At 40.7% G+C, this 121896-nt stretch overlaps 1 protein-coding gene and 1 long non-coding RNA gene across 8 annotated transcripts in view; one reads left to right on the plus strand and one right to left on the minus strand.

Annotated features, from left to right (window-relative positions):
• The window catches only part of LOC144588011 (uncharacterized), a 14737-nt gene extending 301 nt beyond the window's left edge, over window positions 1-14436 (minus strand). Inside the window, exons 1-2 of the long non-coding RNA XR_013543310.1 lie at window positions 5531-14436; window positions 1-2275 (exon numbers count right to left, since the gene is read on the minus strand). The exon at window positions 1-2275 is cut by the window's left edge and continues 301 nt beyond it. This is a non-coding gene — a long non-coding RNA (uncharacterized LOC144588011). The remainder of the gene's footprint in view (window positions 2276-5530) is intronic.
• A 9383-nt stretch (window positions 14437-23819) lies between these two features.
• On the plus strand, window positions 23820-118012 carry CBLB (Cbl proto-oncogene B). Of its 7 annotated transcripts, none has more exons than XM_072993897.2 (20): window positions 23820-24527; window positions 25015-25189; window positions 32233-32483; window positions 60760-60906; window positions 70048-70204; window positions 71132-71253; window positions 74752-74889; window positions 75327-75414; window positions 77883-78014; window positions 84186-84389; window positions 88380-88565; window positions 96463-96831; window positions 97840-97934; window positions 104144-104287; window positions 105680-105820; window positions 111406-111494; window positions 111587-111715; window positions 113486-113641; window positions 115001-115120; window positions 116498-118012. In XM_072993897.2, the coding sequence occupies exons 2-20, from the start codon at window positions 25022-25024 to the stop codon at window positions 116758-116760; spliced, it is 3099 nt and encodes a 1032-aa protein (XP_072849998.2). In that variant the 5' UTR covers window positions 23820-24527; window positions 25015-25021; the 3' UTR covers window positions 116761-118012. The 7 variants fall into 7 exon arrangements, with proteins under 7 accessions (XP_072849998.2, XP_020665507.3, XP_078246037.1 ...); XM_072993895.2 differs by having other exon boundaries at window positions 23905-24527; window positions 70021-70204; XM_020809848.3 differs by lacking the exon at window positions 104144-104287.
• Window positions 118013-121896: the final 3884 nt, after the last annotated feature.

Genomic DNA, 121896 nt, shown 5'->3' on the forward strand with positions numbered 1-121896 from the left:
TGTTTCCATTTGGGTGACACTCCAATCTGGTCTGTGTCTAGGTGATGTTATTTTTATGTTTCCAGTTCTCTGTGAAGACGCCATTCCTGGAACAGAGAAACTCATATAGCAAGGCCAGGGCATAAACTGATTGCTGCAGGAAAGACAAAAATGCACAGATGGCTTTCTACAGAACTGGATGCTCTGTTTTATTCCTTCCCCTTGTCTCCAGCTGTCAGGAGAAAACCCCATCAGCTTCCTAATGCAGTCATCAAGAAGGGAGTTTAAAAGGGTAACAGGCACAGCTGTCTTTGATTCCTTCTTAAAAGGGCAATCCAGAGAGCCTGTTCTTGCACATTTCTTGACTTTTCTCTCTGCCCCCATCTTCCCTGTTTCTGAAATTAGTGGTTGTGCAGTCATAAAATTTGGTGATTTAATCAATGACTTCACAGTAGGAAAGGCAAGAAAGGTTTCCCTTTAAGTTGAAGAGCAAACCTTCCATCCTTCTGAGCATTTATTTCGTTTTCCCCACTGCTGATCATGATTCATGAGAAGGCCAGAATTAATACAAGAGAACTGTGGGTGTGCCACTCTGCTCCTTTAATGCATCTGCCTTGTAGTGACCTTGGAAAACACACAAATACCCCCAATTTTGTTCATTTTGTCCAAAGATCCAAAGACAGCACACGTGAAGGATCCCTCAATGTTTTTAAGTTAAAGCAGTTAAAAACAATAATCATTATCATACATAGGGAACACTAAGAACAAAACTCCCAGTACCACCCACAAAGTCACACTGAGTGTTTTCCAGTGCATTTGACATTTGAAGCCTTATTGTAGTCTTGCCTCAGGACATAAGCAGGTGATAACCAAGCACTTGCCTGCACTATTGATTGATGAAAATCCTCACCCATTGGCCAAAATCCTCTTGTGCAGCTCTGTTTGCACAACAGGAATTATGTCATCATCATAATGACTGATTGCACCTGACTAAAGACTTGTATTTTTAAAATATATATATTTGAAGGTATGCATGGCTTACATGCAATATGTAGGCCCCCGAATTAAAAAAGGAAGCCTTTAATACATTCCAGTCTGCTGAGGATGTAATTCCTGTTATGCAGGTGGAACCAACCAGCCATGGTGTGCGAGGGTTAAACATGGTGAAACAATAGGAGCACATTCATATCAATCCTACAATATAATGTGGTCCAAAGTGGAAATACCTTCTGCAGGGATTTCTGATAACCAGAAATTAAACCTCATGTACTAAGGTGACAAAAATATATATACATTGTGTGAGTTGTGAAGTGTGAAGTGTTTTCTGACCTAAGTGAGAATCGCAGTTTATTGCTGGGTAGTTTAGTGAGTTAGCTATCTGGCTGTGGAGCCAGACATTGGGAGTTTCATTCCTCACTGTGTGGCCTAGGACAAGTGCCAACCTGTGTAACCTTGAGCAAGTGGCAGTGCTAGGATGCCCTCAGAAGAAGAGAAAGGCAAAGAACTTCTGAATACTGTACTTTATACCTTTAAAAACCCTGGAAACACTTGACATATGCCGGAATCAACTTGACGGTGTGTAATGCCTTAAAATGATTTGTGTTCAAAGGAGTGTTTGCATATGCAGAAGCTGTTATGGTCCTCTCAAGTACTGTAAACAGAAATCAAAGGAAAAATCACACCAAACGTATAGGAAAGCATGTATGTTTTGTACTGTAGGGTGTTTCTTAACCCTTCAAAAATTCCAGTTCCCCCATGAATAAATATTCATTTCCCCTGACAACTTCATAGTAATCGAATTATCTTGTACTTCATAACATCATGGTTACCCAAAAAAATGGCGCAGAACATTATTCGTCTCAATTAATTACATTGTCTAGGACAGAAACAGTAACCCAATAGCAACAATCAACAGATATGTTTTGACAATTGTTGTCCCAGCTGTTTTTTTGTTCTTGGGGGGGGGACACGAGTGGCTGAAATCTTCAGACATTGTTTCCAGTGGTGCAGGGAACAATGTTGTACAATGGCTACATTGTAAGCTGAGTTCTATATATATTCTGCAAGAAAATGTGAGGCCAGGGGACTTCAGTGCCTACTCTATGGCGCAGGAGGATTCAATGTGCTGTGAAGATAGGAAGCAGGGGTGGACTCCACTGAGAGTCATTACTTGGGTTCGTTTCAGCTCCATTTGTTCGAGACTCATCTGCAGGCTTCACCAGAAGTAACAGATGTAGAGAAACAATTCTTGATTTGCCAGAAGGCTATAAATAAAGTGGCAACTGTTTTGAGGAACCTGAGGGAGCCAAACATAACAAGGAAGATTACTGTAGCAACCTCCCCACCCCCACCTCTGTTCCTCCTGTCCACAGAATCAGATTTTCTCGCACTGCTGTCAGTTAATTGCTTCACTTTGAAGAGTTGATAAACGTCTGATTAAGCTTGATAAATAGAGATTGCTCTGATGTGTCCTAAGTGTTCATGTCATATAAAATATGCGTGCATGTGGTAGCAATATTGGAGTGGGAAGGGTTTTTGAAAAGGTTGCTGGTTTCATATTTGCAGAATCAAGAAACAAGCGATTTGACAACTGCGGAGGCACATATTGCTTGTGGTTACAGTTATCATTTCTGCTGACATTAGCAAGGCTAATTCAGCTGAAAAAGGGAAAGCCCCCCTCCCCAAGCACAAACATAATAGGCATGTAAACTCCTGTACTTTTATCTGTTTACGGTTCAAGGCTGCAACTGAAACCCAGACAGAATTTAATGCAAAATGTCTGAATCCCAGAGGTATCATACTCTGTGCTCCAAATATATTTGCAGAAATACCTCAGAACTTTTGCATGATTTCCTCATTTCAAATTTAAAATGAACCTAACACAGTACTGTTAAAGGTCAAAGGTGCTATGCTCAAGAAATGACCAATAAGAAAATGATCATAGCAAGGTCAGAAATGCTTTTAAATTAAGAATGGTATTTGCATCCTACCAGGTGTATCTTTAAAGCATGACATTTAGAATCCAAAATACATTTAGAATGCATTTGTGATACCTAGCTTTGTTTTTTTTTAAACTTATTCTCCATAAATTCTTCCTATCTCTTCTCTTTTCATATACATTCTGCATTCTGCTGTAGTTGATAAATTAGTAAATACCAATTGTGTCTACTAACCAGTTCTCTGTCCAGCTATTAAACATTCTTTTTAAATATTGTGCAATAAAAGGAAGCCATTAGTTACACTTTGTAATCAGAAAAAAATGTTATTTGGGCTACAGTTATGACGAGTGATTTACAGCCACAAAATTTTCAACTAACAACAAGAAAGATGAAGCAATTGCTTATTTGATAAGGATTTTTAAAAATTAAAAGTTCAAAGATGCATTTCATTTACTCTATCCCAGTTCTACGATAATCTGCTGACTGCCATGACATAAATTCATTATGATAGGTTGGGCAGAATCCATATAATGCTATTTCACAATTTCTGCTCTATGTTGTACAGAAATCTCCTGATAGGATATTCTTCTGGTTAAGCTATGATATTGTTTATTTCTTTGGTGGACCTAATTTTTCCTCTAGGGAAAAATCAGAAGCCAGTATTCATCACAACTGGCATTTATCATCAAAACGGTTAATTCCAGAATTGAATCAAACACTGAAATCATATCAAAACTCATCTGAGTATCATGGTCTAAGTCTTTTTATTGCTGCAATAATCGTAGGCAACATCAGCTTGTCCAATTCCACAAGCTTTATTTATCTAAGTTTCGTATGCACAAAATACTTGAAAAGTTGTAAAACTTCAAAACTCTTACAGCAATGAAAAACTGTAGCCACAAATAACTTTTAAAAAATATGAAAAGAAACTTAAGTTGCAGGCAAATTCTTAAGTCAGATTTCAATCCAAAGTACAGGATCATTAAAATAATAGCAAAAAGAATGCTTTAGTTGCATATAACCTAAAAAGGCACAATCAAAAAGCTAAGAATATATCTCTTAAAATATCACAGTTGCTAAAAATAATAATATAAAAATTAAAAACCATTTATAAACCTTTAAGCATATAACTAAAACACATGAAAAATTATTCTCAATGCTCACCCCACCAAGACAGTTTGAATCCGTGGATGAAAATTCACGATGATTGTTGTTGCTGTCTGGTGTCTGTGGCATAGCATGGGACTGCTTTGTGATAATGAATTGAATTCTGAATGTCTGAACTGCCCATGTGTGTGTCTTATCTCCCAGTGATTATAATTCATTCACTTGTTTACCTTTATTTTCTAACTATAAACCAAACTTTCTGCAGAGCTTGGAGGTCCAAGAATTTTTTTTTCATTGAAAAACTATTATTATTTTCTGTAATGTCAAGGGTTTTGTAACCTGATATCTGGTAACTTGCCACTATGCTGATAATGTTATTGTTAGGAATAAAATTTTAAAGAGCTTGAAGGAATAAAGGCAGGTATCATAAAAGATCTAGACCCTCAAAAATCTGGAAAAAAAAGATTATTATAATTTTAACAAGTGCAAGTTATAAAACTTGCATCCTTTGTTTCTATTTGGTTATGATTAGCAAAACTAGTTCAACTGACAGGATTGGTATGATACAGTGACCTTGTTCAGCTAGAGCTAGCTAATTGTTTTGAAATGATTATAGTAAACTATTGTTCAAGTCTCAACATTTTCATTTTAGCACTCTATACATACAAAATTTTAAACGTCAACATCTCTGGTCCACTGATCTTTTCATACAGGGTTGTCTATGAGGAACCTAACATCAAGACACAATATATTACAATATTATCTGAGTCACTGATATGACATTGAGTTTGTCAACAATCTGCTACACCATAGCAGGATGTTTCATTACATGATTACCAGACTTTTTACCTTTGGAGTCTATTTTCTGTTTCCAAATGTAACTCTCCAAAAGTTTGTTAGATTATAATTCTCAGCAGTTTTAACCACTAGCTATACTGACTAAGAATTGCAGGCCATCTGGAGGCCTGCAATTCACCGAATATTTTAAACCACTATTTTAGTAATGAAATAAGGAGGGCACTCTATAGCCTTTCTACATTTATTATAAAGAAAACCACCAAAGAATATTTTCAGATAAACCAACAAGTTCCAGATACAATAGGGTCCTAAAATATCAGAGAGGGCTTTTCAAGGCAAAATACTAAATCTTTGGTTAAGTTGGTTTTTGTGCATTCAGGAAGATGTTCCATTGAGTCCAACTGAACTGACTCCCATGTAAGTACATACTAGATTGCAGGTCGTGGCAGTAGGATTTTCTATAAAACCTTTTTTAAAAATAGCCATAAATGTTTACCATCCAAACTTTAGTAATGTAAGGTAAAGGTAAAGGTTCCCCATGACATTTAGTCAGTAGTGTCCAACTCTAGGGGGCAGTGCTCATCCCCGATTCCAAGCCATAGAGCCAGCGTTTGTCCATAGACAGTTTCCATGGTCACGTGGCCAGCATGACTAGACATGGAACACCAATACCTTCCCACCATGGTGGTACCTATTTATCTACTCACGTTTACATGCTTCTGAACTATTAGGGTGGCAGGAGCTGGGACAAGCGACGGGAGCTCAGTCTGTCATGTGGATTCGAACTGCTGTTCTTTTAAGGAAATAGAGAACCAGGGATTAAAAAACGAATCACCAGCAATCATTGTCAGCACTAATGCCTTCTAGTTAGATGTGAACATTTAAATAATTAGTTATCCAAATCAGATAAATGTGACCAATTAACAACATACAATTTTTCCTGTTATAAGACTTCCTCTATGCAGCCAGTTCTTGAAGTCAGCCTATCATCCAGTTAGGTTAGATATCTAACCTAAGAATAATGAAAAGATCACACAAATATACAGTAAGAGTGGCAAGTACCATCAATTTTTGGACTCCTGTCTACAATTTTTCTGTACTGTGGATTATGCTAAGCCTGAAGAAGAGGAATTTTCTCCACAAAAGCTTGCAATTTTTTTGGTCCAATAGAAAGTATCACCCACTCTAATATTTGTCTAACCTTAAAAATATGTTTATTTGCTTTGCTCATTAGTACTATGTTTGCTGAACGAGAAATAAGCCAAACCAAACATTTATGTATTTACAAATGTATATTCAATATCTACTTTAAGTCTAAGTGATGAAAATATTGTTCTGGGTTATGAAAACATGGATAAATTTAGGCTACAGGGACCAGCCTGTCATCCCTACTGTGGTTGTTCATATTACTTTCTCCAAGCTCCTGTCTTCAGAATTAAGAAGTTGCATGAAAGGACAGCTTCTTATTTATCTAACCCAGATCATGCTTCCTGCCTATGTGTAGGACAAAATCCTGAAAGCAAGTCTGTCAGTTCTGCACTGAGAATGTGATCTAGAAATACTTAAGATCTTGATTTAGGAACAAGTTTCTAAAAGTTATGTTTTCATGAACTTGAGCTCTTCCCCATACTTCTTAAAGACAAAAACTGGGAATACTTTCAGCCTTGTCTTCTTACTTAATTTGGCAGATTTAGTCTGCTCTTCCTTTATCTCACTACAGCTGCCACTGACCAATCTACCTTACTGGAAAGTGTCAGATACAAATTTTTGTACCATAGGGGATACAGAGGAAAGAGGGTGTTCTGGTAAATGGGCAGCAAACTTCATTTTCTTTCAATTCCCCAGACACCACAGGTGAGACAACCTAAATAAGGAAACAGATTTTAATACAGGAAACAGAATAGACATGCCTTGCTTTCTCATCAGTGAAGTTCCTCTTACAGAGTTAAACTTCACCCCTAGTTTGCTGTTGAAGGAGCATAATCAGATACTATCCTTTCAGTAATGGCTGTCTTGTACCAAGTAACCAAGAAATGGTCTATTAATTATGTGCCAGTTAGATCATATTCCAAATATGTTCAGTGCATATAGCCTTCAGCAAGTTGAGGTAGGATAATATTTGGTGATTTTTAAATATTTTTCCATTTATTATGTTCTGTTCCTTGAAGCAAACCACACCGAGGAAAGATTTTTCTTAATAAGCAACAGCAGCAATCCATTATATGGGCAGGTATTTTTTGTTTGAGGTATTCGGGGTATTCCATTAACATATTATTAATCACTGTTTTGTGAATAAGGATTGCAGTTCTGTGCAGGAACACATGCTTTGCACATAGGAGTCCTCTCCCTTTCAACACCTTCAGTTAGGCTATGGGATAAGGTAATAGTCAGTGGGAAGGCCCTCTGCTTCAAGCCCTTGAGAAATGCTGTCAGTCGGAGTATCATTGTACAAAAAAGACCAATGGTCCGACTCACCATGAAGTAACTTTATATATCTTAAGTGTGGGGTCACTTGGGAGACCAGTAGATCTTCAGAGTATAGTACTGAGAACAAGGCAGCAGCTTAAAGAAGGTCAACAGCTAACAGCGTTCTTCATTTTCATCAGTAATTTGACTTTATTTTCCTTTTTTTAAAAACAAAAGACAAGGTACAAAAATATTTGAATATTTGAAACTTATATGAACCCTGACTTTGACCATCTAGACCCATGACAAAAAAAAAAAAATTGCTGAGAGATCAATGCTGCTTATAAGGCACCATTTTGGATTTGCAAGTGAACTAATTGCCATTGAGTACTAAGAACAAATATTTTGCTTTGCTCCATCTTAGTGTCCAAGGCAATTGCTTTCCTTCACATGTACGGCATATTTCCAGCTCAGTCTTGTCTCCACAAATGCCCTTCATTCAATTATCCTGAAAAGCTATGTCACTGCTATTCAGGGCCTTTAGGGAGATATCCAAAAGACAGTTATTTCCATCATAACAGCTGCAAGAGAGGTTGGCTGCCTGGCTGGTACTGTCTCATTTGGCTGGCTTATTAAGGACTTAACCTTAAAAGGGTTTTCTTGAGGATCTGACTCAGTTTTATATTTAGGCAAGAAAAAAATCTGTATGATCTTAAGTTCAAGATAATTATTTTAACCATCACCACTATAGTTGAAGTAGGATTATGAAACAAATACAGTGGTGCCTCGCATTACGACGTTAATTCCTTCCAGCGAAATTGCTGTAGAACGAAAACATCATAATGCAAAAAGAAAAAACCCATTAAAACCCGTTTAATGCATTCCAAAGGGTTTGAAACTCACCATCCAGCGAAGATCCTCCATAGGGCGGCCATTTTCGGTGCCTGTAATGCGAGGAATCCGTCCCAGAAAAGAGTGGAGGGCCATTTTGTTTACCTGTCAACCATTTTGAAACCGCGACCAGCTGTTGGAAAATCATCGTTTTGCGAAGAATCGGTTCCCGAAGCAGGGAACTGATCATCGCAAAGTGAAATTCCCCCAGAGGAAACATCGTTTTGCGATTGTAAAAGCGATCGCAAAAACTTTGTTGTAATACGATTTCATCGTTAAACAGGGCAATCGTAAAGCGAGGCACCACTGTAAACTTCAGCAAGTCTTAGAACAAGTTCCCCATTGAGGTTGCGATTCTGTTCATATGATAGAAATTTAAGAAGCCGCACTGAGTTACTAAAGTCAAAACTGAAGTATGGTAAGGTGTGGAATTCTCAAATTACTTCTAAATGTCAAATTGGCATACAGATCTTCCCATTCTAAATTTCAGACTGTTCAATGTGACAGTGGAAATCCTGAATTTAGGTAGATGGCCCATGTTATCTATATGGAAGTTCAGTGAAAGCCTGTATATGAAAAAAGAAGCAACCTGGATTTTAAGAGAGTCACAGCTGATCTTATGACACACATAAGACTATATTTATTCCAATATGACTATATTTATTCCAAGATGCACATGCAAAGAATTAAACAGCTACACAAACAATGAAGGGGTGATTCTTATACTAAAGCATATGACACTTCATGATTCACTTTGGAAAGACTAGGGTCAGTTATTCACATGGATTTCTCCCACAGAAGCAACTATTGTGTTCCTACAGGATGTGAATACACAGAAGAAACTGTAAAGCCAAATTTATTATGAGAAAGGTCAATACCTGCAAAATATATATTAAGATACAGTATATGCAAAGAAATATCTCAGCATAATTATTCCTTTTCTTCAACAACTTTGACATAGTCAATGTCTATGGAAAATTTGGTCTCTTCATCAGTAAGAAAATATTGGTCTTTGCTTGAAAATGTTATTAGATGCTGTAAGAAATACATAAAGAGTCATTCAGAAAAATGCCAGATGTGCACTCAAGGTGGTTCCACTGTAGTGCCCAACCCTGTGAGGGTTGGGGTTATGTGTGGAATGGGGGTGGGCTATAGCACAGTGTGGTATAGTGCACAGAGTGGCTGATTAGAGTTAGGAGACCTAGATTTAAATCTGCAATTGGCCATGGAATTTAACTTAGTGGCTGATACTGGTAAAACCACTCTTTAAATATCTCACTTATCTTGGAAGCCCTACGAGGATCACTATAAACTGCATCACACAACACGTAATAGCATAATAGGATGAGGAGAAAGGGATGGAGATATTAAGGAGAGATGCCAATGATACAAGTTGGCCCCAAATAATCTGCAACAATTCCTTTCCTTTACCCAATCAACAGGGATTCTCCAGTCCCTAGCAGAGATCTGAGGATGGGCTGAGCAGGAAGGGATGGCAACATCAGTTTCTATCTACTCCCTCCAATTGGTATTGCTCTGGATCTAACTCTCTGTGTTACCACTCTTTGGTGGGGATAAGTAACAAGATAAAGATTGATATTTGTATATAGGCATAATCCAGTGTCTTTTCTTTGATGCACATGTTAATGTTGTGAGGGGGTTTGAACATGTCAGCAAAGCCAAGAGGAATGCCAACAAGAAGTTGAACTCCTGCATGAGAGAGCGAGTTTCAATGGGGAATCCTCTATACACTCTATACGGAGACATCCTCCTTTGGAACTGGCCCTCACATGCACCTTTGCAAGCCACAGGGAATCCTTACATTATCTGTATTTGAGTGCTTTTCTTCCTGTTCTATGAATAGGAAGCATGGAAAAAGCAGAGAGATGAGAAGGTTTCTCTACTTCCTGCCAATTTCATTCCCATAATTTGGCCAGGAGAAAGGTTTCCCTGATTTATGAGAATATAATTTCTTAAAATACCAAAGTCCCATCCCTAATATTGACAACTAATTGTTAATATAAAAATTAGAGTAGAGCAAAAAGAACACTAACAAAATCCTAGTTCCAGAATATGATTTAAGTAATGTTTCTGATGAACTTAAAGTCCATATAAAGGCCAGATTGACATTACTAAATTCATGAACCAAAAGAATTGTGGATTGAAATGAGCAATACTACCAGAAAAGAATGTAAAAAGCTATTCCTATAGTCAAAAGAAAGGAAAGGTCTACATGGATGACTGAAGAAACACTTAAAATTATTAAAGACATTTGGGAAGCAAAATCGTGAATGGAATTTTTTGGTGTCTGTCATAAAAAAACAAAGAGATTATTACAATAATTTTGCAAAGCGATAAAAGAGAATATCAAAATACAAGAGATCCCTTCCTGAAGATGCAAGAAATCAAAGGAAAATTTAAACCTGGATTAGGAATACTGAAAGATCAAGAGAAGAATATGCTGAATATACTGAAAAACTATACAAGGATGACAGATTCCTTTGAAGATGAATCCTGTGTTGAAGAAACTACAATTTTAGAAAGTGAAGTGAAGCTGGTCTCAAAGAACTTAGAAAAAAATAAGTCACTGGGTTAAATGGAATACCAATAGACTTATTTCAAGCTCAAAGAGATGAATCTGTGAAACTCCTAATAAGAATATGCTAACAAATATGAAAAACAAAACAGTTCATAGACTAGAAATGTTCAATAGTCACTCTAGCCCTAAAGAAAGGAGATGCTATTGAATCAGTGCATTAATGAATAACCTTAAGCTTGTAGAAAAAGGAGTGAAGAATAGGAGTAATGAAAATCAGTCTTTTGGCAGAAAGCCTGAAATACATCACACTTTTTCTAGATATTTGCTTAATGTGAATATCTTAAATCTACTACCTTAGCACAGAAAGCAAACATGCCATTACCTACATAAAGATTCCCACATCACACTGAAGTCAATGACGAACCATCCACCAAATCTGGAATGAAAATGATATTCACGAATGCCATTTATTACTATTCATAAAGTTATTTTATTTATAAAGGTTTTGAATTTGGATGATGAAGGTGCTTATAATAAGTTTTCTTCCCATCAGTCAGCACAAATCCTCTAAGACAGATGAATAGAAAGAGAAGTATCCAGGAGTTAGAAGTTCTTGATTTAGCTAAAGTCATCTATCCAGTGGAAGACAGGAGAGCCTGGTGTCCTCTGGTCCATGGGGTCACAAAGAGTTGGACACGACTTAACTACTAAACAACAACAATTTTATGCCAGAGTTATGGTTGAGTGGCAATAGGCAGAATCCAAATGTTCTACATCAGTAACCTGAATCATATTATTATTATTATATTAATATTACTAATTTTTATCCTTTGTCATGGTATAACCTTTTTCTGTCATGGTGAAAGTAATAACAAGAAAAATAAATCTTTAAAGCTAAAGACTGCAAAGTTGCATGTCACTTTGGGGATCCTGATGTGGGGAAAATAAATGTTTTAATAAAGACATGGGTGAAATCCTATTGAAACGGTTCTGCTTGTACAACAAGAATGACATCACTGTACACTCATTGCCATTGATTAAAGACTTTCTTTTTTCAGTTTTTGGGGCTACACGACTTTATCTCATTTCATGTGAGACATGCATACGTACTACAAAACTGAAAAATGAAGTCTTTAATTAGTGGCAACCTGTCACTCACAATAACACCACTCCTGCAGTTGGAGCTGTGCAACAGGATTTCGATCACTAAATAATAAAATGTATAAAACAAAAAATAATTTACCAGTATGGTCACATTAACAAAATACAACAGAGTACATAAGATTCAAATGGCTTTGGGTCCATGGCTTTCTTGATTTCTAACTTCCTATAACATTTTCCACATTTGACCTGGCTTCCCAGGGACTCCTGAAAGTTACCTGACACATTGCAAAAAAATTATGGCATATTGTATGGTGCATTCTCTATCCTCAGTAAACAATTGTGTCCTAGAACACAGGAAAAACAGCATCTATACACTGCAAGAAGTTATGACCCATGGTGGGAAACTTGCTTTTCAAGGAAGTTCATCTGCTATTACTTATCTTCTCCCAAGAAACATTTAATGCTTCCAAGGAAACTAAGGGTTCCCTTGAAAGCAACAGAAAACCATCTATCTAAACAAGTATACAGTACAACAGGACAAAGAGCCCGTGGCTTATAAAAAAGTTTCAGTCAATGAAACTTGTCTTGCCAGTTGATCAAAAGGCAAACTTTATGGCAAACTTCATTTAATTTAATTATACCACGGAAGTTAGGAAGCAGGACTATACACAGCCAAATGCAGACACCCATACAGTTCTGGCAAAGACTAATAGGGCTTTTAAAAGGTTATGGTACATTATTTTTCCATTCAACATTCTAGAGACAGATCCATTTATCTGTTTTATATCCTTTAGAGTGGCACAGGTTTCAAAAATGTCCTTTCCACTCTAGGTTACTGTCCTTTTAAGCAAGTCTAACTTCTATGGAACAGAAACACAATAAAACAATGAACAAGTCGGCAAAGCCTGAACACAACTTGTGTGTGTGTTCGTGTGTGTGTGTGTATGTAATATTCACACATCTAACTAGACTGCATTTTTATTCCTAAAGGGACTAAAAGGCAATGATAATTATAGTCCAGGTGAAAAACTAGAGAGTTTGAGATTGTTTTTCCTGGTAATGACATATTTGAATACTTATTTGAAGTCAACAATTGACTTTTAAAAGATCAATTTCAGGATTGAAGCTTCAGTTTACTAAACTGAAGAAAATGTTTTTCAGTGAATAAAATAAATAAGTATGCACTGTTTGAAACATTAAGTAGTGAATACCTTATAAAGTGATTGATGTTTCTTTAATGTTGCAAGACAGATTAGACAAAATAAGTTGAGTATAGAACATTAGAATGCCATGCTACACCTTGGCTAGAGTCCTCTGCACCTGTTTCTGCAGATGGAATGGGTTATTTAAAAAATGACAAGACAATGAATATAAAATTGCTCCCTGAGGGGAAAGGTTGTATTGAAATTAAGCAATGCATTTTATAGTGCAATACATCAAAAGGGAGGTTCCCTAAGCAAGGCTTTACTTAGCAACCTGGATATAGCATAGTTAATCTAACTCCTCTTCACAGTATTCACTTCTACGGCTAAGAGAGCTTTGGGCTGCCGGAATGGCTTTAGTTTAAGGCACCTTCTAGACTTTTATGCACAAGTCCTAAGTCCTTCCATTGTGTAAGAGGATTTCTTTTTTTGGACAGAATGTATCTACAAGGATAAATAATAATTTGTGCTATCAACAATTACAACCTATGGAGACTCTTTCTAATGTTTTCTAGGTAGAGAATAATCAGAATTGGTCTATTTTTATTTATTTATTTATTTATTTATTTATTTATTTATTTATTTATTTATTTATTTATTTATTTATTTATTTATTTATTTATTTATTTATTTATTTATTTAATTTATATGCCGCCCACTCTACCCAAAGGTCTCTGGGCGGTCTACCATTTGCTTCTTCTGGGAGCCCCACGGAACTGTGTAGTTTGCCCATGGCTACACAGGCTGGCTCTTCTCCCAGGAACCACAGTTAGGAATCAAACATCCAACCTACCCAAACCACTGAGTAGAGATGGGAACGAATAAAAAAAAAAGGTGATTCACCTTCCATTATTCGTCAAGGTTCAGGGATCAACGAATACAAATCTACAAATATTATTTGACGAATCGATTAATCGATCTGTTGATTCCTCTGCAATTTAAATGGCTATAACACTGGCCCCCGATGACCTAGAGACACCAAATTTGCAGGGAAGCTTCCACATACACATGTTGTCCTCCAAAATGGCCTTCTGCTCTACTAGGTGGGACACCATGGTGTAGGTGGAGTTCCACCTAGTGGGCAGGTCTGTCAGGAGAACGTGGGTTTCCTCACCCAACTCCTCCTGCCTCTCATGAAGCCAGCGGGCTGCTTTCAGGCTGCGGGAGAAGTGGCCTGCCAGTTCGTGGCATTGCTCCAGGAGTGCCCGCGTCTCCCAGGTACCTGCGTCCCACTCAGGTGTGATGTGGCTGCCCAGGCTGAGGCCATCGCGCACCACAAGGTGTAATTTGTGCACCATGCATATGGTACCCTCAAAGCCTGCTGCGTTCAGTGCTGCCAACATGTTCCGCCCAGCATCTTTGACCATGTGGCCACGGGTTACCACCCCTCCAGTGCAGCACAGACAGGAACTCATTGGCGATGTTCCCCCCTGTCGCCTGAGCTATGTGCCATGCCTGCATTAGCAGAATGGTCTGCTGTAGCCTGGGGGTGGGGCAAGGGCCTCCCCCTGCGGTCCTGTTGCTGATGCCCTGACTCTAATGAAGTCTTCTGGCTTCCACCAGTGGGCTGTGAGCAAGAGATAGCCGTGCTGGCCTCCACTCCACAGGTCCGCTGTGAAGTGCACTTGCACCCCTGTAGCCCTGAAAAATGGTCACGGACCACCTCCCTCACAGAATCATAGAGCGAGGGCAGCACTCTAGAATTGAGAGTTCTCTGTGAGGGGAGGTCGTACCAGGGGACAAAAAAATGCAGCAACCAGCAGAAGGCTTGGTTTTCCACATGCTCCTGGCCCCAGAAACCCCTATGGCCGCCCTTTTGAAAGAAGCTGCCTCCTCCTGCCTCCTTTCTGTCTCCCCTGGAGCTGCTCTTTTCCCTCTCCCAGATGGTGCAGACAGAGTGCATTCCCTGGACAGGAGCCTTGGATGGTGCCTCTTCAGATATTGGTGGAGGGTGATGGAGGACAGATGCCTGGGGTGGTCCAGGGGTCTGATCCCCTCTGGACCACCCCAAGGCATGTATTGCAGCGTGCCAGCCGTGGGTCATCTCTGAGCACTATGAAATGACCCCAAACGAGGACCCATTGCCTGGTGGCCTGGGAAGAACTCTGTGTCCCAGGGGTGCGGCTGGTCTGGGAGGAGGGAACAGATGACTCTGGGGACAGGGGTGGGGGTAGTGACTGTGAAGCCTACCTTGCCATTACTGGTTCCAGACTGGGGAATCTTCGGAATCCAGTAACTCCTCAGATTCCTCTAGGAAGAGGACTGACACACACACGTTTTAGAAGAAAATGATGGATCCAGCCACCCACCAAATTCCCTGAGAGACACAAGCCTCTCTAAAATGAACTTTTGAAAACTGTATAATCCTCCCACCTAGACACGCAAATGCACACACAACCAATTTGGGGAAAGGAAAAAATGATTCTCCTAAAATAAACTTTTAAAAATTGAATATAAAGGAAAGGAGATTCCACAGTCACACGATGACAGTTCCCCCACCCACTGGATGATAGACACACACACACACACACACACACACACACACACACACACACACACACACACACACAACACACAAACACACAAACACACACACACACACGCCTCCAGGAAAAAAAAGGTTTGATTGATTTGAATTTGAAATAAAATGAAGCCCTTCCAAAGAAGTAGCCTAAGCTACCTGAAATCCCTCCCCAAATTCCCAGTAAAGTTGATGATGATTGATGAATGATGATGAAAAAGAAAAATATAAGTCTTTGTTTTGCTGCCACAAAAGCAAAACCAGAAGAGCACCAGCAAGCCAGCTCTCACTCTGGGGAGCACCAGCAGAAGTGAGGAACGGCCAGATGGAAAAAGCTTATATGAAGCTTCTGTAAAAGTTGATAGACCTTTCAGCAACACTATTGGCTGCTGGACATGCCAATCCAGGATCTCTGTCCTGATTGAGCAGAGCTTCAAACTGGTGCCAGCAAGCTCAAAGAGCCCCCCCCCAAAGGGGTAACAAATATAGACGAATATGAACGGATCAACGAATAAAACCAAGGAAATATTTGTCAAGCCATATTCATCCTGATTTAAAATTTTACAAATAGTGATCAACAAATATATGTCGAATTGGCTATATTCAACAAAAAATGATCCATTTTTATATTCATCCCCATCTCTACCACTGAGCTATCCAGCCAGCAGGGTGAAATTCTTTCTGCCCCATGCTAGCCTTCAGTGTTAGCCCTCTATCTGCAGCAGTGCCATCCTGACATTTTTCTGCCAGAACCCAATTATAACCTTTAATTATCCCATCCTGACTACAACCTTTGAAGCTCAGAGGTTGTTTTAGTCTCCTTATGTGAAACCCTTACTTTGAGTACTAACTGTGCAGCTTTGTTAAAAGTGCTGAAAGAACAGCATTACATTTCCTTGAGTTCAGCTGGAAGCAGAGTGAAGCTGGCCAGGAACCAGGCATGAAGGGGCTGCAAGAAAGGGGTTCTCTGGCACAGAACAGAGATCTTACTGAGAAGGAAGGGGGAAAGGACTGATTGTAGCCAGTACAGATGGGGACAGATGACAGAGATGTACTGACAGATGGGACAGGGATAGATGGTGGTGGCTGGCAGCAGGAGGAGAGGCAACAGTACAGCACCAGCTGTTTAGACTTCCTTCTGCCAAGTGGTGGGTGAGGCAGCTGCAGCATTTTTATGGGCTGAAATGTAATGTATTCTAGGGGTGGAGCCCAAAAACTTAAGGACTAATGAGGACAGTAGTGGCCATAGGTATATCACATGGCATGTCTTGGAAAGGGCCTTGGTATTTACCCAGGCAGTTTGGACTGTAACTTTTATTAGTAGAGTTTGCCTTGATACCACATTAATTTATTTAAAGCATTTATACTAGAGTTGGTGGTTAGCTATGCAGTCTATATGTATCTACAGTACTCACAAGAACCCTGCCCCTAGAACTAGTATCCAGAGTTGCTTCAAAGTCACTGGATCGGACAGTAAATATTTGTGATATTGCAGGTAAAACCTAGCCGTCATGTGTAGCAGACATGATGGTCATGTACTACCCATGGTTTTGTTCAATCTGTTAGTAAGCAGTCAAATTTGCATTTGTTACTGTACCTTGTGGTAGTGAATTCCAGTTGAACTATGTCCTATGTGAACATCATATAATTACATTCTCTTGTGTTTTGAAACATAGCTTCATGAGAATGTTTATAGTTTTAGAAAGTAAATACATGCTTGTGCAAGTCATAAAAGAATGCCAACGTGATACAACAGCGAAAGTGAAGGAAATGGGCTTGGGCGACCTAGGTTTGAATCCCCACTCAACAATGGAAGCTCACCAGGCAGAGTGGCACTGGCAAATCATTTCTTAAGTATCTAATATGCACTGCCATCTGTCATATAAGTCAGATGTGAGTTGATAGCACATATGACAAACAGTAAGTAATGAAGCTACAACACCCTTTATTTAGCCAATATACTGAGATTCAGCTTAAATTGATTTATTAGTTCCACACTGTGGCCTACTTCTGAAAATCTGAGGGAGAATTTTACCAGTGCATCTTCTGTGCTTTTTGTCTCTGAACCTAACTGCAATGATACAGAGATACTGTATAGCCAAAACATGTCAATATCAGAGTGCTTGCTATCTGCTGTCTTTTTTTTTTTAAGAGCTGTACAAATAATTCCTATAATGAATGCTGTATGTGATTCAAAACATTTTGAGGCATCCAGGAAAGATCATTTTTTTTCTTCCAGAAACAGCAGCCAAGGTTTGGAAATAATTTCCTCTGGACAAGAAATGAGCGTTTCATCAAAGTGCTGAAAGCTTTTCTTTCAGGAAATAACACATTTTGAAATGAACATTGAAAGGATACAGTTCTTCCTTTACATCTGTGTGGCAGATCTAAATACTTTTCTCCCTATCCCCAAGATGCATGAAGCTTATGTTTAAGGAAACAAAGATTAGTTTATGTGAAAGGTTGAAGAGATTTTTTTTGGGGGGGGGGAATCATTTTCACCTGCATTTATTCATACTGCCAATAAGGACTATTCTAAGACTCAAACAGATTTTTTTGCTGCTTGCTTGTTGAAGTGAAGCAGCAGCTTGAAATGTTTACTTACCCAAAAGGATGGCTTATAGAAATCAGCTATAAAAAAGCGCATTGTGAGATATATTTGAAGTCTCAGAATTTAATGAATAGATATTCACATATTCCATTTTAATGTTTATCATGTCATTATGGCCATGGTAAGGAACCTGGTGTCTTTCAGAAGTTCTGGATTACATCCACCATGATTTCTGACCAAAAACCATGCTGATTGCTGCCTCTATGACTTCCAGTTCAAAACATCTGAAAGGCACAGGGTTGCCCAGCTGCATGTTAGGTAGTTTTCTTCATGAATCTTTCCAGTACAGTATAATGCAATTGACTACCCCAGGTGGTAAATTCTTGTGCTACTTACTGTATCACTAGAAATCAAAATCTGGCATAATCAGACTACAGCAAAGGTACAAAACCAGGAGATTTACATCTCCATGGAGTTGAGGGGAACATCAAAGGATATCCAAATGATCACCTCTTCCTAAGTGAAACTTTGTTGTTTAGTCGTTAATTCGCGTCTGACTCTTTGTGATCCGATGGATGCCAGGCCCTCCTGTCTTCCACTGCCTCCCAGAGTTTGGTCAAATTCATGTTGGTAGTTTTGATGACACTGTCCAACCATCTTGTCCTCTGCCATCCCCTTCTCCTCTTGCCTTCACACTTTCCCAACATCAGGGTCTTTTCTAGGGAGTCTTCTTTTCTCATGAGATGGTCAAAGTATTGGAACCTCAGTTTTAGGATCTGTCCTTCCAGTGAATAATCATGGATGATTTCCTTCAGAATGGATAGGTTTGATCTCCTTGCAGTCCAGGGGACTCTCAAACGTCTCTTCCAGCACCACAATTCAAAAGCATCAATTCTTTGGTGGACAGCTTTCTTTATGGTCCAGCTCTCACTTCCATACATCGCTACTGGAAAAACCATAGCTTTGACTATGCGGACATTGTCGGCAGGGTAACCTCTCTGTTTTTTAAGATGCTGTCTAGGTTTGCCATCACTTCCTTCCCAAGAAGCAGGCGTCTTTTGATTTCGTGGCTGTTGTCACCATCTGCAGTGATCATGGAGCCCAAGAAAGTAAAATCTGTCACTGCCACCATATCTCCCTTTCTATTTGTCAGGAGGTGATGGGACCAGTGGCCATGATCTTAGGGATTTTTTTATGTTGAGCTTCAGACCATTTTTTGCGCTCTCCTCTTTCACCCTCATTAAGAGGTTCTTTAATTTCTCCTCACTTTCTGCCATCAGAGTGGTATCACCTGCATATCGGAGGTTGTTGATATTTCTTCCGGCAATCTTAATTCCAGTTTGGGATTCCTGCATCCAGCCTTTCGCATAATGTATTCTGCATATAAGTTAAATAAGCAAGGAGACAATATACAGCCTTGTCATACTCCTTGCCCAATTTTGAACCAATCAGATATTCCATATCCAGTTCTAAATGTTGCTTCCTGTCCTATGTATAGATTTCTCAAGAGATAGACAAGGTGATCATGCACTCCCATTTCTTTAAGGACTTGCCATAGTTTGCTATGGTCCACACAGTCAAAGGCTTTTGTGTAGTCAATGAAGCAGAAGTAGATATTTTTCTGGAACTCTCTTGCTTTCTCCATAATGCAGCACATGTTAGCAATTTGGTCTCTAGTTCCTCTGCCCTTTCGAAATCCAGCTTGTATTTCTGGGACTTCTCAGTCCACATACTGCTAAAGTCTACCTTGGAGGATTTTGAGCATAACCTGGCTAGCATGTGAAATGCAATTGCATGGTAGTTGGAGCATTCTTTGGCACTGCCCTTCTTTGGGATTGGGATGTAGAGCAATCTTTTCCAATCTTCTGGCCACTGCTGAGTTTTCCAAACTTGCTGGCATATTGAGTGTAGCACTTTAACAGCATCATCTTTCAAGATTTTAAATAGTTGAACTGGAATGCCATCACCTCCACTGGCCTTATTGTTAGTCATGCTTTCTAAGACCCACTTGACTTCACTCTCCAGGATGTCTGGCTGAAGGTCAGCAACTCCACTATCTGGGTTGTCCAGGCCATCCAAATCTTTCTGGTAGAATTCCAGAATAAGAAACCATATTTGTCTAAGCAAAGTCAATGACAGCTAAATGACACCTTAAATTCATGTCTAGTAAACTGCATAGTTTACTGTATGGTCAGAACAAAAATCAATTGCTTTGTAACCAACCCAATATTTCAAAGATTTTTGGGATTCTGAAGATTTTCATAAACAGGACAGTGGCACTGTAAACAGGACTATTTCTACGTGGGGCTGCCTTTGAGGCTGCTGCGGAAACTACAGGTGGTGCAGAATGCAGCGGCCAGATTACTCAGTGGAGTGAGAAAATTCCAACATATCTCGCCCACTCTGGCCGCATTGCATTGGCTGCCCATCTGATTCCGCATCGACTTCAAAGTGTTGACGCTTACGCATAAAGCCCTAAACAGTTTAGGGCCTTGATATTTGGTGGAACGCCTACTCCCACCAAGTTCTACCCGTGTCACTCGTGCGAGCCAGGAGGTGAGGCTGAGGAGCCTAATGCCGAGGGAGGCCCGGAAGAAAAAGACAAGAAACCGGGCCTTCTTGGCGGTGGCTCCTCGCCTCTGGAACAATCTGCCTCCTGGGATTCGTGGGGCTCCCTCGCTGGGTATCTTTAAGAATCAATTAAAGACATGGTTATTTCAGCAGGCCTTTCCTCCAGACAATCCCTGATGATCCTCTTTCTTTCCTCTCTACTTGGTTTCTTCCCTTGTAAAGTTTTATTATTTATGCTGTTTTATATATGTATATCTTTATTATTTGATGATTGTGAGCTGCCTAGAGTGGTCCTGAGTTGGCTAGATAGGCGGGATATAAATAAAATAAAATAAAATAAAATAAATAAATAAGTAAATAAGTAAATAAATAAATAAATAAATAAATTGTTTCTGGGATTTCATTGTTGTAGATTGAATACAGAATTTAGTATCATAAGAATCACTGTTTTGGGATAATAATAAAATAGTAAAGTTCAATGTAAAGAAAGGATTAAGAGATTACAAATCTAATTGGCCCAACATGAACTTTGAGAAGGAAATTGTATATAAATTCAAATGCTGGCTGTATTAATTGTTGTCTTTCTGCTTGCAAGCAGCAAGTTTTTCTTCATATTGTATAAACATTTGACAAGTGAATGATATATGGAGAAAACAACATTCAGTACAGTAGGCTACACTTTAAAAAACATTTAATTTTCTCAGATGTTTTTTATTACTATTGTTTACTAATTTACATTTTAATATGACAAAATGCCTCTTTTTAAAATATAATTTTGTTTGCATAACCAAGTTGTCGAGGCTTATATACATTAACTTGAAAGTTGAAATTTGAATAAAAGCCGATTGCAATTCAAGTCATTCTTTCCTCTGAGAGTAAGTACTGTACTGAATGTTGTGGAACTTACTTCTCAATAAACATGCACAGAGTTGCAGAGACATAGGTTGGGGGTTCCAATGAACTGCATATATGAAAATTAGTTCCAAGCACAGTCAAATCCGTGGGAAATGATTGGATTTATGTAATCCCATAACTTCCCATTAAGTTGTCAGTTGTTGGAATTCACAGCCATTTATCAATTGAATCAATAGGTCTACTTATCCAGGAATAAGAAGAAAATTCTCTGATATCTAATGGTCAGACTTCAGGATATCCTGCTTATCTCATGATCAACATATTATTATTAACAGCCTCATTAACCCAGTAATATAATGTTTGTTGAAAACAAAATAAATTCCTCTTTCCTAACTCTCTTCTTTGCACTTGCAGCTTTTACAGGTAGTATCTGCTTCACTCTCAAGTGACATTGAATACAAGCAGAAGTTTGTGAATGCAATTCAAAAAGCAGTACAACACAGATCTATACTGTGTATTCTACAGTGTCCTGCCATAAAGAATATTCATACTAAATGGCATGTTTATTCATTTGTGATGCTAACTTCAACCTGACACCCTTTGAAATGTGAGTAGGCTTGCTTACTTTGGCTTACTTCAAAATGTGAGTAGGACTAAACTTGTTACCTGTGCAAATCTAGGAGATTTCTGCATCAAAATACTCTTCATGTTCACTTGCAAGCAAGAACTATCCAATTGACTCAAACATTTTGTGTCCTACGTGGCCAACCATATACGCACCAGATGCTCAAAAGCAAGATATGAAGACAACAGCATTCTCCAATCGTGTTCCTTAACTACCCTCCTGATGCTGAATATAACACACAGCCATAATAAGTAATATTGAGTTCTTCCCTCCATCTTAAAAACATAAGAAAAGCCTTGCTGGATCAGGCCAGGTTCTTGTATCTTACAGTGGCCCCACCAGATGCCTTTGGGAGCACATGAGACTAGATATCTGTCTCCTGATACCCCTCTCCTGCATCTGACATTTGGAGGTACCTTCCTTCTATGCCTGGATATTATACATCCCCATCACGGCTTGTAACCTGCAATGGACTTTTCCTCCAGAAATCTGTCCAATCTCCTTTTAAAGACATCTAGGCCAGATGCCATCACCACGTCCTGTGGCAAGGAGTTCTACAGACTAACAACACGCTGGGTAAAGAAATATTTTCTTTTGTCTTTTCTCACTCTCCCAACACTCCATTTGAGTGGATGTCCCCTGGTTCTTGCATTGCCTGAAAGGCAAAAGAGCTTCCCTCTATCCATTCTCTGCATAATTTTATACGTCTCAATCATTTCTCCCCCTCAGGCACCTTTTCTCTAAAGAGCCCCAAATGCTGTAGCCTTTCCTCGTGAGATGCCCCAGTCCAGTCATCATTTGAGTCTCTCTTCTGCACCTTTTCCAGCTCCATGATGCCTTTTTTGAGGTGCAGCAATCAGAACTGTACAATATACTCCAGGTGCAGCCTTACTAGTGTTTTGTACAATGGTATTAGAGTGCTGATTGTGTTATTTTCAATCCCCTTTTTAATGATTCCTAGCATGAAACTGCCCTTCTTCACTACCGCCACACACTGGGTTGACACTTGCATCGAACTGTCCACCAGCACACCAAGATCTTTCTTGATCCGTCACAGACAGCTCAGAACCCATTAACTGATCACTAAAGTGATCGAATTCATCTCAGTTGCTTCCCGTCACCTATTACTCTGTTTCTCCTCTTCCCCCCCCCCCGCTTTCTAGAGAAAGGGCCGCGTCAATTCCTCCGTCCCACAGCCACCCTTCTCTGACTGACCCATGAATCACAGTCAAAGAAGGGGGGGGGAAGAGCAGAGCCGGAAGTTCTTCTCCGCCCTCTTATTGGCCCTTATCCTTATCAGTCAGGCACTGGAGGACCAACAAACTCGTCCCTCTCTACCCCACGTTTAAAGGGAAAACGGAGGGGAGGGAAAGCCCGGGGACTTCTTCGCCAGTCTTGCTGTTCCCAGTTTAAGCCGACTTTCCTGTCCTTTCCGCGCCGTCGTTTCCCTGCATCCCCCCCTCCCCCTCTCCAGTCCCCGGGCGCGCGCTCACGTGTGATTGGATAATGTCGAGAGCGTGAACTTTATTGCCGTTAGCGGCCCGGGAGGAGGGCAGAGAGAGAGAGAGAGAAGCGCGGGAGTGCGCGTCGTTTTCTTCTCCGCACGCAGGCGCCCTGCGGAGTCCCGAGCCCAGAGGGTTCGGAAAAAGAGAAGACGGCAACTCCTCGGCGGCTGAGGGGAAAGGTTTGGCGACGGCGGCGGCGGGTCCAAGCGCCGCCTGGCCCGGCCCGGCTCCGCCCCGCCAGCGCCACCCGCACACGCCCCTTCGCCCTCACACAAGGGGAGCGATGGGCGGACGGGAGCAGCGCTGCTGGTGCGGCGGCGGCCGCGGCGGCGACGGGCCCGCCGTTGCGTATTAATCCCCCCCCCCATGTTGCCTTGTGGCGCCCCAACGACGGTAACGACTTGGGGGAGAAGAGTCCCGTCGCCGTTGGCTCGGCCGCCCTCGCTCGGGAGCCTTGAGGAGAAGAGAAAGGAGGAGTGCCGGGTAACGGAGGCGGCGGCGGCGTTCGCGGCTGTTGCTGTTTTTTTTTCCTGCGAGGCGCGGAGAGCGCAGAAACAAGCAACCGGAACCAGGGAAACTGCTGGGATTTAATAAGACGGGCTCTGCAGAGGGATAACGTGTGCCTGGAGGCGAGGCAGGGGAAGGAGCGAGAGAGAAGAGGCAGAGGAGCGAAGAGGGGGCGAAAGGACACGTCGGGGGAGGGGGCATTTCTTCAGGGTCTCCTTTGGTAACCTCCGACCTTTTCAGCCTTGGTGGACCGAGAACGGACGAAGCGGGGGGGTCGGTGTTGCTCAGCCCGCAGACTTCGGATCTATCACCTCGGATTTCTTTTTTTTTTCTTCCCCTTCCGGTGCTTTGGATTTTTATTGTTTTCCTTTTTCAATTTCAAGGATATCTGTACACGCCAGCCTAGTACACACCTCGTGGCAAACTTGTACGTATTTTCAGTGCTTGTTTCCAAGATCGTAGACGGTAGGGTTGGGTGTCGCTTGTTTCTGTGGACAGTCTTCGTGTGAAAGGCATGAGTTCTAACATACGTGTCTGTGTGCTTGTTTAGTGACGCTTACTGTTATGCGTCATGTTTGCCTTGAATTCCTAAAGAGGTGGATGGGAAAGATTGTGTGTTAGGGTTATATTAAGACTGTTTCCATAAGATGTTTTAAATTACTGTCAGGGATTCTGTATGACGTTGGATCAAAGATCGCTTTTTTCTCAGTAAGGATTACGATTGGTTGGGTTGCTCTGGCTCATCCTCGGAAGTTGATGTGGTCTCCCACTGTACTGTAGTTTTGGCTTTTGATGAATAAATGAAGATGTTGTGCCTTACTCTTCTTTGTGGGCGTGTGGGTCTAGTTGGATGAGGGGACAGAAAGAATTTCACAATCTTACACTTCACTCTTTCTTTTTCTTACAATGTGAAGATCCCAGATGGCCAATTCCCTCAACGGCCGGAACCCAGGTGGCCGAGGAGGAAACCCCCGCAAAGGACGCATTTTAGGCTTCATTGATGCTATTCAGGATGCAGTTGGCCCCCCCAAGCAAGCAGCTGCTGATCGCAGGACTGTTGAAAAAACTTGGAAATTAATGGATAAAGTGGTGAGTCTGTATATTGTGTTCCAGTGTCAGAAAACGGTTCAGAGTACAGTACTTACTTATGTGCAAGGGAATTTGTACTGTCAGATTAATTTCTTTGCACAGAAGCTGTAAATATTTTCAGGTTTATAGTAGATCTTCTGTATTTGGCTTTCCACAGCATGGAAAAAGTGAAAAAAAGTGGACTTTTTCTCATTTCTGCATTTTAATGAGTTTTTTAAGTAATCGAGATTTAAAAGGTTATGAATACATAGCTTGTTTCATATGAACCGAATTTTCCTGTGGTTCCACATAAGGTCAGGTTATTGCAACATCTCCTTGAAAATGAAACTTTAGTTAAGGTGAACAAGCGCTTCCAATTACCTTTATGTTAACCATATGCATGCTTCAGTCTGAAGAGTGGATACATTTCTCATTTGACTTATATGAACAAATGGAACTTCAGGATTAGTTCACTGGTCTTTAAAATAAGGTGACATTAACGAACAGTGCTTCAATAATTATTTACTCAGAGAAATAACGTGTGCAATATTCTAACATGTGAACCAGAACTACTTATTTTGTTACATTTTTCATTAAGAAAGTGAGTGTGTGTTGTTCAGCACAGGACAGATATTGTAATCTCTTTTCTTAATATAGAAAAATATTCTTCATTGCTAAAGTGCCAAGATGATGGTTTTAAAAAACACTAAATGTGCAAAAGTGGACATGGGCTTTATTTGGTGATTCTCTTTTTAATTCTTCAGAATTGAAGTAGCAGCATAAGCTTGCATTAAATTCTTAAGGAAAACATTATTCTTTGCTTACAGTGTGTGTGGGTGTTGATCTACATGCTTCATAGAAATAAGTACTGTAGAGAATGTTAAAGCATGCAACTGTGCAGAGTTTTTGCATCTAAATGTCAATTTTTGCAAGACTGCTAGAATATATTTTTGTCTAGAAATATGTCTCCATGAGGAGGACTTATAAGGCTTGATTTATGTTTAATTTGCAAAAGTAGGCCTTACAGTTACTTATATAGTCTTAACTTTAGAGATCACAGTTAATGTCCAAAGTCCAATAGTGTGTTGCAACTGGAGTAAGCCTGTTGTGAATCAGTACAAATTATTTATTTATTTATTTGATTTATATCCCGCCCATCTGGTCTGGTCGACCACTCTGGGCGGGATATAAATTTGGTAAGTCAGCTCCTCTGTAAGGTCTATTTTTAAATGGGCCTAGTATAATAGTGATTCAGCCATTATATAGCAGGGATTGTTTTCTGGCCTAGGAGCTGTATCTGGGGTAGATTGGGTGGCAGGTGCCCATATGCAAGTGTAATTTATCCATCTGGACATAACTGTTCCTCATGTGCAAAGTATAGTTCAGTTGTGAGTATGTTCAGAGGTAAGATGTTCGTAGCACCATTGAGAATGTCCTAACCTATGGCATTCTGGCATGGTTTGGGAGTAGCTCTGTAGCGGACATAAAAGCTCTACAGAGAACCATTAAAATTGCCCAGAATATCATCGGGCTCCAGTTACCAACTCTTGATGACATCTTCACATCCCACTGTCTGAGGAAGTCACACAGCATCCTGAGAGACTCTTCCCATCCTGCTTATAACTTTTTTGAACTGTTGCCGTCTGGCAGAAGATATAGAACAATTAAGACTCGGACCACACGTTTTCTGAATAGTTTTTATCCCAGAGCTATAATTGCACTTAATAATGAGCTTAAAGACCACCAGTAGTGAATAGTTAGTTGGACTGTGTTACTTGGCCTGCGGTGTAGATGTTTGTATTTTCAGTGGGTGGGGAGTGTTGGGGGATTTTTTACTGGGTGGGGAGTGTTCGGGGAATTTTATGTGTGTGCATGTGTCTGGTCTCTGGGTGTCTGTGAATTTCATTGTATGGGTATACTGTGTATATACTTACAATGACAATAAATAAATAAATAAATAAAAATAAATAAAGTTTATGATGCAACAAGTTTCAGTCACACAGAGCATAGTTCAGGTCTGTTTAAGAGTTTTAAAAGTTGTAATGAGTACAAGTTGCTTTTACCTTTCATCAATATGGTTTCCCGGCTTAGAAATGAAAATATTTTCTGTCTGAACTGCTATAGCATAGAACAGTGGATGAGAACTGCGTAACTTGTAAATAAGGGCTGTTTGCAATTCGTGGGATGTGGGTTGCATATACCCCTAGTATAACATAGAAGTTATGTTATTGGATTCATAGTGTGATAATAAGCCTCTCTTGAACTTGTGTTTTTCTGTGCTATGTATGTCTTGATAGTAATTCAGATTAAAGGGTCTTATGCCTTACTGTTGACCTACTTGGGTTAAGCATCCCAAGTGTTGGAATGATTTTCCTTTAGGTGAACATAGATGGCCTGTATGTCCTCTTATCAAGCTTGCTGTTTTCTGGAGTAACATCTCTGGGTCATATTTGCTTGGTAGTGAACAAGGGACTTCAGAACTGAGCAAGCTGCAGAACATAGGGTGACAATCTTAGGAACTTTACTTGAGAGTAACATAGTAATATGCCCCTTATGATGTCAAAGCCAGTTGTCCATCTCTTCTGGCATTGTTTGCTATGTCATTAGCTATCTTTTGTTTTGGAGGCAAAAGCCTTTTACATCGCTTCCTACTTGGTTCTTGTAACTGGAAATGCAAGGACTGAATCTTTGGCATTATTCATAAAAAGCATCTGCTATATTACTGAGCCCTGGAAAAACTCTCCAGAGGAGTCAGTAGAACTTCTGGGTAAGTGTAGCTATAATTGTGCTGTCCATAACTTAAAAGAATACCTCTGCAGATTTTGTTTGATCAATCCCAGTGTTAAATTCTCTCTTGCCTTTTCTTGAATTTTAGCATCAAATAAATTCTTAATGTGTCATCTTTATAGTACCTGATTGGTAAAAAGTCATTTGTTTCCCATGGGCCATGTTTCTTACAATGTCTTGTGTTTGGTTGATGGATACAAATGCAGGCATGGATTATGGTGTGTTTGTTTCACATTACCCTGTTTCCCTGAAAATAAGACCTAACCTGAAAATAAGCCCTAGTATGATTTTTCAGGATGCTCTTAATATAAGCCCTACCCCAAAAATAAGCCCTAGATAAGTGAAACCCTGCCCTCCACCATTGTGCAGCGACCAGAAGAAGATGGCACGACTGTTTTTGAATAAATGTAGATTGTTGTACATGAAGAAAATAAAACATCCCCTGAAAATAAGTCCTAAAGTGTTTTTTGGAGCAAAAATTAATATAAGACCCTGTCTTATTTTCAGGAAAACATTGTAGATTTATATTCAGACCTTGCTGTATTTTAAAGAGAAGTTTAGTATACTTGAAATGCTTTCTGATTTGAATGTTATCCCTACTGTTTTCTTTGGAAAGGCTTTTGTGAAATGAAACTTCATTTATTTCACCTTTTTAATTTCTGTCTAGCTGTTTTTCTCTGGTACACTTTTATTTTGCTAGTACAATAACCATATTTCTGGTTTTGTTTTGGCTTTGTTTCCAAATCCTTTTTCCCCACTAAGCTTACAGCCTTGAATTGAAGTCCTCTCATGTCACTTCTGAGTTCTGTTTGCCCAACATACTGGCCCAGTTAAACTAATGCATTAGAAAATTATAGATTTTAGGGAGATATGCAGAGATAGTGGTGAAATACATCGTAATATATAGGTTTTGTAGAGTCTTACATGTTCGTATAGAAAACTGTTCTATTGTTTATAGTGCACATTTTGTTTATACTGATGACAACTTCATACTGATTATTCTCTGAAGTGGCACTTGACATCCTATGCTAATAATTCATCTGTTGATACTTGAGGCATGGACGTCAGTGGCCACTGAATATAGGATTGGCCTTTAGGGTGGCTATATATTCTAGTTCAACAACTGACTTAGAATGCTCTTATAAGTCCATATGTAGAGCTGTTTTAACCTATAATGTCACTACAGCAATATGGTTTACACAGTGTATACTTCACAGCTGAGGCCTTGGCTTGGACAATATGATAGTGTGGAAGAATAGGGTTATTGAGGTTGGCTGATTTTGCCTTAAACTGGGAACAGAGGAGGTTACTTTCTGGGCTTATCAGGAAATGTTTTGATGTTTGAGAATACCCAAATAAATTATTATTTAATTATTATAATAAATTATTATTTATGTGTGGACTGTGTATCATAGTAAATTAAAGAATTTACTACAGTATGTGAAGTTTCTTTTGTGGCATAATACATCTCATAAAATGTATTTTATAATTTTCACCATGATAAGTGCTTGAAGCATAATGCTTAGAATGTTTATTCGGTCACAGAGCTATGCTCCTGCCCTCCAATATCTGTGAGCATTCTCCAACCTGTCAGAATCATTCTACATAGAATTTAACTTTGCAAAGCAACTTTTTAGTGTTACAGCTTTTTGTAAGACTATATTACACGCACACAAAGTCACTGCTGGATATGATTTAAGTTGTTTGGGGCATGATAATATATGTAACTGGCTCAGTAGTGTTACAATGTGTGAAAACAAGTCATGACAGATCTTGAAGTCATATGCTTCGATTTCTCCATCACCACGTGCATGTGATGAGGGTTGCTGAAAACTTTCCAAAAAGTCAGTTACTCATTATGTCTATACTCCTGAACAATATGGGGTACTTTTTGGAGAACAGGGAAATAGTCCTAATTTGTCTTGCGCCCTGCACTCCCACCCCCCACAGCCCCTTCATGCATGCGCATGAGACTGCCTCCACCCCTTTGCGAGTGCACGTGAGTGCCCCCTGCATAAGCGCCCCCCGCTCCTTCGTGCATGTGCACGAGTGCTTGCCCACTCCTTTGCACATGCACATGAATGGGAGGTTGCCCCACCTTCCCCAACCAGTCTATGGAGTTAAAAAGGTTGAGGACCATTGCTTTAGGTGACACTAAAGGTAATCTGGGTACCACTGGGTCACTCTCAGTGTACTATATTCCTGGAGAAAAGTTCCCATGAAGAGTAGAAGAGAATGCACAAGGCATTAGAAATGGGTGTTTCTCTTGGAACTTAGCTGTCCTTATCCTTTTCTCTTCCCATGGTTACCCAGTGCAGGAAGTAGATGTAGCACTCTGCTTGTAATAAATTAACACTGCAGAATTATTTTTCATCTGCTGTTCTCCCTACCAGCAGTGTTAGTCTCTCTAATATGTTTAGCACTGACCCCTAGTAGTTTCCCAGAAGTCATATCCCATTTCTTCAGATAATATCAGCACCTTAAAGGCACAGCATGGTTTCCTTGACCAAACAGTTCTCTATTTAAAACATTGAATCCTTTCTCCACACACTGAAGCTCAATGTACAGTTTTGTACTTTGTTCTGTTGTTTCCTCTACCAGTAAGTTAAATTAATTCTCTGCTACAGTTCATGCAGTTTATAATTAAATGATTGTGGTAAAGAACAGACAAATGCAAAAAGTGATCATATTATGTTTATTTTGGTATATCGAACAAAATATCCTTTGAAAAGTAAGACTGGTTTGTAAGGATGAGTTCTAAGGTTGTTGTTTTTTGTAGTGGCCCAGGGGTTGGGGACCCCTGCTTTAGAGACTACGTGTCCAGTTATACTACTTTACGCGAAGTCAACAACTTAATTTAAATGGAATAACATGGAGATGTTTGAGGCAATTTGTGGTACCTCCCTACTTTTCAACCTAAGGGACCATTATACTGATCAATTCAGGTTGCCTATGTTAAGGATGCCTGCTTTCATTTTTGTCATCAATCCTTTTAGAGATTTATTGCTGTTGTTTGTTGATGTGTTGAATAAGAATAATTGGTCAGCTATGGTAGACTGTAGTTAAGTAGCATATACTGTAACTTGTGATTAAGGCATGCATTTTGTTTTTTTAATACTTGCTATTGAGGCCAGATATTTTTAAATTTTTTAATAGAAATTCATATGAGCAAGTACAGTACTAAAGCAATGTGTGTAATGTTTTCACTTCAGAGTACATTTTGGAGTTTTCTGAAGCATTCCTGTGATATTAGTGATGAAATATAGAATCTAAAAGGTTGAAGTTTGCTGCTTAGTTCTTTTGGATGAAGTCCAAGAGTGTCCATTCACACTTCTGCAGTGCTGACTGGGAAACATATCTCTAGGTTTCAAGTTAGTCAGTCATTTGGAAGAACAGTTGCAAGTACAGTAGTCTAAAGAAATGTTTTTTGTGTTCCTTTGGGATGTAAATCTTGTTCTCATGGTGGAATAATAGTTGGGTGTTCTCCATGCTCATGATATTATATCTGAGGGAGGGACCTCAGCTAAGGTCCTTGCAGGTTTAGATTATGTCATTCCATTCCCTGAAATGTTTTGAGTACACAGAATACAGTCTTTGCCCCTTGTTAATATTTTTAACAGGTCCAAGGACTTTTTCCACACATTTTTGTTGCCTTAAGGAAGCATTTATTGTTTAATTATTGTTTACAGAAGTATTTACCTTTCATAGTTGGAAAAGAAAACTCCAACAATAAAAGTGCATAAACTGATAATGCTATAATGAAATATTCCCTCATTCTATATCTTATTTCGTAAGAGCTGAATTAGTTCAAGCTTTAGTAGAATTAGTAAGCATTTTATGAGATCTTTTGTTGCTTATTTTTAATGCAGATTTATGTGGTATGAGGTCATTTGGATTGTAGGAAGTATTTGATTAAATAGTTTAAAAATCTGTTTCAAAAATATATTATTACAAAATTGACACTTAAAGTATAGCTTAGAAAACCATCAGAAGTCTACTGCCTGAAATATTTATTCTTTAAATAAGTTGTGTGGAAACTGAGGCATGATTAAATCAAAGTAACCACAGAATCCTTGTTACCTCTGTATACCATGGCTTAATCTGTTGTTCAAAGTCTTTGAAAAAGAAACTGAATTTTGTTCCCTCCCCCTTTCCATACTGTTAACAGTTTTCCTAACTTCATGGCTTAGATATTTGCCTCCAGCTGCTGTTCTTGTGAAGTAAAATGCAAAGTTGACTTAATTATCAAATGCATGTAAATTCTTCTTTGGTTCTAGGTAAGGCTGTGTCAGAATCCCAAACTTCAGTTGAAGAACAGCCCACCTTACATACTTGACATTTTACCAGATACCTACCAACATTTGCGACTTATATTGAGCAAATACGATGACAACCAGAAGCTTTCACAGCTCAGTGAAAATGAATATTTTAAAATCTATATTGACAGCCTCATGAAAAAATCAAAGAGGGCTATAAGACTATTTAAAGAAGGAAAAGAGAGGATGTATGAGGAACAGTCGCAGGACAGGTAAGAACTTTTTAGATGTCAATTTAGATTGACTAATCCTTGTCAACATAATCAATAGTATTTGGATGCTTAACTATTTGACAGCTTAGCTTTTACTCTCTACTAGTGAATTCGGTTACCCTGCAGATCAATCAGTAATTCTTTTGACCTTTTTTCTCTAATAGTCAACTAATAAGTTGATGAAGGGACAGTCTAAAATAATTGTATTCTCTCCAAAGTATTGATTTTTATAGCTTTTAATGCACTATGCCATGCAAATGTGTCTGTTCAGATTTGTTTGCAAATTGTTGGACATTCATGATGCGTGTGGACAAGAACATTTGGAAATGTAAAAGTGGGACATAGTTTGTATTGCCACAAATGTGTCTGGCTATTGCACATTTGGTGTTAGATTTGTGAATCTAATTGAATAACATAACGTCAAGATTCTTAATGAAGTAGAGTTAGAAGTATTTCTTGGAACCATTGTATTTATTGGATTTTTGTTAACTTAAAACCTTTGTTGATATTTGAGAATCTTTCCAGAATTCTACTATGGAGTTGATTTCTTTTTTATGTGAAATAAATAAATGTTAAATCCACAAAATTTGAGAACTGTGAGTTGAGGACATTTATAGTTTTATATATTAATAAGTCGTAGTGGCAAGAGTACACTTAAGGGTTCTTGCATCTCAGGAATAATCATAATCTTAGCAGTTCAGTTGCTGAAAATGCTAAATTTCAAATCATTTACTGGAGTTTTGTCCTCTAGCTTTTATGTTTAACTCAATAGTTTGCTAAAATAAAAATATCTTGTCAGGCTGCATGGGCATATTAGCTGTGGGAGAAATGTTCTGGCCAACTAGGATTTGTTTACTTGAAAGTGTGTGTACGCCCCAGCAGAGCTGGGATTCCCTGTTAATACTGTATTTTTGCTCCATAAGACACACTTCCCCCCCCCAAAAAAAAGTGGGGAGGGAGTCTCTGCGTCTTATGGAACAAAGGTGGCGATTTCGCCCCCACTGGCCCCGTGGGGGGAGCCTCCCAAGGGTCTGAGTGAGTCTTCCAGGACCCTTGCGACGCTCCCCCACCCCCCATGGGGCCAGCGGGGGCGAAATTGTGACCTTCCAGGACCTTTTGTGAGACTTTCAAGCATCACAAAAGGTCCTGGAAGCTGCCGATTTCGCCTGCGCTGGCCCTGTGGAGGGGTGGGGGAGCGTTGCAAGGGTCCGAGTGAGCCTTCCAGGACCCTTGCGAAGCTCCACCCACCCCCCACAGGGCCAGCGGGAGCGAAATCGTCACCTTCTGGGACTCTTTTGAGGCTTGGCAAGCTTCAGAAGAGTCCCTGAAGGTAACAATTTCACAAGGGTCTGAGTGAGCCTTCCAGGACCCTTGGGAGGCTTTCCCCACCCCCCACGGGGCTAGCGGGGGTGAAATTGCCACCTTCTGGGACTCTTCTGAGGCTTGGGAAGCCTCAGAAGAGTCCTGAAGGTGGTGATTTTGCTCCCTTTGGCCCCATGGGGGTGGGGGAGCCTCCCAAGGGTCCGAGTCTGCCTTCCAGGACACTTGGGAGGCTTCCCCCACCCCCAACGGGGCCAGTGGGGGTGAAATCGCCACCTTCTGGGACTCTTGAGGCTTGGGAAGCTTCAGAAGACTCCCAGAAGGTGGCAGTTTCGCCCCCTCTGGCCTCCTGGGGGGGGGCTGGATGAGCCTCCAAAGGGTCCTAGGTTGTGTTCCATAAGACGGACCTCTCCATAAGGCTCACCAAATTTTTAGGAGAAGAAAACAGATTTTTTTCCCTGTTTTCTTCTCCTAAAAATTTGGTGTGTCTTATGGAGAGGTGCGTCTTATGGAGTGAAAAATACAGTAACTCAGTGGTTTCCAACCTTTTTTGAGTTGTGACGCCCTTTTATAGTAGCCAAGTAACCTGCAACACCACCACCACATTTGCATTGTCATTGTTTTCCAACATGGCGATACCCTCAATACTGCTGTATTTCACTCTCGTACTGGTCCTGCTGCTGACTTCACCACCACTTCACAACTGGGGAGGGAACAGGCTGTGGGAGGCTAAAGGTAGGAAGAAGAGAAGGCAAAGGACTTCAAAAATGGGCCTAGGGGTGGAAGGACATTGTAGTATCTAGGGAGAGGCAAAACCTTCACACAGAGAAGATCCCCCTCAGAAACTGGCACAAAGCTTTCCTTGCGCTTGCTGCAGAAGAGGTGGATCATTTGTTTTTGTTTCCCTCTTCTGGGGGTTTGTTGTACAGGGGATTTTTTTTCTTTTTCTCCCCCCCCTTTCTTTAAGCTATCTAAAAGTGATGCTTCATATTTAAAATCCCTTTCTTGTTGAAGCAACAGCAATTATAGCTTTATCTTGGCTTTTCTTTTCTTTTGTAAAGAATAGTCACAATCTTCCCTTCTCAGATAGTAAAGGCTTTTTTGCCCAACAAAGGGTGTCTGTTTCTCATACGTACACATACATACTTGTTAATTTTAATATCATGCTCTGAAAGGTCAAGGAAGAAATTACAGTGGTGCCTCGCATAGCGATGTGGTTTTTTTTGGAGCCAATTAACATCGCTATGCGATGTTAATTGGTTCCAAAAAAAAAACACATCGCTATGTGAAACCATCGCTATGCGAAACACCATTTCCCATAGGAATGCATTGGAAACCGGTTAATCCGTTCCAATTGGAACGGATTGCCGTCGTTAAGCGAAAAAACCCATAGGAAACATCGCTAAGCGAAGCAATGTATCCTCCATTGGAATGTATTGAAGCTGACTCAATACATTTTAATGGCTTTGCGAAGTCAATTTTTGCAATTTTAAATGTGTCATACAAGGGTCAAAAATGTTTTTAAATGCTTGGATTAGCTTCTGCACCCTCTAAAACGGATGCAAAAGTTAATTTGGCTTTGATCTGACTTTTCATTAATTTATGGTGAATTTTTTCCCCCCAACTTTTGACAGCTGTCAAAATCTGACAGCTCCATTATTTCCTATGGGGGAAGAAAAAATTCACAAAAAATTAATGAAGACTCAGCAACTGTTCTAAATTCTTGGGTTCGTTAGAGGACCTCCTAAGTTGTGTGCAAACCTGATTTGGCTTTGATCTGAACTTTCGTTAATTTTTTGTAAATTGTTTTCTCCCCCATAGGAAAGCATGGAGCTGTCAGATTTTGACAGGTCCATTGGTTCCTATGGGCCAAAAAAAAAAAATTCACAAAAAATTAACGAAAAGTCAGATCAAAGCCAAATCAGGTTTGCACATGACGTAAGGGGTCCTCTAACGAATCCAAGCATTTAGAACAGTTTTTGACCCTTCTAAGACACTTTTTTAATTGAAAAAAAAAACATCGTTAAGTGAAGCAGGGGACCTAAAATCGCATTCGTTATGCGAAGCATGGTCCCAAACTTCGCTAAGCGAAAATCGCCCATAGGAAACATCGTTATGCGATGCATATTATTTTCTAAAAAAACACATCGTTATGCGGATTCATCGCTAAACGAGGCAATCGTTAAGCGAGGCACCACTGTATTGGTTAAGCGCTACAGCACACATGGTCGGGATGTGGTGACGCTGTGGGTTAAACTGCAGAAGCCTCTGTGCTGCAAAGTCAGAAGACCAGCAGTCGTAAGATCGATCCACGCGACAGAGTGAGCTCCTGTTGCTTGTCCCAGCTCCTGCCAACCTAGCAGTTCGAAAGCATGTAAATGCGAGTAGATAAATAGGTACCACCACAGTGAGAAGGTAATGGCATTCCATGTCTAGTAGCACTGGCCACATGACCACGTAAACTGTCTACGGACAAACGATGGCTCTACGACTTGGAGATGGGAATGAGCACCACGCCCTAGAGTCGGACACGACTGGACTAAAAATGTCAAGGGGAACCTTTTACAACACACATGAGGTGACCCACAACCCCCCTGAAAGCATTTTGTAAGATACAGTTTCTAAGCTACGGGGCCCAGTTAGTCTCACTGGAATTCACCCAGAGTCCAGGTTCTAGAAGACAGGAAAGAGGAGAAAGCTTAGGTCTGGAGCATAGCCCTTTGAGAGAAGACTTTTATAAAAGAGCAAAATAATTCAGTCTGTGCAGCTTGTCTGTCTTGGTCTCTTCCCTCACTTGCCTGCAGAGTTGTGTGGCATGGAGGCTGTAGTCTTGTCCAAGCATGTCGCTGGTGTCTCTGATGCCTGGTTTCTGCCACAAGCCAATAAACCTGGTGAGCTTCTGGCATCCTCCAATACATCCTCTTCTTCCAAGATAGGTGGTGACCCCTTGTCTTCCCAATTCTGGTCGTCTATTCACCTTGACTCTGCTTCCTCCAGCTGTCTCGCCTATATCTCTTCAGCTGGCCTGATACTGAAGCCATTCACCTTCCTCCTGGCTGCGTGCTACTTGTGGGCTGGGGTCAGATGGCTCATTATGGGTGCACATCTTTACCCCCTCACAGAATGTTAATAACTGGACGAAAAATTGGAAGGATCTTTTGCTTTTGAGAAAGGAGAGTTTGGAAATATGTATGAAATACTTTACTGTTTTACTGTGAGATTTTTCTGATTTCTGTGTCTTTGTACAAAAGTAAACAACTAAAATGCTGTTGGCTTTGTGCAGCATAAACCCATAATTATGGAACTTATGAATATAGTCTGACTCGCTCTCATGTGCTCAGACATACCCAGGCCACATTCTTGATTGCCCACCCAATGCATGATAGCTAGAAACTGACAAAAAAGCCAGTTGCACAGTGTAGCGTTCACCTTATTATGTTAAGTAGTCATGCATATCTGTGTTGCAGGCTAATGTTACTAGAGGCGGAGCCGAGATATATGTAATAAAGAGGCAGAGGCAGAGGGTCAGTCAGTGAGTCGGAGTGGAGAGGGAGATAAGAGTGTGGTATTTGGGAGATCTGAGGTGTGATTATAGTGAAGAGTAAATAAGAACTGTATAACAAATAGAAGGTTGAGACTGATAATCAATGAACCTGTAGAAGTTACCTATGGTTAATAATCAAACATCTGTAATCAATAAACAAGTTTTATTTAAAAGACAGTGAAGTTTGGACCTGCATCTTCATCCTTCCATAAGTAATGTTGATTTAGTGATCAACAGGTGGCAGTGGGTAAAAAGGAGTATTAGTTTGCCTTTGTGTGCTCTGTGTTTGGGGAATCAGGCAGGGGCCACGAGGAGCACATGTGGTATTTTCCAGTAAGATTTCCCTTAGCATATATGGTATTTTCCAGTAAGATTCTGGTCAGTGTTTAAAACAGTGCATAAATGCTTTCTAAATTAAAGAACCCAGTATGATAAGTAGTTGCACACAATAATAGTTATCATAGTAAAAGGGTATGCCTGCTAGCACCAGTTTGTGAGACTTAAGGTGGTTCATTAGAGGGCCATCTTATGTTTCACCCAGAGACAGGAGAATGTTGTTTGAGTCATCCTTGTAATGCCATTTCACTGTGGATAGTCTGTGTTTAGGTAAAATGTGCATGTGCCACAGACATGGAGGAAATGTCACAACAGAACACAGGTGAACATACTTATGGTTTTATGTTACATGCTGTGCAACATGACATGGATATATGTACCAGTGGGTATCATGAAGGGAAGATTATTTATGTTATAATCTGAAATACATAGACTGCAGGGCAATATATGGACATTATGAAACGTTCCAGTAGATATGCATAGAATTAATTACAGTATTCGTGAAGGCTTTCACGGCCGGGATCTAATGGTTGTTGTGCTGCCCTCTGAAGATGCCGGCCACAGAGACTGGTGAAACGTTAGGAAGAACAACCTTCAGAACACGGCCAAAGAGCCCGAAAAACCCACAACAACCATGCTTAGAATTACATTGCTGTTTGAAACTGAAATATATTTGTTAAATTTTAGTTCTTTGTGGCCTCTGTGAATCACACTGTGGGTGATCTGCACCTGTGCGGAGCCTCTTCGGAATATTCTAGAGCTTCTACGGTAGCAAAAAGACATTAGAATAGAGCCCTCCCCTCTGTATAAGTACCTTCGCGCCAGGACTCTCCCTTCAGTTTATTTCAACCGCCACGTTGAAGAGCCTCTTATGTGAGTTTGAAAGTGAAACAAGTCAATTTTTACTGCTGAACTTTTTAAAAAAATCCTTTTCTCTTAGTAATCAAAGTTACATATACTGTTTTTAGTTTTTCTCCTCTGTGCCTCGGCCTCCGGCTGTCACACTCTCCTCCCCCTCCCTCCCTCCCTTCATTTTTTTCTTCTCTTTATTGTTCATGCCCCCTTTGGGCTTGTTCAAACACTGCGTGATTTGCAATAACAAGGTCCCACTATCACAGGGATGAGCAATTAATTTCTATAGGGGGCCACTTGAAAAATCTGAACTGTGTTTGGAGGCTGAACCAACTTTACTTAAAAATAAAATGAAACAGTGATGTTATGATTGTTTTTATTTTAAACTTGTTAATCATCACAAATACTAAATAGGTTTTTTGTGGTATGTTAAAGATAAGCAACTGATCAACTTTAGACAGAAACTAAATGGTTTTGATTTTCAATTTGTTCAGTGAGAGAAATCCATTCTGTCTTGGGCTTGAACAAGTGCTTGAACACCGTATTGGAGCAACGACTGGCGGAATGGACAATAGCAGCTTACAGGCCTTATGTGGCCTTCGGGCTGCACTTTGCCCAGGTCTGCGCTATCGGATGGTCAGGCAAAGTGCCTTTTTTGTTTAGGCGAGGTGCATCATGTTGAGAGCTATGGAAACTCGTTTGAATTCCTCAAAAATGCACAGCAAGAAGTGCCAGCCGGTTGGGCAGAATTAGCTGGAAGTTCCCCTTTTTAGTAACCGCCCATCACCAAACACTAGCACTTATGAATAATACTCAGGAGGCTGTTTTGTATTAAATAAAGAACTCTATATTGTACTCACATGGGTTAGCATTCTTAAAGGTTTTCAGCTTCAAACAGAAAGAACAGAAACAAAAAGATATCTAGGCTCAGAGAGCCAACTGTGGAAGTGTTACATCTTCAAGCGTGTGCAAGTGTGTGTGTGTGTGTGTGTGTGTGTGTGTGTGTGTGTGTGTGTGTGTGTGTGTGTGTGTGTGTGGAGAAAATCTGGAGTAGAATGAGTGGACTAAGATGGAGGTTCGAACACCTTATGGCGAGAAGGGGGGGAAATGGGTGGAGTTTCAAAAAGCCCGGGAACAGCAAAACTCCCCTCTAATTGGTTAGTGCAGTGGTTCTTAACCTTTGTTACTCGAATGCTTTTGAACTGCAACTCCCAGAAACCCCAGTCAGGACAGCTGGTGGTGAAGGCTTCTGGGAGTTGCAGTCCAAAACTCCTGAGTAACCCAAGGTTAAGAACCAGTGGGTTAGTGTTCAAACTAACATACAAACAAGTTCGTTTGTGTGCTGGAGGTCTTTCCCCTTAGGAATTTGCATTTAGATTGCTTGACCATCCAACACATCAAACCTCCTTGTGCCCTCATTGTAAAAATTTCAAACGAGGAGTCCTCCGTTCCCACCTGTCTCAACTTAGACTCCGCCTCTGGGAACAGGCTTTGCAACCAGCAAACCTATGGCTCAAACTGCATGTAAAACCACCTCACAAGCCAAAACCATGGAAAAAGCGATTGCAGAATCATCAAAACATAATTCCTCCGCTACTCAATCTCACTCTTATGCGCCTTCCACTTCATTGAAAACTTCTCTAAGACACACAAGTCTAAACAGCCGACATCGAAAACTTTTGCATCAGAGCCTTCCGAAAAGCGAAAGCCTCCTCCCAATCTGGTTTCCGGTCCTCCACAACTGAAACGATCAAAACAAACCAAATCAAGGACCTCGACAGTCCCTTCACAACAAGTTTCTGAACCCGGGGATTAAATTTATGTACCTTAACCCTTTGATGATGAGACACTTTCATCTCATCAGCCGGTTTCTTAGTCACCGACATAGGATGAGCAAGTAGACCATCTTACTTCCTCGCCTAATAGTCCCCAGCACTCTTATCTCTCCTAATCCTTTTAATGATGCCTCACCAGAGAGGGAGGAACCCAAGCCTCATCCAGACACTGCCCTATTCTATGTCATTGGGCCGGCCTCCAAGGCCACCGGCACGCTATCAGGCGCATCCATCATATGAGACAATTCCACAAGTGTGTGTTGATCAATCCCATGCACATTTGACCCGATCAGTGCTTCTCTAACCTGCCCACTGTGGATGCTTGACCAGCTGCCTCCTCCGGTCCGATACTAGCATTGTGTCACAAACCTCCATCTCAACAACCTTCTGCATTTTGAAGAGGTTTTATCACTTAGAGACACTCAGCCATCATATGACTCTTTATCAACCACCACCGAAAATCAGGGCAGTTGAGAAACACGCTTCCACCCACTAAGCATTTGCAGCCCCTGTGACTACATGTTTTCCAGCTCAAAATGATGGAAGTCACTCCTCTTGATAGGCATCCCCAGCCTCAATTTACTCTACAGACCTACCTATGTGTCCACCAAATCGGCCTCAGCCGCTTTTTCAGCACCATAGAGACACTGGTTCTGATTTCGACAACTCTCGATATCCACCCTGGTCCATGGACGTTCCACTTAACAGTGGCACCAACCTAGACATGCAGTCCATCAATATCAAGACACAGACCTTGATACCGATTCCATCTGGTTGACCTCCGTCCATGGACATACTGTCGAAATCGATACCGGTCAACAACTCTTGACATCGTCAAATGTCCATGGATATGCCACACTCTTCAGTGGCAGAACACTGTCAACATTACTATGACCCACATCCTCTTGACACCGAGGTCGATCAATGTTCTATCGACTCAGGGCTCAATCCCAAGGTCTCAGAACATGGTTCTCGACCACAAATGCCATCTGTGCTTCTCACATTGACAGATTCCAATCTTGCAGATGTAGATCCTCCATCCCCAGCAGAGGATTATCAAACTTACGCTCAACTCATGATCCGCATTGCTAAGTCACTGGATCTTCAAATCTATTGCCCCACAACCAAACCAGCGGATCACCTTTATGATCCTATTTCCAATTACAAAACTACCCCAGTCCATATTTCCATGCTACCATCTCTTAGCACCGCTCAGAGATTTTGTACTAAACTAGCCTCCTCTCATTCAGTCTTGAAAAGAATCAATAGTCTCTATCGGATACACGACCCTGGAGCACATTTTCTCCAGAAACAGCCGGCCCCAAATTCGATATTTGTCGAGGCCTCTCAATCCCGATCGTGAAACTGACAGTCCCTTATCCCACCTAATAAAGACAAAGGATTGACTCTATGGGCAGGTGGCTTTACTCATCAGCGGCTTTTACTATGAGGGTAGCTAACTACCAAGGAGCTATGGGGGCATATCAATGCTTCCTTTGAGATAACATGGCCACTTTTTTTTTACTCTACCAGAAGACAAGACAAGAAGGTTAGCACAAATCTTCCAACAGGAGGGTCTCTGTCGCCAAACAGCAAATGTTCTCTGCCAAAGATGCGGTAGTTACCACGGCTAAATCCATGGCTACCTTTGTTGCGCTCAGACGTTTCTCCTGGCTAAGAACAGCTGGCCTCGTGGAATATGCCCAGGCATGTATTGAAAACCTCCCATTTGATGACACCAGTCTCTTTAATGCTGAAACTGATGACATCTTAGAAAAAGTTCAGACGAAATGTTCCGCTGTCAAAAGATGGGTCATGTATCCCCCTTATCAACAGCACCCCCAATGCAGTCAATGGAGGCAACCTTACAATTCCTACCAGAGGTTCCAACACGAATCCCAATGTCAGAACCTCTACACACCACACTTTAAACAACAAAAATACGAACAAAAACCTCCCCAGCAACCTATCCAAAGGCGCAATGACCGCAAACCCAAACATCATGTTTGACGTTTTCCCATCCGAGATCACAAATCAACCCCCTTTCCTCTTGAAACACTTACCTGCCTGGCAGTCCATCACCACCGATATCTGGGCTCTTTCCATTGTCCAAAACGGATACCACATCCATTTCCATCCATTTCCTCCATCGCATCACATCGTCACTCCACTGTCCCAAACTCTATAAGAAGAGATTTTAAAAATTGCTCATCAAGGCCGCAATAGAGCCTATGCAACAAAACAACATTTTTTCTCTAGTTATTTCACATCCCCAAAAAGACAGCGGTTTACAACCTATTCTAGACCTCAGAGAACTCAACCAATATGTCACCATCACAAAATTCTGTATGGTGACCCTCGAGTCCGTTCTACCTTTTCTCAGAAAAAAATGACTGGTTCACAGTCATAGAGGCATACTTCCATATCTCCATCCACCGCTCCCACAGACAGTTTATTTGATTCCAGCTCGGGCCCCTGGCTTACCAATTCAAAAGACTTCCTGTCGGACTTGCAACAGTTCCCAGAATATTCTTGAAGGCTTTCACGGCTGGGATCTGATGGTTGTTGTGGATTTTTTGGGTTCTTTGGCCATGTTCTGAAGGTTGTTCTTCCTGACGTTTTGCCAGTCTCTGTGGTCAGCATCTTCATAGGACTGGAGTAGGAACTCTGTCCATGCTCTGTTGCTGTTTGTTGGATAGTTGAGTATTTATAGCTGTGGGAACAGCCTTTGTCTTTTTTCAGGAGATAGGATGATCAGCATGTTTTTGTTGTGATAAGGAGGGAGAGATTATCTGTCACTGTGATTGATGGGTGTCATTAGTTGGTCTTTTTTGTGCAACGATCCCTGATCCTTGTGGCTGGAGTTCGTTGCTAGAGTTCGTTGACCTTTTGCAGGCTGTATTTTTCAATATTGAAATCCACCCCAGGGGGGTGGAAGACGGCTGGGAAGGATCAAAACCGCCACCTTCCCTTCCCAGCCGTCTTCCACACACACACCCCGTGGGCCTAGCAGGCTGAAATCACCACCTTCCCGTGGGCCTAGCAGACCGAAATCACCATCTTCGCTTCCTTTCCCAGACCCTTCCCAGCCATCTTCCACCCCCCCCACCCCCCTTGTGCCTAGCAGGCCAAAATCACCACCACCCCCATAGACCTCCAGGAGCTTATCTGGCCTTCCTCCACAGCTTTTTCCTAACTGTTGGGGCAAAAGAGCTACCAAGAAACAGCCTCTTTCGCCACATACAGTTAGAATTTAAATTGCACCCTTTTTAATTATATTCTCTCCATAAGACACACCCACTTTCCCCCCCACTTTTTTTGGAGGAAGAAGTGTGTCTTATAGAGTGAAAAATATGATAGCTTCCTCTAGTCACAAGCCTTGTGCAACTGATGTCAGCTGATGCTGTACAAACCAATTGAAATACATCTTGTTGGAGGTGGAGCCTGTAGACAGTTCTCAGGTTCAATGGGGAATCACAATGTCGGAGTGTTTTGAGCCCAGAGGCTGAATACTCAAAGCTAAGTTAAGATTTCTTAATTTTGGGTTGGAAAAGGTGGGGCGTCCTATAAACAGGGGTGTCTTATACACGGTAAAATAGGGTAGTACTCTTTTGTGGTCGCCCTCTTGATCCAAGAAATGCTTTGTATTTTTCAAATCCTTTTGTTTTGTAAACACTTTTAAAATAGTAGCATGTGTTAAAATCCAGTATTCCATGCCATATAGTAGAACAGAGAATATGTAAGTACAATACAGTGCACATTCTCAGGTTTGCAGAAGTGGAAAAAACCAAAGACATGCTGCCTTCCAAAAGAAGCCCAGTGTGGGAGTATGCTCAATGTCCAAAGAATGCTGAGTGTTTTGACTGTGGGGATGGAAAATCAGGAGAAGGGAGAATGAAATGGAAGGTTCTTAGTCATGACAAACTAGTTATGGAACAATAAACAGCACTTTCTGTTTCAGGAAAGGCTTCCCTACTATCTCACATGAACTATGAGACTTTTGAGGAAATAGTAGGCACATCTGCATATTATACTGATCTGTGGTTTAATAAGACTTGAAATTTTTGGACTTTAGGATTCTTCAGTCTTTTCAAGAGATACAAGTCCTGTTTTTTATTTGAGCTGGTTAAGTCTGATTATATCTCCTTTTTGTGTGTCCCATTCCCCATCTGAACCTGAACACAGGGTCGGTTACATTTTAAGTTTTGTGGAAATGTTTGAGGAGCATTAAAAATAATCAATAGCATATGTGCAATGAGTGCGAATTTCTTTTAGAATAACATTTCAAATATGTTCGGAATCTTTCCATAGCAACTTAATTATATGGGTTTGGATATTAATTTCAACAAAATCTAGCCAGCAAAATAAACCTGCAATGTGAAGATAAGAACATGAAGCCTATTCAGGTTTCTGAAATCCTAAGCTGCAGAAGTAACACTGTTGGAAGCAACTGCACTAAAAGCCAATGATAGACAGGATTGGCTCAGTAAAAATGCAAAACCAGCAGTAGCTCTATTGTGAAAAATATGAAAGTGAACTTTCTGCAGTTCACTGAACTGATGTTTTCGGCCCACGGCATGAGTTATTTCAAATAAGTGTTACAGAATTTTCAACTGAGCTTGCATATCATATTTCATATTATAAAAAAGTTATACTTGTGTCCCTAGCTTCTGTTTGTTTGTTTTTTGTCCTTATTATTCCCATCATCTGATCAGTCACCATCTACTGTAATCTCAATAGAAGTATCATTTGTTTTCTTTTATATCTTAAATATCTGATTATATTCTCATATAATATCTGGAGCAGATATGTTAACATCCTACCCTAAAACCACTGTATTGTGATTTAAAAGTGAAACTGTAAATTGGTATAAACAGGAAACCATAATCTGTATGGGATTTTATAAGCAAGTATCTAAAAAGTTGCCATAAAAAGAATACAGTAGGAACACAGATTTTATGTTTAACATGGTTGACCAAAATACATATATAGTTTTCCGGATGTCCCTCTGTATCAGCAATGAGGCTTGATATACACCATCTTCAGACAAAAGAATCAAGGTAAAACACAATGTCTACTCTCTGGTTTAGAAGTTCCAAGTGAAATTTCTCTAAACAGTTCTCTTTGACACTCCTGAGTTTGTCCTTCAATAGATAGAAGTGGAGTGATGAGGAGAAGACATAGGCAGCCCTACTATATTCAACAGATGTGGCAGACTGGCAAGAAATCAGTAAGGGACTGTTCATATTCTTGACCAGCACTTGCAGCTTCTAGAAGGAAAAATGTTATGCTGCATTATCAGTGACATGAATGAGGATGTAACTTATCAAAGTTCTGATTTTTTCCCTTTTGACAGCAGACATTATTCCTTCTTGTGTTTGAAGGTGCTTCACAAATTAGATATCCCTTAACACACCCAGATTACATCTAGGAAGACTTAATAAGACTTGATATACATACTGCTTTGTTTGCATTGCATTAAATATCTTATGGACAGAGATCAATTTCTTTCATGTTGTATTATTTTCAAATAATTTAAATGTGAATATCCTCACAGTGAGAAAAGTAGTGGTCACAAGCATAACCACATTGACTCAGGCACTAGATATTCACTGAACTTTCTGATGAATATTTTTTGTCTGAAGAAAGTTTGATACTGTGGAATATTTGAATTTGATATATTAGTGTTGGTGTTTATAATATAATAATTATAATTATATACCAACATGTAGATTCTGACTTGTGGGGACTCTTTTTAGGGTTTTCTAGGTATAGAGTACTCAGAAGTGGTTTATCCCTCACTTCCCGTTGGGGCCCTCAGGGAGTTTGTAACTTGCTCAAGGCTACACAGGTTGACTTTCTCCCAGGCCATAGCCAGGTAACCAATTCTCTGAGTTATTCAGTTAGCTAATGTAAAATTACTCTACTAAAAATACAATAAATGCCTTTGTACTGATTTTCACAAAACATGATTTGGATGACTTGACTATAAATATTAACTGCACAATTGTCTAAAGTCCCAGATATTGTGAAAAGAAAAGAAAATATTTCCATAGTTCGCATTTTTAACTGTTGCTTTTGGAGGTTGGGGTTATTTATGTGTATGAGTAATGTTGTGTTTCAGCAGACTGCAGCCTATTGAGAACAGATTTCCTGTTTTCTTTCCTGTGGTTAATTGAAAGAGTAGTAGTGGTTGCCAAGTATCAAAGATAGTAGTTTTTATTGGTCAGTTAACATTAGATATACTAGAGAGAGTAAAGGGACAGCAATATCCTATACATAGTCATATCAAAAAGCCCTGCTTGGAGACACCAGGCCTTGTCACAACATTTCCACAGTTTTACAAAGAATAATTGGATCTGTTAGACACAAGTAATGTATGAAGGAATGAAAGAGACCTTTTGTAAATAGATTGCATAAAGGTCAGTAAGAAGCTTGTGCAGCAAAAATGGATTTCATTCTTGAGACAAATGAGAATGGAAATTATATCATGGACTTGCATTTTTTTCCAAAAGAAGAGATTTCAATATTAGATCCATAGCAAAAAGTGAGGCCCATACCACCCATAATGCTGGAAAGCTGACAGAGAAGTAGCTTTTCTGTTAGAGCTTTCAGCAGGAGAAATGTCATTTTGTTTCTGATCATGATTCAATCGCATATAGACTGTAAGGTTAAGTCTCTGGCAGAGCATCTTCAGAATTCAAAAAGGTTTTACATTTTGATTAGAAAGAAAATAAACAAAACCGTTATCCTTCCTTTTGGTATCTTTTCATGGTCCAGTCGGTTTGGCTACCCACACACATGTGGTTTCTGCGTTAAAATAAACAATGAAAACATCACCTTGCACGCTACATAAGTTTCAGGAAACAAAAGACATCTGCTCAGCCTCCTTTCACATGTTATGTCCAATCAAGTTTCATCCAACTTAGAATGACCTTAATAGGGTTTTCAAGGTATGTGACATATTTAAGGAGTGTTTTCCCATTATCACCTCTCCCAGTGAGTCTTCATGACCGTGGGGATTCAAACCCTAGTCTCTTTTCACTCTGTCCAAATGTACAGCAATAGATGTTTGGATTTGGGTTTGAGGACCTGTACTTTCCCCCTTATCTAAGGCATATTTACCTCCAGTTGTTAGTTATAAAGGTAGAGTACAGTTCTAAGCGATTGTTTCATTCTCTGCCTTCATGCTTAAAATTTAACATATAACATTACACAGCACTGTGGAAAACACTTTCATGATGAGGTTAGATGAGGTGTCCATTCTTCATTCTGCACTTCCCTCCCCTCATTCATGGGTTTTGATTAAAGATGGGGACGAAGCACGACCCGTGAAACACAAATTTCTCCTCCAGTGACCAGAGGAAGAACAAATCAATATGTCATTTGTCGGGTCTTTTTTTTTTTTTTTTTTGCTTTCTCTCAAGAGGAGGGAAAATAGGGATCAAAGCCCTGCAGAATCACTCTGATCCCTGCTTTCCCCCTCCACTTGCTAAGCGCCCAGGGGAAAGCAGGGATAAAAGCGCTGTAGGATCGCTTTGATCCCTACCTTCCCCCTCCACTTGCTATGCAAGCTGCTCAAAGAGAAAATCCTCTCTGCTTATGCCCTGAGGATCAGCTGATCCGCGGGAACATAAGGAGATAGGGAACGAAGTGATGAATATAAAAGGGTTATATTTGTTGCCTCATATTTGTTACAGACGTGGTGGCGCTGCGGGCTAAACCGCAGAAGCCTGTGCTGCAGGGTCAGAAGACCAAGCAGTCGTAAGATCGAATCCACGCAACAGAGTGAGCGCCCGTCACTTGTCCCAGCTCCCGCCAACCTAGTGGTTTGAAAGCATGCAAATGCAAGTAGATAAATAGGGACCATCTCAGTGGGAAGGTAACAGTGTTCCGTGTCTAAGTCGCATTGGCCATGTGACCACGGAAGATTGTCTTCGGACAAACGCTGGCTCTATGGCTTGGAAACGGGGATGAGCACCACCCCCTAGAGTCGAACACGACTGTACAAAAATTGTCAAGGGGAACCTTTACCTTTACCTTTATTTGTTAAGTTCTCTGGACCCCCAAGAATATGAAACAGTGTATGTCCAATGAATCAGGGATATTTAGCGACTACAGTGGTGCCCCGCATAGCGACGTTAATCCGTTCTGGATAAATTGTCGCTATCCGGAAACATCGCAATGCAGGAGGGAAAACCCCATAGAAACGCATTAAACTTTGTTTAATGCGTTCCTATGGGGCGAAAACTCACCGTTATGCTATGATCCTCCATAGTGCCGCCATTTTCGCCGCCTCGGTAAACGAGGGCAGCGACGAAAATGGTTGCAGCGGCCGTTTTGGAACCGCCGATCAGCTGTGTGAAAATGGGGCCTTTGGGAAAGCCCCCATTTTCACACAGCCGGCCGAAGCACTTCGGAGCGGCCGCAGGGAAGCCCTCCCCCACCGCCGTTCCGAAGCGTTGGCCGCAAAAATGCCGGAGATGGGGGTGAGGGGTTGGGAGGAGGGCCGCCGGGAACACCCGAGCCTTGCCCTCCTCCCGGCTTTCCCCAAGCCACCCCTCACTCCCGTCTCTGTTGCTGCTTCTGGGCTTTGGAAGCCGCTTCCAAAGCCCAGCGGCAGCAGCGGAGACGGGGTTGAGGGGTTGTTCGGGGGAAAGCCGGGAGGCAGGGCAAGCCCCGGATGTTCCTGGCGGCCCTCCTCCCAGCGGAGGCTCCCGCCCAGCTGAGCGGCAGGAGCTTCCGAAGGGGAAGCTCCCGCCGCTCAGCTGAGGCTAAATGCTGGCGGTGGTGGTGGCCTCCGAAGCCACCGCCGGCATTTTCGAGCAGGAAAATGCGCTCCTGCCACTCAGCTGGAGCTAAATGCTGGCAGTGGCCTCCGAAGCCACCGCCGGCATTTTTGAGCGGGAAAATGCCACCAGTGGCTTCAGAAGCCACCGCCACCGCCAGCATTTAGCCCCAGCTGAGAGGCGGGAGCTTCCGAAGGGGAAGCTCCCGCTGCTCAGCTATGGGAAAATGGGGCTATGGGGAAAGATCGCTTTGCAATTTTTCCCCATAGGCAACATCGCAATGTAATCGCAAAAGCGATCACAAAAAAGCCAGCGCTATGCGGATTCGTCGTTAAACGGGGTGCCCGTTAAGCGAGGCACCACTGTATCCTGATTCATTTTTATATTCGTCCCATGTCTAGGTCTGATCTTGTTTGTGGACTGCATAGGAATACTCCTGTCACAGCTAGGGAAAAACAGTTTGTTACAGGTCACACTTGTTAAAGATTTTCTCAAAACAAATAACATAAGTGTATGGTGTTTGCCTTCTTTCTGCATACGTTTGTGTTCTTTCTAGTGTAGGCTGTAATAGTCTGTTAGGGTGAAATACATTTATCTTGCCATTCACTGTTCTTGAGCCATAGGAGATAATTAAAGATAGTCAAATTCCCAGAATGGGAAAGAAGGAAGAGTGCATGTCCTAGTTTGATATTGTGAATATTTGAATTAGATAGATTAGTGTTGGTTTTTATAAGATTAATAATTATAATTATATACGAACATGTACATTCTGACTTGGGTATGAAACATTTAAGAGGCAGTTTTTTTATAACAGTAACATAACCCAAACAGATTGGAACTAAAAGGATCTTCTGGATCCTTTTAGTGACTGGAGATAGGAGCAAAAAAGCAAATCCTCAAAAGTAAAACCACAACTAGAATAGAATTGCAGTTCTGGATATTGTTGTGCATTAGGAAGTGATACTGTCCTGCTTGGGTGCTTCTAAGAAGTATGCAAAGAGGTGCTAAAAAGATGTTAACGGTTGAAGAAACTAGTCATGTTTAGACTATCACTGGAGCAGGGTTAAGATGTCATCTTTAAAATCTTTGGTTAATTTAATTATATGCTGCTTTTCTGCAGTAGGCTGCAACCAAACCCACTCACAGTAAGTATCTGTTTGTGAATGAATGGCCACACATTTGAAAAAAAATATGGGACTGGGGGAAAGTATTATCTGTTGCCAAGTGAGAGATTAAAAAACTGTTGATAATTATTTTCTAGAGCAGTGGTCCTCAACCTTGGGCCTCCATATGTTCTTGGACTACAACTCCCAGAAGCCTTCACCACCACCTCTGCTGGCCAGGATTTCTGGAAGTTGAAGGCCAAGAACATCTGGAGGCCCAAGGTTGGGGACCACTGTTCTAGAGGTTCTTTAAAATCTGTGCAGAGGATTTGGTGATTAAACAGTTGCAAACAATTTCATTGGAGCAGGTCAGGCTGTGCGACTCCATTTACAATCTAGCATTTTTTCCTGCAACTGCTATATGTTTAATAGCAGATATAATTTACTTACAGAACAAGTCTCTGTGTCTAATTTGATCCTAGTCATAACCTATTTACTCTAGTAAACACTTCATACCATGGCACAGCAGTTTATGAAAAACAGTAATTAGAGTGTGATCATTTTTAAATTCAGTCTAAAGATGGAAGACATAAGGGAAAAGATTGGGGCTGAAAATGAAAGGTCAAAATGGTAGTGGTTGATTCAGTTGTTTAAAATGGATAGGAATATATTCTGGATTTAGTTGTACAGAGGTATGTACTGCATATACTCTTCTAGTTGGCACCTTCTTTGATGACCTATTCCCTTTTTTCTATTTTTTAAATTTAATTTAATTTAATTGTTTCCTGTGTGTGAGTTAAAAAGGCCTGCAACTTAAACCTGGATGGTGGCAGTTCATTCAGATTCTTTTCCTCGCAGTTTAAGTTTTGAATGTGATCTGTGTACAGCAATGACTTCTCCCTGTCGTGGTAACTGTGATTCATCAGGGCTTGCATGATCTGCAGCAGGTCTAGACTTCGCAAACTTTCTGTCCCTCTCCATACATGTATTATATAACAGAAAAATCAGTATCATAAAGAGATTTCTGCCTGATTCACTTTAATAGATTGCCTACAGATCAGTTACATGGCAGTCATTGAGACCTCATTGTTAGATTGGCTCTTAAACCTATTGAGTATGGATAGTATGTCAGTCAAATATATTTTCATCAAATATTTTTCAGAAGAATTTGCTAGTTCCTTATTAGCTATACTGAAACTGTAAAAATTGCAACTAGTAGTTTCTCTTGAACATTTTTTCTCACACATTATCAAAACTTTGAAATAACAATGCTGCCCTCTTTTTTTGTTTCATATAAATTGCTCATTTCTCTCTTAGCCCTTCTTCACTGTCCCCACTGTACTGAAATCACGCTTAGTGCACTTCTGCTGGTTGTTCAAACTCCTCTTGCTTTCACTATGTCTGAAAGACCAGGAAGGATGTTTTGTCCTGTAAAGTCACCTTATATTTTTTTTCTGTGGAATGACATAAATGTTTGGTTACTTGGTTCTATAGTAGCATCATTACCCTAAACCAGTGATTCCCTACCTTAGGTCCCCAGATGTTCTTTGACTAAAACTCCCAGAAATCCTGGTCAGCACACCTAGTGATGAAGGTTTCTGAGAGATTTAGTCCAAGAACATCTGGGGGGCCAAGGTTGAGAACCACTCCCCTAGACTAAACTCAGTAAGAGACTCCATTTGCCTGTTTCCCCCCAACTACAGACACAGCTGTACAGTTTTCTTTAGAAGTGTTGAAAACCTTAGTTCTATTACACTTGTGAATCAAAATGAGCAGACAGAGCAGTTCCTAATTATCCGTGTGAATTGATGGAAAGATACATTGTGCGTAACTGTTTGTCTTGTCAGACAGTGTCATTTAATGTGATTAAGGAAACTGTTGTCAAAAGTTTTATATTTGTTTGTTTCATGGTTTTTAATGGTTATATCATACCAATTAAAGTAAAGCTATTTGAAACAGGGAGCTATAGTGAATGTAACAGCTTTTTAGATCTCTGGAATGAGGAAGATATTTTCTTCAGATGTACTTTGCAGACATTATGTTGAAAGATGTAACTTGTAAGGAGCACATGAGCGTATTTGAATGAACAATATTATTCTGTCTTGATTCATGTTTCACTTTTGGGAAAACAACTTCCAACTGTTACAAAAGGTTAAATTGTTGTTCATGCATGACAAATTCCTTCTCCTTTCCATTTCGCTATGAAAAAATACTGTATACTCTGGCTTTTAAATAACAGATCAGAAAACTCTCACAAGAAATATTCAATGGAGGTACTCAAAAACACTGTTAAAGGACACTGCTTTCATCTTCTGAGTGAACGATATGTCAACACTAAAGCTACTGAAAACTAGATGTGATCAGAAGGGCCAGCTGGGACATGGTAGCCTCTGCAGTGAACCTGCTGAAGTTTCAAATACTGTATTATTGTACAATTAATATGAAGGAGATGTTGTTAGGAACTTTATTTTATTTTATTTAAATATCTGGTGGTAATATCCCAGCCATTTGATAATAATGTTCTACTCAAGGGGGCTTACAATATTTGAAAACTAACCATTTCATAAAGATACTAGTATAGAACAATCACAGTTAGTAGAACAGAACACAAAAGATTAAAAACATATCAAAACCCTGCTAGAATAAAGCTGTTTTCTACATTCATTGAGAAATGGGTTCAGGTGTTTTATTTATTTGTTTTATTTATTATTGTATTTTTATCCTGCCCTTCTAGACAGAATTCTGTTCAGGGAGGCTCACAATATATTGTGCATAAACAAGTTAAAAACAACAATTAAAATCTACAATAATACTATTATCAAGATGGAATAAACAGCAAAACCAAGAAAAGTAAAAGTCAAGTAATGGCAGGAGGGAATGCTTGCCTAAAGAGCCAAGTTTTTAACTGGCTTTTGAAAATACCCAGCGAGGGTGCAAGGCAAATCTCTGGCGGCAAGCTGTTCGAGAGTCAAGGGGTCACCGCCATCAAAACCCGGTTTCTTGTTCTTTCTTTCCGGGCCTCCCTTGGCATTAGGCCACTCAGCTGTCTTTCCTGGCTGTGGCGAGTGACTCGAGTAGATCTAGGTGGGAGAAGGCGTTCTGCCAAGTATCAAGGTCCTAAACCTTTTAGGGCTTTGTATGTCATCATTAACACTTTGAAATCAATGTGGAAATGAATGAGTAGCCAATGAAGAGCAGCCAGAATGGGTGGAATATTGGAATGTTGGAATATTCTTGTTCCGCTAAGTAATCTGGCTGCTGCATTCTGCAGCATTTGAAGCTTCTGCATCAGTCTCAAAGTTAGCCCCACGTAGAGTGCATTACAGTGGTCTAATCTCAAGATTACGAGTACATGGACCAGAGTGGTGAAGGCCCTGCCATCAAGATAGGGATGCAGCTGGGCAATCCGCCATAGGTGGTAATTGGCAGAGCGGACCACTGACGCCACCTGGGTTTCCATGGTGAGCGCTGGGTCTAGATGTACTCCCAAGTTGCGAACCTCACTCTTTGTGGAGAAAGTCATGCCCCCCAAAAGAGAGGGAGTTTCCCAAGCCACCAATGGAGGGGCCACCCACTCTCAGGACCTCCATCTTGTCCGGGATCAGCCTCTCCTGCATCCATTGCAGTACGGCCTCCAGGCAGCGCTGAAGGGACAGAACGGCATCCACTGAAGTAGGTGAAAAGGAGATGTATCAGTATGCATCAGCTACTGATGACATGAAGCTCCATCCCCCCGATGACCCCACCCAACAGCCTCATATAGATGTTAAACAGCATTGGGGAGATGATCGAGCCCTGTGGAACCCCACAATTGAGGCTCCATGGGGCCGAGACACTCTCCCCAAGCTGAACTCTCTGGGGTCGGTCCTCCAAGAAGGAACGGAGCCAGGCAAGTGCCAGGCCACCAATTCCCAACTCAGAGAACCTCCCCAGGAGGATACTGTGGTCGACGGTACCAACGGCCGCCGAGATGTCGAGGAGGACCAACAAGGACATATTGCCCCCATCGGCCTCCCTCAGCAGGTCATCCATCAGTGCGACCAGTGCCGTCTCTGTACCATAGCGCGGCCTGAAGCCCGACTGGAATAGGTCCAGGGAATTGGTTTCATCCAAGAGCGCCTGGAGCTGATCTGCCACCACCCTCTCAACCACTTTGCTAAGGAAAGAAACATTGGCGACGGGCCTATAATTGCCAATGTCGTCTGTCGCCAAATTTGGTTTCTTCCTAATGGGCCTAATGAGTGTTTCCAACAGGGCAAGAGGAACCTTACCCTCCAGGAGAAACCCATTAATTATCGCAGTAGCCCATTTTACACACCAGGGAGTGATCAGTATCACAATCAGCACTCTGGTAACTGCGTGTGATCGTAATACTAGGAAGGCTGGAACGTCTAGTGAGGATTAGATCGAGCTGATGCCAATGCTTGGATCTTGGATGCCTCCAGGAAACTCTGTGTTGCAGCTTCGTGTTAAAGAATGTCTTGCTGACACAAAGACCATAATAGCAGCAAAACTCCAGCAAGCGTTGGCCATTTTCATTTATCTCCCTGGTGTGTAGTAGAGTAAAACTACGAACAAAGAGAGTATATCACACGAAAAAGGAAGGAGAACCACGTATTGACATCAGCAAGACTTGCGATCAAAGAAAAGTGAAGGAATTTGCCCAAGCACTTGAGGAAGTCCTTCCAGGTCTGGCTAATGCAAATGCACCTGAACGATGGGAACACTTCAAGAACACTCTCTATAACACCGCCTTGTCCACCTTTGGCAAGAAGACCAAAAAGATGGCTGACTGGTTCGAAGCCCATTCAGAGGAGTTAATGCCAGCCATTGAGGATAAGAGAAGAGCTCTAGCAGCATACAAAGCCTGTCCTAGCGAGTACAACTTGCAAGCTCTTCGAGCTGCTCGCAGTCAAGTCCAACAGGCTGCCAGGAGATGCTCCAACAATTATTGGCTCCAGCTCTGCTCTCAGATACAGTTAGCAGCGGACACAGGTAACATCAAAGGAATGTATGACGGTATCAAGCAGGCCTTAGGTCCAATACAGAAGAAATCTGCTCCCCTGAAATCTGCTATAGGTGTGCTCATCCAGGACCGAGCACAGCAGATGGAACGCTGGGTACAGCACTACTCTGAGCTATATTCCAGAGAGAATGTAGTAACCGAAGAAGCATTAAATAACATTGAGTGCCTGCCTGTCTTGGAAGAGCTGGACAGCGAACCAACCCTAGCAGAAATAAAAGCGGCCTTGGACTCCCTCGCCTCTGGCAAGACACCTGGAAAGGATAACATCCCTGCTGAAGTGCTGAAATGCTGTAAGGAGATCATCACCTCCGAACTGTATGAAGTCTTTTGTCTCTGCTGGAGGGAAGGTGGAGTACCACAGGACATGAAGGATGCAAACATTATCACATTGTACAAGAACAAAGGAGACAGGGGTGACTGCAGTAACTACCGTGGCATCTCTCTTCTTAGCGTTGTAGGGAAGCTGCTTGCCCGTGTTGTGCTGAAGAGGCTCCAGGTGCTTGCAGATAGTCTATCCAGAATCACAGTGTGGATTTCGAGCTAATAGATCCACCACTGACATGGTATTCTCCCTCCGACAGCTGCAGGAGAAATGTAGGGAACAACAACAACCACTCTTAGTGGCCTTCATAGACCTTACAAAAGCATTTGATCTGGTTAGCAGGGATGGCCTTTTTAAAATACTTCCCAAGATTGGATGTCCGCCTCGTCTCCTTAACATCATCAGATCTTTCCATGAGGGAATGAAAGGCACTGTAGTTTTTGACGGCTCAACATCAGACCCCTTTGACATCCAAAGCGGAGTGAAACAGGGCTGTGTCCTCGCACCAACACTTTTTGGGATCTTTTTTGCTGTCATGCTGAAGCATGCCTTTGGAGCTGCAACCGAGGGCGTCTATCTCCGGACTAGATCAGACGGAAAGCTCTTTAATCTCTCTAGATTGAGAGCGAAGACCAAAGTCCAACTGAAATGCATGCGGGACTTCCTCTTCGCAGATGATGCAGCCATTGTTGCCCACTCTGCTGAAGACCTCCAACAACTCATGAATCATTTCAGCAAGGCCTGCCAAGACTTTGGACTAACTATCAGCCTGAAGAAAACACAAGTCATGGGCCAGGGTGTGGACTCACCTCCCTCTATTACCATCTCCACACAAGAATTGGAGGTTGTTCATGACTTTGTGTACCTCGGCTGAACCATCTCTGACACCCTCTCTCTAGATGTCGAGCTGGATAAACACATTGGCAAAGCAGCCACCATGTTCTCTAGACTCACAAAGAGAGTATGGCTCAATAAGAAGCTGACGACACATACGAAGATCCAGGTTTATAGAGCCTGTGTTCTAAGCACACTCCTGTACTGCAGTGAGTCATGGACCCTTTGTGCACAGCAGGAGAGGAAGCTGAACACCTTCCATATGCGTTGCCTCCGACGGATTTTTGGCATCACCTGGCAGGACAAAGTTCCAAACAGAGCAGTCCTAGAACGAGCTGGAATTTTCAGCATGAACACATTACTGAAACAGCGATGTCTACATTGGCTCGGGCACGTCGTGAGAATGGCTGATGGTCGGATTCCAAAGGATCTCCTCTATGGAGAATTAGTGCAGGGAAAGCTCCCCAGAGGGAGACCACAACTGCGATACAAGGACATCTGCAAGCGAGATCTGAAGGCCTTAGGAGTAGACCTCAACAGATGGGAAAACCTGACATCTGAGAGTTCAGCCTGGAGGCAGGCGGTGCATCACAGCCTCTCCCAATTTGAAGAGACCCTTGCCCAGCAGGCCGAGGCAAAGAGGAAGTCACAAAAGCAGCAAAACCAGGGAGCCGGACAGGGGACAGACTGGATTTGTCTTCAGTGTGGAAGGGACTGTCACTCTCGAATTGGCCTTCTCAGCCACACTAGGCACTGTTCCAAGCCCTCCATACAGAGCACGCTACCATAGTCTTTCGAGACTGAAGGATACCTAAACTAAGCCCATTTTGTTGTTACAGGCCTGGCTACTTTGATTAGCCAGGCCGGGCAAGGGTCAAGAGAGGAAGTGGTGGCCCGACAGCGATCAAGCGCTTTGTCCACCATATCTGGCGTCACAGGCTGAAAATATTCAAGACTCACTGGGCAAGGCAAAGCACTGGACATCTCTGCTCGGTCTACTATATTTTAAAAAAGAGAGAGATCCCATCAGATGGGCTCCACTTTAGATTTTAAAAAAGCTGTAAATTGGTCAGGTGAGATACTAGTAGGAGGCCCATCACCTAGACCAATTCCGGATACATCGCGAACAATACGGAAAAGTTCCGCCTGCTGATTTGAAGCTTCGCTGATCTGGTCAGCGAAGTGTGATCATCTAGCAGCCTTCACCTTAACGAGGTAATGGTTAGTCGCGATCCTGACAGCTTTCTTATGTTTTTTTTCAACTGGGCAAGTCATTTGCTAATCTGAGTGCAGATACTGAGGGGTCACCTTCTCTTATTTCCACAAATATATCCCATTCTAGATGGATACAGATACAAATGCTTCCTTTTGTACTTATCTGTTGATATGGAATGCATCCACTGAGGGCTTTAAATGTGGCAATGATAATAATGGTAGTGATGGCAAGTCAGTTCTGACTTATGGTGATCCTTTTCAGTTTTCCAGGTAGAGAGAGCGCTCCATATGTGTTATTAGCTCCTTATATTATGCACAGGAACAGCGGTGATTTTCTAAGATTGTGGCAATATGAGCCTATGAGTGTGCAATTAGTATAATATCTTTGCAGTTTCATTTTGGACCAAGAGAAGGTTCCAGATTCTCCAAAGATGGCCTGATGTAGATCATATTGCAGTAATTCAAACCAAAGTGAATAATTACTCTAGGCAGATCTGGATGCTACTGGCAGACTAGGCTCAGTTTACCAAAGACCTTTCTTTCACATCTGCCAGTAGATCATCCAGATGCAAAGCTAACTCTCTGAATATTCCCACATGGCTGCACACCTGATTCCTTAAGGAAAGTACTTCCAGAAAGTGGTTATGAATCCCAGGCCTGACCAGAAGGTATTTTTGTCTTTTCTGAATAGTTGTTAATCCTTATTCAATCCAGTATTTTCTCTTTATATTCAGAATGTCAGTGGCTTCTCTGTTACTAAATGAAAGGGAGAAGTAGAGGTACACGCAATCTGCATTTTGGTGATGAAGTACCAAAGTTCCCTGGAAAACCTCTTACAATATTTCCATGTTGATGTACAATATTTTACTTTTGTTTTGAACATGGGAAGTTATCAAGCACTAGAGGTTGCTGGTGGAAGCTATGGGGTTCCTGAAGTAGATCTGCTGCGAGGCCAACACTGTTAATGTCCTCTTTCCTTCAACCTTTTAGTTTCAAAATGGTAATTATCGTGGAATCATAGAATGTAGTTTGGAAAGGGGCCTATAAGTCCATTGTGTCCAACCCCCTGCTCAGTGCAGAAATCCAGATCAAAGATACAGTACTTGACCGATCAAATAAACTTGACAGGGTGTCTAGCTTTCTGTTAAATGCCTCCAGCATAGGAGTGCTTACCACCTCTGGAGATAACTGGTTCTATTGTCATACTGCTCTAACAGTTACAACGTTTTTCCTGATATTCAACTGGAATTTGGCTTGCTATAAATAGAACCCATAGTGTCCTGCACTCTGGAATGATTGAGAACAGATGCTGTGTTCTTGACAAATCCCTGTTGGCTTCTGGTATTCACTGCATTGTTTTCAATGTGCTTGCAGAATGACCACTTCATAATCTGCTCCAGAATTTTCTCTTGGTGTCAGATTGACCATGCTTGGGTCCCACTTCCCTTCTCTTTCTGTGCCTGTCTGGGCATAAAAAGATGTGGGAAGTGGGAACAAAGCAATCCCCCACCCCTACTGTCTTTGCAAAGACAGCAGGGATAATTTCTTTGGCCAGGCGTCCCTTGTCTATGCCACAGATGCATAGAAAGACAGAGAAAGCCTGGTCAAAGCAATCCCACTGTCTTTGCAAACGGGGGTGAGATTCCCTTCAGGCAGGCTTTAGCAAGCCGCCTGAAGGGAAGACCCCTCTCTGCTTATGTCCCCAAGGAACAGAAGAACAGCCGATCCCTGGGAGCATAAGCAGGTAGGGATACACGAATATAAAAGGGTTATATTCATTGCTTTGTATTCGTCGGGATCTCTGCATCTCAGGAATACGAAGCAACAAATATCTGACAAATCAGCTATATTAGTTGAATACTGTATTGTGATTTGTTTTCATATTCATCCCCATGTCTAGTTAGGACAGCGGATGACCAAAGTTTAATTTTTTCAGTACAATATATCACTATGGTCACTTTAAACTAAGATAGTTTCAGGCAATTCTTTTGGATGTGTTGAGGAATGGGGGCTGTCAAAGTCATGGGTTCATGACTGCCCTCATCAAATGAATGGAATTTGTCTGAGTGGTGATTGATACAGTGGGTCTTCTTTGGGTGGGACTAACAACTAGATTTAGGCTTATAGAAACAAGATTTTTGTGGTGTTTGGGAGGAAGATAATGACAAGAATTGGGAAGAAATGTTCTTAGCTTTCAACATGTTCACTTTCCATCAGTCTAAGTAAAGTAAGCATGTGTCCTAGGTGAGATACTGCTCAAGAAAAGTGGGCACATTACAGCAGAATCCAGCAAAACTGCTGGAAACGTGTGCCACCTAGGTCTGAATGGCACTGACAAAAGTCCCCTCCCCTTTCATGCAAATACTGCAGGTCTGATATTGGGATGGGAATGGGGTGGTTGCATCATTTGTAGTGCTAAAGAGAAGAGATTTAAGTTACAGTAGTTTATTTTAGTTAGTTTAATGTGATTTGTGGTCGTGGGGTGTCTAGAAAATTAACTTGTTAAGTCAGTTCAAACCACTGTTGGAGTATGAATTTTAATTAACTCTTGGATCATCATATTCCTGTTTTTAGTGAAGAGCAAGTTATCAGTATAAAAGAGTGGTTCGCAACATTGGATAACCAGGTGTTCTAGGACTGCAGTTCCAAGAAGCCTTCACCACCAGCTGTGCTGGCCAGGGTTTCTGGGAGTTGCAGTCCTGAATTACCCAAGGTTGGGAACCACTGGTGTAAGAGAACAGTTAAGTGGCACTTCAAGTTGAATGAACTTGATAGTGATCATAGTTAAGAAAATGTAACAATAGTAACTTTGATAGGAGTTTTAGGTGAAGAATTCTGAGAACTATACTAAATGTGTATGGTTTATATAATGTCTATATTTGCAAAAATAAGACGTGACATAGAACTGAATATTTTACAAAACTTTCTAAAACATTGGATAACTGTTATGAATGTACTGTTAAAGTATACAACCATGGTATGTTTAGTTTCTGAAATTGTTCAAATTCAGGTCTTGATTTTCACTTAGATAAAAATATTCAGAACATGGCACTGGCTTGCAGAGGTTATTTAGCTTTTTCCTCTTTTATTTTATTGGCAGGCGAAATCTCACAAAACTATCCCTCATCTTCAGTCACATGCTTGCAGAAATCAAGGCAATCTTCCCTAATGGCCAATTCCAAGGCGATAACTTTCGTATCACAAAAGCAGATGCTGCAGAATTCTGGAAAAAGTTCTTTGGAGAGAAGTAAGTATCAAGATTTTTTCTGTGCCATTAGTGTGTTCTAAATAAATATATTGAATGTTGCTAATTTCTGTAAAATGAACTTTAATCATAGGTGTCTTTCTGCTAAGTTATTTTGACAAGTATGTATGCCAACAAGGACACAACAGATCTTACTGCTTGAAAGTTTAGACACTGTGGCTAAAATCCTGTTTGTGTAACTTAACATTGTCTAAGGTTCATGTTCATCAGTGGTTATTTTTCAAAAATTAAACGTTTTTTACTTCTGTCCCGAGCTTTGTACGTATCCCCTTACATAGAAAACCAGTTAAATATTGCATGCCATTGCCAAAACTTGTTCCTTACGATATACCTATTGGAGTCTGTGGAATTTATGGAGGAATTGACTCACCAAGTCCCCATGGATTCACTAGGCCTACACTTGTGCAGTTTACTGTATTAAACAAGATTTTGACCCATGTGTCTGAGAAAGTGGATTATATTTCTCAGTAACTCACAGTGAAATAAAACCTATCTTTAAGGTACCACAATAATGTACTTTTCTTTTTTATGGTCGCTTAGATTTATTGTACATGCTGAAATGGATTAACATGACTACTTTTTTGTATCTCTAGTCCATTCATTCAATCTTTATTATGGTCATTGACCAACATAAATGAGGATGGGGTACAAACAGTTGCTATGCCCATTAAAACTCTATTTAAGCCATAGCCCAAATTGAACATCAATATGAAATTTAACAAGTAACCTTACAATGATTCTAATAAAAGCAAAATATAAGAATACAGGGGGCAGTGAATAGAAAAGAGGAGAAGAGAAAAGGATTCTACAAGGTTAAATAATTATTGTGACTCTTAAAAGTTAGTGTATCTATAAATAAAAGGTACGATCATAAAATAATTCCAAGGAATTATGGGTATACACATATATACAGTGGTGCCTCACATAGCGATGTTAATCCGTTCCGGAAAAAACATCGCTAAGTGATTTAATCGCTAAGTGATATTAAAAAGCCCATAGGAACGTATTAAAACACGTTTAACATGTACCTATGGGCTAAAAACTTACCTTAAAGCGAAATTCCTCCATAGCGGCGGCCATTTTGGGTGCCTCTAAAGCGAGGCAAAACAGCTGCACCCATTTTGTTTTTGCGGTGGCCATTTTGGAACTGCCGATCAGCTGGTCAAAAAAGTTCGCTTTGCCATGATCGCTTTCCTGCGATCATCGCAAAGCGAATTTTAGCCACAGGGGACATCGCTAAGCGATCGCTCCAGCGATGGCCAAGTCCATCGCAAAGCGATTTCATCGCTCAACGGAGTGATCACTAAGCGAGGCACCACTGTATAAAGATAAAGGTTCCTCTTGACATTTCGTTCAGTCGTGTCCGACTTTAGGGGATGGTGCTCATCCCCATAGAGCCAGCATTTGTCCGTAGACAGTTTCCATGGTCATGTGGCCAGCACAACTAGACATGGAACACCGTTACCTTCCCACTGTGGTGCTACCTATTTATCTACTCGCATTTTTACATACTTTTGAACTGCTAGGTTGGCAGGAGCTGGGACAAGCGATGGGATCTCACTGTGTTGCGTGGATTCGATCTTACGAGTGCTGGTCTTCCAACCTTGCAGTACAGAGGCTTCTGCGGTTTAACCCGCAGCACCACCATGTCCCTTTTTTATATATATATATATATATATATATATATATATATATATATATATATATATATATATATATATATATATATATATATATATATATATATATATATATATATATATATACACACACACACACACACACACACATATTAATCCAGCATTAAAAGAAATAGAATTAAATATAAATACTACTTATGATGCCAATCATCACCTGGCAAATTTTAATCGCTGCCACACAGTACCTATCAACATTATATGTTGTAAATATCTCTAGTTAGTTACCTATTAGGCCAAGCTACTCTTATTGTGTTCTGCTAATATGTTTTTAGAGAACTTAGGTTCTGATACCATCCAACTAAGAAATTTCAGTGTTCTTTGCAAGGGTTCTTTGGTGCAAAATAAGCCATCCTTCATAGTTTCTCAAAAGCTGTTAAACATGTAGCGACATAACTAAAAAATACCATTGAGCTGGAGGGTTGGGTTTTTTTTGGGGTGGGTGATGCAATTTAATCAGATTTGTTAGAAAAAGACTTGACATTAGATATGCACTACTCTTTCAACTACATGGCACTGTGCCTTGGATTATTCTTTTAAAGCTCTGCTTGTTATGACAAATTAGTTTGTAAATGGTTTTGTGTATGATTTGCATCCTGACGTAAAGAGGAAAGTGAGGAAGAGTTTTGGCATTCAGAAATTTAAATTACTTGATCTTATTATGGTAATTTTGGTGAGTTCAGAACTTACAAGAATATAAAATTGGAATTTCCGAATGTGCTCTCATTCGGCTATCTTCTCTAGATTATTTTTTAAGCATAACTTCATGTGTTTTACCCTGGAATATTGTGTAAGGGCATACAGTTGCATTTTAGTTTGTATATGCTACTTCAGTGTGAGATTCGGCACCAAAGACTAAGTTAACTCAAATTATTGGACTGCTTCTTTGTGTATTTACATGTAATTTAAACCTTTTAAGTCCATTGTTAGGTACCTGACTATTTAGGTAACGCTCTCTTTAAATCACCACAGAACTAAACATTTTTTCTCCAATAATCTTCACTTTTTTCCTCTCTCCGTCTTTTGCTGCTACCAACCTTTAGCTGCTCTTGTGTGTTTGAATATTCAAACTTTCACTAAGTCTCTTATAATATTCTCCGCATAGCCAAGCCTTCATGTACTGACTGAAATCTGTTCCACTTAATTTGAATAGAACATGTAAGGTTTTATTAAAATAGCCGTGTTAAAAAGAATGTTGTTTATTCCTAGGCTTTAAATTTACAGTATTCAGCATAATCCTTTACTTTATGTCTTCTCCATCTCTCTGAATAGAAAGAAAAAGCAGTTTGTAGATTAAATAGGCTCAAGAATTTTAAATGTTGTATAAATGTTCCCTTCTGCCAGTGTTATTGCCAACATTTTGGATTGCATTTTAGGGATAATTCTTGAAGTTCTAACTCCATGGACTATATTATGATGGTGGTCCAGTGTGAAAGTTAGCACATGCACGCATGTTTATACATCACTCTTCAGCAGGAACCAGTACAGTTGCATACTAATCTAAGCTAGTAAAATGTATTTGTAGCTAATGCAACTGCAGTGGTGCCTCGCATTATGAGCGCTCCGTTCGATGATGAAATCTCTTTACGTCGATTTTGCGATCGCAAAAGCGATCGCAAAACTATGTTCCCTATGGGGGAATTTCGCTTTGCGATGTTTGGTCCCCTGTTTCGGTAACCGATCATCGCAAAGCAATGATTTTTGCACAGCTGATCAGCGGTTTCAAAATGGCCACCGGGTTAAAAAAAAATGGCCGCCCGCTGTTTTCTGGCACGGATTCCTCGCTGCACGGGCAGCGAAAATGGGCACGCTATGGAGGATCTTCGCTGGACGGTGAGCTTGAAGCCCCTAGGAATGCATTAATCGGGTTTTAATGCGTTTCTATGGGCTTTTTAAAATCGCATGACGTTTTTGTTTTACAGCGATTTTTGCGGAACGAATTAACGCCATGTGAGGCACCACTGTATCTGAACAATCAGAAGCCATATCAAATTAAAGTTCCCACCTAAGGTACAAACATGTGTCTTAGTGGGAGTGCAATCCCAAACAAAGCAGGTTAGGAAGCTGCCTTTTACCAGATTGGATCTGTCTCTTGAGCCCAGTGTTACCTACTTCACAGTGATATTTTTTGATTGGAAATGCCAGAGATTGACTCAAGCATTTTCTGCATGCTAAATCCCCTTCTTGGCATCTATCATTGGATTTCAAATCAGCAAAACCTTGTCCTACCTGAATTAAAGTTGCTGACCTCACTATCTCATATGCTTCAGATTTTCTGCTCTATTGTTGATCAGATACAGGCAGAATGAGTGTTATCGAAATATATTGTAAATCAGCTGTTACTTTTAGAAAAACTTAACTAGAATTCATGTGTATTTTTTGAAAATATGAATGACAGGATAGGAGCTGGTGAACTATATAAGTAAAATATAATGGAGAAAGAAACTGACATCACAAGAACATAAGAAGAGCCCTGCTAGATCAGACAAAGAGCCCATCTGGTCCAGCTTCCTGTATTTCAAAGTGGCCCCACCAGATGCCCCTGTGAGCACATGAGTGAACTAGATACAGTGGTGCCTCGCCAGACGAAAAACTTGCTAGATGAATAGGTCCAGCGAGGGTTTTGGTGCCTCACAAGAGAATTGTTCCTATGGCCCTGCTTCACAAGATGGAGCACCGGAAGGCTTCTGAAAGCGGTGCTTTGCTGCAGGATGGGGTGGGGTATGAGTGCTCTTCTCCACTCCTGCCCCCCACATCACAGCTGATTGGCACAAGGTGTCAGAGGCTTCTGCAGGCTTTCCCAGCAGGTAAACTGGCAGTGGAAATGCACCCAGGGAAGCCTCTGAAAGCGGCGTTTTGCCGTGGGGGTAGGGGGGTGGGAGGGGCAGGCCTCCCACCCCCCCATGCCCCCCACGTCCCCCTGCAGCAAAGCGCCACTTTCAGAAGCCTCCCGGGGCTTGTTCAGCAATGGAAAAGCACCTGGGAGACTTCTGAAAGCGCCGTGGGGGGTAGAAGTGCAGGGGGGTTTGCGGCTTTCAACACCGCTTTCAGGGGCTTCCCGGTGCATTTCCACTGCCTGTTTACCTGCTGGGAAAGCCTGCAGAAGCCTCTGACACCCTGTGCTGATCAGCTGTGAGGCGGGAGGGAGGGCAGGAGTGGAGAAGAGCACAAAATGGCTGCCGACTCCCTGCTGGGTGCCGACTCTCAGCTGTTTGGCGCTCTTTTTCCGACTGTTCTGAGTTTACCAAGGCACTGTGAGGAGCCAGGCTTAGTCTACAGTACCTGGTAAGTGACTTTATTTTTTTGTTTGTTTGTTTTGGACTTTTTACCCCATAGGAATGCATTAATTAAATTTCAATGCATTCCTATGGGAAACCGTGCCTCGCAAGATGAAATTTTCACTAGACGGCATTAACCGTGGAACAGATTGATTTTGTCTTGCGAGGCACCACTGTAGTTGTCTCCTGATACCACGCCCCTGCATCTAGCATTTTGAAGTACCTTCCCTTTAAACCTGGAGATTATATATCCCCATCATGGCTTGTAACTTGTGATGGACTTTTCCTCCAGAAATGTGTCCAATCCCCTTTTCAAGGCATTTAGGCCAGATGCCATCACCACATCCTTTGGCAAGGAGTTCCACAGACTAACAACATGCTGGGTAAAGAAATATCCAATGTCATTTTCGGTATTCCCAGCCTTACTTGCTTGAGGCAATTTAGAAAGATAATGTGGTTTGTACGTATAGCAAAGCTGTTATAAAGATGTTATAAAGGAGGAAGAGAGCTGAGGCAACTGTAGTACTAAGCTGAATGAGAGAAAAGAAAAAAGAGACAGTCATTATTGGCAGTGGTGTTAGAAGGACTGTTTATAGTTAGAGAAGTTTCACAAGAAACTTAGATAATAGTTGAAAAAGATAATCATAGAAGCATGTTAAAGCTAGGGTATGGTACCTTATTTTCATTCACTGGTGTTCCGCTGCTACAAAGAGGAAATGTTGAGGATTGGACTTTTTTTTTCTTCATATGTGGTTTGGAAAAGAAATTTGGAATGATGCTGAAACAGGAAATAAAGCAGGTGGAACACCAGCCAAAAGTCAGTGTGATTTCAAATGTTGTGTATAAAGAAGCAGCACTTCAGCATCTTATTTTCTGAAGCCCTGAGAGCAGTTTTATTCTTAATTTATCATTAGATTTAATAGCAAATGGATGGTAGTTGAATATACTGATATTTATATATGGGGCAGCTCATTTTCCTGCTGAACAGCTGTGGACCCCACTTGCTCCAGCAGGCGCCCATTCAGCATCAGCAACCAGAGAAGTCGGGACAGGGTGCTGCTGCCAGGGTTGTTGATCTGTTTTTAGTATTTTTTGACATGACATTTTCCAGTAAGAGGGTTAGCTAGTCACTCTGTGTGAGTCACAGAAACAACGACAAAAGAGTATAGTTTGCTTATCTGCAACTGTAGTTCTTCAGGTGGTCATCAGTGAACTCATCCTCTTCCCTACAGTCCATCACAATGGCCTTTGTGTGTTGACAGAAGAATGAAACTGAGAGAAAATCTTTAGGATGCACTTCAATATAGAAGTAGGGCCCCCAAAAGCTGATTAGCTTTAGATTATTCTGAAGGTGGTTATGCAGGTGCAAAACCTGTGTACCGTTTCCCCAAAAATAAGACCTAAGCTGAAAATAAGCCCTAGTATGATCTTTCAGGATGTTCGTAATATAAGCCCTACCACCAAAATAAGCCCCAGTTAAGTGAAATCCTGCCCTCCACCAGGGACTCATTGTGCAGCAACCAGAAGATGACATGACTGTATTTGAATAAATGTACAGTAGATTGTTGTACATGAAAAAATAAAACATCCACCTGAAAATAAGCCCTAATGTGTTTTTGGAGCAAAAATTAATATAAGACCCTGTTTTATTTTCGAGGAAAACGCGGTATATTAGTTCAGAGATTACCACTCAAATTACTGCAGTTACAGGTAAGCAACCTGTCCTTCACAGAATTATAATATAAAAGAAGATTTGGAGAGAGAAGCTGAAAGAGGCCAGATAACAAACAGTAGAGTATGTATTAATTGATTCATCAGTCATGTATTGGTTTATGAGAGATGCCACAATGTTAGAAATGACTAAGAATGAAAGTATTGTATTTTAGTCAGAGCAATTCTTTGCCCCTTAGTATATTAAAATTTGTTCTTAAATTGTGTCTGTTGCAGTATTCTGTTCATTGTGGTTTCCTGTTTTTCGTAAATAGGAAGAGCTACCTCTTAAATGTGTTGAATACACAATATTTGTAGATTTTTTGGTACATTCTTTATATAGTATTATCTCCAAAGAATTATATGGACATAGGTGTAAACCAATTTGGGGCTGTTGCAAGAACTATAGGAACAAGTTGCAGAGCTAGCTCTTGGACCCAACTTTTTAAGATAAAATTTTATAGTGTACAGTGTTAAGTTCAAATCATTCAAATTTAATTGTGCTTGCAGAAGAAGATATATTGGAAAAATAAGGTACGTTTTCTAGAAAGTAATTTATTGAATGGCTTTTTTTACAAGCCTCATATCGCTGTCTTATCTAAGTCTTCGACTGCGATCACTGCTTTCAGAGGAGGTTGAGAATTGAGCACTTCTCCTCTTCTTTGTCATATATTACCATTTTTTCCATCCCCATTAAGTAGCTGGATGTACCTGAAGATTTTGTTGTTGTTGCTTTTAACTTTTTTTTACTAACCTTATCCTCAACTTTTGCCTTCCTAACACCATCCCTGCAATTCTTTGCTACTTACCCATCATCTTCCTTTGTGGCATGGCCTTCCTTCCAGTTCCTATATGTGTCCTTTTTAAAAAATAAATATAAATAGGTCCTCTCTGAGCTTTCTGTGAATCCATATTGGTCTTTTTTCCTGTCTTCCATCTTTTTTTCTTTTTAGAATTGTTTGTATATGTTCCTTTAGAATTTATTTTTTAAGAAACTCCCACCCATCTTGTAGTTTTAACCGACTCCTTTGTCTGTTAGGATCTCATGCCCTGGGACCTTACTTACCATTGTTCCAAACTTCTTGCTTTGTTGCATTGTATTAGTGTTATTTGCAAGCACTTAAATAGATTATCGAAAACTAAATTGGAAGTGTGAAATATACCACCAGTTTTAATTGGAAACATGATCCTCTGTGTTGAACAGGATGCCCCCCCCCCCGGCATTATCCTTCTGCTAGTTCTAACTAGAATAGACACATTGACAGTGTGATTTGTATACATGTTGAATTATCATTCAGATAGTCAATTCAATGGGTCTCTTGTAGTTGGATCTAACAATAGGATACTGGCCACTAGGTGTTCTGGAGCAGCTCTGATAAAACTGCCTTAATTGATAGAAGCCTTATTTGGTTTACCTCTATCAATTGTAGTAGGAGTAGTTGTTCATCTGAGGAATTAAGGTATTGTCTCCAGCTCTAGATCCAGCTTTGTTGATGGACAGGCTCCTGTGAATTCATCAAACATGGCCTAATAAACATGGTTTAATATCCACACATTTTAGTCTACATACCGATTCGTCTTTATAGCATTTTACAGGAGGAAAAATGAAAATGAGTGCAGAACTTTTTGAGGAAATTTTTTTAAAAAAATCAAAAGGGAATAAAGAGGAAATCAAGCTGAATTAATAGAGGCTGTCCCAAGGAAGCTGCAGTGAGTTGGATTGTGTGTGACATTGGCCAGAAAAGGAGAGGAAACAGAGTGAGAGAAAGAGATTCTGGAGCAAAGGGTCATGGGCTTGAAAGGAAAAGCAGGTGAGAGAGAAGGCGAAGTACTTTTCCTTAGATGTGCTTCAATGAAAGTAGACTGAGAGAGATCCTTGGCAGCATGATATACCCCCAAACGATAAGCAGGGGAGTTCCATGTTACATCATACCTTTCACTGATCAAGAGATGCAGCTGTGCAAGAATAAATCCACACTAGGAGACTGAAAGAGACTCTAATAGTTTTAAGCTGGAAGCAGCTTAATTTCCCCCTTTTAATGTCAGAGGGAAATTCCCTTAGTCAAAGAGCAGTAGAAAATGCCAGGAGTATTCCTGTACTAGCTCTAAGAGAATTAGTAAACAGCTGGAATTGATCTGGTTTGATGACTCATGTAATATGTTAGAATATAAAAGATTATGGAGTCACAGTTTCACTTTGGGTAGTGCTGCAGATTTTTTAGAAACTTTGATTGATAAAGTTTCTTGTGGATAGTTAAGTGATTGCTTTTTCCTGTTGAAGAAAATACAGTAAAACAGAGTGAAATTTGAATTCAGCTACATGTTTATCATGAAAACAAAACTGCAGTGCTTTTGAAACATACAACAATTCTTGTTTAAATATCTTAAGGAGATGGCTATATATTATGTAGCACGTTTGTTTTGTTTTCTTACTACAGAACCATAGTGCCTTGGAAGGTGTTTCGGCAATGTCTACATGAAGTACATCAGATTAGTTCTGGTCTGGAAGCAATGGCTTTGAAGTCTACCATTGATTTGACTTGTAATGACTATATTTCAATATTTGAATTTGATATCTTCACAAGATTATTTCAGGTAAAATTTTCAAATGAATGTAGTGTTGATTACTATCTGTTTTTATTGCTTTTCTCTAGGTATGTTTCTTTCAAACTTTGCAGCCATATTTAGGGGACCATCTTTTCCATCAATTGAAAATGATGTATTGACAGTTTAGTTTGATGATTCTGATAATGAGATGTATCCAGTTACAGTACCAGTAATTGATTCTGTAGGTTTTTTTCATAAGTGATTTGAGTTCAATAGTCCTAGATGGTGCTTTTAACCTAGACAAGTTTTGTACAGAGTAAACTTCAACAAAATAAACTTAAGGTAAATTCAGTTTGTCAGATAACAATAAGAGCTTTCTATTAACTTTTAAATATTCTGTTTCTTATATCTAGAGAAAAGATACTTAGGTTTTGTATTCTGAACATCAGAATAAAAATAGTAGTGAAAGAGAAAAAATAGGAGTGAGAAAAGAATAACTTAATGGATATCCAAGAGCAGGCTGCAGAGTCAAGTACATTGAATATCTGGACATGAAAAACTGAGATAGAATTTCTTTATATTCTTGCATTGCGTACCTATGAGTAATTATCAAAGCAACTGCCATATTTAATATCTCACCATTGCACTACTGTTGTGATAAATTACATACTCAGTGTTAGCATTCCTGCTGTACCTAAAGGAAAGAGAGGTTAATGTTTTGTTTTGAATTTAGATTAAAACAGTGGAAGTTTTTGTATTTAGATGATTGCTTGGCTTTCTTTTCTTTGTCTGCTGAAAAATTAGACCTCTTGCTTCTTTCTCAGTAGCATTCTCCTTGAAATGTATCTTATTAAATTGCGTGTTTACATACTATATAAAAAGATGGTGTCTGCCTCCATGATCATTGACAGAAGAATGGAGCAGAAGCACAACATACACATAAATGCTGGCTTCTTTTTCTTACTTTGTGTTTAGCCTTGGGGGTCAATATTAAGAAATTGGAACTTCTTAGCAGTGACGCATCCTGGATATATGGCGTTTTTGACTTATGATGAAGTTAAAGCACGGTTGCAAAAATACAGCAACAAACCAGGAAGGTAATACATTTTAACTGTTACTTCATTAAAAAGAGGTTTTCTGTGCTCCGTTAACCTTTTTTTTTAAAAAAAAATAGTAGTGTGCAAGATAGCTGATGTTACTACATTTTATTTTCATTATTTTATTTATTTCAAGATACTTGTATTCTGCTTGTTTGAAAAGAAATCTGAAGAAAGTATATGGTAAAAGAATTTGCTAGAAATAACAAGACATTGATAATGCAACAAGCAGAGTTGGGTAATACCCAGGGCTTGAAAAATGCATTTGTCCACTCATCTGTAAAGAGTGAAAAATGCTGCTCGATGAGCCTATCCCTCTAATCCTGCAGTACTCCCCTCCCCCCTCCCATTGCAAAAGGAAAAATGTCCTCTTTTTGCGAGAAGAGAGTTTGAGCAGCACATAGAGATATAGCTCTGCAAGAGAATGTAAAGTAGGCCCATATTGAAGAATATGGAGATTCCCTGCTCCCAGTTTCAACCGAATGAGGACATATCCTGGGGTGGGAGGGAACCATGGCTCCTTAACAGGCTGGGCACTTTTGCTTGCAGTTTTATTTTTGCTGGAGACATTCAAAAGAAAGGCATTCAAAATACAAGCTTCATGACCCCACAGGCACGCAGATGATAAAGCAACCCAAGTTCGAGGGTATAAATCAGTGATTCCCTTATAAGTAGTACAATTTATTTTAGGTTTGTACACATTGTTACATAGAAATAAAAGTGAACAAGTGCCTAGTTTAAATTTGTTAATTTAAATTGCAAGGCTATAGTTCGATTATGCTGACTGGTGAAATTTTTGACTGACTGGTGAGATATTTTAAAATTTGTCAAGCCCTGGTAATACCTTTTAGGCCACCAAAATATTAGGAAGTAATGAGCATTTGAGTATTTCAGAATTCTTGAGACTTAGCATTGAATCTTGGAAAGTTTGGAGGAGAAAAGCAGAGTTCAAAATTCATTGTCACTGCATTTTGCAGCCATGGCAGTGGTATTTACTTAAACTTCAAAATGGAGATTGCAAGCCTGGAGAGTCAAATTGATGTGTGTGTGTTTTTTCAGTTTGTACCTCATGGTGTGTGGAAGATGATAAAACTAATAAAATCATTAAAAACCATTAAAAGTTCACCCCATTACTAGGACAGTAAAATAATTATGAAAATGTCTGGCCAAGCAAATAAATTTTTGATAGTACCCACCACAACAAACCATATAGAGTAAATGTGGAGATAATTCTGCTTGGTGGGACCACATCAGAAAACACATTATTCCTCACCACAACTAAATGAATCTCACTGGGCCTAAAAAAATACAGTAGTGAGCATTTTAAAGTTACCTCACTCCATTCGAAGAATTGCAATCCTGGTTTTACTAGCCTAAGTCAATTTGCATTTTAAAACTCAGCTACACTTATGACAAAATAGTAAAAGTTACTAAATATGGATCTGTTCTGTCAGTTATTGGACATTCATAAATGTCTTGATCCCAAATTTCAAGCTTTCCAATCAAGCCATAATAGAAAAGCTCTTTTTAAAATCACATTTTAAAGAGGAAATGGTGACCCCATGTAGGCAATGGACTATAGGCATCAGAGTCACACACTACAACCATAAAATCACAGGTTACCTATCACTGTTTTTCTGTCCTGCTGTGCTTTTGTTTGTATCTTGTAATACATCATCTCTGTAGCTCTTTTTTTTACTCTGTTGCCTGTGAAATTGTGTAATTTCCACTTCTTCATTCGCAGAGCATCACCACTTACTACTTTTAGTGGTACTTCTCTAAATTCAGATTATGTTTCCTTTTGTTTTTCTCTACTGCTTATTGTTCTCTAGGACAGGAAATAAGCTGTAACTATGGACGCAGATGTCTATATGGATTTCAGTCTCTATTAATTCTATGAAATATCTTCCTTTTCCTTTTCCTATGGAAAATGCTTAACACTGAGCTATCATTGGCTACATTCGGACACAGAACCAAACTATGCTTTGCTAGTTTGTCCTAGTTAGCTAACTATGAGGTTTTACTGGAGAACAAATCACAGCCTAAAATCATAGGTAAAATTTGATTTTTGAAATTCTTTTCTTGCATTAATACTTGTTACAGTACTTTACTCGAACCCCTGACAGGCCAGTGAAGTGCAAGGAAAGTGTGGTTGGAAAAAGAGGTACAGCCAAAGCAATAGATACTCTTAATGACACTTTTCTAGATCTCCCAGTTCTAACTCTGCCTGGCAGCTGGATTTTAACTTTTGTGCTGATAAACCCTTTCTGCACACACTGCCCAGCTGTGTTTGTAGATACATTGCAAGGAGAGTAATATCTATAAAGGGTACTCAGCATTGTGCTAACATCTGTCCAAGAATTCCTGGAGATACACATCTTTGCTTTTAGTAGTCTGCTGGATGAGTCCTGGAGCATCACCACTGCTTAATCAGAATGCTTTCGGTAAATAGCAAATTTTATTGAACACCTGTATGACTGCATATAAAAATTTAGTATGAAGAAGTTATTTTATTCAGAAGGGAAGGTATATATGCTTAAGAAATGAAAGGATTCTGTTTCTATGGTGCATGTCCAGGAAAGGAAGAAGAAAATGAAGCTTTAGGACTACGTTGGCCTTGAAGCAGCTGAAAATCTATAAGTCAGAGAGAGGCTTTATGTCCCCTGCCCTGTTTCTCCAGCTGGCCAATGGCACAGGATCTACAGATGCTGGAAGATATAGTGATGAAGTGAAGTTATACTCTTAATTGACAGTAAAAAAATCAAGATAGTAGATAAATACAGTGGTGCCTCGTATAGCGAGATTAAGCCGTTCCGGATTAACCTTCGCTATAGCGAAACATCGCAGAATGGGACAGGGAAAGCCATTGGAACGCATTAAACATCGTTTAATGCGTTCCAAAAGGCTCCTTTACTCACCGTTCAGTGAAGTTTCCTATGGCCGGCAGCCATTTTCGCGCCCTCGTTAAGTGAGGGGAGGGTGCGAAAATGCTGCGCGCGGCCATTTTGGGGCTTCCGGCGGCCATTTTGTCCGCCAGACAGCTGATCGTCGGGGCTTCGTTTTGCGAAGATCGGTAAGCGAAACACTTGCCGATCTTCGCAAAGCGAGTTTCGCCCCATCTAAACGTCCTTGAGCGATCGCATTAGTGATCCCAAAAAAGGGATCGCTATGCGATTTCGTCATTGTACGGTGCGCTCGTTAAGCGAGGCACCACTGTATATACAGAACCCAAAGAGCAGAGAGATAATAAACCAACATTAGATAAAACAAACTGTTGTCTGTGATATATATTCTGTCTTTCTCAACAAGTCACAGTTAAAGTTTAGATTGCTACTGTGTGCAAATGTTGGCATTGTATTAGATCTGTAATTTAAACTTAAGAAACACTTGTGGTATTGATTTCTAACTTATAAAATGAGTGGAATTGTTTTCTTCAGTTTACATGTAGTCCTGTCTCTTTTACTTCACCAAGTGCAATTTTGTGCCTTTGTCCTGCAGCTACATTTTTAGATTAAGTTGCACTCGACTAGGACAGTGGGCCATTGGATATGTCACTGGTGATGGAAATATTTTACAGACCATACCTCATAATAAGCCTCTGTTTCAAGCACTGATTGATGGTAGCCGGGAAGGATTGTGAGTATGCATTCTTACTACTCTATGTACAGGAAATCTAGTTCTCTATACGTGGGGTGGAGTTCTGAGTAGGGTTTGATGTAATTTGACTTTAGGTCATCGTTGTAGTTAATCATCATTAAACAATATAAATATACCTCTTTTAATGAAAGGCAGAACTAAAAATAAGTTATAAAAACAGTACTAAAATGGGAGAAATGTTTAAAATATTTAAATGACGTTTATGCTAGTTTTTTTAAGAAAAAGTGATAGTCCCTACTGTCTAGTTATTCTTTGAGCCAGTTTCAGCTTTTATCAGATTCATTGGAAACCAAGAGCTCAGTTTATTTTCAAATCGTATAGTCCTTTTTTGTAATATTGTGTGAACTTAAATGTGTATATTGACTCTAGGTAGAGGTTGTGCAAACTAAAATGGCCAGTGTTTATTTGCAATCTAGCTATCTTTACCCAGATGGACGGAGTTATAATCCTGATTTGACAGGACTTTGTGAACCCACCCCACATGATCACATAAAAGTTACACAAGTAAGTTGCATATTATCTATTCCTTGCAAGTGAAAGCATTAGTCAGTAAACATTGAATAATAGATACTCATACTAAGTTTTCGATAAGGTATTTATTAAATCCATTTGCTCTTAAGGAATATTCAGCATCAAGTCTATTCAGTCCATTAGCCACATTGACAAAGATAAACGAGAGGGAAGAGCCTTTGAGAACTGCACTTTGAAAAAAGCTTCAGGATCTTAAGTGTTTGGTTTATTACCGTGTTTCCCCAAAAATAAGACAAGGTCTTATATTAATTTTTGCTCCAAAAAAGCATTAGGGCTTATTTTCAGGGTATGTTTTTTTTTTCGTGTATCTTCTTCACAATGGTAGAAGGCAGGGTTTCACTTAATTGGGGCTTATTTTTGGGGTAGGGCTTATATTATGAGCATCCTAACAAATCATACTAGGGCTTATTTTCAGGTTAAGACTTATTTTCAGGGAAACAGGGTATGTATATTTTTCCCAGTGGAATTCTTATCAGACTATAAAGACAAAAAATGTAAATTTTGGGAGAAAAAGTAGGATACATGAGAGAAGGTTCAAATATAGATGAGTCTGAATGTTCAAATGTTAATGCCATTCTGGTTTCCATTAGAGCGACGTGGAGCTGGGTTTCTTCATGGAGCCTGAACCTTGCTTTGCCTTGAAAAACTGAAAGAAATTGAAAGAAAAATTAAAAGAAACAAATAAAGCACTCCTTTTGTTAAGATGTCAATTCAAGGTCTCTTGGGAATCTTGCCACTAGTTTTGTTTCCTGTGTTAACCGCTTTTGAAATATTATTCTAACATACTGTTAATCAGCAACTGTCAGTTCATTTAGCTCTCATTAAAAGATAACTTAGTTTAAATTTCATTGTCATTATTAGACACTTCAATGAGATGAGGCTTATTATGTGAGAAAAGTGTTGTACCTCTTCCCAAACATAGGCAGAAGAAAATATTAAAGGGATTTAAGATTGGGGATATCACCGTTTGTTTCCTTCTTGATAGCAATCAATCTTAGATTTAAAAAAAAAAAAAGTAAGGGAAAAATTCCAAAGAAAATTACCTTAGACAGTAGCAGCCTGTAGCTGTGCTATTTTTCCCCACTCACCCCATGCCATTTAGCTTGTATTAAAAGAAAAAAAAAAAACCAAAACAACTAATTTAAAGAGGTAAGGAAAGCAAAATATTTGTGATATTCCAGAGGAATAGTTGTGATCATTTTGTTGCAGCAAAACAGCAACGAGATTTTGTTTCATCTTAATGATTAACACATGTAGTGTGGTATAAGCATTCTTGGATTTCTGGACTTGAAAGGTATAAACATGCGGTTGAATGGTGGTGGGGATTGTAAGCAGAGTAGTTGGATGTTCATGTTCACTTTCTGCTTTTCATTTGACCTTACTGCCATTCTTTGTGTGTGTGCACATCTATGTCTGTGTGTATCTAATTGAGGATAACACTTCCTTCATTTGATGAACTGTCTTGTCCATGGAACCTATTGACACAATTGATTCATTTGTTTTTGAAGTGTCAAGGTTCTGCAGTTAACTCTTATGAACAAGATTAAAAGCACTTGTGTTGAGAGAATGGTTGAATATTTTCTGACACAAATGACAATTCTGAGTGTATTGGGGGACAGGGTTCAAACATAATGTATGCCTGTGGAATAGGGTTGTTCATTGCCTCCCAATACCATGGATGAAATGTCAGTTTCCCCTAAATTGAGCCAGTCCACTAACAACCAGAAACTGATACTTCAGCTTTGCTATATCATAGTGTTCTGAAAAATGGCAAAAGACTTTTTGCTAATATATTACATTGACTGGAACAAAATAGTTCTCAGTGGTTTATTGGAACATCATTTGCCCATTGTCATCAGAGCAAACTATGTTGTTTAGAAAGTGTAAGGTGGATTGTAAGTCCATTCTGACTCTTCTTTAAACTTAGCCTCATCTTAAGTACTGTATCCAGTTCTGGACATCACACTTAAGAAGGATGCAGACAAATTGGAACAATTGGAAAGGAAGGCAACAGGGACTGGGAACCAGGGCTTGTGAGGACTGAAGGTTCTGGACATGTTTAGCCTTGAGAAAAGAAGAATGAGGGTAGATATGACAGCACTCTTCAAATACTTGAAAGCTTGTCATATAGAAGAGGAACATGATCTCTTCGTGCCAGAGTGCAGTACATGTAATAATGGGCTTGAGTTACAGGAAGCCAGATTTCAGCTGAATAGCAGGAAAAACCCTCCAAATGTTAAAGCAATACGTGGAATCAGTTTCCTTGGGATGTGGCAAGTGCTCCAATGATAAAAGCATTTAAAAACCATTATGTTGGATATATTTGATTTGGATTCCTGCATTGAACAGGGAGTTGGACAATGGCCTCATAGGACCCTTCCAACTTCATTATTTTGTGACTACTCTGAAGAACTACTTACCTAAGGTAGTCTCTTTTTCAGGAACAATATGAATTGTATTGTGAAATGGGCTCCACATTTCAGCTTTGTAAAATTTGTGCAGAAAATGATAAAGATGTGAAGATTGAGCCTTGTGGGCATCTTATGTGCACATCTTGCCTTACAGCATGGCAGGTAAGGTTTTTCTTTTTTCTTTTAAGATAAAATACATATGTGGGTTATTTTAATTACCCAGCAGTAAAATTCCAGATCAAGCTAATTGATTACTCCAGTCTTAGATTTTCTTTCTGACATTGCTTTGTGACATCTCTCCTTTTAATTGCCTATTAGAATCTGAAGAGTTGAGTACTTTGTATGCTGGGAAGTATTGTAGTAATCATGGAGATTAAATTTAAACCTTTGTCTCCCTCCTTTCACCAATAAGGACTGAATATTCTGTTGGGACATTTGCTGAAGCAGCTGTAAAAACAAGTAGTGATGTTAAAAGTGTAGATTTTAATTTCATAGCAGTTTGTTGAGATAGTGTACCTCTTGAGTACCAGTGGCGATAAAGAATCTGGCCAAAGCAAAATACAAAAATCTTCTGTTTCTAGATAAATTCTTAGCAAGTAGACTCTAATGGAAAATGGAGCATTGGGGCTTTTCTTTCATTAGCAGTCACATTTACTATTTAATCAAACTTCATTGCAAATATAACTCCTGTATAATTAATGAGTGGGTGAAGGAAAAATGCTATAGCAGTGTTAGTTGTTACTTGCCAGTGGTTAGAGTTTAATTGCTGTCATAATGGCTCATTAAACATGCCTAAGGAGAGATTGCCATGGCTTTTTTTTCATAGTGAAACATCTGTGTTTGTTAATAAAACAAACTACTCAAATCTTTAGTGAATACAAAACACGTGTTTCTTAACATTTTATATTGAAGGTCAATCTACTTATTTTCTTTGTTAAAATAAAGCTTCTTTTGGCTTTTATTTTGGAAGGAAAAGCAAGATACGTATGAACACTGAAATAAGAATGTATCAAGGTGTCTATTGCTCCAAGAGTTAGGTATCTGGCTGCAGAGTCTAAGATTACTACTTCGATTCTCCAAGGAAAGGAGCCAGACTATACAGTATAGCCTTGGATGAGCTATAAAGTCCCAAAATGTCCCCAAAAGATGGTACTACTTTTGACTGCTCTGTATCTAGAAAACCCCAGAAAGGGTGACCATATGTCAGAATGGACTTGATGTCACATTGTTGTTGTTAAGAGACCATAATGAGCCATTGAACTTTTACATAGGTAGACATAACTAATCCTGAATGCATAGAATGAGAGTTACATTGTATCATGTTCATATATTTTGAGTATTTTTCTGCATTGATTTATATAGAAACAGTATTTTTAAAAGCCCAAATGAAAATCTAACAATAAGTTGACAGTTTTGCAAATTGCAACTGTATCTTTTAGTCTGTGCCTGCCTCTAGCAAATGACAAAAAATTTATATATCAAAACTCACAGTTGGGCAGTACTTTCTTTGTTATAAAATTGTTAGAAAATAGTGACCCGAGAGAAGACAAAAGCTTATTTACTTTGTGATATCTTGGTGATCCCAATAAAGATATTGCCATGCCATGGATAGTGAAGGGTTATTCTTGTGGATTTTTTAAAATATCATGTAACATGTCTTGTGGCAAGTGATGCAACTAATTTGTGAAAAGTATAGACTATACTTCTGCCCTCATTTCATAGCTCATATTAAGAAGGCCTGCAGTCATATGAAAAGCTTAATGTTTGCCATTTCTGAAAAAGAGCTGTTACAAGTGTGTAAATAAAACCTAATATCATGAGGGAAAATGTTCCTGGTGTTAAGCCTCAAGTAAATGTCTGAACTTAGATTGTCCCAAACATTAATTAACTGATATAGAAAATCTCAGTGCTGTTCCTCCATTTCTAAATTATCACCTAATCTGGTGCCTGTTCTAGCTAAATGCAAATTTCAGTCAGCATGCAGAATCCTGAAGGCGTGGATAGACTAACTTCTCACAATCGCTATCTCATTGTAGAGTGATGTGCTTTCTAAGCAAAAAGTGCTAGTCTTTTGAGATTTAATGCCACAGCCAGACAACTCGAAAGTTCTAAGCAAGTGTGTCTCGGAAAATAAGGGTGCACTTCTTCAGAGCCACAAGGTACAGATTGCTTGAACATCCTTAGGAATCCAACATCAAGAAAAGCCCACCATTGATTTACTGTTGATTTTTTTCACCATTGTTTTATTCCGTCAGATACCCATCTTCTGGTAATGATTGGGCACAAGGATCAATAATGCCAGATGCTTATTAGTAGTTAAGAGTATGGTGCTCTTTCCTCCTTCTTTTCATGTTTGTTTGATCATGAGTTTTAAGACAAAACCACCAGTGGCAAGTGGTGCTACAGCTAGGTTCTGTAAGCAGACAGAGGGGACTATTGAAAACTTACTGGAGGAAGAGCCACTGAGATAATCTCACTATAGGCCTTTTCACAGCTTTCTATGAGGGATAGTAGTAAAAATTCTTCTTTGCTCACGAAGATGTCATGCACTCCCTCCTGGTTTTCCTGTTGTTGATGATGATGTTAGTTTTATTTATCTGCCACATTTCTCCCAACAAGAGATCCAAAGCGGCTCACAATATTAAAAGTCACACCATTAAAAAACACAAGAAGTCAAATATTAAAAGACAAATTAAACAATATATGATTTAAAATAAAATTAAAAGATTAAAACATGAAAAAGATTAAAATGGGGTTCAGGGGTTCTGATCTACTGAAAGATCCCCCCCCCATGACCTACAGCATTTCACTAGCATCGAACCAATAACTAAGCGTAATCTGGGCAGGGATTTTTTTTTTGCCTCACCCTGTGTAAACGTATTAAATTAATAGATTGGGATAATATATCATCTACATATCTTATTTGATGGCTTGAACAGGTGCATGAACTGTATTCAAGAGCAAGGGGTAATATCCTGCTTTAAGCCAAGTAATACCCAAAGAAGCACCAGAGTTCATAGTGACCTCAGAGAACCAATCAACGTACCATCAATGGATGGCAATAAATCTATGCCAACTTTCATGACAATTTTTTTATGGTACTGCATGACTTACGTACTCACGGGGAGGGGCTTCTGCCATCAATATGCTGATGACAGCCAGCTCTACATCTCCTTTTCTCCAACCACAGTGGATACCATTCCATCCCTTCAGCGCTGCTTGGAAGCTGTGCTGCAGAGGATGCAGGAGAATGGATTGAGGCTGAACCTGGACAAGATGGAGGTTCTGAGGGTGGGTGGCCCCTCCATCGGTGGTTTGGGAAACTCTTTTCGGGGAGTGACTCTCACCACAAAGAGTGAGGTTCGCAACTTGGGAGTACATCTGGATACAGCATTCACCATGGAAACCCAGGTGGCATCAGTGGTCTGCTCTGTCTATTTCCATCTGTGGCAGATTGCCCAGCTGCATCCCTATCTTGATGTTGGGGCACTCACCACTCTGGTCCATGCGCTTGTAGTCTCGAGACTAGACTACTATAACACGCACTACGTGGGGCTAACTTTGCGATTGATGCAGAAGCTTCAAATGGTGCAGACTTCTTACTGGGGTGAGAAAACATCAACATATCTCCCCCACTCTGGCTCCCTTGCATTGGCTGCCTGTTCGTTTTCGCATTGATTTCAAAGTGTTAAGGATGAAATATAAAGCCCTAGATGGTCTAGGACCTCAATATCTAACGCAACGCCTCCTCCCACCTACATCTACCCAAATCACTCGTTCTAGCCAGGAAGGGTGGCTGATGGGCCTAATGCTGAGGAAGGCCCGCAAAGAAAGAATAAGAAACTGGGTCTTCTCGGCAGTGCCTCCTTGTGTTTGGAACAGTCTGCCCCCAGAGATCTGTCTGGCTCCCTCGCTGGGTGTTTTTAAGAGCAAACTTAAGACCTGGCTCTTTAGGCAGGCTTTCCCTCCTGTCATCACTTGAATATTTTTTCCTAACTTGAACTATGTTACTGCTGTTTTTTTTTATTGTTTTTATTCTATTATTCTTAGCTGCCCAGAGTAGACTTTGGTCTAGATGGGCATGGCATAAATTTAATAAATAAATATAAATGAATCAATGAGAAAAAAGACATAGGAAATATATATACAGTGGTGCCTCACATTGCGGCGTTAATTCGTTCCAGCGAAATCGCTCCTAAACGAAAACATCGCAATGTGAAAATAAAAAGCCCATAGAAACGCATTAAAACATGATTAATGCATTCCTATGGGCTTAAACTCACCGTTCAGTGAAGATCCTCCATAGTGCGGCCATTTTCGCTCCCTGTTAAACGAGGAATCCATCCCAGAAAACAGCAGGCGGCCATTTTGAAACTACTGATCAGCTGTTAAAAAGCATTGCTTTGTGATGATCGGTTCCCCCACAGCCAGCCCCGGATGACGCCCGGCCTCCTTGGCAGCACTGTCCCGGGGCGCAGATGGGCAGGCCAGAGGGTCTTTCTCCGACGAGCGAGGGCTCGGAGCTAGCCAGCCCGAGACGAAGTCCGGCTTCCTTGGACGGCAAGCGGTGGGAGGAGGGCTTGGAGGTGGGCAGCCACCCGGGGTGGCAAGGGGCGCACCACCCACTGGCAGCCAGCCAGCCCAGGAGACGCCCGGCCTCCTTGGATGGCGAGCGGTGAGAGGAGGGCTTGGAAGCAGGCAGCCACCCGGGGCAGCAAGGGGCGCGCCAACCACTGATCGCCAGCCAGCCCGGGATGATGGCCGGCCTCCTTGGACGGCGAGCGGTGGGAGGAGGGCTCGGAGGCAGGCAGCCGCCCGGTGCGGGAAGAGGCGCGCCACCTGACCACCAGCCAGCCCGGGATGACACCCGGCCTCCTTGGAGGGTGAGCGGTGTGAAGAGGGCTCGGAGGCAGGCAGCCGCCCAGGGCGGCAAGGGGCATGCCACCCACTACCAGCCAGCCAACGCCAGACGCCCGGTCTCCTTGGCGGGGCGCAGATAGGGTGAGGATGGGGTCTCTGGCACGCCGCCGCCCCCAGTCCAGCCACTCCCGCCCTGATCCCGGTCCCAGGCGGACACCTCCTTTGCAGTGCCTCCTGCCGCGACGGCTCTCTGCCTCGGCGCCCCAGGGGTGTGCGCGGGGATCAGGGCCAGGCCCTTCTCCCCTCCTTCCCTCCCTCCTCCTGAGGCGCCAATCTGGAGCACCCCCGCTCCCCCCTCCCACCGTCCCCTATTTATGCAGGAGCTCTGGGGGGTTAGTGTGTGGTGCCTTTCAGCTGTTTAAAAAGCATTGCTTTGCCATGATCGGTTCCCCAAGGAGGGAACCGATCATCGCAATGCGAAATTCCCCTATAGGGAACATCACAAAGCAATCGCAAAAGCGATTGCAAAATCTTCATCGCAAAGCGATTTCATCGTTACACAAAGCAATCTCTATGCGAGGCACCACTGTATAACTATGGTCAAGGAGTTTTAAAGAAGACCCAGTACATTTCACAACCCAAACCTTTCTTTATTAAAAATTATATATAAACAGAATCAGCCACTTGTGCAAGGTGCAGAAAAATACTACCTGAGCTAGCCCTGTTGGTGTTACATACTGTAAAGTCAGAAATGACTCATAGTGACCTAATAGGTCTTTCAAGGTAAGTGAGGTATTTGACTTTCTTGGACAAATGGTGAAAAAACAAACAAACAAAAAACGTCTAGCTCAATCAAATAAAATTCCAATGGGCAGGCCAAATCTATTTATCTCCTGTAACAATTTTTGTGGCATAATACAACTGATGTACATGTGCATAATAGGAGAATATGATCTTTTGAATTACTTAGAGTTGCTTGTGGAAATCTATTGATAAGAAAAGCTCTTGATTTAATTTCTTGGAGTTTTCCTTATCAGAAATAGGTCCTGTCTGTGTACTTATTCACTGATTATCTCTAAGAAATCAAGCAACAGACAGATGAGATATGGAAAGCAAGATAATATAATTCTGTGTTTTAATAAAACAGATATTCAAATGGTTTTTCTTACATTTTAAATTTTAATGATTGCATAGGTTTTTTTTTTAAAAAAAAAGTGGTAAAATTCTGTTTAACTCATTGGAGTTTTCCTGGAGTTGTTGTTTAGTCGTTAAGATGTCCGACTCTTTGTGAGCCCATGGACCAGAACATGCCAGGCCCTCCTGTTTTCCACTGCCTCCTGGAGTTTGGTCAAGTTTTGGTTTGGAGTTTTGGTTTCCTGGAGTACTTGCTGTTAAGTATACTGTTCTGCCAAATATATATAAAAATAACATTGAATTTGGTAGTTTAAAATCCTTTTTTTTCCCCACATACAGGAGTCTGATGGTCAGGGATGTCCTTTCTGTCGTTGTGAAATCAAAGGAACTGAACCCATAATTGTTGACCCCTTTGACCCCAGGGATGAAAACACGAGGTGCTGTAGCATTATGGATAATTTTAGTTTACCCCTGCTCGATTTGGATGATGATGATGACAGAGAAGAGTCCTTGATGATGAATCAATTGGCTTCTGTACGAAAGGTATAGATCTTGTTTCTAAAGGTGACATCATTATGCCCATGTCTGAATAGGAGTGATTTTAGTTCTGAATTTACATGCTCTGGAATATAATTTCAGACATAACTCTTTTTCTCTTTGGAGAACATAGATAAAAACTACCATGACTCATCTTCTCTGTAACACAGTGAGTCTTCTTTAAGAAGATTTACCTTATGTGAAACTACACATGCTTGATCAGACCAAAGGCCTATATAATCAACATCCTGTTTGATCGCAGCCAACATCGTCCTGCTCGTGCTCTTTTGCAAATGGTATTTGGAAGCATATTGCATCTGACACTGAAGACAATATAGAGCTGTTATGCATGGTAGCCGCTGACAGCACATATAGGAGATACATGCCTCATGAAGCTGTATATTTGTTGTTAAAATTCCTAACATGTTTCAGTCTGTTGCTTTATTAAAGCCGAATGGACATCATATTCTCCCCGGGACACACCAGAAATAATCATTTTTTGAAAAAGCTGTTGAAAATCTCTGGCATTGGCCACCCAGCAGCCTTCCTGGCCATGTAACAGTTGTTTAATTTCTCTTTTAACATTTTTAGTAAGTAAACATTGTTTACAACTTTTTATAAATATACAATCACAGCTCTGAACATTAATTGATGTAACTGAATAACTCAACTGAAGTCTTCAGTTGGCGTAATTACTTCCAAGTATATGACTTCCTTCTGTGTTAATTGGGCAGTTTATTATTTCTTGTTACATGTCTTATTGGTTAAGGGCTGTAGAGCTGGGATTATTTGATGCCTAAACATTACCTGAATATCAAGACATACGTACTGTATAATAAGAAATCACAAAACACTTTTCAAGTCATACTGAAGGAAATCAGGAAGTAAATGTATGAAGGCTTTCTCATACAATTAAGGCACGGAACTGCAATTTTATACAAAACCAGTAAATAATGTTTACTGCTAAAGTTAAAATAAAATCACATGAATAATTAAATAGCCATGGTGAAACTAGAAAAGCAGCTGGAAAGCTGCAACACCAGTTTTTAGCATGGATTGCACTGCTAATTTTCAGCGGCTATAGTTCCTGAGCTGCGAGCCACCTTGAAAATGGGACTTTGGCACCACCAAGACCATTGGAAGGCTATAAAACTGTATAAAAGACAACACAGGTATATTAGCAGACAGAAATATGTGTCTTCTGTTTCAATAATCTCCCGTTTTTGCATTTTTAATAGGCATTTAGAGCCTGTTTTTTCATGGATTTGCTTGATGTCCTTTTAAAGTCATCCAGATTGATTTAACTACAGTGGTGCCTCGCACAGCGATTGCTTCATACAACGATGAATTCACACAGCGATGGGTTTTTTTGAGGAATTTCCCCCATTGTTTAACGATGTTCTCTATGGGGGAATTTCACTTAACGATGTCCCTTTTTGCTCATTTAAAAGTGTCTTAAAATGTTTGAAACCTGTTTTAAATGCTTGGATTCCATAGTGCACCTTGTGAAACACGTGCAGACTTAATTTGGTTTTGTTCTGAGTCTTCATTAATTTTCGGTGTTTTTTTTATTTTCCCCATTTAAATCAATTGAATGGACAGTTCAATGCATTTAAATAGGGAAAACAAAAAATCACCAAAAATTAACGAAGACTCAGAACAACACCAAATTAAGTCTGCACGTGTTTCACAAGGTGCACTATGGAATCCAAGCATTTAAAACATGTTCCAAACATTGTAAGACACTTAAAAATGAGCGAATAGGGACATCGGAAAGGACTTCAAAAGCACTGAAGCCAGCTTCAGTGCTTTTGAAGCTCTTCCGTTTTCGCTCATTTTTAAGGGTCTTACAATGTTTGGAACATGTTTTAAATGCTTGCAATCGTTAGCCCACCTCCTGAACCCTATGCAAACTTAATTTGGTGTTGTTCTGAGTCGTCCTTAATTTTTAGTGATTTTCTGAATTTTCTCTCATTGGAATTCATTGGACGGAAAGTTCAATGCATTCCAATGAGAGAAAATTCAAAAAATCACCAAAAATTAAGGACGACTCAGAACAACACCAAATTAAGTCTGCATAGCGTTCAGGAGGTGGGCTAACGATTGCAAGCATTTAAAACCTGTTCCAAACATTGTAAGGCACTTTTAAATGAGCGAAAACGGACATCGGAAAGGGCTCTTTGATCTCCGTTTTCCTGCTTTTGAAGCTCTTTCCGATGTCCGTTTTCGCTCATAGTTATTCTTCCATCTTGCTTCTGGTCCTTTTATTTACATCTAGGATCCTCAAACTATATTGGATATCTGTCTATTTAAAACACTTTCTTTTTGCTCTTGTCTGAGAGCCTAAATTTAGTTAGTCAAAACCATTACAGTAGGACCCCTATACGTGCTGGGGATTGGTTCCATGCTACCCATGGATATTGAAAGCCGTGGATAATAGCAAACACTATATTTTATATATAGCAAGGAAAAAGGAAAAAAATTGAAAAAATATTTTTCAAATGCCAGAATTGGCAACTAGAGGGAGCCAGATACCATGCTATGTATTCTTCACTAACAAGTATTCATAGCACGATTTCTGGCTCTCTCTAGTGGCTGGGTCTGGCAATACATGTGAAAATAGGTTTTTTTCTGGATTTTTTCTTTTAATATTTTAAATATTTTCAGACCATGGGTAAGTGTATCAGTGGATACGGACACCATGGATAAGGAGTCATTTATACTAGGGTGGGGTTTTTTTTGGTCCTTTTTCTTTTTGGTTTGCTTTTGCCTTTTGTAGTCATTTCTCCCATTGAATAAGTTCTTTGACTGGATTATAAATGTGTTTTAAACATATTTGAGCACAAATTAGAATATTAAACTGTTAATTGAATTAAACAAGAGCTGAAAGTGCATGTGACAGTCTGAATTATTTTCTGGGAAATAAGCCTGAGTTAATGGTGAACTAATACTTGGAAGTTTAAAAACAAAACAAAAAACATGAAGCCATATAAAATAGTTAAAATGTTCCAAATTATAGAAATAGTCATGAACAAACTTTTGATTGATTGTTAAAAGATAATTGTTACCTTTAGGGGAAGGAGAATTTATTGCTACAGGAAGCTTTCATGGGAAGTGCTATGAATAGTATGAATTTATCATACAGAGGGAAATTAATGTTTGATAAACATGCTTTTCTACCCCTGAATGTGAGAAGCTCTCTTACTATTTGCAGTCATATAATTTACTTATATGCTCTCATTTGACCAAAAATAGTTTACACTGTTCTCAAAATAATTTTGGAAACTCACAAGACTGAGAATGGATATTTGTCATAAACAGCCTTTTTAGTGAAGACAAATCAGCACATCAGGATTAAAGGACCTTAAGCATATTCTTTCCGTAGGTCACTTTGAGATTTTGATGTGAGCCTCATTACTTTCTTCCTAATGCTTGCAGTATTTTGCCTGTTATATGTTAAAGAATTGTTGTAGAACAGGGGTTCAAGTGCTTATATACATGCCCTATTTCTGTAGGTAGCTCTTGCTGACCTATTACCATGTTAGTGACAGATCTCTTCTGGCAGCAAATTACTACTGAGTGTATCTACACCCATGCTATAACTAGTCATAGGGAGTGTTTTGAGTGGGTATCTTCAACTCCAGAGATAAATTCATCCCAAAAATAAAACAAAAGTGGCTGTCACCTTCACAGTGGAAAAAAGGACTACTGAAGACTAATCTTAACCAGTTTTAGATCTGGAATCCTAAGCACACTTGCATAAAAGTTCCACTAGTATCAGCAGGTTATATATTCAATATTTTGGGTTTCTTCTAGCTATTTTATAGAATGACTTCCCTTCAAGGTGCCTAAAATCCCTATGAAAATACAAAATATAGCTATAAATTCATAAATGTCTTTGGAGAAATAAATGGCCAGTATAACTGTCGAGAGCTGATTAATAAGCAATAAAAATATGTATTTGCTATTTATATCTAATGTATGTTTATGTTCCAGTGTAATGAAAGAAAGAATTCTCCTGTGACATCCCCAGGATCTTCTCCACTTGCTCAAAGAAGAAAACCACTTCCTGATGCCCTGCAAGGATCTCACCTTAGCCTCCCACCAGTGCCTCCTCGACTAGATCTAATTCAGAAGGGAGTTGCTCGATCCCCTTGTGCCAGTCCTGCTAGCTCACCAAAGGTATATCCTGTTTATCAATGGCTTCTAATTTTCTAAATATTCTCTTCACAGAAAGTAGGGGAGATCCAAAGTGTGGTCTTTGAGCAAACCAAGAGCATCTCACACTCACTTTTTGCACTAATCATTCTTTCAAACTACTATTATAACTACAGTATAACACAGGGGTCTCCAAACTACAGCCCGCAGGCTACATCCGGCCCACCTTGCATTTTTATCTGGTCTGGTGGGCAGGCACGTGTGGGAGTGCAGGCGGGTGCACACATGTGCGTGCTTTGGCCCTCAAAAATCTGGTGCATATATGTTGTGGCCCTCACTCTGAAAAGTTTGGAGACCCCTGGGCAATTCAAGCAATTCATGAACGAAACAATGCAGACCAGATACAATGGTGCCTCGCAAGACAAATGCCTCACAGGACAAAAAACTCGCAAGACAAATGGTTTTGGCAATGGGGTTGATGACTCGCAAGGCAAATGTTCCTACGGCCGTGCTTTGCAAGACAAATGCTTTCTGTTTTTTGTTCCTGCCTCATGTTTGCTGATTTTTAAATGTTTTTCTATGTTTAAAAAGTTGAAGTTTTTTGATTGAAATTTTTTAAATCATCTGCACAATATGTATGGCTTTAAAGAGCACTTAATAAACCCTTTGTAAGCCAAATTTAATTTTATTCTGACATTTTTTGGCCATAGGAACGCATTAATTAGATTTCAATACATTCCTATGGGAAAGCTCATTTTGCAAGATGAACTTTTTGCAAGACAACATTAACCGGGGAATGAATTAAATTCGTCTTGCGAGGCACCACTGTACAAATAACCTATAATGTAATCTGAGTCCGAACTGTGCATGACTCATTTAAAATGCACAGAAGTAATTTCCAAGAAGACCACAAGGGATAATACTATATTTTGCAAAGCTCATTCTTCTGCTTTGGTTTCTCCCATATTGTGAGCATGCATAATCCATCTATTCTATTTATTGAAATGGCCTTACTCTAACTGCAGTTTACTGTGCTAAAGTAGCAAATGAGTTGACTTGCTAAATCCTCATTGACTTCTAGGCTGTCATTTTAAAGCAGTAGAAATCCCACTTTTATACACATTGCCTGAATATCCAAATAAAGTCACTGTTTATGATTGTGATATACCAAAACCAGTAAGTTTCAAAATGTTTCCCCTTTTCAGGTGCTCCAGGTGTACATTGTATATAGATGGCATGATAATTAAGAAGAATTTGAGCTCAGGAATTATAATTACTTAAAGAGAAAACCTCAAATACAGTTTGTGCATGTTTTCCAGGAAGGATAGTAAATAAATAAATACATTTTCAATATACCCAATGTAAAATACTTCAGCCCTAATTGAAGAATGCTGTTGGTCTGTAATTGATACAGTCAATACGATTAGATATTTAGTTGAATTTTGGCAGCATACTGTTACATACAGCACTGATGTTACCTGTCTGTCATGGGTTTGGAGGGAAAGTTCCATCCTATGGGGAGTGGAAGGCGGGACATCAGGAGGAGGGGCTGTACTGTATAAATATGTGATGCCTGTGTGGTGAGGGAGAGAGACACTGTGAGACACTGGGATGTGACGAAGCAGCAGCTGGGAAGAAGAAGCTGTTGTGGGAGTCTGTGTGTCAGACAGGGTACTACTGTGTGTCAGAGTACCAACCTGATAGGTTCAGGTGTCTGTTGGTTAGCCAGAACTGATAGGTTCAGGGTCTGTGCTTTAAGTTAAGGGTTCTGTGTGAACCAAACTGTGTGTATGTATGAGTGAAGTAAGCCACGTTACTTTATCTTATTTACCTGATTGTTTATTTTTCCATGTGTGTGTTTAAATAAACCTTATTCTTTTTATTGTTTAAAAATCCATCCCTGGTCTGTGTGACTTCTTAAAGGGAATGGTTGGTGGCAGCTTAGTGTAACTGTGTGACATATCCCAGTAGGTCTGGGTTTGTCACATTGATTGGTGTCCAGCGTGTGGGATACGACTGGTCCAGTTGTCCAGTGGTCCAGCAAAGCCTTGGCAAGTGTGCCCAGAGCAAGGGGGGTCTAGTCAGGGACAGTCTGAGGCGCGTAGGTAATCTTCTAGGTGTACCTCACGGGGAGGTGCGCTAGTAGAAGAACGTGCCAACTGGGGAGACTTAGATTAAGGTGCTCTGAGGCAGCCTAGTTTTGGCGGGAAAAAGCTGAGGCAAAACTGCGTAGTAACAGTGAGCTAGCTTGCCAGCTGAGAGGCCCAGCAGAGGGGGGTAGGCTCTGACTCGATACTGTTGCAAGTTAGTGCTGAAGAACAGCAGCAATCTCTAGGGAGAGCTGGTTCTGAGGCAAAAAGGAAAAAAGTGGTCATTTTATTTTGAGGCTTGACTTTTTAAAGCAGCCTGTTCTGAGGGGGGATTATGCCCTTGACTCGAAGCCAAGTAGCAGACATGAGTGAAGTGAAAGACCCCCAGATTGACCAAGGTTCTGAGGATGAATTTGGCTCAGTGCAGGGTGACAGCACAGGAGAGCAGAACCCAGAACTTAGAAAATTGCTCATAGCCCAACAGCATGAACTGAGGATGAGGCAATTTGAAATGGAGGAAAGGGAAAGAGAAGAAAGGGAAAGAGAGAGACAGCGGCAATTTGAAAGAGAGAGAATGGCGTTTGAATTAAGAAAACTGGAACTGATGAACCAGAACAATAATAATAATAGGGATTCTGAGGGAGGCCAACTGTCTAAAGCTGACCTGAAGAAATTCCCTGTGTACCACAAGGGAGATTGTCCTGAGGTGTTCTTTTCCTTAGTGGAAAGAGCGTTTGTGGACTTCTCAGTGAGGGAAACTGAGAAGATGACCATCATGCGGTCTTTAATCAGTGGTAGCCTGGCTGAGGTTTATGCCGAGATGCCTGAGGAACTGATGAAAGATTTTGCAGAGTTTAAGAAACTGGTGTTTGCCAGACATGGGATAAATGCAGAGCAGCTGAGACAAAGATTCAGGTCCCTCACAAAAAAACCAGAACAGACTTTTACCCAAGTGGGGGCCCAATTGGTGAGGCTGCTTGAGAAATGGCTATCGCAGGAGGGAACAGAGACCTATGAGCAGCTTAAAGATTTGATAGCACTGGAACAGTTCTATTCAGTCCTGCATGGGGAATTGAAATTCCAGGTGAGGGAAAGGAAACCGAAATCTGTGGCAGCAGCCGCCGAGATCGCAGATTTTATTTCCCAAATAAGAAAGCCCTTGGGTGAGGGGAAATCTGTAGGTAAACCCAAAGAAACCTACAGCAAGTACTCTCAGGGACCAGGGAAAAGCCAGCAAGGGGGAGGGGCCCATGGTGAAGGGAAGCCCTCAGACATGAAACTAAGACCTCAGATTTTGGAGGGAAAACCAAAACAAGATGAAAGAGAATCAAAATACACCAGAAAATGTTATTTCTGTCAGGGAAAGGGTCATCTAATCTCAGAGTGTGAGAAATTGAAGCAGCTAAAAGGAATGGTGCCTCAGGAGTCTAGTGGGACCAAGCCAAAAGCTGTGTTCTGTGTCCAGAAAGAGCAAGGCTCAGTGTCACTGAGGGAGCCTGTTGCCATGGCTACTCAGTCTGGAACAGCTACCTATGCTGATCAGGCTGAGGAAAATGGTCCTCTTATAGAGGTAAAGCGCTGCTTGCTGATAAAAACAGATTCTCAGTTGTTTGAGACAGCAGGGGTGGACGTAGGAATACTTGACCGTCAGTATAGGGGGCTGCGGGACACTTGTTCCCAGGTAACCCTGTGCCATCTAGATATTATTCCTAGGGAGTTTATAATCCCAAATGAGAGCATGAAGGTAGCAGGGATTGAGGGGCAGGTAATCTCTCTGCCAGTAGCAGAGGTACCTGTCAACTTTCAAGGCTGGAGGGGAGATTGGCGGCTAGCGATTTCATCGACTCTGCCAGCAGCCGTACTCGTGGGAAATGACCTGGCTGAACATGTGAAACGGGTGCTAGTGATTACACGCTCACGAGCCACCACAGGGACAGTTCAGGGGGGTAATGATGAGCCAGAGACGGAAGCAGAGGGGAGTTCAGAAGCTGTGGTGGAAACCTTAACCACAGACAGCAGATTTGGACAGGAGCAAAAGGCAGACGCCACTCTCCAAAAGTGTTTTGAACAGGTGACTGACGCCCAGCTAACACCTGAAGCCCCAGTGAGATTTCTGGAGAAAAAGGGGATTTTATATAGAGAAACCCTGAGGAATATCTCAAAAGGGGGAGATGGGATCAGGAGTCAGCTAGTGGTACCTGAAAAGTATCGCCCCATGATCTTACAAAGGGGTCACTCTGACATGTCTGCTGCACACTTAGGGGTGAAAGGGCCCCTTGATTTGATCAAGCAAGATTGGGAGCAGATCACCCAGGATGACCCACAAGACGTTGTGACATACATAGACACCTTGATGAATGACCTAAGGAGAAATCTAGAGCTGGCAGCAGAAAGCCTGCAAGCTCAGAAGGTCAGACAGAAAACATGGTATGACCACAAAGCTAGAGAGAGGCACTTTGACCCAGGGGAGGAAGTGCTTTGGCTTAGGCCCTGCAGAGAGAATAAACTGCAGCTCAAATGGGCAGGACCATATAGGGTCATTTCCAAGATGTCAGACCTGAACTACCTAATAGAGCAGGAGGAGAACCAAGCAAGGAGGGTGGTTCATGTGAATGCCCTAAAACCCTACTACAGAGGGGAACAGAGGGTTTTATTCGCGATAAAAGCAGCTGAGAGTGAGGAAGCTGAATTACCCTTCTGGGAGGGTAGAGGGGAAGTAAAATACAACCCAGAGGAGGTAAAGATCAGTCCTGCACTCACCCAAGACCAGCAGCAAGAACTAAAAATGCTGCTTAGTAAATATCAACAGGTGTTTTCCAACAAGCCGGGGATAGTGAAGGGAGTGATGCATCGGATCCACACAGGGGATGCACCCCCGCAGGCAGTATCCCCATACCGAGTAACGGGACCCTATAGGGACAAGGTGCGGAAGGAGCTGGACGAGATGCTTAGGGAGAACATAATCGTCCCCTCTTCTAGTCCTTGGTCCTCTCCGATAGTCCTTGTGGACAAGCCTGATGGGAGCATTAGGTTTTGTGTTGATTACAGGAAATTAAACCGTGTAACCACTCCTGATGCCTACCCAATGCCCAGGCTAGACAACCTGATTGAAACCATAGGGGGTTGTCGGTTCATCTCATCATTGGACCTGGTAAAGGGATATTGGCAATTAAGAATTGATCCCAGGGATCAAGAAAAGACTGCCTTTTGCAGCCCTTTTGGTCTCTATGAGTTTCGAGTCCTGAGCTTTGGTCTCAGAAATGCACCAGCCACATTCCAAAGGCTGATGGACCAGACCTTGGCAGGGCTCAGTGACTTTACAGTGGCCTACATTGACGACCTAGGGATCTTCAGTAATACCTGGGAAGATCACCTGATACACCTGGAGTTAGTGCTGCAGAGGTTAAGTGCAGCAGGGCTAACAGTAAAGGCCAGCAAGTGTCAGCTGGGTAGCCCAGAAATAAAATACTTGGGTCACATGGTAGGGGGAGGTGTGATAAAACCCCTGGAGGCCAAAATAGAAGCTGTTCGTGATTGGCCTCGACCCAACACCAAGAAAAAGGTCAAATCATTTCTTGGGTTGGTGGGCTACTACAGAAAGTTCATCCCGAGGTTTAGCGAGATTGCGGCTCCGCTGACCGATCTGACGAGGAAGACGGCTGATGACCGCATCCCGTGGACCAGCGACTGTGAGGAGGCGTTCCAGAGGTTGAAGGAGGCGTTAATCAACTATCCTGTCCTGCGTGCTCCAGACTTCGACCGGGAGTTCATCATCTACACCGATGCGTCTAACAGCGGGGTAGGAGCAGTTCTGTGCCAGGAGGATGAGAATGGTGACCAGCATCCGGTGTCCTACCTGAGTAGGAAACTTCAAAAAGGTGAGAGACATTTGGCAACCGTGGAGAAGGAGTGTTTGGCCATAGTCTACGCGATCCAGAAGGCCAAGCCTTACATCTGGGGAAGACATTTTATTCTGTGTACTGACCATTCACCATTGCAATGGTTAAAGACAATGAAAACCCACAATAGCAAACTTATGAGGTGGGCTTTAAATCTACAGGACTATGACTTTGAAGTGAAGGTGGTCAGAGGGTCAGTGAACTGTGTTGCTGACGCCTTATCAAGAAGACCTGAAGATTGAAGACGGCGAAAGAATATGGACTATGTGTATATAATGATGACAAAAGTTAAATGTACCTGGTTTTGAATTTGGTTTGTATGAATAAAGGTAAATTGATGTAATATATATGGTAAATGTTTAAATGCATAATTGCTATAGTTAACTTAGAGTGTAAGGATAACTAAGTATTATATGGTATGTATAACTGTTGTTGTGTATTTTACCCAGGTTGTTTTTTGGTGAAAAGCACCTTAGCTTTCCCCCTACAAAACAACTTATAAAGAGGGGAGGTGTTACGATTAGATATTTAGTTGAATTTTGGCAGCATACTGTTACATACAGCACTGATGTTACTGTATATAGATGGCATGATAATTAAGAAGAATTTGAGCTCAGGAATTATAATTACTTAAAGAGAAAACCTCAAATACAGTTTGTGCATGTTTTCCAGGAAGGATAGTAAATAAATAAATACATTTTCAATATACCCAATGTAAAATACTTCAGCCCTAATTGAAGAATGCTGTTGGTCTGTAATTGATACAGTCAATACGATTAGATATTTAGTTGAATTTTGGCAGCATACTTCATAAATTTAATTATTAAACTTGTGTATGTGTTCCAGCATGTATGCAGATGCCAAGCAATAACACACAATGTTCTTTATCAGTGTTTTCCCTTCAGACTTCACAATACTATTTGTAAGCTAATTTTAATTGTAATTGCTGGTGATTTTATTGGGGGTAGGGTTTTCACAGCAGAAGCACATCTTCAGTAGATAGAGTTTCCCTCTTGTTGTGGACAGTAACAGAGGCCCAGCTTTTCTTGGGAACATATTAAGCATTTAAGCAACAGAAGTACATAAAATGCTTCCTTACAACTAACATAACTTTGATTAACTCCATCATTTAAACTGATGGTGAAAGTTTGGTTTTGTTGGTCTTGATAGTACATGGAGATGTTAATCTATAATGGTGGACATGTTGCAGTATACTAGAAGATAGATGCCCTGCTATTTCTAACAAATTCACAATAAATTCTGCATAACCATGTGTCCTATTTTGTTTACATTTAAAATTCCTTAAGTTTCAATCAACTGATCTTTCAGTGTAATTGTTTATTTTAACAATTTGTTAAAATATTGATTATTTTAACAAAAGTGCAAATTGTGTGTGAATTCTGAAGATACATAAGCAAATACTGCTTTATTCTTGCCAGTAAATGTTATATACTCAGGATATCTTTTGATGACTATATGGTGCGTATAGAAGGAAAAGGTATTTTTTCCTGTTTCATTTTCCAGTCATCATTGTTACAATCTTTTTTAACAATTAAAAGAATTAAAATATACTGGAAAATAAAAGGGTTGTAAAAAGAAAAAAGTAACAGGTAAAAAAAATATGCTTTAAAAATATCCTTAGTTTTTTCTGAAAGTGAACTTCTAGATCAAGGGTCTCCAAACTTTTCACACAGAGTGCCACATAATATATTTACAATATTTGAGGTCCGAAGGAATGCGCATATACACTCGCCCACCCACACACACTCATTCCCACCTGCAAGCATACTTGCCCACATGCACAACTGCCCAGAAGGGTGGAAGGGCCAGATAAAAGGGCCAGATGTGGCCTGCGGGCCATGCTTTGGAAACTCATGTTCTAAATGACAATGCTTGTTTGAAATTAAAGTTGTATTTATATTGTTTATCTAGTCATCACCATGTATGATGAGAAAACAAGATAAGCCTCTTCCTGCACCACCACCACCTGTACGAGATCCTCCTCCACCTCCACCAGAAAGACCTCCTCCCATTCCACTGGATAATAGGTTAAGTAGACACATGCATCACCCTGAAAGTGTGCCTTCCAGAGACCAGCCGATGCCACTTGAAGCCTGGTGCCCCAGAGATGTATGTGGGACTAATCATACAGTGGGATGTCGAATAGTAGGAAGTGACAGTTCTCCCAAGCCTGGACTCACTGCAGGCTCAAAAGTGAATGGTGGGCATTGTCGCATGGGTTCTGATCCAATATTTCTGCGGAAGCACAGACACCACGATTTGCCTTTAGAAGGTGCCAAGGTAAGACACCTGTAATGCAAAATGTGAAGCTTCATATGTTTTCTAGTCTGATTCAGTTTCCCATTACCTCTAGTATCAATCTCTGTCTTTCTCCTTTTGTTTCCTTTTCTTTTCACACTTAAAATAAAAATGCTGTGAATAATCAAGAATCATTTCCTCTTCTTAATGAAAGTTGTACTATATTTATAGTTCAGTCTTAAGATTTTGCACTCCCTAAAAATGTCCAATAGAAGAACATCCTTAAATAAAATGCTTAAACATAGAACTGTTACAGTGGTTACTGTTGCTAATAGTTTCAGCTTCACCTAGTTTATGGCTTTGTTAAAAATTTTAATTTTTTATAAATAGTGGTGCCTCGCATAGCGATCACGCCGTTTAGCGACGAAATCGCTTTGCGACACATTTTTTGCGATCGCAAAAGTGATCACTGCGATGTTCCCTATGGGGGAATTTCACTTTGCGATGACCGATCATCGTAAAGCGACCATTTTCGGCCAGCTGATCGGCGGTTTCAAAATGGCCGCCGGGGAAAAAAACATGTCCGCTCGCTGTTTTCAGGGATTCCTCGCTTAAGAGGCACCAGAAATGGCTGTGCTATGGAGGATCTTCGCTGAACGGTGAATTTGAAGCCCATAGGAACGCATTAATTGCGTTTTAATGCGTTTCTATGGGCTTTTTTATTTTGCATTGCGACATTTTCGTTCTGCAGCGATTTTTGCAGAACAAATTAACGTTGCAATGTGAGGCACCACTGTAGATTTATTTATAGAAAGTAACTTACCAGAATAAGTTATAAATTGAAAATGTTACAATTCTCTGTGAAGTGTGTGCAAGCTACAAATGGTGTGCCATTTATTTACTAACACTGGTAGATTCTGAGAAAATACTTAGAAACTGCATGCTGAGATAGGAAATTTGAACAGAGGAAGTTCAATTGATGCAGAAAATACAGTGTATTGCTCTCATGCTGCTGGCAGGCTATAATGCTGAGAAATCTATCTCTTGCAGTTGTTTTCAAATGGTCATCTAGGTAGCGAGGAATATGATGTTCCACCTCGACTCTCACCCCCTCCTCCAGTTGCTTCGGTCACGATGAATATGAAGTGAGTTTAATTTTTAAAATAAGCATTTTTGTCACACTATAAAAAGAAAATCATTTGATTTGATTAATTTCACAAATTTCAGGTAGATCTTTGTAAAATATGACATTGATGGCAAGTAGTTTTCTATAAACATGTTACACATTGTACAAGGATATTGGGTAGAACCCTGCTGGAGAAATACTAAATGAAAATCTTTGTGTTCTAGTTACTGGTTTTTATTCAGGATATAGAAAAACATAGAGTGAAAATTTTGTAAAACCATAGTTTATGTGGTAGAAATGTTAATAAAATTTGCAGAAACTTGGTGTACCTATTCAGCCTTGCTTTTCATGCTTCAGGCATTATCGAATAAGTAAACAAGATAGCAAATGGTTTAGTTCAATCTGCTGAAGCAATTGCTTTTTAGAAAGAGTACGAACATTATTTCAGGCTCTATTGGATTAGTACTGTGGTTTTCGTTTTGAATTTGGACATTGAACTTACACCATAGCACCCCCATATTACTGAGGGTTGATTCCATGGCCCTCATGGATACTGTTAACTGTGGATAATAGCGAATGATATACAGTGGTGTCCCGCATAGCGACGTTAATCCGTTCTGGATTAATCGTCGCTATCTGGAATCGTCGCTAAACGGAACTAAAAACCCCATAGGAACAAATTAAACTTCGTTTAATGCTTTCTTATGGGGCATAAACTCACCGTTCAGCAAAGATCCTCCATAGCGCCGCCATTTTCGCCGCCTCAGTAAGCGAGGGCAATGGGCGAAAATGCTTGCGGTGGCCATTTTGGGCACCCGGCGGCTGTTTTGGAACCTCCGATCAGCTGTTCTAAAAACATCGCAATGCAAAGATCGGTAAGCGAAACGCTTACCGATCATTGCAGTGCGATGTTTGCCCATTCAGAACATTGCAATGCGATCGCATTAGCGATCCCAAAAAATAGATCGCTATGTGGATTCGTCGTTAAACAGTGCGCTCGTTATGCGAGGCACCACTGTACATGCTGTGTATTCATAGTATGGTCTCTGGCTCTATCTGATGGCCTGTGATGGTAATACATGTGAAAATAATTTTTTTCTCAGACCTTTTCTTTTAATATTTTTACCCTGTTTCCCCGAAATTAAGACCTAACCTGAAAATAAGCCGTAATATGATTTTTAAGGATACTTGTAATATAAGTCCTACTCCAAAACTAAGCCCCAGTTAAGTGAAACCCAACCCTCAACCATTGTGCAACAACCAGAAGCTGACATAATTAAAATAAAACATCCCCTGAAAATAAGCCCTAGTGTGTTTTTTAGAGGAAAAATTAATATAAGACCCTGCCTTATTTTTGGGGAAACACAATATTGGATATGAATCCCATGGATATGGGGGTCCTACTGTACTTCTTGACTCTTTTTTTTTAACTTTATAAAATGGCACATCCCAACTTTGGCTATTAGCCAAAGGCAAAAGAGAACTTTGGGTAAATGCATACTAATGATCCCAAGAAAATGCTGTATTATTTATACATTTGAAAGAAGTGTTTTTTTAAGCTCATTAGAATGCTTTCACTGTCTTCTGCTGGATAGCTTTCATCTTGATTTCTTCATGTCACAGTGTGGGCTATATAATTTGTTTTTGTGTTCTTTTGTTTTATATTAGCATCTGCAATATGAAGCAAAATTTCATATGTGGTACATTTTCTTGGTTCAAGGATTTTTCTAGATCCCAAGACAAGCCATCTCATCTAGGTTCTGCATTACTTTTTAAGCCAAATGTCTCACACTATATTCTTGTATCGTCATTATGTTTTGGTGCCTTAGTTAACCAACAATTTGACTGATTTCCTTGAAGGTAACAAAAGGATAAGAATAGCTGAAATCCTATTTTATGGAAAGAAAAAATTTCCAGTCCACCTCCCACATCATCTTGAGGGTTTTGCTGGATCCCTTTTGTTACGATGATTCCATCAGAGACCATTGCAGGGAGGGAGGTTTTAATTTCTGAAAATTACTCCTAGGAGGATTGATAGCCATAGTTTCAAATATCTGTAGTTTCCCACAAGTCTATATACAACATACAAGCATACCTCTTGTTGGTCCTTCTCCTGCCCCTCGTATGTTGTATATAGGGTTCCCTTGCATCCACAGTTTCAGGCATCCACAGTAGATCATGGAACTGAACCTCCTACGGATATGGGGGTTCTACCATAGTTCTGAAAAATTGCCACGGATGAAAATAAGTATGGTCTGTTTAGGAAAGTTGTTACAAACAAAAGTGTACAGTACTTATGTCAAAGCAATTGTCTTTCTGCTTACAGTGGTGCCTTGCTTATCGATCACTCCATTGAGCAATGAAATCGCTTTGCGATGGACTTTTGGCCATTGCTGGAGCGATCGCTTAGCGATGGCCCCATGGCTAAAATTCAGTTTGCGATGATCACGGGGAAGCGATCATGACAAAGCGAACTTTTTTAAACAGCTGATTGGTGGTTCCAAAATGGCCGCTGCAAAAACAAAATGGCCGCCACTGTTTTGCCTCACTTTAGAGGCACCCAAAATAGCTACAGCTATGGAGGAATTTTGCTTTAAGGTAAGTTTTTTGCCTATAGGAACGTATTAAACGCGTTTTAATAAGTTCCTATGGGCTTTTTAATATTGCTTAGCGATTAAATCACTTAGCGATTTTTTTTCCGGAATGGATTAACATCGCTAAGTGAGGCACCACTTATATGGAAAAGTAGGTGTGCCAGAACTTATGAAATTGAAGTAAAGACTTGCGATTGATTATACAATAATTGCATGGCATCAAATCAGTTCAGACTTACAGTGACCTTTTCTAGAGTTTTCTAGATATAGAGACTTAGATGTGGTTTACCGGTGCTGTCTTCTATTATAAACATAAACAGTTTACAAATGTTATTTCATTTTATTTTCACCTGTTCATTGAACCTTTTTATTTTTTAGTGTTTTTAAAAATGTTTTATTTTTGCAGACCTTAGTTATTATGTTTATACACATCAGATACAATATATTGTCGATCTGCATACGCTGCCGATCAGAGTTATGACACATGGTTTCTGTAGTACCAGCAAAGTAAACAAAGCTGTTTCACCACATACAGTGATACCTCGACTTACGACCATAATCCATTCCAGAAGATGGACATAACTCGAAATGGTCATAAGTCGAAGCACCATTTCCCATAGGAATGCATTGAAATGCAATTAATCCATTCCAATTAATCCAAATTTTAAAAAATCACCAAAAAAATCACTGCAAGACTTATTATACACTGCAATCAATCCCTTCCGGCTGAAGGGCGGGGGAGAAAAGCAATCAAGTGTGCAAGACCCATTGGAAATGCATAGAAAAAAATGGAGCAGGTCAGAAATGCACTGAGAACAAAGGGGTCAGAAATGCAAAAAAAAAAAACAAAGGAAAAAGCAAGGGAAGCATGCAGGACCCATTGGAAATGGGGAAAAACCTTGCTAAAAGCAACCAAACCCCCCAAGACCCATCGGAGATGGGGGGAAACCTAAAAAAAGACAAACCCCCCAAGACCCATCAGAAATGGGGAAAAATTGTCCAAAAAGCAACAAAACCCCCAAGACCCATCAGAAATGGGGGGGAGAACAAACCCCCCAAGACCCATCACAGTGCAGAAACATAACCCCCCAGCTCAAAACCACACTGCAAAAACACCCATAACAATTTTTAAAAAGCAGAAAACAGCACCTTACCAGGCAACCTCCCTGCAAACACACATACACACACTCAGAAGCAGAAGGAGGCAGTCCAAAGCCTTCTCCAACACACACACTAACTGCTGGGGCAAAAGAGCTACAAAGAAACAGCCTCGTCACCACCTACAGTTAGAAATTTGAATTTCCTGCCTTTTTCCCCTGCCTTTTTCTGTTCGTAAGTGGAAGCTCTGGCTACAAGTAGAAGCAAAATTTTGTGGCTGGAGCTGGTCGTAACTCAAAATGGTCGTAAGTAGGGACATTCGTAAGTCGAGGCATCACTGTACATTCTTACTTTTAAAAATGGCAGTGTGAGGTCAACTCATAGCTGTAGCAGAGTTAAAACAGTAGTGTAAAAGGGAACATTGGCTATTTGTGTAGGTTGATGATAAAGATAATACATTCTGACAGCAACCTTGTGAGATGGTTGTCATTTGGCAGGTGGCATACACAAGAGGTGGATGAGCATCACATATGCAGATTATATTATGTTTGATGTGGAAATCGGACTTCCTGCCCTATTTAGGCATAACAGGTCCTGTTCATGATAAAATCTTCAGTTCTGTGGTTAGTTTCTGAGGCAATCGGTTTTTGTAGAATTTGCTCTTAATTGTCTTGTGAATTTTCTGTTTATGGTGTGTGTGTGTGTGTGTGTAGTGTTTTTAAGTGTGGCCGGTAGCCATATTAAATTCCGGGTATGGTTTACATACCTGGCCAGTAAATAAATAATAATAATAATAATACGTTTTTCTTGCATGGCTTTTCATTTTGGGATTTTAGGTTTCTCTTAATTGTAAAATTGTTAAAAAGTAATGTTTTGAAGGAAAATAATCATAACTATATCATGTACATTTGTTGTGTACTTACCAGACTCACAACATATGCCCAGAAGTAACTATACAGACAAAATATCATAGGCATATGGTCAAGATACCATATTTTTTTCTCCATAAGATGCACCTCTCCATAATACACACCAGATTTTTGGAAGAAAACAGGGAAAAATTAATCTGTTTTCTTCTAAAAATTTGGTGAGCCTTACGGAGAGGTCCGCCTAGCTCCATCTGGCCCCATGGCAGGTGGGGGGAGCCTCCAAAGGGTCCTAGGGTGTGTTCCAGAACCATTTGGAGGCTCACCCTGCCCCCCCCCAATGGGGCCAGAGGGGGTGAAATCGCCCCCTTCAGGGACTCTTCTGAACCTTCCCAAGCCTCAAAAGAGTCCCAGAAGGTAGCGATTTAGCTCCCTATGGCCCTGCAGGGTGGTGGTGGGAGCCTCCCAAGGGTCAAAGTCTGCTTCCAAGGACCCTTGGGAAGCTCCCTACACCCCCTGGGGGCCAGAGGGAGTGAAATCGCCACCTTCAGGGACTCTTCGAAGCTTCCCAAACCTCAAAAGGGTCCTGGAAGCTGGTGATTTTACCCCTGCTGGCCCTGTGGGGTGTGGGGGGAGCGTCACAAGGGTCCTGGAAGGCAGACTTTGACCCTTGGGAGGCTCCCCCCGCCCCCTGTGGGGCCAGAGGGAGTGAAATTGCCACCTTCAGGGACTCTTCTGAAGCTTCCCAAGCCTCAAAAAACTCCCAGAAGGTGGCATTTCCCCCCCTCTGGCCCAGTGGGGGAGGCCAGGGTGAGCCTCCAAAGGGTCCTAGGGTTTATTCCAGGACCCTTTAGAGACTCACCCTGGCCACCCCGGGGGTCAGAGTGGGCAAAAACGCCACCTTCTGGGACTCTTTTAAGGCTTGGGAAGCTTCAGAAGAGTCCCAGAAGGTGGTGATTTCGCCCGCGCTGGCCCCATGGAGGGGTGGGGGGAGCATCGCAAGGGTCCTGGAAGTCTCACTCTGACCCTTGCGACGCTCCCCCCACCCCCCCACGGGGCCAGCACGGGCGAAATCGCCAGCTTCCAGGACCTTTTGTGAGGCTTAAAAGCCTCAGAAAAAGTCCTGGAAGCTTGCAATTTCACCCCCGCTGGCCCCGTGGGGGGTGGGGGGAGCCCCGCAAGGGTCATGGAAGGCTCACTCGGACCTTTGGGAGGCTCCCCCCCACGGGGCCAGTGGGGGCAAAATTGCCACCTTCGCTCCATAAGACGCACAGACTCCCCCCACACACATTTGGGGGGGGAAGTGCGTCTTATGGAGCAAAAAATACGGTATGTATTAGACCTTGTATATAAATAATCTTGTACATGACATATAAAGCATAATTTATTTTACATACTAATGTACAGTACAGTCTAGGAGTGTGAATCCTTGTTTGTCCCAGTCTTCTATGTCAAATGAGAAAGTACAAATGTTTTAGTTGTCACCTGTCAGACACATGAGGTTTTTTTGTTAGGAGAACTTCTGCATTCGCAAGCCCACCCACGTTTTGTATATAGGTTTGACTGCTGACTTGTTAATATATAGAATCATTGGATGGGTTATTTGTTTGCTTTGAACAATTAGCCTGTATTTTCATCCTTGCTCTCTCTGTGTGTGTGTTCGCCTTCAGAAAGGGCAGGATGCTTGAAATATTTTGCACAAACTGCATGAAGAAACAAATGCACTTGGTGTCTAATTCTTGCAGTGGAAGTAATTATTCATATGTCACCTCAGTAATCTCAAGACAATCTGCCTTAGCCAAGAATTGGCATTGGTGAGATTTTTTTTTAGATCCCTACAGTATACTGCTTGAATTATGTTGTCAGTGTTGATGATATTTTACTTGTTTGCATAAATAACATTAATAATAATGGCCATCTGTCTGTAATTGGAATGATCAGTGATTCATCATCCAGCCAATCAGCTGCTTCTGTTCTTTTTTTACAATCAGTGATCAAAACTTGTTTTAAGGTTTTTCTTACACATTGTCTAACAAAAAGTGAAGTGCACCAATCTCTCTCTAATATTAATGGTGCTATATGACTGAGTTCTAAATCTGTGATCTCAGTGAAAATTCTTGAATACCTCTTGTTTTATTATTTTTTTTTTTTTTTTTTGCAAAGGGGGTGCTACCAAATATTAAGTTAAGGGTGCCAATAATTTTAGCCAGTGCATTTTTGGGTTTCTATGTAGGATTGTATCAGATTGGACTTTTCTCCTCTCTTTTTTTGTGTTGTCTAAATGCAAACCAAAGAAATGAACATGTGAACACCAAAACATTTGCAACTGCAACAATTTTCTGAGAGAAGGGTTGCATTTTCTGACAGGACTTAGGCTGAAGAGAAAAGGTGTTAGTTGTTCTCACAAATTTAATAACACCTCACTATGGAAACACTAGAAATCTCATAATTTGAAATTGTCTGACAGGAAGACCCTACTGTCTGATAAAGGAGAAAACTGGAGATATTTCTGCATATTTCACTGGATATTGTTATGTAATGCAAAGTGTGTATCAAATTACCGGCAAGCATCATAGCGAGTAGCATACTTGAATCAAACAGATTGACTTGAATGTTCAGATTTGTTCTTGGCCAGGAAACTTACTTGGTCTTCTTTTCTTTCTCATTGGTTGTGCTCAGATGTCAAAGTAAGTTATGATCTGGGTTGGTGTAAAAAAGCTAAGCTTTTTCTCCACAATTAGTTGAGATGTTCTTCCTTCTCACTCTTCTTGGGTAGCTATCAGGATTGCAGAATTTTTTATTTTTGCTTTTGATGATAGCTTGCTCTTTTAATCTGACATACTTGAGTTAATTTTAAATTTGGTACTGTCAAACAAGCAATTTGAGAGCTTGGTTCAGACTGGTTTGGTTTAAACAAATTTAATGTGTGTTCAGCGTGGTGTAGTCAACAAATTAAAGCTGATGTTTGTCCATCACATGAGAAGAAGACACACAATTTGCAGGACAAAGCTAAGCTTTACTTATCTAAACAATAATTTAAACTAATGCTGCACTCAACCACTCCCTTTCACCCTATTTGGTGTCATGGACATGTTGTGAAGGTAACAGGAGGAAATTTCATTTAACCTATACATGAGTGATAAATAGCATATCTGCTTCCTATGACAAAGAAAACTTACCTGGATTTGATATACTTTTTTCTTGAGGTCTTCTGTTCCTGTCACAAATTCTCTCCCTGAGAAACTGAAAGAAAATGCAGAAGATGATGAGTACAAGATTCCTTCATCCCATCCTGTTTCTTTGACTACACAATCATCTCATTCTCATAATACAAAATCTCAGATTCGGTAAGGTTATTTGAAGGCAATGATAGAACAGTCCTTTGGCATAATTTTTGTATCTGATGGACATCTCCTCTTTTATGTCAGCTCAGAACACAAACCATTCAGATGCCATATCTTAACATCAGGCCAGATCATTTCACCAATCTAATTTTTGTTAACATATTTCCTGGTTGAAAAATCTGAAAAGGTTGCTAACATTTTTTTCTGATTCTTTGGCCTGAGTGGATAATACAAATATGGCTTTTGGCCTAATTGTTTATTCGTCTGTAATTTTATCTTATTATTGATACAAATCCTCATCTTCAAGTGATGATAACTACTACCATACTGCTTTCTCCATGTTATATTTAAAATATTTGGTACACCTTCAGCTAGGTAATGTTATTTTATTGCAGTGGTGATCTTCTGGATCAGCCATTCTCAACCTTTTTTTTGGCCACAGCCAGAAACACAGTATAAAAGAAATATAGGCTGAAACAGGAGTGTTCAAGTTGATTTTTTATTTATTTTATTTACAAGATTTTTTAGCCGCGCCATTACCAGTTGCACAGTGAACAATAAAAGATGGTGTGTGAAGAAGTGTTTCCTGTCTGTAGACCCCTTCAAATGTGCCAGGGGCCCCCAAGGGACCATGTGGTCATATTTATTTATTTATTTATTTATTTGATTTATATCCCGCCCATCTGGTATAATTATACCACTCTGAGCGGCTGACAACAGAACAAATACAATTAAAACAAGATGAATCCATGAACATCCATTATTAACAAACATACTAAAAATAATAAATGATAGATAAGAAAAAGAAAAAGTTAAAATTAAATAAATTAAATTAACTTAAATGCTGGCAGGAGGGAAGGCCTGGACATAAAGCCATGTTTTTAGTTGGATTTTGAATGTACCCAGCGTAGGGGCCGCGCGAATCTCAGGAGGGAGATTGTTCCAGAGGCGAGGAGCCACCGCCGAGAAGGCCCGGTTTCGAGTCTTTTCCCTCCGGGCCTCCCTCGGCGTGAGGCTCCTCAGCCTCACCTCCTGGCTCGCGCGGGTGATCCGGGTAGATCTTGGTGGGAGAAGGCGTTCCGCCAAATATCGAGGTCCCAAACCGTTTAGGGCCTTATAAGTGAGCATTAAAACTTTGAATTCGATACGCAAACGAATGGGCAGCCAATGCAATCTGGCCAGTATAGGAGTAATATGATGGCATTTCCTCCCTCCCGTAAGGAGTCTGGCCGCTGCGTTCTGCACCATCTGAAGTTTCCGTATCAACCTCAAAGGCAGCCCCACGTAGAGCGCGTTGCAGTGGTCTAATCTTGAGATTACGAGCGTGTGCACCAAGGTAGTGAGAGCCCCCGTGTCGAGGTAGGGCCGCAGCCGGGCAATCCGCCAAAGATGGAAAAAGGCGGAGCGGACAACCGACGCCACCTGTGTTTCCATGGTGAGCACCGGGTCCAGGTGTATGCCCAAGCTGCGGACCCCACTCGCCGGAGCCAGGGCCGCTCCCCCAAACGAGAGAGAGCCACCCAAGCCACCAACCACGGGGCCCCCCGCCCTCAGAACTTCCGTCTTGTCCGGGTTCAGCCTCAGACCATTCTCCTGCATCCATTCCAGTACAGTCCCCAGGCAGCGCTGAAGGGACAGGACGGCATCACCTGCGGTTGGAAAAAAGGAGATGTAGAGCTGAGTGTCATCAGCATACTGGTGACACATCGCTCCACACCCCCTGATGACCCCAGCTAGCGGCCGCATATAGATGTTAAACAGCATTGGGGAGATAATCGAACCCTGCGGGACCCCACAGTTGGAGCTCCACGGGACCGAGACACTCTCCCCAAGCTGGACTCTCTGGGGACAGTCCTCCAAGAAGGAGCGGAGCCAGGCTAACGCCAAGCCACCGATTCCCAGCTCGGAGAGCCTCCCCAGGAGGATACCGTGGTCGACGGTATCAAAGGCCGCCGAAATATCAAGGAGGACCAACAGAGACATTTTGCCCCTGTCAGCCTCCCTCAGCAGGTCATTGTACAGGGCGACCAATCTTTCTCTGTACCGTGACGCAGCCTGAAGCCCAACTGGAATGGATCCAGGGCATCTGTTTCATCCAGGAGTGCCTGAAGCTGATCTGCCACCACCCTCTCCACCACTTTGCTCATGAAAGAAACATTGGCGACGGGCCTATAATTGCCAATTTCGTCCACCGCCAAATTAGGTTTCTTTCTTATGGGCCTAATGAGTGTCTCCTTGAGGGCAGGTGGAAACCTGCCCTCAAGGAAAGACCCATTTATTATTGCAGTGGCCCATTCCGTTGTTTTCGGCCTGGCTGCTTTGATTAGCCAGGCCGGGCAAGGGTCCAAGGAGGAGGTGGTGGCCCGACAGCGGTCAAGCACCCTGGCTACAGAATCGGGCGTTACCGGCTGAAAGGAGTCGAAAATGACCGGGCAAGACGGAGCGCTGGACATCTCAGCTCGACTCGCTGCGTTCAAAAAAGGAGAGAGCTCCCGGCGGATGGCCTCCACTTTAGATTTAAAAAATCCTGCAAATTGATCCGGTGAAAGACTAGGGGGAGGCCCATCTCCCGGACCAACTCCGGATAGGTCGTGCACTATGCGGAAAAGCTCCGCCTGCTGGTTGGATGCTTCGCTTATCCGGTTAGCGAAGAATGATCTACATGCAGCCTTCACCTTGTTCAGGTAAAGGTTAGTTGCGACCTTAACAGCTATCCAGTTATAATCCGTCGGATTCTTCCTCCATCTGCGCTCTAGCCTTCTCCTTATTCCCTTCATCGCTCGAAGCTCCTGGTTGAACCTGGGGGCCGGGCGAGTTCTGCGCCAGAGAGGGCGTTTGGGTGCGATCGTGTCTGTGGCCCTGGTGGCAGCAGTGGACCAGCTGTCAACCAGGGCATCGACAGGAGCGCCAGCCAGGTCAGCTGTAATCCCTCTCATGGCATCCTGGAATCCATCCGGGTCCAGTAGCCTTCGAGGGCGGACCATAGAAATAGGTCCCTGCTCCCTGCGAGGGGGGAGAGCCATTGAGAGGTTACATTTTACCAGATGGTGATCTGTCCATGACAGGGGGACTGACACAAGGTCAGTCACCCCCAGACCACACTCGCTCCAATTGGTGGAAAAAACCAGGTCCAGTGTATGGCCACCCACGTGGGTGGGGCCGATGACATGTTGGGACATGTTCAAGGAAGCCATGGTTTCCAGGAACTCAAGAGCTGGCCCGGTAACCTCTGCCTCTGCATGCATGTTGAAATCACCCAAGACCAAAAGCCTCGGGGATCCCAACAATGCCGCAGAGACAAAGTCGGCCAGCTCCGGAAGGGAAGTGGCTGGGCCGCAGGGGGCACGGTAGCCCAGCAAAATCCCAGTTCCATCCCTGGCCCCTATTGACACGTGGAGTGCCTCTAGACCCGGCCTTACCACCGAGGAGCGCCTGGTAACCTCCAAGCTGGATTTGTAAACAATGGCAACTCCCCCCCCCCCCGTCCTTCCAGTCTACCCTGGTGCTGGACATCATAACCGGGCGGGCAGATGAGAGCCAGGGGAGGGCCACCCTCCCCGTTGAGCCACGTCTAGGTTATGCATGCCAGGTCTGCATCCTCCTCCAGGATAAGATCTTGAATCACCTGGGACTTGTTGGATACAGACCTGGCATTCAACAGCACCAGGGTTAGAGTGGAAGGCTGGCTGAACTGGCTACCTCGATATTGAGGGTTGGTTACAGCCTCAGAACAGTGAACAGCCTTCAGACATCTGTTCACTGTTCTACTGACACGAGCAGAGACTGGACCCCTGCCATATTGCCCTCTACCCATAACCACCGGGATGTTAGAAGACCCCTCGCTGGGCAAGCAGGCCTCCCACTCCATGCCAGACTAAACAAAAAAGAAAAGGAAAAAGAAAGAAAAAAGAAAAAATATATATAGTAAAAATAAAAATAAAAGCAAGCACTAAATAATATAATAACTTAACAAAATACACACAATACGTTATAACAGGAAATCATGAACATAATACAGAATAAATTAATTTAAATTAAAAATATAACAAAATAACAAAAGCATTCCCCCCCCCATCTAGTCCAAGTCCGTCCTCTACCACCTTGCAGCCTTATCCTTCCGAGATGTGCTGGTCTTGATGTTCTTAATGGTGTTAACAAATTTTCACAGGTTGTTTGTGTTGATGTTAGACCCGAAAAAAGTGCCAGAGTGAGGGTGTTACTCACGAGTTGCGTCAGAGTAAAAAGGACAGGCAGCGTCGGAAGCAGCAAGGTCCAAGTAAAAAGATAGTTAGTCCCTGTTTTCCCCTTTTCCCTTCCTTGAGAGGATGGCCAGGAGTTTTTACAGTTAATCCAGGAAGGGTAGGGTGGGCAGTCCGAGGCTGAGGAAGAAGCTGTCCGCAGGGAGCCCAACATGGTGACCGCCCAGCAAGTTAGCTCTCTCTTAAATCGACAGGATCTTCCTTTCGCCACCTCACCGCAGACAGACCGCCTCTCCACCACAGCAACCCGGGACGGAGCGAAGATGATCAGGGGAGGGCAGGCGCCAAGCTGCCAGAAGCCGGTTTTCCTCCTCCAGGAAGGGCTCCTTGTTTAGCCGAGCCAGCGAGCCTATTCCCCGGCACAGCAGGCGCCAAGCTGCCAGAAGCCGGTTTTTCTCCTCCAGGAAGGGCTCCTTGTTTAGCCGAGCCAGCAAGCCCGTTCCCCGGCACAGCTCCCAGGCGATTGTAGGACCCAGTTTCGCCGGAGCACGAAAGCGCCCGAACGCCACCTCGCGCGGGCAGCGGGGCTCCCGAGCATTCAAGCTCCGCAGAAGCCGGGAGGCTCAGATCGAGCTTCAACCCGGTCTCCGCAATTGAGCTCTGGCCCCAGCCCCGCGATCCCGCACTCGATCTGGCAGCCAGCAATCGGAGGGCGAGGAGAGGGAGAGGGAGCAGGAGAGGGGGGGAAAAAGAAAAGGAAAAAAAGAGAAAAGAAAAAATAAAGAGCACAAGAGGCGAACAGGCGCGGCGGAGATACGCGCTAGCCGTCCGCTACCGGCGCCATCTTGAGGCATAGATCATCACCATTGAGAATAACTGCCCTAGAAATTCTCTCCAACTTCTCTTCTTCTAGACCCCTAAATGGGGATCATCTAGATCTGAACTGGAATGCTTTGAGGCCCAGCTAGACCTAGCTTTTCTCAAGTTTCCTGTTCCACTCCGTAAATTGAATTGTCAGTTGGTGGTAATTCTAAAAAAATCTGCCTCTTTTATTTCTATTTCTCATATTGATGCTATATTGGTCCTAGGAAGTTATTTTCCTGCCTTTTTGTTAGAAAGAAATAATCTCAGTCCTACCCATTTAAGAAAGAAAACAAATGTTTGCACTTGCCAAAAGGGTGAATAAAATAATTACTTTCTCTAGCCTTTACCTTAATTTTAATCTTTGCATTTAGCGGACCACTTTTAGCTACAAAGTGAAGAAGCAAGGTAGGTTATATCGGTGTAAAGACCTCAGTTGCTTAAAAACTAACAGTCATCACAGGTGCGTTGTCTCCTGCTATCACGTGAATAACATAGAAATACACGTGTTTTTATCTCTGCTTTCAGTGTATGTGAAAATGGTCAGTCCTCTGGAATGCTTAATGAAACTCACAGTGCTGGCTCTGAGATGAAAAGATTGAGACATCCAGAGATGGGTATGATTTCCAAAAAAAAAAAAAGCTCCATTCCTAGAGGGGGAAATTACTTTTTGTAGTACTCCCTTTTAAATGTTGATTTTATTGTTCAGGAGATGCCCTTGAGTCCACCATCCCAGGACCACTGCTACCTGCACGACCTCCTGTGAGAGAAAACTTGAAACGTGGCTCAGTTCTGAATAGAACTCCCTCTGACTACGACCTGCTTGTACACCCTCCAGGTTATATATTCTTTCTCTTTTTTGGGGGGGGGGAGAAGAGAATAAAATGATATATACAACATATGTATCTTGGAATACCTCATTATATTTGTTAGGCCGTGCAGTGGTACTTGGTTCTTGTCATTTGCAGATCTTAATACTTTTTGTACTTGCTTTTCAATGCTCTCTTAACACAGTGAAGGGGTCTGTGTTCTCAGAGAAGCTGTTATCAGTGTTATCTGTAGGTCAGACTTGTAACAAGTCCATATTCTAGGAGCATCACTCCTGGTGAAATTGTCAAAGCTAAGACCCCAGACTTAAATACATTCCTCCTCTTCAGGAATTAGTAGTCATACCAGCAGAAGTGATTGTTCAAGTGGTAATTGACATGAAGATAGTTCTGAAAGGAAGCTGCTGAGTGGCAGCAATATTGGAAGGTGACACTGGTGAAGGAATTTGCACAGAGAACAACTCTTGCAAACTCTTGTTCATGTTGCAGAAAAGGTTGCAATGTTAAACCACTTCTAAATATTTTATACCATAAAAACCTACTAATGAGACAGTTGAAAGTGAAACAAGAAATCAGGGTCAAAAATAAGAATCCTAGCTGAGAAGCACCCGATCAGCTACTGAAGAAAGCAAATGATAACTATGACAAACACTGTCACCAATTATTTGTTTTGGTTAGTCAAAAGGAAATTTTGTTGCTGATGGACACAAAGTCAAAAGGAAAGTCTGAGAAATGGAATGTTTAAATGTTGCAATTTGTTTGTGTGAATGAAATATAGTGTATGGGAAATTACATTTTCTAACAGAGTGTTCTACTCTGAAAATGACAGACCCAGGCAAAATGGTATAGCTTTGATAGAGAGGCAGGTCAGTAAGTTCCTTTGAATTGGAAGAATTGCCACGTGTTACTTACTACTTTTGGAAGAAAAGAGCTCTGCTGCATGTGCAGTTCTACATACAGTTCTTTCTGTCAGCTTCAGTTTTGTGTATATATTTGTATATGAAATGAGACCATTACTACTTCTAGTAGGTTCAAAGAGCTTACTGTACTAAAATCACAAAAATATAACAAGTGCTACATCGGCAAATTTACTATGCTGAAATAAGTTGAACTCAAACCATGCTCTTTAGCTCAGCTATAACCAGAATAGTGGCCTTGGGAATTCTAATTATGCTTCCTTTCATTGGTGTTTGTTGGACTTTTGCTTCATAATCTGTAAATAAGTGTTTACGGGTAGTAAGACAGTGTGTTACATGCAATTCATATGAATACATGTACCAACTTAGGGTGGTGGGTGGGTATTGATGGTCTTTCTGAAGTGTTCTTCTTTTAAACAGACACCTACTATATGCACACTTTTGTGCGCAGTTCTTTGTATCTCAGTTTCTGTCTTCGTAATATGTATATTTAAGTATATAGAGGGGTATAACTATAAAGGCATTTAGTTACATGTGTATATTGATAATTGTGTGTACATTTAGATTACAGCCTTTGAAGCTTAGCTATAAATATACATTTGACTTGTACAACCCAAGAAGAAACGTCTGGAAACTATAAAATAGATTGAGTATAGTAAAAGGTCTTTCACAGCATGTTTGAAACCTTGGATGATACATAATAGAAATGAAGCTTGTGCTATTCCTGGTGGCACTGACCTGCTATATAATCCTCTGAAAGAATAACCTATCTACAGAGATGGAGAGAAAGCAATCTTTATCATTATATACAATTTATACAGTTACTCAAGATTTGTTTATGTGATTGATTCCTTTTAAATACAGGTAAAGATGTGTTGAACAACCAGCCCCCCTCACTTCCTCCTCCTCCTCCTCCACCACCACCACCACCTGCACGCCACAGCCTTATTGAGCAGACAAAACCACTTGCTGCAGGAAGCAGACCTCTGTCTGGGCATGAATTGTACCTTCCTCCTGCTGGTAAGTGTTAAAAAGAAACACATTTAACACAAACAGCATTGTATTTGTAGGATTACATCTTAAAGATATAGTACTTAACTAATATAGAAGGATATAAAAATCTTAATTGTTTACTTGTAGTAAAGTAGTCTCATTAAATAGTATACCCATTATTTAGATATTGTGAGATATTTAGATATTGTGAGATATTGTTCACTGTTTAATGTTCGTTAAAATGTGGAATGGTTTGACTAGTGTTTTAGTATGCTTAGTATGCTTTAGTATCAATGAGATAATCCAGCTGCAAGGTTACCCAAGCATTCATGCATTTTCTTCCAAGATTAACAGCTCTTGCAGTACTGAAGCAAGGTGGGAATGAAGAAAGACTTTCTAGATCAGGGGCTTTCCAGGTCAGGCAACCTTTGACACTCCAGGTGTTTTGGACAACAGTTCCCCAAATCCCTAGCCTGTATTGTCAGTGATAAAGAACTCTGGAGGTTGTAGTTGAAAACATCTAGAGTGCCAGATGTTCACTATCTCTGTTCTGAGCAATGCCCTGCTGCAGTTCTGGAACATTTACCTTTTCCTACTGTTTATATTATTAAGTGGAGGGGTGGTAAAATACTGCAAATCTTTCAGCATTGTTGGAGAAGACTATATACTCAACATATGGAGAGCTATGCAAAGGGCAGCTGACTGTTCATGCATAACATGGACTTAAGAAAGGACAAGTTGGGTTTTTCCCCAGAAACTTGCCAAATGAGTTGCTAAAGCAATTATAGTAACTTACCATTTTGCCAATATATCTCTTCCTGACACCCCTATAAGACATTCCACTAGGGCTATGGCCACTATGACTGCATTTTAACAAATAGTGTCTTTACCTGCCACATTGACTTCCATGCAGCACTAAATCAAGACATCAGAGTATCCTTTCTACTGTGTTTATGTGTCTGCTAGGGCAATTTGTGCCAGTCATAATCACACTGGCCGTCACCCATCAGTGTGAATACATAGAGACCATAATGATGAAGAACACATTGCTTCTTGTAACATTTGTTCTTCTGTACATTCACAAAACCCATTGTGCTCTCTTGTGTGGTACCTGTGACTACGTAACGGTGGCCTCAGTGTGATCCAAAACTTATAGACTGAGCAAAAATGAATTGGACCATGTGCTATCGAGGAGGAAGAACCAATAATCAGAAGTTCTCAGTCTTGAGGAGTCCAAAAGGATGCAAACTGATCAATGTGAATGCATGGAAGACCACTCAAAGAAATGTTACAAGTAGCAACCGGCTTTTCTTTGGTGTCCTTTCAATTCTTTTGTTACTGTGACATTCTCTTATGAACACAAATTGCTTTTTTTCTATTTTATAGAACTTTTCTTTGATCCTGTAAATGGTTTAGTTCCTTTACCTCCTGTTCGAAGATTAACTGGTGAAAATATGAAATCCCATAGAACATCCCAAGATTATGACCAACTTCCGTCTTGTTCTAGTAAGCAAAACATCATATGTCTAATTTTGTGAAAGTATACCTCCTTCTTTGTGGTCTCTGATTCACACACGTGGATTTTGCAGCTGCTCTTAACACCACACACAACCCTTCAGAGCTGAATATCCTTAAGAGAGAAAAAAACCTTCCCCACGCTAGTATGCAAGCTCCAGGTGCTGCTAATAGTCTTCTGTCTGTTCCTCAAGCTGCCCACATGAGAACAGTCCAGAACCTTATTCTGTTTTCCCCTTTCTAAAAAAGTGTAAATAGACTTGTGGAATTAATTATGCCTCTGACCTGTTTCATCATGCCCCCAAAAGAACAAACTGGTATTTGTAAACTTTCAAAGAGCAACTGCAGTTAAAAAGTCATGGTTGATGTTGCTGTCGAATATAGTGTTCTGTGAAACTAACAATGTAGCCCCCGCCCCCTCGCTTGTCCCCCTGACTGACTGTGTTTTTATAGGTGGCAGCGGAGCAGGTGGTGACAGTCCAGACAAAGGGGACACAAAACGTCTAGCTGGGCTAAAGTCAAAACCCAAATCCAAAAGAAACCGGTCCCTTCCACTTTATTCCTGCCGTGGAACCAGGCCTTAAGTAGTTCTACTGAAATCAGTAGTGTTTGAGGGCTAAGTTTGATTAATTTGATAAGATCCATATACAGTATGTAATCAAAATGATCTTATACTTCCCAGACTAATATTCACATCAGCACACAATTATCCTTTTGATTACAGCAATTTTTCAGTTCAGTTCTTGGCTCAAAAATATGTGTATATTTGTGTACATTAAAGAAAATTGAAATCTAAATGTTTTAGGGAAGATATATAGGCAGATCATTGCATTCTCATGTCAAGATCATTTTTTAAATATGGACTGATGAAGGAGTTGGACAGAATAAATGTACCATTAAACAAACAGGAAGCCAGTATAGAGAAGATTATCTATGATTTGTCCATATGTAACCTTTGTGGATTAAAATATAGCCTGATATCATTGTCATAATTCATTTACAAATTTTATAGTAAATTGGCAACAATATAATTCAGCTCGGTGCTGAGATTCAGAAAGTCAGGTACCCTCATTCACTAACATTTCTTTCAATCCATGATAGTGTCTTTTTATGTTATTTCACAATTCGGTAAGTCTAATATGAAAAAAAGTGTCAGAAAAAGTATCTTTTTAAAAAATAAAAATAACCCCCCCCCTCAAAAAAATGTAAATTTATTGCAAATACTTCTCAAATATCTAACAGATTATGCTGGTTAGTAAAATTTCTGAAAGGAAACATTGGCTTTGAAATAACTAGGAATATCTTTTTCCTCCTTTTCATTACAATACTGAGGCATTATTTTAATTTTCTTTTTTTCTTTTCTTTTAGATGGTTCACAAGCTCCAGCCAGACCTCCTAAACCACTTCCTCGTAGGACTGCTCCAGAAGTACACCATAGGAGGGCACATAATTCTGACTCCCCTATAGAAAATGTTGATGCAAAAATTGCAAAACTTATGGGGGAAGGCTATTCATTTGAAGAAGTCAAGCGGGCACTTGAAATAGCTCAGAATAACCTTGATGTAGCACGGAGTATTCTAAGAGAATTTGCTTGCTTCCCTCCATCAATTTCCCCACGTCTCAATCTATAGCAGTATGGAACATCTGCATCAAGCCAAATTTCCATAATGTGTACGTGAATTTGAAATATTGTGCAAGTATGAGACAAGATTCAAGGAAGATACTGTTCTCTAGGTATCTTTGAAGATTTGCCACAGTTTTCAGAAGAAAATAACTGCTCAGTGCAAAATATGTGGATTGTATTTTTGCTAGCCATACTTTTTTGAATCAGGGTTGAACTGAGAAATAATTTAAAGAAGTTTACTTCTCATGAACTTTTAATCTGTGAAATGCTTTTATCATGTTTACAAGGTGGTGAGTGACCATTTTCAAGCTGATAGCCCTCCTATGTTCTTCTTATTCACACTTTCTGTGCTTGTCTAGTGTTTCCATGTTTTTGTACTGACCTTTCTCATTGAATACGTTGTGAATGTTCCATCTTTATTTCTCAGAAAAAATTTCTTCGCATTTCAGGATCAAGCAAATGAAAAGAAATGTGGCCTTCATTACTATGTTCCCCCATTCTGATATACTTTTGCTATTTAGAGAAAGAAATGAATGTGTAATACAATTTTGTCTTTAGTTTGTCTTTTTAAAGGTATCTTGACCTTGGCATTAGGCAGCTTTTCTTCAGCATGCAGCCGTTAATCTTCAAGATCTAGATGGCTTCAGTAATAAAAGTGCACAATACTAAATTGTATGGCAGTGTCCCAGAAATGTAAATTATTTCTGGAACATACGCAGAGAATCAAAATATATGCATTTAAAATTATCCCTTCTTCGATGATGAACTTGATGAAGGGTGCCCACATTCATGCTGTGAATATTGTAAGGCATGCCAGATACTGTAGATCCATCATGCAGAGTTATATTAGCAGGGTCAGGTAAATTACAGTCCTGTCTTTTGCAAAGTGGAACACAGTTAATTTCCTGTGTGGATTATTATAATTCATTACTGTTTTGGAGACAGAAGAACTTTGCATTGAGTTTTAATATTACTACAGCACCATTTTTGCAAAACTCATGAAATTTACTTTACTCCCTTAAATGTGTGTTCAGTGCCCTAATCAATAGATGCCATCATATCTTCATTCTTGGAAATAACTTGTGTCTTATTGCCTAGCATTCATAGTGGTATTCCACACTGGTACATTTCAAAGCACAAACCAAATCAAGACCTCTAACTTATTAAGTGAATTCTTAATAAATTCCAGAAGAAGTTCAGATGTGTTTTTATTCCCCTCTTTTCCCTCCACCCCCCAAAAAACATTCAAATCTCCCCATTCCCTTTCACATATGGTCATTGAAACTGTAGACCTTAAGACTGGTTTGTATCTAAAGTTTGCCCAGTGAGATATGTTTTTGATCACTTTCTTTCAGAGTGTGAAACACAACCATAACTCTTAAGACCACTTTGTGGAATATACACTTACCAAAGGGCTTGAGGCTTGTAGTTCTCTGTATTTGATTTATTATATTCCATGCAATGGCTGTTTAAGAACATATCGGCACCACACAGCTGTGGCAGTTTGACTTCAGTTTAAATTTTATAGCTTCATCCTGTGATATCCTGGGACTGTTAGTTAGAATTCACTGCTGTAGCTCAGGGGAGTGTACCAGCACACTCTAGAGGAGAATTCTAAGGAACTCACCAAGCGACATATTGCAGAATTAGGTACTTATGATTTAAAGTAACAGCCAGTTCCTGGAGGACAAAATTAAGGGACAGAAATGACATATCTATGCAGTAGTATTTATAGAGTTCAGTCTTACCTTCTGGGAAGATATCTTCTCTTATGACACAATACTGCATCAATTTAATTTGAAGCTCCTAAGTATGGTAAATGTTTAATAGATTTACTTTGAAACTGATGTTTGTATCATTCCCTAAAGAACAAGAATGGGAAATTGTGTGGTCTGCCAGATGCTCTGGTATGGCAGCTCTCCTCTCTTCTAGCCAGCATAGCAAATAGTAAGGGCTGATACAATTCACCAACTGAAGGGCCACAAATCCCCAATCCATATGCCCACAAAAGTTGATTCAGAAGATAATTCTATTTGATATGTTCCATAAAGACTTGTGTACCCAGAAGAGCATCTTTGAAAACTGTGTGGTTTTAATCACCCTTTGATGTACAATCCTTGTTGACATACTATTAAATAAGCGTAATTCATGTACAAAATATTTAAGTTAACTTTCACAGCAGATTTAAAGCTATTTATTGTAGCAAGGAAAAAAGTTCTTGCTATAGAATAAAATCTACTGAAATGGAGAAAACATCCTTTCCCTTGGTTTTAAAATATTAGAAGCACAGCAAATGTCAGCTATTCTAAACATCAGAAAGTGAGGACAAAGCCAACTGTATTATTCTGTCTTAATGGAGTGATTTCTTGAATGATTATAGTGTAGAATGTCATGCAAAAAATCTACCAGAATATGCCAGTAGACCTGTGATTTACTACTCTGAATCTAACAGGAATCCAGGGGTCATCTGATAAAATCATCCTTGAACAGATTGCAATACAGTGGGGTCTTGACTTGAGAACTTAATCCGTATTGGAAGGCGGTTCTCAAGTCAAAAAGTTCTCAAGTCAAATCTGCATTTCCCATAGGAATGCATTGAGAACCATTTGATCCGTATCTGCTCTTTTCCGTCCATAGAAACTAATGGGAAGCTGCTATTCCGCCTTCAACCACTAGAGGGGGATATTTTGTTTATTTTTTTCTTAGGTCAAGAAAGGTTCAGGGAAGGCAGGGAAAATACAGTCCAGGCAGTACAGTACCAGGCAGTCCGAAGACTGTCTCCCAATCCACTCTCCAAACGCTGGGAGGAGTGAGGAAGCAGACAGGCACCCTTTTCACTGGCCAACAGTTAACTGAAAGTTCAAATTTTGCACTTTCCCTGCCTCCCACGTGGTTTTTTTTCAGTTCTTAACTCAAATCTAAGTACTTAAGTCAAGTCAATATTTTCCTATGAGAGCGGTTCTTAAGTCAAAATGTTCTTAACTCAAGCCGTTCTTAAGTCAAGACCCCACTGTAGCAATATGTCCCACTGTGGCTTCAGCATTTTAAAAGTCATCCTGTGGATGTCAAAAGTTATGTTAGAGTGGTCCTGAGAGGAATATGTATGATGAATAAGGCCAAGTAAAATTGACCACGCATCAGATTGCTTTCTGTACAAAACCTAGGTTTAAGAATAAAAGACAAAAACCTCTGCATTTCCATGGAAAAGGGGCTTATCACTTAAATGTTCCCCGTTGTATTAGAACGGTCAGTAGTTTATTTTTTAAATGAAGCAATTTCAATTTAGTAGAATACTTAAACTTTCTATATTAGACCTGGTTTTCAGCATATTGTCAGCAGTGATGGTGCATTCCTTAGTGCTAAACTGTTCCAGAATTGCTAAATGAGATGGTGGAGCATATCAGTAATATGGATAGTCTTTCAACAATATGAAATGCAAAAAAAAAGTTTAACATCTATTAATATTAATGAGCTGCCATTTTAGCAGCTTGATCTGTGTCCTTAAATAGCCACTAGTCAAATGCTAGTTTGATGATACCCCAAGCATATGTCTGAGGAATTTTCATAATGTGAATTTATTTTGTACCAGAAACATACTTCTATTTTTGTTTCTCATTTCCCAGCTTGAAGCGTTACTTTGCACTGACTGGAAAATGTTTTAATTTGTGTCTTAAAGCTTGACAGATTTGGAAGCAGACAAATGTGTTTTAAATCAGGTACTGCCTGTGGACCTGGAACATAGTGCTTCTAGGACTGCTTTCTTGAAAGGACTGCAATAGTTTTCATTTTTGAAGGTTTATCTTCTAAATAACTATTTTATCTGAAAATGCCTTTTATAAACTTGTCTAATGTGGCAAACATAGTGGTGTGATCAATTTATATTTTATTCAGCATTCTTTTTCAATTCTGATTATGTAAACTCAAGTTACTTTTATCTGTTCTTGAAAGGTGTTTTATAAAAATTAATGTTAACAGAACAATCCATTTTTCGTTGGGAGTTTTTAATGTCTGGTTTCACACAAACCTTGCATACTATATTATGACTACTAATCTCACATTTAATCTGTAGGTGGAATAGATGTTATTTGTAAGGTGTTCTCAATATGGAGGTAGTGATCCTTGGCTGCAATAATCCTTCAGAAACCTTTGTTCATTCAAAATGGGGCTTAGTCGCAAATGTCTACAGATCATCGATATACATTTTTGTTAACATACGTCTCCCTATAGTAGGATCCTAGGAGCCCCAGGGATTGAAATATACCCCCATTTCCCACAACAGTCCCCCTTAAAGCCTCAAGAAAAACCCTTTGGTTTTTTTCAGCGGCACTTTTGCCATTTTGAGGGTCCCCAGCAACATGAGCTTCAAAAGGTTATGTAGAAATGGAACACTCACCAGCAAAAGGATTTTAAAAAAAAAGTTTTTTTATGTGATACATTTTTTTGTGGTAGATGGGCCATGGGAACATCTGAGATCTTGTAGTGTGTGTATGCAACCCTTCGGGCTCGGGAGGTTTCCTGTCCTTCATCTGAATTATTCTGGATAACCAGTTTCATTGACTCTTGGTCATATTTGATAATTGTTTTAACTTCTGTAAGTCTAGTTAAGTGCAACACACATGTAATAATTGTCTTCTTATTGGTGAGAGTTATTCTAAGCACACTCAAGGGCTGAACATACACAAAGAGATTCCCTCTCCCTACACCTTTGCCATGACAGAACACTGTGCCAAACCCTGATTTACTTTTAAAGATTGTATTAATTTCAAATGAGGTTTCCTTATTTATTTATTTATTTTTTATTTTATTAGAGTTATACCCCGCCCATATAGACAAATAGTCTACTCTGGTTGGCATTACAAAATTTAAAAACAATAGAACCAATGAACATGCAAAAATCCAAGATATAAAAATGTAAATATTAAGATACAGTAGGTGGGAAAGCCTGCCTGAATAGCCATGTCTTAAGTTTACTTCTAAAGACACCCAGAGAGGGAGCCAGGCGGATCTCTATGGGCAAGCTGTTCCAGAGGTGAGAGGCCACTTCTGAGAAGGCCCAGTTCCTCGTTCTTTCCTTCCAGGCCTCCCTCGGTATTAGGCCCCTCAATTGTCCAGCCTGGCTAGAACGAGTGTCTGGCAGAACTGG

This window comes from Pogona vitticeps, chromosome 3 (genome assembly GCF_051106095.1).
Source record: "Pogona vitticeps strain Pit_001003342236 chromosome 3, PviZW2.1, whole genome shotgun sequence".
In the NCBI taxonomy this organism is placed as follows: Eukaryota; Metazoa; Chordata; class Lepidosauria; order Squamata; family Agamidae; genus Pogona; species Pogona vitticeps.

What these genes read in the sequence shown, in the direction of transcription:
- CBLB (XM_072993895.2), top strand. Translation starts at nt 25,022, where the DNA reads ATGGCCAATTCCCTCAACGGCCGGAACCCAGGTGGCCGAGGAGGAAAC. An exon ending in ATTGAGACATCCAGAGATGG is followed by an intron (nt 111,495 to 111,586) that starts GTATGATTTCCA and finishes TTTATTGTTCAG; the next exon opens with GAGATGCCCTTGAGTCCACC. An exon ending in CCAACTTCCGTCTTGTTCTA is followed by an intron (nt 115,121 to 116,497) that starts GTAAGCAAAACA and finishes CTTTTCTTTTAG; the next exon opens with ATGGTTCACAAGCTCCAGCC.